The sequence below is a fragment of the Panthera tigris genome, chromosome F3, assembly GCF_018350195.1.
Source record: "Panthera tigris isolate Pti1 chromosome F3, P.tigris_Pti1_mat1.1, whole genome shotgun sequence".
NCBI classification, from domain to species: domain Eukaryota; kingdom Metazoa; phylum Chordata; class Mammalia; order Carnivora; family Felidae; genus Panthera; species Panthera tigris.
The window spans coordinates 41,163,283-41,285,952 of NC_056678.1; the positions used below are offsets into that span (position 1 = coordinate 41,163,283).

General features: G+C 49.5%; 2 protein-coding genes across 5 annotated transcripts; one reads left to right on the forward strand and one right to left on the reverse strand.

Moving 5' to 3' along the window:
• The first annotated feature begins 10,005 nt into the window (after positions 1-10,005).
• On the forward strand, positions 10,006-100,623 carry LGR6 (leucine rich repeat containing G protein-coupled receptor 6). The gene is made up of 17 exons (XM_015539464.2): positions 10,006-10,172; positions 13,806-13,877; positions 22,175-22,246; positions 59,569-59,784; positions 64,649-64,720; positions 82,119-82,187; positions 84,242-84,313; positions 84,510-84,581; positions 85,888-85,956; positions 87,213-87,284; positions 88,447-88,512; positions 89,612-89,683; positions 90,113-90,184; positions 91,793-91,918; positions 92,910-93,070; positions 96,641-96,721; positions 99,269-100,623. Exons 1-17 carry the CDS (start codon positions 10,006-10,008, stop codon positions 100,522-100,524), a joined length of 2,787 nt encoding a protein of 928 aa, XP_015394950.2. The 3' UTR covers positions 100,525-100,623.
• Positions 100,624-112,828: 12,205 nt separating this feature from the next.
• Positions 112,829-121,331, reverse strand: UBE2T (ubiquitin conjugating enzyme E2 T). Of its 4 annotated transcripts, none has more exons than XM_007086463.3 (8): positions 121,251-121,331; positions 119,234-119,391; positions 117,539-117,711; positions 116,900-116,969; positions 115,698-115,803; positions 115,481-115,579; positions 115,254-115,337; positions 112,829-113,201 (listed from the first exon to the last, which is right to left on the reverse strand). In XM_007086463.3, the coding sequence occupies exons 3-8, from the start codon at positions 117,645-117,647 to the stop codon at positions 113,076-113,078; spliced, it is 594 nt and encodes a 197-aa protein (XP_007086525.1). In that variant the 5' UTR covers positions 117,648-117,711; positions 119,234-119,391; positions 121,251-121,331; the 3' UTR covers positions 112,829-113,075. The 4 variants fall into 4 exon arrangements, with proteins under 4 accessions (XP_007086525.1, XP_015394958.1, XP_015394959.1 ...); XM_015539472.2 differs by lacking the exon at positions 121,251-121,331 and adding an exon at positions 120,948-121,215; XM_015539473.2 differs by lacking the exon at positions 119,234-119,391 and having other exon boundaries at positions 116,900-116,960; positions 121,251-121,324.
• Between the last annotated feature and the right edge of the window lie 1,339 nt (positions 121,332-122,670).

Sequence of the window (122,670 nt, forward strand, 5' to 3'; positions counted from 1 at the left end):
AGAGAAACCGTTGCATAACACGTTAGAGATGCAGAAACCGAAGCTCAAAGAGGAAAGGTAACTTGTTCAATGTCAAACAACTGGTAGGTGGTGGGGCCAAGTCACAAACTCAGGCAGGCTGACACCGCAGCCCACTAAACTACTACACCCTAATGGAAGGCGCGGAACTCTGTTCAGTTCAACTGCAGCATGATGGAGTGAGGCTAGACTTCGGGAGGGACTCCTTGCCGGGCAGGGATGTTAGATCCAGATCTTGTACCTAGTCTTTCTACAAGTCTGACGAACCAAACAGGTAAGGGGTTGGAGAAGAGAGTAGGTTGTTGGGGCACAAGCCAGAATGTAGGACACAGGCAGCAGGACAGGAGAGAATCAGCAAGAAGGAGGCAGGAATCGCCCTGGGGACCGGGCATGCGGGACCTCAGGGGCCTGACGGGGCTCCGGATGGCAGGACTGCCCTCCCACCCCCACCGTGGCCGACTGGTGAGCAACAGCAAGGTGAGGCGAGCCAGCCCAGGTGGGCTTGGAGGAGGGGAGCTGAGTTCCAGAAAGTTCCACTGGTCCTCGAAGCCCCTGGGAGTGAGACTCAGAGCAAGACACTTCCCGAGGGGTGGGGCCCTCCTGGGCAGACCCTCATCCCTCTGCATTGTTCCCAGACCTGCGGCCTTGGCCCTGTTTCCGGGCCCTTCCAGCCCCAGGGGCTCACGCTGCCAGTGCCCGCGGGGGACCGAGCTGCCTCGCAGTGCGCACCAGCTCCTGTGTGCAGCTGGGTTCAACAGAGCAAAACGGTGGGGGGTTGGCTCTGCCATTTATTAACTGTGTGAGTAGATGTGAAGTAACTTAATATTTCCCAGTCCTCCTTTCTTCATTTAAAACGGGAATGAATAATGCTTCACTCCCTGGCTTGATAAAAGGATTAAATGAAATGAGACCGAGGACGTGCCAGAGCTCTACTGAAAGGCATTCAAATAGAGGGGAGCTGGAGAGGCAGAGGGGAGGGGTTGGACACGATTTGGGACTTTGGCATCAGAGGGATCTTGATTTTGCTGAGTCTCATCTGTACAATGGGTCTGTAAAGCCTTTGGCACAGTGTCTGTCACAGCAAAGGTTCTGAGCTTGGCTTCTGCTCTCTCCCACTAGATTCAGGTTGAATCTGGGACTGGGTCCGATTTCGAACGCCTCCTGACTAGGGTCTTGGTGCTGCCCCTGGCCGGGGTGGGGGTAGGTGGCAATTGGGTGCTCCTTCTTGTGTCTGTCTATGGAGGTAAGTGGAGTTGCTGGGTTGGGAATAGGAGGAAGGGATCCTAATGTGAAAGGAAAACTTCCATTTGGGATGTGAGGGTTGGGGGGGGGCAGGGGAGGGAATGTGGTTCTGAATAGAGGGGCCTTTCCTCTGTTTTCCACCCCCAGACACACCCTGCCCCTTTATCGGGTAAAATAAAGGGTAAACGCAGCAGGATCTCAGCTAAACAAACAGGGCTCAGGGCTGTGGTCTGCACACAAAGGGGACTCCCGCCCTCTGGCGGCCCTAGTCCTTCCCACCTGTGCCTCCTCAGCTCCCCACCCCACCCAGCCCTTCTGGGGGCCCTGGGGGGGAGCTCAGGGATGTCCAGTTCTGAGGAGGGACACATAGTTCCTCCCCTCAGGGAGGTCTTATCCAATGGAATGTCACAGTCCTCTCTAAGGTGCTTCCGGTCTGATAGGGCAGATAGAAGTCACCCGTACACTCCCACGTACAGAAATGATGCCCTTCTAGATGGAGCCAGAGATCAGAATAAGGGCCAGAAAAGATGCTGGATGGTGAGTGGAGACCAGAGCTTGACCCGATTAAGTGCACAGGTCCCCAGATGCATAGCCACTGCTGCCTTCCCTTGCTAGGTTTATGCTCTACCCTCCTCCTGAACATCTGTCTTACATACCTCCTCAGTCTTCCTGGCCAGGGTCTACCCATGGCATGCTCAGCCATCCTTGCTGCATAGAAAATGGACCTTGAAGCTGGTGGTGGCGACGGCGCGCGCGCGCGCGCGCGCGCGCGTGTGTGTGTGTGTGTGTGTGTGTGACAAACACAGGTAACTGGGAGTCATGGAGAATCTCCCAGCTTGTGTGGGGAGACCAGGCACATGAATGAGCAATCTGAGACTAGGAGATGAGAGTTTGTAGTCTAGGACAGGATTGTGTGGCCCAACTCTGTGACTGAATCCTCTGAGACCGGAGTCAAAAGGCTGTACGAATTAGTCTGAGGAGGCCCTGTGACATCCAGCTGCTTGGTCCCAGCACTTGCCACTCAGGCTTGTAATTGTCCACGGTCTTGTCCTTGTTCCAACTGGACTGGGCTCTTTGAGGTCAGGGATCATACATTGGCCTCCTGGCTGTGCCGTCAGAATTTGAGGAGACCTACACCATACAGATGAAATAGCAATGCCACCCTGGAGTGACATTACCTGACTTCTGTGGTCTTTTTACCCGGGGCTAAAACTAAAACCAAAAAACCAAACAAATGAAAAAAACCCTTCTACTTTTCTCTCACCTGACTTCTAAGAATGTCTCCTGCCCAGGGCACCTGGGGGGCTCAGTCGGTTAAGCGTCTGAGTTTGGCTCAGGTCACGATCTCGCAGTCATGGGTTCGAGCGCCGCATCAGGCTCTGTGCTGACGACTCAGAGCCTGGAGCCTGCTTCAGATTCTGTGTCTCCCCCTCTCTTTGTTCCTCCCCAGCTCGCGCTCTCTCTCTCTCTCTCTCTCAAAAATAACTCAACATTAAAAATGTCTCCTTCCCTTGCCCTTATCGCTCCCTGCCCTACCTGAATTAATTGGGTCACCTGACGATGATGCTCTGGGTTTCCTGTATCTCCCTGGTTCAGTCTGACTTGAGCAAGTCTGGCCGTTGCTTAGCAACCACAGGGGAACCTTCTCTCCCCTTACAAATGAGCTCCGAGTCCAGGTGCCAGGACCTCCCCGTCCAGCTCTCCAGCTTCTCTCTTACTGTCCACGACTCGCCTCCGTTCCCTGCCCTCCTGCCACTCCAGGCAGGCTGGGAGACATGGTTGTTATAAACAAGGGAGCCAGAACATGACACGATGAAGCAATAGCCCTTTTATTTAAAACTACAGCACTTTTCTCACTTTGTGTAAAGCCTAAGAGAATGTGCTGTGCTGTCATGTGTATGAAGACAGATACACTTTATCCTGATTGGAGTACACTCCCTTGTTTGGAAATCTGGGAAAATTGCAGAAATCCAAGAGAACTTTGTGTTAACGAGTGTGCTTAGAATCTCAAAGACAGCAAGTACCACGTCATCTCTGATAAGGAGGTGCCATCTAGGGGAATCAACTGGGCAGGGAACGCTGCTTTAGAAAACCCAAGACCAATGTGGTGGGGTGGAAAGAGCATCGCCCTGGGGCTTAGGAGACCTAGTTCTCACTGCCATTAACTTGCTCTGTGACCTTAGGTAACTTTGTCCAGCTTTGGATATTTCCTCATTTGGAAACTGGTATCGAGCGCAGGGAGAGGGAAGCACCTTTCATTCGCGGGGTGTTTCGAAATGCATGGGGTGTTCTGGAGGGTCGCAACAACCGGGAGATGCTACCCGCATAAGGAGGGATGCTAACAGCCCCGCAGTGAATGACCAGTCCGGTCCTCCCTGCCGATGAACCCCTTCCCCCACTGTGTAACTCGGGGCGGTCTCTGGATGCCTCCCGCGCCGAGCTCAGTTCTGCAAGCTACTCATGTCTCATATACACCCCACCCTCATTTCTGCCCCAGGAAGCCAGCCTGGTTTACCCTATCCCCCTTCTGTGCTTCTCTCTTAGTCTCGAGTCTGGACACACACTTTTACTTGGGATAGTGGCTGCCGGAGCAGCTTGTAAACCACAAAGCAGAGTACATATGTGGGTTTTTTGTTGTTACTCTGTGAGTAAACAATCCTTCCCCAGCAACACTGTAAACTCCTCCAGGGCCCAGACCCTGCCCTGTGCTTTGTCTCCGTCCCCTGCCTAGCACTGTGTCCAGAGCACTGCAGCCAGTCAGGAAATAATGACCTGTAGGGCTGGAAGAGACCTTGGTACTGGCCTAATTGAACCAGGTTCCCTGATTCCAGATTCGGTGTTCTTTCCTCTTCACCCTGTCACCTGCCTCTCTTGTTGACAGAAGAATTCAGCAAGTATTCTCTGAGCACCAGAGGGTCCCCGTGGCAGCCAGCCTATCTCCCGGCCCTTTTCGGGGGGGAAGGAACCCCCTCCCCATTGGGCTATTTCTACACTGGCTTGTCCTGCTCCCTACCACCCCCCGACGGTTGCCCTGAAGGGAAAAGGCCAAAGAGAAACCTGATGGTCCACTGTAGGTATCTGAGGGATCCTTCAGAGGAGGGCCCCACTCTGGCCTTTTCTAGAGGATGCTGAATTAAGAGACGAGTGAACATTGTTAGCGACAGGTCCCATGGATGGTGCATCAGATTGGAACTAAGCACCGACTGGGTTCTTTATAGAGGGTATGCCCTCAAAGAGCAGTGGGAGAAAGTCAAATCAGACAACAGGAAGAACTCCCCGAGAGCGAGGGTTGTCAGCCCCGGGAAGAGAAGCTGGGGAAGGCCGCGTCATCTATCTCCATCGGTCATGCGATCTTTGGATGTTTATTGCACACTCTTATTTGCCAGGTGTCCCGCTAGGACTGGAGGATACAGAGAGGACTAAGATTAAGTCCTCGCCTTGAAGAGGCTCATAGTCCTATGGGTCATTATATACTAATCATTATAATTCAGTTAGATGAGTGGAATATTAATAAGGCATATTTATTAAGTACTATGTTTTCCATTTAGTAATGGGTAATTCTCACTACAACTAGTGTGAGGCAAGTACTATTATTAGCCCCCTTTCCCAGATGGGAAAATGGAGGCTTAGAGATGTCAAGTGGCATGGCCAGGATCACGCAGCTAATTAGCCTTGTGCTGGGGTAATAATGAAGGCGGGTGCCATGCTAGGTGCATGGCAGGAGCTCAGAAATCATCGCTGAGGGAGTGTGGACAAAATATTGTAGGCGCACAGGGGGTGCCACACTAGCTCTGCCTGAGGGGGCTGGGCAAGCCCTCATCAGGGAGGTGACCTTGGGGCGTAGCCATGCCTGGGAACAGGGGTTCGTCTCCTGGTCACTCTACCCGCCTTTTCCCCGGCTGCAGAGACAGGCAACCTTAGCCCACAGTGGAGACAACACCAAAGGGGGCCCAGCTTCCTGAGCATCTTCTCCAGCCAGGTGGGGACAGTCCTCCAGGCCTGTCCCAGCAGAACCCAGGGGCTTCGCCTTTCTCTGTTTCTTCTCCCAAAGGAAAAATGCAAACAGAACAATTTGCCAGCGCCCTTGGGTATCAGCCAGATTTCCGGGGGGCGGGGGGGGAGGGAGGGTCTCCTGTTACCCCACCCCCCCTCCAGTTTCCGGTTTTGCTGCTCTCTGTCCCCTCAGTTCCCCAGCATCCTCCCTCTTATCAAACCCTGTTCCTTGTCTCCCTGGTGACACTGCCTCACCCAGCTTCCTTGGGTGGTCCGGTTGCCTCACAGGGTAAAGCTCTGAGAACATTTTCCTAAAGTGCAGCCAGAAACTTCCACTTCCTGTGCCCAGGGCTGCCCCTCACTTCTCTCCCCTCCCTCCTCCTCCTGCCAGCCTCGCCCCACTGACCCTCTCCTGCCCACTCCCCCCTCCCACGAGTGGCTGTACCAGCTACAAGAATATATAGCCCCTCTGGATACCGCAAGAAAACTTCTGAATGGGGCTGTAACCCATTCTCTGAATCCCCTGGCATTTTGATTGAGAGAAGCAATTTGCAGGGCTCACTGCAAAATGAAAATGTGGTGCCTCTTTGTTCAAAATGTATTAAGGATTTCAAAATGACAACAGGAGAAAATTGAACTAAGCCGGACCCTTCTGAGTGTGGGTGTCTGTGTGACTGCACAGGTCGCACACCCACACAGGTCACACACCCAGGAAGCCGGTTCTGTAGAGCTGCAGTGTGTGTGTGTGTGTGTGTGTGTGCGTGTGCGTGCACGCGTGTGTATTTTTAGTAGCGATGGGGTGAGAGTAGTGGAGCAGGCATCGGGATCTCAATCAGTCACACGTTAGACCCCCAAACAGCATCACTGAGCAGCCTGTGTCCCTTCCTGGGGCCAACAGCACGCTGGGATAGACCAGAGAAGGGACCTGAAGCCAAGAGAAGGAACTGGCCTTGCCAGAGGTCACACAGCCAAGAAAGGTTTTCCAACCACAGGAGTGAGACTTGAGTCAGGCTCTTTGTTTCTCCCAAGGAATATCTTTTTTATTTATTTTTAAACATTTTTTAAAGTTTTGTTTTGTTTTTGGCAGCGGGGAGGGGAAGGCAGAGAGAGAGGGAGAGAGAGAGAATCCCAAGCAGGCTCCATGCTGTCAGCACATGATGTGGGGGGCTTGATCCCACGACCCTGAGACCCATGACCTGGGCCAAAATCAAGAGTTGGATGGTTAACCGACTGAGCCACCCAGGCGCCCCTCTCCCAAAGAATTTCTATCTTTATAACATGTGATGCTCTGAGAAAGTTTGTGACTTTTAACAGTACAATACTCTAATGTGCACACGGACAGATACACACGTGTGTCCTCACATGCATGGCACACACATGCCCAGCACCCTACAAGACAAGCACATCCAAGAACTCATGAGCCCAATATGTGCCCCTGCCCTTGTAGATGCTTACAAGTTCATACAGCCGAGCAAATGCAGCCACAGCCAAACCCTAGGCACCCCCAGGATCAGAAGCCCTCTTATTTCCCCTGGGTGCAAGTATGGCCTGAATGTGCTCTCTGGCTTGCACCAGGACAGCTGAGCCCCCAGGAAAGTCATATCTCAGAACCACCATTGCACAGGACAACCCTTGTGTTGAGAGTTCCTGCATGGTGACTCCTTCCCGGAGACGGCCCAGGCACCACCGTCCCCCCCCGCCTCCCCCCCCGCCCCGCCACCACTCTAACGCCAAGCAGGGCCCAGCGCCTCTTGCCAGGGCCCTTCGCCATTCCCAAGGCCTGTGGCATCGGAGGATCTCCGCTTTGAAACTTGCACCTCCCTCTCTCAGCTGCCACATTCCTCTTCCTTCCCCTTTCCTGGGCACCAGCCCCACCCCTTGCCTTCTGTGAAAGGGCCAGGTCTGAATGGAGCTCCCCCCCACCCGAATTTGAAATCCACCCTCCTGGCCCCCCCCCCCCCCCACCTTACAGAGCCCTGCAGCTGGGTCATGTGTTGTCTTGGGCAGGATGTGGGGGCGGGCGGGGGGGTGCAGGCCCCCTCCTCCCCAGGGGAGAACAATGAGGCCGCTAGCTAGTCGGGGTGGTGGGGCGGAGGGCGTGGGGTGGGTGCATGGAGCCACATCAGAGCCTCTGAGGTGCGGCCCCTGGAGGGACAGCTGAGTGATGAGGCCTGAGTCACATGCCCCGTGTGCTCCTTGAACTCCCGCTCCCGCTCCTGTGGAGACATGTCCAGAAGTGCACAGTGTAAATATTTAGAGGTAATCGTTTTTTGTGGCACCTTGTGCCTCCCTGCCTTGGCTGAGAATGAGCCAGGCCCAGGACGCGAGGGGGAGGAGTCCAGTCAGATGCAGGTTCTGTGGGCCTCGCCATTCTTTCCCTGGCCACGGTCCGGTGCACCCCTACATCTTTACCTCTCCGCCGGAACCCTGGGCTGGCGGAGCCTGGAAACACCCTGAGAACAAAACTCTGACATGAAATCCACCAAACACCCTTCTTGGTTCTGCACCATCAGCACCCCAGCAACACCTTCTGCCTAGCCCTCTTTCTGGATGGGGCAGGCCCAGGGATGGCCCTCCTGTCCCCACATGGAGCGGGGAGCGAGCTGCGGACAAGAAGCAGCCCAGAGCTCAGCCTGCCAGTTCCTTGGCTCTACTCTGAACAGAATGTCTTCCTTCTTCAGAGGACATGGCGTCCGGAGGCCAGGCGTTATCAAAGATAAAACATTTGAGACTAAACAGTCTTTTTATAGACTGGAACCGAGCTCCCCAGCACACATTTCCCCACCATCTCCAGCCTGCTTTTCTGAGCACACACAGAAAGCGCCCTCATTTCTTGGGGGAAAATGGAGACACTCAGGTTTGACTGCAAAAGTGCATTCCTAAGGAAGGGAGAAAGCAGCAGGAAGGCCTGGGGGCGGTACCCAGCAATGCGGTGGTCTGCTTTGGGCCCACATCTATACCCCTCGGGGAGGGTGCTGGCAGAGGCGAGAAGCAGCTGTTAAGAGTTTGAAATAGGATGGAACCCAAATGTGAGACACACGCGTGCACTCCGACATTGCTACTCAGCCAGGCACAAACAAGAAGGAAATGCTAACAGAGCAGGGCCAACAAAGAAGGCACCGACTCCTTCCCACCTCCTCCCCCCACCCCCCCTCCACCTGTTGGTTTAGGACACTTGCCCACAGGTCACTGAGGGACAGACGGAGGGAAGAAGGCGTATTTATTGTGTATGTACTATTTGTTAGGCAGTCTGTAAGCATTGGCTCATTTAATCCTTACAAGGACCCTAGGAGTTTAGTGTGATTCATCCCATTTTTATGGATGAGGAAACGGAAGGTCATAGTGGTTAAGAGCCCAAGATCTGATAGGTAAGTAGAGGAGAGAGTTGACCTCAGGGCCTTTAACATTTTTTGTCTTTAATGTTTATTTATTTTTGAGAGAGAGAGTGAGCATGCGCACAAGTGGGGGAGGGGCAGGGAGGGGAGGGGCAAAGAGAGAGAGAATCTCAAGTAGTAGGCTCCATACTGTCAGCAGAGAGCCCCATGCAGTGCTCGAACTCACTAACCATAAGATCATGTACTGAGCCAAAGTCAGATGCTTAACCCACTGCGCCACCCAGGGGCCCCCACTTCAGGGCCTTTTGACTCCAAAGCTCAATGCTTTTTCCTCTTTGTTTTCTTGAATGTGAAATGGAGATAACAGTGGAGTCTACCTTGGGGCCGTTGCAAGAATTACGTGGAATTCTTTGGTTAAAGGTTAGCCTGTGCCTGACACAGTAGGCCTTGCATGTGTGCAAGGCATCATTAGAGGACGGTGACCCTGAAACCACCCACTGGATCTCTCAGATAATATGGGGAGGATGGACTGATCCAAGGTGGGAATCCATGGAGGGATCAGGATCTGCATCCCACGGCTCAGGAATCTAGGCATCTTCTGGAATGTGCTCCAGGTCGGGTCCTCTGGCCAGAGAAAGGCAGGAGTCTGCAGGAGGAAAGTTAACAGGAATGTGGCTGGCAGAGAACTCAGAGGGCAGCAAAATCGCGCTGGTTCTGGGATTGAATAAAAAGATGAACCCTCATGGACACTGCCGGGATGAGTGCGTGAATATTGCATGAACCTGCTCTACAGATCATTAGTAATGTCAGGAATCTCTGGGCTTCCGTTTCCCCTTTGGTTAAAAGAAAGCATGAGGTGTTACTTGTATTCAGCGGCCCCTCCCTTCTGCTCTGAAACTCTATGAGTTGTTCTCCAGCTTCTCCCCTTACCGGAAGGTCAGCCTCCTTCAGAGTCCTAACGACAGCCATTCCTGGGGGAGTCTGGCAGAGGAAGGAGAGAGACAGAGGGCAAAATTGGAAACCATGGAGGGAATGCCCATATGAACCCGGAAGGCCTGACTCCCAGCCCAGTGCTCACTCTTTTTTTTTTTTTTTTAATGTTTATTTATTTTTGAGAGAGAGAGAGACAGAGCACCAGTGGGGAAGGGGCGCGGAGAAAGGGAGACAGAATCTGAAGCAGGCTCTAGGCTCTGAGCTGTCAGCACAGAGCCTGACTCGGAGCTCGGGCCCACAAGCAGTGAGATCATGACCTGAGCTGAAGTCGGACCCTCAACCGCCTGAGCCACCCAGGCGCCCCCCGGTGCTTACTCTTAACGAACGCACCTGCTGTGTGTGGCCAGGCTGGCTTTGGAATTAGACGGCACGGTGTGTGTGTGTGTGTGTGTGTGTGTGTGTGTGTGTTGGGGGTGCTGTGGGAATGGTGGGGGCCCTCTGTGGGCGTCTGGAGCTGGACAGTGCGGGTTGGGGCCGATGGGCAGCTCACGGCTCCCTTCGCATTTTCTCTCCATGCAGAGACCTGAGCATGAACAACCTCACGGAGCTGCAGCCTGGCCTCTTCCACCACCTGCGCTTCCTGGAGGAGCTGTAAGTAGAGGTCTCGTGGGGCTGGGGGTTGGAACTTTGGGACCACTGAGAGCTGTAGGAGCCAGGGCTCCCGGGAAGAAGGCTGGAGCTCAAAGGAAAGGGGCTTGGGATGCTGTTCTTGATAGCAGGGTATTCGGCCGATGCCTGGGCCAGCTGTGGACCCCGGGTGCTGTTGTGGGGCCACATGGTATAGGGACTCTGAAATCTAGCTCTTGTCCTCCCTGCCGTCGGCTCTTATCTGCACCTTCTCCCTCTTTCTGTCAATGGCTGCGTCTCTTCCTGGGGGTCATCTTTGACCTGCTCCCATCCCCCACGTCCGGCTACCAGCCACCATCCTGGGGGTTCTTTCTCTGCAGCACCTCTCACCTCTACCCCTTCTTCACTATTCCCACTGCTACTGCCCTGGGTCTCCACTCACAGCTGGAGGCTGCACCAGCCTCCCAGCTGAGATCTTCTGCCTTCTTACAAATGTACTCTGCACATCTTCAAGGTGCATCTCACCAGCTCAAGAACCTTCTCTGGCTCCCCATTGCCCAAAGGATTCACTTTTTTTTTTTTTAGAGAAAGTGAGAGTATGAGAGGGGGAAAGGGCAGAGGAAGAGAGAGAGAGAAACAGGGAGAGAGAGAGAGAGAGAGAGAGAGAGAGAGAATCTTAAGCAGGCATGGAGCCTGACATGGGGCTCGATCCTACGACCCTGGTATCATGACCTGAGCAGAAATGAAGAGTCGGATGTTCAATCGACTGAGCCACCCAGGCGCCCCTAAAAGATCCACTTCTAAGACCCTCCCCCAACCTGGCCTAAACCTACCTGGCCAACTTTGCTCCACTGAGACCAGTCACGTTCACCATCCTGGTTTCCGCTCCTGCATTTGAGCAGGAGACTTCCGCTCCCACCTGGCATCCCACCATCTTTTCCTCCACTGGGGCACAAACCATTCCTCTATCATTGCCAAACACAAGGCCCACTTCCTCCACAAAGTCCCCTCTGGTTAACGCCTTCCCACGGCTGTTGTTCTCGCGTGCATAAATCTACTCTTTGGTTGGAGTGCCCAGCCTGTCTGCTTGGGGAAGCCAGGCCAGTCTGCTCCCCATCCTTGCATTCATCCCAGCCTTGTCCCTAACCTCCACCCACCCCCCCGCCCCACCCCCAGCCTGCTCGTTCTTGGTTTTGCACCACTGTCGATCCGCGGGGCTCTACTAAGGTTTGCTTCAACTGTGCAAAGCGTGGGCTCCTGGCTCTGAAAACACTCGCAGTTCCACCTCCACCCTGGCCCCCCTGCTCCCCTAACAGATTTCCCATCTCCACCCTCGTCAGTACTCGCCCCAAAGGCAGTCAGCCTGGCCCTGCTGCAGATAGGATCCCATCAACCCCCCAGGGCCACCGCAGGGTTTTCTAGACCACATACTTACTGAGCTCCCCCTCTGTGTGAACGACAAGCTCAAGGTGCTCGGGAGGAAAACAAGATAGAAGACCTGCCCGCTGCCCTCGGGGAGCTTCCCGGTGAGGCAGCAGATCTGTGCCCAGGAGCTAGTAGGTGGGGTGGCAGCTGAGTGTGGGCACCTGGGACATTCTGTGTAAGGAAGGGCTCAGGGTTCCGGGTGTGGTGGGCTGGCCCGCAGAGAAGGAGCCTTCTTGGTGGGGAGTAGTAAGCCAGTTTTCTTTCTTTCTTCTTTCTTTCTTTCTTTCTTTCTTTCTTTCTTTCTTTCTTTCCTTCTTTCTTCTTTTTTTTTAAAAAAATTTTTTTACATTTATTTATTTTTGAGAAACAGAGTGAGACAAAGCGTGAGAGGGGGAGGGGCAGAGAGAGAAGGAGACACAGAATCCGAAGCAGGCTCCAGGCTCCGAGCTGTCAGCACAGAGCCTGATGTGGGGGCTCAAACCCACAAACGTGAGATCATGACCTGAGCCGAAGTCGGATGCTCAACCGACTGAGCCACCCAGGCGCCCCATTTCTTTCTTCTTTTTAAGTTTATTTATTTGTTGGAGGTGGGGAGGGGCAGAAAGAGAGGGAGAGAAAGAGAATCTGAAGCATGCTCCCGAACCATGAGATCATGACCTGAGCCGAAATCAAGGGTCCAACTGAGCCACCCAGGGACCCCAAGCTAGTTTTCAAAGGAGGTGACAGAATGAGGGGCAGCCAGGGGCCTTCTAAGGTGGAGTGAAAGGCAGGAGTGAAGGCTGAGGAGCTGGGGCAGGTGATCTATACACCCTGGGAACCGAAGGCTGGTCCTTCCACCTTTAGGTCCCTGCAAAGGGCTTGGGCCCATTTTAAAGGTTCCATCTCTAGGACCCTTCCATGGCGAATGCCCACCTCTAGAATCCAAGGTTGGGGACCCCAAATATCATGATGTCTTTCCACACATTTTTGTTTTGTTTTAAAAAATTTTCTTAATATTTATTTATACTTTTGAGGGGGAGGAGGGGCAGAGAGAGAGAGAGGGAGACAAAGAATCTGAGAAGCAGGATCCAGGCTCCAAGATGTCAGTACGGAGCCTGATGAGGGCTCGAACTCACGAACCAACCATGAGATCATGATCTGAGCCGAAGGTGGACACTTAGCCGACTGAACCACCCAGGCCCCCCTTGTTTTGTTTTTAAATTTTTTTTTTAAAGTTTATTTATTTTTGAGACAGAGAGAGACAGAGCATGAATGGGGGAGGGTCAGAGAGAGGGAGACACAGAATCCAAAACAGGCTCCAGGCTCTGAGCGGTCAGCACAGAGCCTGATGCGGGGCTCGAACTCACGGACCGTGAGATCATGACCTGAGCCGAAGTCGGCCGCTCAACCGACTGAGCCACCCAGGCGCCCCTTGTTTTGTTTTTTAAACAACAAATGCCAAATAACAAGATTCTTAACAAAGATATATTTTAAAAAAAGAAAAAAAAAACAGCTTTAGAGGTATGTCAACCTGTATATCAGCAGCCTCTCTGTTGGAACTGAGGTGCATAATAATGTCACTGGGGACTTGGGAGCTCCCAAGTGCCTTCCGCATCATCCACGGTTCAACTCTGTTCGGTCCGGTTTGGGCATTAAGTATATTCCGTCACATTTGCTCCTTTTAGAACTGGCGATCACCCCATGACAAATGTGGAGACGCCTAATTAGACTCGAATGTTAAGCTAATTCCCAAACCCCATTTCCTAACCCTCCTGGATTAGCGTGGGTTAGCTGTGTCGCTGAGGGCATGGGGAGACAAGGTCCCACCCTGTCTGTGCCCAGCCCTCCCTTGGTGACAGGATGCAGTGCAGTCCGGCAGGTGAGGGCAGTGGTGGGTAATCCAGGTTAGCAGGGGACGGGACGGGACACTGTGGAGCGGGAAGGACAGGACCGTGGAAGTGAGTGAGGTCCGAGTGAGAACACCAAGTTGGGCCACTGCCTATCTCTGTCACCCTTAGAGGAAAGAACTTGACCCCTCAGAAATTCCTCCTTTGAAATTTGGGGATAATGCTAGGCACCACGCAGGGTAATTGTGAGCAGCGAGAATGGGTGTGAGGTATCGAACACATTGTAGATCTCAGCAAGTAGTTTTCACCCCTGCCTTCCCCTCCCAGATCCCCGAGATGATGACGAAGGCAGTCACCCCCTGTGGGTTCCCTGCCGACATCACTGACCCTTCTTCCTGATTTGCAGGCGGCTCTCAGGGAACCATCTCTCACACATCCCAGGACAAGCATTCTCTGGCCTCTACAGCCTGAAAATCCTGTAAGTATAAGTAATCCCCATTTTACACAGAGATGTGAGTCTCGATTCGTCACAAGCTTGCTAATTTCCTCATCTTTACTTTTCATTTTAATTGTGATTTCCCTAGCTTTGCTTTCACCTTTTTTATAACAAACCTTCTGATTTGTGAACGAACATTTAATTGCACCGGATAGTTATGGCAGCCTTCCAGGGAGGTGAAGTGTGTGTATGTGTATGCATATGTGCGTGTGTGTGCGTGTGTGTGTGTGTGTGTGTGTGCGTGTGTGTGTGTGTGATGTGAATAGCGGCCAGCAGCATAGGTCTTTGCTCTCTCTGAGACATCTCAGGCCAGGGGAAGAGGAATCCAGACTGGATTTCCTTGGCTGTTCTTTCTCCTGAGACCCAACCTTTCTCTGCAGCTACAGCTCTGAGTCCCCATTCCCGGTGTAAATATCTCGCTGCCTTTGGTTTTCAGGCTCCTTCGTCCCGGCTCCTTTCGTCTTTCCTTTAAAGCAAAAGGAAGCTGAGAGTTAGAGAGGACCTTATGTTATTCCACTAACTTTGCCCCTTGCTACTCAACCACTGGTTCCTTCTAGAGAAGGGAAAGCTGAGACACCTATCTCCTTCCATCCCAATCCGTGGCTCACTTTGTCCCAGCCAAGACTGTCTTCCACAAGGCCCCCTTCATGTTCGTACGATGAGTGAGGCTGAGAGGACGTAGAGGGAAGTGGGTGCACAGAGTCTGAGGTGGGTAGGAGAGGTTCCTGGGGAGGCACATCACCACAGGGGCTGTTGAGGATCTGGAAGGTTGATCCTGGAGTAGTAGAATGAGCACTTGGAGCTTTCCCATACTGGTGAGCCATTCCCCAGTGCTGCTACTCCCTCGGCCCTCACTTGACCTATGGATCTTCTTTGTACGGTTGAGCAGGCTGTTGCCTGCACAAGAGCATCTGGCTGAATGGGTAAGAAGGGGGCTTAAATACGTCCTGTGCCTGGGTTGGGGCCATATCCATCTAGAAAAGAATATCTTTTCTAATTTGTTGTTTATGGGCTAGTAATGGCCCCGCCCCTTGGCCTATGGCTTCAGGCTTTTCGATGATCAACAAACAGTCCATGGTCCATGGCTAAGCACTTTCTTCTTTTTTTTTTTTATTTTTTTTTAATGCTTATTTGTTATTTTTGAGAGAGACAGAGCACAAGTGGGGAGGAGCAGAGAGAGAGGAGACACAGAATCTGAAGCAGGCTCCAGGCTCCGAGCTGTCAGCACAGAGCCTGACCCGGGGCTCAAACTCACAAACCGCAAGATCACGACCCGAGCTGAAGTCAGAGGCTTAACCAACTGAGCCACCCAGGCGCCCCTAAGCACTTTCTGCTTTTTCATGTTGTTGGTCTCTGACACCTCTGGCCTTTAGCCTCTCTCTGGATCCGCCTCTGAGTCTCTGACTCCAGGCTTGTCCTTCCCTCACCCTCTGCGATGCCCTTGGGTCTCCCCAGCCTCAGTCTCCTTGTCACTGCGGCCTTCCTCTTCTCTGTCTCAGACCTTGCTCTCCCTCCCTCCGCCTCTCTGTGCCCCGCCCCTCACTTCTCCTTCTTCCTGCTCCTCCTCTCAGTCTGTCTTGATCCCCATCAACATTGCTGCCCGGGGGGTATGGGGAGGCATCCTGAACCAGACGCACAGCGCAAGCAGCCTGCTTGGTGGCGTGTCTGTGCCCAGTGGCAGGCTCAGACCTGCAGCCAGGATTAGAGAGCGGGCTCTGTTTGCTGGGCCTTCAGAAGATGTGAGACTCCTGTCCCGTTCCTAAGTCTCCGGCTTAGAGATGAGCCTCCTCTTTCTTCTTTGCCTGCATTAGGCAATAAATCAAAGCCTTGGAGAAACCGCAAGCCTCCCGCCCCCTTTCTGCAAACTGGCGCCCTTGGCTCAGTGAGCTGGGCGGCCAGGAGAGGCTGCTGGTTGGAGCCCAGGACAGCCAGACCTCCCACACCCCGCTCTGCCATTGACCCCCACGTTGCCTCCTCCTTGAAGACCCACCTGGTCCCCCCAAACTTTTGTGTCAGGACTTTGACTGCAGAGTTCTCTACTTTAGAGATGAGTTGGGTGGTCTTGGGAGCTTATTCTCTGACCCGAGTGCTTCACAGCAGGGGATTCTTCGTGCATCTGGGCAGGAAGTACTTTCTGATGTCTCCTGTTGTTTCTTTTGCTGCAGTGTCCTTCCATTTCCAGACCCGTAAGAAAACTAGAGCCGTAAAGCCCACCATCAGCAGAATAATCCCTTTTTGTCCCGGGAGACTGTCACTTTAGCTGCTGCCCTGTCTTCTCTGGGTCTGGGACTCTTACCCGAACTGCGTCTTCCTTTCTCTGAGGCCTCACTCTCCCTGCGGGACACTCTGCCTCCTTGCTCTCAAAAGCGAAGGACGAAAAAGGGAAGGGGGGCTCCCTCTCTGGTCTTCTCCTAAGTGACTCTGGCAGACGCCTCCCTCTGTCCTTCCCACCGCAGCCCCACGCCTGACCTGGAGGTATTACTCTTGGATCCTCTCCTTCCTCTGCTGGCTTTCCAACTCTTCAACCCCACAGGCTCTGGTCACCAGGCTGGCACTGAGAGAACCAGCGCTGTGGGAATTTCCAGCCTCAGGCCTTTTCTCAAGACTATACGTGGGCAGGGGCACCTGGGTGGCTCAGTCGGTTGAGCGTCCGACTTCAGCTCGGGTCACGATCTCACGGTCGGTGAGTTCGGGCCCCGCGTCGGGCTCCGTGCTGACCGCTCAGAGCCTGGAGCCTGCTTCGGATTCTGTGTCTCCCTCTCTCTCTGCCCCTCCCCTGCTCATGCTCTCTCTGTCTCAAAAATAAATAAAAACATTAAAAAAAATAATAAAAAGACTGTATGGGGACATGTGTGTCCTGTAGAGTTATGAAGGCCCAGACCCTGCTCCTGCATCTGAGCTGTCCTGAGGGGAGCACAGTTTTTGTTGCTGCAGGTGTGTGGGAAAGCAACTGCCCCCCTGAGGGCACCTGCCCTGTGTGCCCTGTCAGGGTAAGGGCACAGCTGAGGCCAGAGCTCCTGTATCCTGACCCACAGTCTCAGGGTGTGGAGCTGGCCCCTAGGAGGCTGTCATGCCCTAAATGGCTCCTGCCTCATACAGAGGAAGCAGAAGGGGCAGAAAGAGAGAGAGAGAGAAGGGAGAGAGGAAGGGGGAGAGAGGAAGAAAGGGAGAGAAAGAGGGAGATAGAGAGGGAGGAAGGGAGAGAGAGAGAGAGAAAGAGTGAGGGCAGGAGGGAGGGAGAGAGAGAAGAAGAGAGAGAGAGGGTGGGAGAGAGAAAGATAGAGGGAAGAAGAGAGGGAGAGAGGGAGGGGGGTAGAGAGAGGAAAGAGGGAGGGGGAGAGGAAAGGAGAGAGAGAGAGAGAGAGAGAGAGTCTATGTGTGTGTGTGCCCCAGCTGCCTCTTCCCTCACAAGTTTCTTCCCCCACAGCTGCCCCCCTCCCAGAGAGCTGCGTGAGGCTTGAACGTTGGTGTCTTTGCTGCTGAGGCCTGCACCCCTGTCTATGTTAGGCTGGTCTGGGCCATCCAGAAAGACTCCCGTTGGGCCTCGGTTGCTTCTCAACAGACCCAGACCTGGGAAACAGAGGGGTTTGACAGTTCAAGGACTTGCCTCCGCTCTATGCCCTCAAGAGACTGGGCGAGAGATTTTCCCCAGACTCTCTACTCCTGGTTTGAGCCCCCAAATCTCTGGGAGGCTGTGGCTTGGGGTTCTTGGCTCATGCCATGTTGTTAAAGATTGAGGCTGGAAAAGGGCATCGGGCTGCCTCCAGGAGCTCGGGCTCAATCCCAACGGAAGCCCTGGCCTGAGGCCACAGAGGGGTGGGGAGGAGTGAGTACCTCTCAGGCCCCGCCCCTGAGGGCCTCTCGTGTTGCCCTCACCATGCTGTAGTGAGCGGTCTTAGGTTGACGCTGACTGTGCTTACTCTCCTGGCTGGACAGCAGCCATGCCTGGCCCAGAATTGGGGTTCCACTGGTGTTGATGAAATGAACGAATGGACCTAGGGAGGAGAGACTTGTGAGTTGTTTTGGGGGACCCTTCCCCTTGGCTCATGGGAGAAGGCTGCTGGAGGCTCCAGGAACCCAGGGAGACCCTCTGAGCCTTTCTTCTCCAGCAGGTGGGGCCTACTGCCCTTGTCCTGTCAAAAGACTGGATGTCCGGAAGTGGGTCTCGTGAGCAGCAGATTCCAGAACGGGCGCCATGGAGGACACTCAGGCTTCCTCTCCCTGGGCATCAGTTTTCTTACCTTTAAAAAGCGGATGCTGGAATACATTTTCCAACATGTTTACCTGCAGAAACTTAAAACACAAACACCTTGTGTGGAAGTCCTGAAAAATAAGAAAGGGGAGGGAGGATATAAACTGGATGAGGGGGGTGATATAAACTGGATGAGGGGGGTGAGTAGAGCCCAGGCTCTAGCTTGCCTGCCCACCCCAGTGACCCCAAGGCCCCTCCACAGAACCAAAGGAAGGACCTTTGTCAACCCACTGGTGGATCGCCTCTCTGGAACCTTCTAGCTCTTCACACTCATGGTTCCTGTCCCCAAATGCCTCTCAGGCCAGACAGGTGTTTCCCAGTGGTGCTTCCCAGGTGACCCAGGGAGCAGTCTAAGGGGTAGACTTCCCCTAGACTAATGATTGTTCATTAGAGGCGCCCTTGCAAAACTTATGCCTAATGTCCCCTCACCCAGAGATTCGGCCCCGGAGAGTAATCGGGCTGCACTGTGGTCTGGACACTGGGATTTAGGAAAAGCTTTCCAGGTGGTTCTAATGCACAACCAGGGTTGAGATGCAGTGCGTTAGACAGACTCTGGCTCACCAGACAGAATGAGGGCCAGTGAGAGAAGCAGGGAAACGTGCTCCCGAAAGCAGTGGCCTAGGAGATGGGACATGGGCCCTACGCCTGATGCTGCCATGAGTTTGCTTTGTAACTGAGGGCAGGTCACTTTTTTTTTCTTTTTTTTTGCCCGTGTGAATTTGGTTTTTATGAACAATCCATTTTCTGTAAACATCGCATCTAAATAGCCCCTGCCTCGTCATTTGGAAAGCAAAAGGGCTCTTCCCTTCTAAAGGTACTTCCAGCTTTGACAATCCACTTGTGGTTCAGTAGAGGGGTGATGGCTGGGAAATGAGGCCAGGGACAGCAAGGGAGAGAGCGGCAGAACCGCCAGCCGCCATGGCGACCTTCAGCTTAGTGGGTTTTGGTTCCATGAAAGCGAAGACTTTCTTGACACACAGACCAGACTGCCTGGCGTGGGATGAATCGTCTGGAGAGGCACCGATTTCCCTGGCACTTGGAAGGGTGATTAAGTGCCCTGTGAAGATGCTACAGCATCTGGGTTGGGAGGGAGGTACAATTCGGGGAACTTCAAGATCTTTCTGGATCTGGGATTTGACAGAGGAAAGGGCAGGGGGATCTGAGGGGGTGATGGGGGTAGAGATGCATTGCCAAGCTCAGGGGAGGCCCGGTTCTGCCTGCAGAGGGGCTAGATGCAGCTTCTGGGGCCCCTGGAGGGGGTGGGCGTCCCTTCCTGTTTGCCCAACCATCATGTCTCTTGTATCCTTGCTCCAGGCATCCTGAGGCCTCTGGGTGAGAATCAGGGCAAGTCAAGTGAAGTTTCCACTCCTTATTTTATTTACTTATTTATTTATTTATTTATTTATTTATTTTTTAAATTTTTTCAACGTTTTTTATTTATTTTTGGGACAGAGAGAGACAGAGCATGAACGGGGGAGGGGCAGAGAGAGAGGGAGACACAGAATCGGAAACAGGCTCCAGGCTCCGAGCCATCAGCCCAGAGCCCGACGCGGGACTCGAACTCACGGACCGCGAGATCGTGACCTGGCTGAAGTCGGACGCTTAACCGACTGCGCCACCCAGGCGCCCCTACTTATTTATTTTTTTAAGTTTCCACTCTTGCGATGCCAGAGGTCAACATGTCTGGAAGAAGTACTAAGCAGGGCAGAGGGCAGGAAATGTCCTGGGGCACTGAATATTGTAACTGAGTGAGGTTTTCTGCATCGGTCTGGTAGCCTCTTCCTTTGAAAGGTGAGGAAATTGAGGCCCAGAGAGGGCAAGTGACCTACTCACGTCATCTAGTACGTGATAAAACTATTTGATCAAAGTAATAACAGCTGACACGTGACTGAGCTCTTCCTTTGTGTGAAATAAGTGCTCTACAGGGGTTATTTGGTTTAATCCGTTTAATCGGTGCCCACGGTCATTAGCATTATCCCCAATTAACAGAGGAGGAAACTAAGGCCCGCAGAGTTTAAGTAGTAGCTTGCAGCTATCACACAGCTGGAGAGAGGCAGCGTTGAGGACACAAATCCAGGGCTGTGGGACTTCAAAGCCTGCAGTGTGACTGTTATACTGTAAGGAAGCCCGGGAGGCACAGGTTTAAATTCTACCTTTGAGGCAACACTGTAATTGGAAAGGTCCCACCTTGTGCTGTGTGGAATCTAGTTGGAGGGGCCAGTGGAGGCGAAGAGACCTTCAGGAGCACGGGGTATGAGCAGGAAGGGGCCCTGCTTGGCCCTCTCTTCAAGCCACACTCACCCAGCCTCGGGGCAGGGAGGACCCCACTCCCAAGCCCCCGGTTCTCCGTGCTCAGGGTCTGTCTCTTCTCTTCTTCCCCCTTCCTTGGCTTTGCCTGCCTCAGGGGCTCTTCTCAGGCTCCAGGCCGTGCCCACAGCGAGGGCAACGGTCTTTTGTTCTTGTGGTGCTGTGGTTTGGTGCATGTTTGGGATTCTTCTGTATCTAGAAAAGGAGTTCAGGAGAGATAACAGGTGTGGCTCTGACCAGGACAGTCACAGAGGAGGCATCGATAACTACTTAGGCGCATCATCTTACCGCTTGGTATTTTCTGGCTGTTGCTGTCCCCTGCCGTCATGACAGAGGCCATGTGTATAACGGTTAGGGGCTTGGACTCTGGGACCAAACCCTGTGGGATAAGTTTGAGTCAATACATACAAAGCTCTACGACCAGGCACATTAGCTGTTACGGTGTTTCGGCTTAAAGCTTAGGAAATGAGCTACTTTTCCGGAAGCGCGGTGATCGTACCTGAGCGATCCTGAGCAAGATGCCTCTCTCCTCTGAGCCTTCCCCTCTGAAAGATGGGTTGACAAGTCGCCTAAATGGGAGGATGGGTGACATAACTGGCATGCAGTAGGGCTCACTGAATGCTCATTCGCTCCAGGTTCCCGAGGCACCCGGCCCTAGTCTCTGGGGCCATGCCTGGCCCTGGTGGCACAGGGCAAGGTGCTGTGAGGGCAACCTGGGTTTGGGGAGGGCCCACTCACTCTGCCTGGGGCACTCGGTAGCTTCCTTCCTTATTCCCCCCTATTTCCTGGACTCCAGAGCGCCTGCACCCTATGTGCCCCCCTCGTCCTCATTTCTGGGGCCCAGCTCTCCAGGCCTACAGGTAAAGAGCGTTCAGATGGCAACTGCCAGGGGCTTTTTTTCCCTCCCTTAGATATAGGCAAGCAGGATCCTTGCTCAGCACCCCCTGTCTTAGATTCCCTGTGCCTTGCTCAAACCTTTGAAGGCCAGCTATGATGCCTGGGGAATGCTGGGGTCAACAGTGCCACCCAGAGGGACAATCCAGGCCTCCGTTTCTCCCCTCTGCGTGCTCCCTGACCCTCTGCCCTGCGCATGAGGTTTCCCAGGTGCCCAGAAGAGCTCCAGGACTCTTAACTATGGGGTCATCCTGGGAACCTGCGGCCAGACCAGTTCCAGAAGAGCAGCCTGCCGCTGACATGCTGATCCGGGGCGCCTCAACTTGTTTCTGTAGACAGGATTCCACAAAAATATATTTGCCTGGGCCCCTGCCACCCGGGGGGGGGGGGGAGTCTTGCCTTCATCCATATCCTCCCCTTCCCCAAAGACATCTTCAGTTTTCCAGGTGCATAGACAGGGAAACATGCCTGGGGAGAAAGCGGACATCTCCCAGTGTCCTTCCTGAGCAAATCGTGACAGAATTGCAAGTGTGCTGACGTCCGCCTCTCACTGCTTCCCCAACTGTCTTCTCTGCTTCTTCTCCAAGGTCCTCTTCAGCCCTGCCTCATCCCAGAAGCCCTCCTGAGACACCCTCCCAGCCCCCTGCATGGCCGGCAGTGCCTCGGCAGCCTCTGACACCCCACTAACGGGGCAGGGCACAGGACACTCTGGGGCACGGCAGCTGGGGCAGGAGGGAGGGGTGTGGCACGGGTCAGGGGTGCAGGGAGGATCCCCCAGCTCCGCGCACGCTGTGTGGGTCCTCCAAGCCCTTTCCTCCCCTTACAGGATGCTGCAGAACAACCAGCTGGGAGGAATCCCCGCAGAGGCGCTGTGGGAGCTGCGGAGCCTGCAGTCTCTGTGAGTCACTGGAGGGCTGGGCTGGGGCGCCAGCTTCCTGGGGCCTGACTCACAGTCCCAGGCCCCCTGCCTCGTCTTCCCCTCCTTTCTGTGCCCCCCCCCCCCCCGTTCTCATCCCGTGTTCCAGACAGAAAGCTGCTCCAGGCTTTGGATTTTTTCGGGGGTTTTGTTGTCGACAGCGTGTGTATGTGTACTCTTGCATTCGGGAAGGAGGGCTCTAGGCCCCCACCGGAGGACTGTGGGAATGGGGCCTCCCTAGGTGGGGCCACCGGGACAGCGGTCCTGGGGTGTCTGGCTTTCTGCCATGGAGCCCCGGGACGGGACGGAGGTTGGAGATTGCCGCCTCAAAGAAGTGTCAGGAAGGAGCTCTCTCCCCCCACCCCACCTAAACTGCTCTAGCCCCCAGGGCTCGGGGGCAGGGCTGGGCTCAGACACCCATTTCCCCTACTTGGGGGTGGGACTGCATTGAGAGTCTCGCTGGCCACCCAGGACAGAGCCATCTCTTCAAGGAGCCCTGCAGTTCCTTTCTCACCCAGTAGGGGCATCATGGAGGCAAGACTGAGTCCAAGGGCGGAAGCAGAAACAGGTGCTATCTAGTGATTGAAGCCCGCCAGCTGTGATCCTCTGGGCCAGGTGCTGCCTTTTATTCACACAGTGCACGTCGCAGGGCCTGGGTCATAGCCGGTGCCTAATACGTGCGTGCTGAGCCAACTGAATTTTCAAGTACATCCTACATCTGATGGGAGAGTAAACAGATGTTTGGGGAGAAATCATAATTGAGAGACAGGAGTGGGCCTAACATTTAGCCATGAGGGAAACTGAGGCACAGTGAACCTGCACTGTCAGGACGAAGGCCTCTGGCATCCTTGGCCTGTGGGTTCTGTCGTGGTCCCTGCCCAGTCCGTGGGTGTAGGAGTCAGACAACTCTAAACTGTCTTGATTGTCCTCAGGTGGAAGGACAAAGGAGGTGGGAAAGGTGGCTTTCCTTCCCATAACCCATATTCAGGCCCCCTTACACCACAGACAGAGGGGCCCAGCCGTGGGGGCCCTGGCCAACCCTCTGTGCCACACCCACCCAGAGTCAGGGCTTCCCTCCCCTCCCCCTGCCCTGGACATTCCCTACCCTCCTGCTTCTGTGTCTGCACCCCAGTGCCCCCAGCTGCCTGATGGGCCCGCCCCTGCCTCCCCTCATTCTCTCACCTTCCCACCTTCCATCCCAATAAGTGCTGGGCCCCTGGCCCCAGGCACCTTTTCTCCCTCCATCTAGGTCACCCCTGAACAGGGCCAGGCAGCCCAGCATCAGAAGATCAAAGGCCAGCAAAACCTGTGCTTGGTCTCCACACCCGAGGGCAGACTAAACATTTACTTAGGGCACCAGCAAGGCAGGGGCAGCCAAAAATGGAGGGATGCCTGTGTGCAGATTCTGACATTTCATCCAAAGCATCAAAGAGGTATTTATAGGGAAAAACATTAGACTTTTGCTGGACTTCACACTTATTTTAAGGTTAAGTTTTTTTGGTTTGTTTGTTTAATTGTGAATCACATCCCAAAGGTCTCATCTTTCAGACGTAGGCATGATGCTTTGGGGCTATAAGGCAGTTTCTTCTGCACTTTCTGAGAAATGGGCAGACCCGGTGGCTGGGGGAGCTAGGTAAATGACTTCCACCTGCAGCGCTGTCACTCCCCATTGTCTGGGTGGGTCAGGGCAGGGGACAGAGGCCCAGTCCCCTCCTCCCACAGTTTAAAGGCACATGAATAGATTTTTGCCCCTTGCAGTCCATCCTGTGAGAGAGCACTGGGCTGTGAGGCAGAGAACTTGGCTTCAAGTCCTGGCTCTGATCCTCACTATTGTGTCACTTACCCTCTCTGTGCCTCAGTTTTTCCACCTTCAAATTGGGGATAATTACCTTCCCTGCCTATCTCACAGAGTTGTCAGGACGATCTAATATGTAGCAAACGTGAGAGGGATTTGTAAACAGAAGCCTCCACACAGCTGCGATGTGTGGTGATGCTGTTATGCTCTCATTCATTTACCTAGCCAGTGACCCATTCATTTTATACACATTTTCGAGGCTTTGCAAACTGACTTGCCTCTTGAAGGATTAGTAAGCATCAACCAGGTGAAGAGTCAGGAAGGGACATTCCAGGCAGAGAGAACAGCACATGCAAGGACACGAAGATAAGGAACCAAGTAAATTCTAGAGACCCTACAAGGCAGTGAGTTTGGCTGCACTGTGTGTGTGTTGGGAGGCCGGGGGTGGGGGAGGGCAGTGGTGGAGAGAGATCTGGAATGAGCAAGAGGTAATGCCTCACCAGTAGCCATGAACCTTGTGAAGGATTTGGCCACTGGTGAGCCACAGAAGAATTTCTAGCAGGAGAGCAAGGCGATAGAGTCTGCATCGTCGAAAGATTACTTTGGCAGCAGTTACGGAGGACAGCCTGGAGGTGTGGAGCCAGTGAAGGGGCTGGTAAGCCAAGGGTGCCCGATAGCAGCTGAAGAAAGGCAGGGGTAGTGGGGGTAAAAGACGTTGATGGACTCTAGAGTCAGATGTTCTGGGCCGGCTCCTTCGCTCACCACCTGTAGGACCTTGGGCGGGTTAACTTCTGTGTTCTCATTTCTTTGTTAGTAAATTGGAGGTGGCGTCTCTGTACCTCGATAGGCCAGGAGGAAATGAGTTAATATACATTAAAAAAAAACCAACCAGTATCTTTTGTTGCTGCTACTACAGTTATTACTGCTAGTAGTATGGACTAGATGTGAAGTGGGGGTTGGAGGAGAGGAGGAATCCATTTGATAGCCGTGTCTCTGGCTTTCACATCTGGGTGGCCAGAGAGGCTGGTCGTTGAGAGCCTGGCACATAGTAAGAGCACAGTAAGAATATGAGTGAGTCGTGAACCCCAGAGGATGAGCGCTCTGGGGAGGGGCACAGGGAAAGGGGAGACACCGAGGTCCTTGTGGACCTATTGAATTTGAGGTACCTGTGAGTAAGGTGAGTAAGCATCTCAGACAAACTGGAAAGGGGTCACTCTACATCTCTACATGTACGACATCAGTGTGTGTGTGTGTGTGTGTGTGTGTGTGCGCGCGCGCTGGGGAGAAGAGGGAGAGTGCATAACCCAACTCGAAGGTTCTATTTGTAGGGGTTATATCCTGAGCTGTTGGAAGCTGGGGACCTCTAAATGAGGCTCTGTCCTACTAATTCAGGCCCCTCTGTCTCAGATAGAGACAGTAAAACCAGCCCACGTGGCTAGGTTGAAAGGAGAAGGTGAGAACAAATGACAATTGTGGGAGGCCCTCCATGTGTCAGTGCTACATGACATGTTTTATGTACGTGATCCGATTTCCTTCTCACCAAACCTCCTCTTTAATATGGGCCACCTCTGTTGGCAGATGAAGAAATAGAGGCTCACGGACTCTTCCAAGGTCAGAGTTAGCGAGTGGGAAAAGCAGGGCTATCCCTCGGGGTTGTTAGGCTCCAAAGGCTGTGCCCTTTCCATCATGGCTGCAAGGAAAGCAAGTCACTTTTGGTGGCCGTCACTGGGTGGTCCTCCCTCCCTCCTGACAGATACCAACAACTAGAAATTTCCTCCTTCCTGTAGGAAGTCAGTGGATCAGGGAGGTAGTATATAGGAGACACATCCCTGCCCATGCCAGGTGGTACGTCCTCCCCAGAGCACCTAGGGGCTCAGGTCCCTGGAAAGGGCTGTTCCTCACCTCCGAAAGGGAGGGTCCCTGCACAGACTCTCGTGGACATTCCTGGAACCACAGTGAAGGTTCTGTCCCGTGGTTTGCTTTCTACCAGCTAGAACCAGATACCGGGGAGTAGAAAGTGGGTTTGGATTAGTCAGGAGTGGGGTTAGGTTAGGGGATAGGGCCCTAGGTAAGCAGTTGCACATGGTGCATGGGCTGTTTGGCTTGGCACCTGGGTGGGTAGGACCCAGCCCCACAATACCACCTCCCTGGATACACTTGCTTCTTCCCCAACCAGTGTGGGAGGGAGAGGATGGCAATGCCAGATGTGTCACGCCAGGCTTGAGCCAAGGCCAAGAGAAACCACGGGAAGCCAGTGGAGCCTGGGGGAAAATAGAAACTGAGTGGGGGTGAGGCAGGGCAAGGGGGAGAGTGCATGGAAAAGCAGAAAAACAGCCCAGAAAGACCTCAGGACTGGGCTGGGGCGGGGCCCAGGAAGTGCAGGCTGTTGGGTCCCTGGAGAAGAATCAGAAAAGCACAGTGGCAGGAATAAAGGGGAGAAAACAGGAAAACAGCCCAATCTTGGACACCCTACGGGGAGAAATGCATAATTGCAAAGGACAGCCACATGAAACTGGCCAACATTGTGCCGAGCTGGGGAAATTAATCAAGAGCAGTGCCAGACTCCAAACTGAAACCCAAGTTAGAACCACCACAACCCTCTCAGCGCAAGCCAGCCAATCTAAAACACATTGGCTGCCTGCTTCGGAGGGGGAAGAGGTGGAGAAGTCAGAGGTGGACAGACGTCTGTGGGGGTAGGGGCGTGCCTGTGTGCATGGAAAGGCAGCTGGGCTCAGGGTGATGTGGGAAGGGAGGGGCGGCTCCCACTTATCACACTTCAAAATGCTGAGCACATTCATATCTTATATAATCCTGAAATCCCTATAAAGTAGCTTCTATCATTCTCATTTTATAGATGGGGCAACTAGAGTCCAGAGAAGTTAAGCAACTTGCCCAAGATCACACAGCTAGAATGTCACCGAGCTGGCATTCTACTGCACTACAGATTCCAAAGTACCATATTCTTAACCTCCATCTCTTAACACCGCCTCTAAGACACGATGCTTTAGGATCCAGAGACCTGGATTTAAGTCCTGGCTCTGTCACTGAGAAGCAACGAGGCCATTGGCAATTCTCCTCCCCTCTCTGAGCCTAAAGTTCCCTCTCTTTAAAGTGGGAGGGTCAAATGAAGTGACTGGCAGACAGGTGTCCCCAGAGGAAGGGTGTCATGCTCCAGAGATACAAGAATGTCCTAATGGGGTTACTGGCCCTGTCTCTCCATCGCTTATGATTGCTGTGTGCTTCCTCTCTCCGGGTCTCTGTTTCTCTCTCTGTGCAAATGGAGAGCATCCTTCTGAACGCTTCTGGCCTCCTGGGAATCTGTGAGGGGGAATGAGGAGGAAAGGCTTGAGCTTCTCCAGGAGAAAACGGTGAAACCATTCTGGCCAGTGCCAGAGGTTCTGTGAGGACAAGGATTAGAAAAGGTGAGACAAGGGGCTTTTGAGCAGGTCCCCCTCATTCCATACCTCTGACCGCCCTCCAAGGGACAGTTGTCCCCCCAGACAGACGACCACAGCCAGACTGATAATAACCAGCCCTTAGATGGCACTTTGCATGTGTGAGGGGCTCCTACTTCTTACGTCTCTTACCCCTTACGGCACTCCTTCAGGATGCTTACTCGTAGCTGTCTCATCGCCCCATTTCATAGATGAGCAGACCACTGAGGCACAGGGGGGTGATGTGACTTGACGAATATTCTCGCAGTGAGTATAGAGCAGAGCCATGGGCAAAACTCAGGCAGCCTGGCCCAGCATCTACGCGCATAACTGTGGTTCTGGGCTGCCTCTCAAGACCCGTTCTGAGGCTGCTGAGCAAGCAGATGACAAGCCTTCAGGAATGGTCATCTCCGGCATTCTGGGGACCAAGATGTTTCCAGAGCACCTGCTCCCAGGGTTGGATTTGGGTTGTGCGCTCTGCTGTTGCGGCGGGGGGGGGGGGGGGGCAGCGGGAAGCCTGGATTGGGCTGTTTCAGTCCTTACTCTGGGAGTTCTAGGATTGAATGGAGCCCAGTCTGGGCTGCTCTAACAAAGCCCCATAGACTGCGTGGCCTGTAAACAGCGGAAATTTATTTCTAACAGTTATGGAGGCTGGAAGTTTGATATCAGCTTGCCAACACAGTTGAGCAGGAGGGTGAGGGTCCTCCCCTGAGTTGCAGACGGCTGACTTCTTCCACCCTCAAGTTTGGCAGAGCAGAGACAGGACACAGGCTCTCTCTTGACACTTCTGGGGCACTAATCCCATTCGCGAGGGCTCAACCCGCATGACCTTACCGAATCCTAATCACCTCCTAAATCCATTACTCTTCAGCCCGTAACAAGGGGAGAGTGTTGGTTGCCTGGGGAAGCTGGGGCTGATTATTTGGCTTCAGCATTGATCCCTAGAGACCCTTGGCTTTGATCATAACCCCCAGACTCCTGGAGAGAGGGCCTGAGGCTGGTTGTGCCTATTAACAATCTACTTGTGTGGAGACTTAAGATCTTTCTAGGGGCCCCTGGGTGGCTCACTTGGTTAAGCGTCTGGCTTTTGGTCTGGGCTCAGGTCATGGCCTCACAGTTTGTGGGTTCAAGCCCCACATTGAGCTCTGCACTGACAGCACAGAGCCTGCTTGGGATTCTCTCTCTCTCCCTCTCTCTTTTTGCCCCTTCCCTGCTCACTCGCATGCTCTCTCTCTCTCAAGATAAATGTTAAAAAAAAAAGATCTTTCTAGAAGCTTTTCATGAGGAACAGTTTTTTTTCTATGTTACCCTTGCAAGGAGTTGCATCTGCATTTATGGCTCATTTTACAGACACACCTGAGAGGGAAATTGCTCTGCTCAAGATTCCCCAGTGGGGTAGAGTTAGAGTCCGGCATGGAACTAAGTAGGGTCTTCTTGTGGTGAGGGTAGTAGAGCCTGACCATGACTTACCTTACCACTCACAGCCTCGCTGAAGCAGATCTTTAAAAGGCCCCAGTGGAAGGCCTGGGGGATTTCAAAAGAAAGAGCCAGTTACACATAGGACTGGAGAATTCCCTCAGGGAGGCATTTTCTCAGCTCTCCTCAGCACCCTGGGAAGGAGGAGGCCATCACTAGGGGAGGGGGGTTGTTGAGGAAGGTGCTTTTGGGGGAGAGAATGGGCCAACACAGTCATGAATAGAACTTGTAGAATAGTGGTTCTCAAAGTGTCGTCCCAGGACCAGCAGCATCAGCATCACGTGGGAACCTGTTAGAAATGCACATTCTCAGGCCCCACCCCAGACCTACTGAATCAGAATCTTTGGTCCAGAAGGACCAGCAATCTGTGTTTTAAGAAGTCCTCCAGGACACCTGGGTGGCTCAGTTGGTTAAGCATCTGACTTCAGCTCAGGTCATGATCTCATGGTTCGTGGGTTTGAGCCCCGCATCGGGTTCTGTGCTGACCGCTCAGAGCCTGGAGCCTGCTTCGGATTCTGTGTCTCCCTCTCTCTCTTGTTGAAGGAGGAGGAGGAGGAGGAGAAGGAGAAGGAGATGGAGAAGGAGTCCTCCAGGGGATTCCGTGTGCATTGAAGATTAAGAACCAATCCGGAAGAAAAGAGATATATTTGTTTCTTTGGGCTGCCATAGCAAATTGGGTGGCTTAAAACAACAGAAATTAATTCTCTCGTAGTTCCAGAGCCCAGAAGTCTGAGAGTAAGGTGTCAGCAGGGTCGCTTCCAGCTTCTCTTGGTGTCTAGCATTCTTTGGGGCCGCATCATCCAATCTCTGCCTTCTATCTTCACGTGACCTTCTCTTCTCTTTGCATCTCTCTCTGGTCTCCTATCAGGACACTTGCCATTGGATTTAGGGCCCACCCACATAATCCAGATGATCTCACCCTGAGAGCCTTAATTACATCTGCAAAGACCCTTTTCTCCAGGGAAGGTCTCATTCACAGCTTCCGGGAATTAGGACATGGGCTTACATTTTAGGGAGCCGCCCTTCAACAGGCTACAGTGAGGAAGGTGGACAGTGGAGAAGAGAGAGCGAGCCTGCATCCTATGGGAGAGTGCATGGGGTGAAGAGCTGAGGGTTGAGTCAGAATGAAAACAGAGGGCTTAGAGGGAGCAGTAGCCCATGGGCCAGCCCATGGGCATCTGGCAAAGTAAGGTCCAAGGCTGACAGCCTGCGGGGAGAATAAGGCCCTGAGGTCAGGGCAGTGCTGATCCAAATCCCATTCTGAAGACGTCCAGTCTGCCATGGAGAAGCCCCCAAGCTGCCCCTGAGCCCATCAGGTGATCTAGTGAATATTGGAAGTGCCACCCAACTTGCCTGCCGGCCAAAAAGGGCCCTGAGGCCCAGCCATGCTGTGGGGCCCAGCTGAGGGGTCCCCAGAGACGCACCGAGATGGCAGATGGCCTCCCTGGCACAGCTATTTCGGGCTCCGTGATTATATGCTACTGTATTTGGATCTCCTCAAGGTTCCGGGAGTTGATTACTACATTCGTCTGGGGCAGAGGCCTCTCTGAGGTGGGTGGGTGGGCGGGCACGCGGGCAGCCCCCTGCATATGATGAAGCTCTGAACATGGGTAATTTGGCTCCTGGAGAGTCTAGGAGAGTGTCCGTGGTGGGCTGGGCCCTGGGATTCTGTGGAGGTTTTTTCGGCCGTAAATGCTGGTCTGGGATAGAGTTGGCCCAAGCGGGGCCACCCAGGAGCAGTGTGGTGCCTTGGCCCCATGGGGAACACCTCAGCCCAGACTTGTGGGTGTCCTCACCCTCCTGCCTCCTGAGTCCCATGGAGCTCTCCCAGGCTTAGGCCTGAGAGATCTGAAAGAGGCAGGAGCACCCCAAGTGGCGGTGTGGGAGCACATAACTCAGAGGTGGTTTCGGTGCACGTGGGCCCCAGGTGGAGCCAAGAAGTGGGTGACCCCTTCCCCCATGGAGAGAAGACAGAGGCAAGTTTCCTTCCTCCTGTATTAATGCCCTCACTGAGCAGCTGGCATCAGGGCAGAGCCCTGGCCTGGGTTCCGGGTATGTCTAGAGGAAAGAGGATAACCAACCACTGGCGTCCATCCATCCATCCATCCATCCGTCCATCCATCCATTGGTTTGTTTATTTAGGCTTTGCTGAGTGCCTAGAACTATAGCAGAAAAGTTCCTGAGACCAGTCCTAAAACAAGGGCCTGCCTTTCAGTGGCTCGTGGTTTGTTGTGGGAATATCACACACACACAGACACCCATCTTTACCCTGCCCCTCCCATACACTGTGGTCTTAAGCTTCTAAGACAGAAAGTCAGTGCAAGTGAACATGATATAAAATTAGTGTATGAAAGCAAAGCGGGAGTTGACGAAAATGATGAAAACCAGGTGAAGCCCAGTAGGGGCATGATAAGAATCGTCCTGGTAGTTAATGTTTGTTGAACACTTACTATGATACCCGGTTCTAGGCTAATGCTTAGCAGACATCACCTTTGTTCCTTGCAACAAATCTCTATAGGAGGTACCGTGATTTTCATTTTATGGAACAGAAAGTTAAGGTTTGGGGAGTTGATCACAGAATTGATAAATGGTTTGTCTGAATTCCAAGCCGATGTGTGTTCTTAACCCCGATCCTAGACTGTGTGGAAGGGCAGCTGTGAGGGATCTCAGAGGTCTGTTCCTACGGTCATCTGCCCCACGACACTGAGGCAGACCCAGATCTGGGAACTGCGGTTCTGACCCTCACTACTCCACGTGTGGCTCACGGGCCAGCAGCACTGGCATCATGGAGCCGTGGGAGAATGTTAGCTCTCAACCTTCACTCCAGACCTAGTGACTCGGAATCTGCATTTTAACAAGACCCATCCTTTTACCTTCTAGGCAATTGGTATGCAATTAAAATGTGAGCATCACTGTTCTTTTTGTCCAGGAGCTCCTAGGGCTTGCTGCCCCTCCCTGGACCCCAGTTAAGTTGGGCCACAATCATTCTAAGCCTTCCGTTCACCACCCCCTGCCCCCGGCACTGCCCGCCATCTATGCAAAGTCCTCAAGCCTTAAACCACCCCCCCTTTTTTTTTTGGTCCCCTGCAATCCCTTGCACATATGGGGTGGAAACACAAGGTTTGGTTGTGGACCCACCCAGAGGCAATGAGACGTACCAGATACTCTCTTGGAGGATGCAGGTGGAGACATAAAGGTTAGACTTTGAGAAGAACTTCCTGGCTCTCTAAAACCACAGGGAGGGGGAAAGGCTAGAGCACTTCCTTCTGAAAGTTCCCTGGAATCACACTGCCTGCATCTGGCTGGGGGCAGGAAGGGGTTTGACCCCATCTCACTCCAATCCACTCTACATTTTCTGGGAGCTCACAACATCTTGTTCAAATTCCGTGCCACGGAAGCCTTAGAGTAGTCCAGAGAGGAGGTAAGAGAAGGTTCAGATCACAGCCAGGAAGAGGTGGAGAGAGCGCCCGTGTGCCTGCGGCCTGCCTTCCCCTGGCCGCACCTCTGCAACAGGCTGCCTGCTTCCCATTCCCCCAGCCTGCCGCCATCCTTCCATCCCGCCATCCCGCCATCCCGGTGAGAGAAGACTGTCCGGGGCTGGGAAAATGTGGTCTTTTCCGAGAGTCTGTGAGTCATTTTCCACCCATTTATGAGCCTTTGGAGCTAAGGTGGCTGTCAGCCGCTTGCTGGAGTGTGGAAATCCACACGCCAACCGGAAAAGGCTGTGAACACACCGGGCTCCTGCTCTGGCCACCGGCAGAGGCTGCGTGGGTGGAGGCTGCCCACCCCAGACCACAGGACCTTGGAATACCCAGCTGGAAGGCGCTGTTGGGGTCAGCAGGTCCAACAGCCTCTTCTGCAGGTGAGGAAACCAAGCAACAGAGAGGGGAAGTGACTTTCTCAGTGTCACCCAGCGAGTCAGTGGTAGTGCTGCAGCCAGCAGGAACCCAGGCCAGGCCGGCAGATGCTGTTTTGCTCTGAAAGGGGACTGTCTATTTATGAGCCTAGGTGTCATCTAGGTGGCTCTAAGATCAGTTGTTCTGGAATATGACCCCCTGGGGGACTCTCTCACAAGCCAAGGTGGCTTTTCTTCCTCGCTAGTCCTAATGCCTGTTTCTGGACTTGGAGCCCGTTCCTTCCCCTGTCACCCTTAAATAAAACAACTCAAACAAGGAGCTGGTCATGAGGACTTTGGGGACCTTGGAGGGGTCTAGGTGGTAGGGAGGGAGGAGAGAAGGCCCACGGTGCTTGGTGGGAGCGAGCTGCTCTGGGGTGGTGGCTGTTAAAAGCATGCTGAGCCTTGGTGGGGGGGCCCTGGCAGCCCGTGGAGAGGAGGTCACTTCTGTCCCCTTGTGAAGTTTGGCCACCCCAGCTCTCTCCCCAATCCCCATGCCTCCTAGAAGAAATTAACTCTTTCTCCGGGGGATTTTTCAGGGGGTCCTGCCTTAGTCACCCTGTGAGTAGAGAATGAAGCACCTTTCTGGGGCTGGAGGCCACAGAAGACCATCAGAAGAGGTGACCTTGGCCCCATGCCTCACCTCAGTGTCAAGGCAACCGTTTGGGAAAGACGGAGGGAAGAGAAGGAAAGAAAGCAGGAGATAAAAGAGAGGGCAAGAAGGAACTTTCTTTGAGTTTCTCCCATGTGACAGACATCACACCAGGTGCCTTTAACCGACTGATACTCATTCAGCAGCAGGACCACCCGTACGTTATTGAGGCTTTGCCCCAGGCCCCTTCCAGCTACCACTTTCTCTCTCTCCTCTCCTTCCAGTCCATACCAGATGCCACCATTTTGTCCCTTCCAGTCTGGCTTCTGTGGCCCTCTCAGACCATCAGAATGGCTCTTACCAAGGTCACTGGACTTTCACCAAGTCCAACAGGCCCCTTCCAGGCCTCACCTTACATGATCTTGTAGCAGCATATGCTAACGTTGACCACTCTCCCTGAAGGCCTCTGTTCCCGGGGCTTCTATCCACGGAACTCAGATCTCCTGGCTCTCCCCCACCTCTCTGGCCCCTCCTCAATTTCTTTGCAGACTCCTCTTCCCCTGCCCATCCTATAAATGGTGGAGTTCTTTGGGGGCTCTTTCCTTGTCCCTCTGTTCTATCTGTTCCTCAGTTTGTCCCCCAGGAAGTTTCTTATCTGCCCGTGGACCCAGTTAGCCTACAGGCTGATGGCTCTGGGTCTACCTCTCTAGCCCAGATGGGCGCATGGCTTGCCCATTGGAATCTCCAGCTGGATGAGCCAACGGTACCGCAAACTGAACATTTCCCCAAACGTTCACCATCTTCCCTCCTGTGAGTGCTCCTTCTCTAGTATTCTGTCTCAAGAAATGGCACCACCATTCATATAGTTCCCTCATCCAGGGATTTGGCAGTCATTTTTGACTCTGTCACCACTCCCACATCTCATCAGTCCCAGCGACTGTCCATCCGGATTGCTTCAGAATAAATCCTCCTGCCTTTACTCCCCTGTGCACTGTCATCTGCCCGCCATCATCCATTGCCTGGCTCGTTGCAACAGCCTCTGAATGGTCCCCTGCTTCCACTCTTTTTTAAACTTTTTTTAATGTTTTTTTTTTTAATTTATTTTTTGTGAGAGAGACAGAGCTCTAGCAGGGGAGGAACGGAGAGAGAGGGAGACACAAAATCCGAAGCAGGCTCCAGGCTCTGCGCTGTCAGCACAGAGCCCGACGCGGGGCTCGAACTCATGAACTACGAGATCATGACCTGAGTCAAAGTCGGACACTTAACTGACTGAGCCACCCAGGCGCCCCCCTTCCCCCACTTCCATTCTGAAGTTGCCTTAACCTGTCCCCCGTGCTGCTGTCAGGTGGGTCTTAAAACGCAAATCTGAACACGTCACTCCCCTCCTTAAAAATTTTCAGGGACTCCCAGTTGCTCTACGACAAAGCCCAAACTCCTTGGCTAAGCTACCCCTGCCCTCCTCTCCCTATTTCACCCTCCCAGCCTTTGCTGGGCTCAGAGGGAGCGACTTGTAACCCTCCTAGGCTGCAGCCGGTACTCCTGCTCTTTGCTATCCCCTCTGCCTGCAACACTCCCTCCTATTTCTCCATCTGCTTGCCTGCCCAAGTCTCACTTGTCCATCAGGCCTTGGCTGAGATGTCTCCTCCTGCAGGAGGCCTTTTCTGACCCCACATGCATCCAGGGCCCCTGTGGTACAGCCAGGTACTCACGGTGATGTGGCTTCGGCTGTGGGCGGGGACTCTGTGTGCAGTGTATCCACGGATAGAAGGTATGAGCAGGGCTCTCACCCTCCATCATCAGATGGTGTGTTATTGGGGCTGCACTTTAGTACGTGTCTCAGTCTAAATACAACAGAGATGGGAAATAAACTTATTTTTTAAAAAGCCATGTCATACCTTCCAAAGCCAAGAATAACATTATTTAGAACGACCTGCTACTTAGGGTTGATCTCTGTCCCTGCAGCCCTTGGCCCTGTCGGGCATGGAGCTCTAACTGAAATAAACAGCAGCGGCTGGGGTAACACCTCCTAAGGCTGACTACCTGGGGGGCATTCATAATTTCCGGAGCTCCAGGTGGGGGTGGGGATGAAGAGGAAACCCCGGATTCATCCCAGCCAGGGAGTCAGGAGGCTCTGTTCCCCAGATGGGCCAGCCCCCCAGCCCCTTCCCCTTTCCTTCCTGCTCTGTCAGCTGCAGCCGACAGGAATGAGTCTGCTAGGCCTCCTCCGGGAGGCACCAGGCCTTCTGGGCCAACGCAGCTGCCTCGGCCCCCAGCCCCAGCCCCAGCCCCAGCCGCCTCCCCTGGCCCCAATTAACCTGCCTCTCAGCTGCACATCTGCTAACCTGGGGCCTGCAGGGCCTTATAGTAGAAAACCTTTCAGAACATCTGGAGAGCAGGGGAGGGGCCCACCTGGAAGGGAGAGGGGGCGGGAGGGGGAGAGGGAAAAGGGCCTGAATAGGAGAGTGTAGTCTGGTGTGTGGGGTAGGGGAGGTGGCGGGGAGGCTGGAAATAACGAAGCGGTCCCAGGATTCTTAGTTCTGTTTGTTGAGGCAGAACGGTCAGAGGGGGCGTGGTGAAGGGGGGGCTGCACCCAAGCTTCCTCCAAGCCGGCAGGTGGCACCACTTAAGTAATCCTGTTCCTCTGATCAGAAACCACCCACAGACCCCCAAGGCCTGGCTGGGGCAAATCTTCCTTTGAGTTCTGTCTGCTTTCGTGTTGGTGTCCCTGCCTTCCACTCATTCTAGCGAAGTCACTGACCCCTATCTTTCCCTAGTTCCCCAAATCTGTCCTCTTCTACCTCCAAGCTTTGGCTTAAGTTCTTTCTCAGTCAAGGACCCTTTGTTCTTTCTTTCTGCCTAGCCTTGCCTCTCTACTTCCTATCTCAGTGCGACACTCACCTCCTCCAGGAAGTCCTCCTAGACTGATTCCATCTGACTCTGAGCCCGATGGGCACATGGGGAGCACTAGGTACCCGAAGCAGGGATCCTCAATCTTCATAACCAAGAGGGCAGGAGGGAAAGCCCTAGCCAGAGCAGAGCAGGAAACATTCAGGCAGAACTCTCTTGTCTTTGCAGGACCTAGAGGAGAAGCTGATCAGAATTCAGATTTGTGGAGGGGGACAGGGTGTGGGCACAGACAATAAATACTCTTCAGATATTGTCTAGAGACCTGGTTTCAGAACTAGGGGGTTGGGACACTAAGTGGTGACCTTCTGGCAAGTCTGGAAAGTTCTGAGAAAGGGCTCCATGCCTAGCCCAGGGCAGATGGCTACCCTTCTTGGTTCATCTCTCTCCCTAGTATGACCTGACAAGTGTTCTGAATCTGACTGGGCCCAAGCTGCTCTGAGTCTGGGAAGTCCGAGGGCAAAAGGAAAGTAAGTCTCAGGGAGCATTTGCTGGCTTCCTGGCACTGTGCCAGGCACGTGCATGGGCTCTCTCACCCAACCCCTTAATCAAGACTCTCACCCGTCCAGCCTGGGAGGGGCCTGGCAGAGGTCTATCATCCTCTGAGTCTCGGTTCAGTCTGGGGCTTTAGACTGTGACGACCCAGAAAATCTGTCTCCTTTCTGCTGAAAGGGTGGTGTGTGATTTTAGCTATTTCTTTGGAAATAGAGGCTGCCATTTTTTTTTTTTTTTTTTTTTGGAAGCCAGCTTTGCCATTTTCTAGATGAAGGATCACGGGCAAATTGTCTAAATGTTCCGAGCCTCTTGGTTTTGTAATCTGTAGACTGGGGAAAATAAAGTGATTGTTAGGAAGATTTATGAGAAAATGCATAGATAATGCGTAGAATCTATACCGGGTATATCCTAAGTACACAATAAATGGTGTTCCTATTATTAGACTAAACTCTAGAATTGTCTCCCACAGTGTCATCACTTGCACTAGTGAGGGGACAAGAGGAGGAGGATTTGGGTAGCTCAGAGAAACCCTGGCTGTCAGGGGCAGAGTCAGGCTCTGGGGGCTAGGCTGTGACCTTTCACCCCCTGCCAGGGTCTACTGGCAGAGAGGGATAGATTCTCCCCCACGCCTGACCCCAGGAATGGTCCCTTCAGGTGGTCGGTCACCCTGAGTGAGCATGTATCACCCATTCCATATCCCTTTCACCGTGCAGATCTACGGTGAGTACCAAGTGGGTGCAGTGGCCTTCAATGAGTTTACAATCAGGACACACAGAGCACGTTCACAAACAGTACCTGATAGAATACGGCAGGTACAAACAAGAGGTCCAGAGTGCAGCGGGAAGGGGGCAGCTGACACCTGCTGGGCTCCTGCAAGGTCAGGTGCTGTGCCTGGTACCCCATGGCACCGAGCATCAGAACTGAGATTTCAACTCCGTATCTGTCTAACTCCTACCGTTCCGCATAGGTGAGAAGTTTGACAACCCGGTTCCTTTTTTTCTTTTTTGGTTTTATATATTTCTTTTCAAAGGGCAAAACACTGAGATAATGGACTGATTTATCTTAAAATGTTTACTAATTTATTTTTGAGAGAGAGAGAGAGAGAGAGCACAAGCTGGGGAGGGGCAGAGAGAGGGAGTACACAGAATCCGAAGCCAACTCTGAGCTGTCAGTGCAGAGCCCAACGCAGGGCTCGAATCCATGAACTGTGAGATCATGACCTGAGCCAAAGTCGGACGCTTAACCGACTGAGCCATCCAGGAGCCCCCACTTAGATCATTTAAATACAAGTCCAACAGAATTACTCTGTCCAAGTCAGCAACGATGCCAAAATGCGTCCTCACTCCCAGACATTTGCCAGTATTGTCTGAGACTTCTGTCAGTGAAAACAGGGGACTGATATCTTATTCCTAAACAGCTTTCCTATCTGCAGTGTAATCTGCCATTTACTGTGGACACCTTAACTTCTCCACATCCGTCTCAGCAATTTCAAACCTAAACCTATCATCCTCCGAGGCCATGGTAATCTCCACTTGGTTCCGCTAAGCAGGGGGTTTTCATAAAATGGGAGTCTACTGAGACCTTTTCTGGGTTAGTCTTGTCATAAAGACTCAACACACATAGAGAACATGGTCCTTGATTCCCTCAAACTTCCAAGGGGCAGTGTCACCATGCCGGTGGCACCGTGACTCCACCTGGAGCCTAGAGCAAGGGCAGGAAGGAGACACTGTCACCGTACATAAAGGGCCTCTAAATACACACACAAAGCTGTAGCTATCTTTCCCAAAGTGTTTAGGGCTTTGGAGAACCCACATCATCTGATTCTAATTGTGGCCACGAGGACGCACGGAGTCACCATGCTGGTAGTCTCAGCAGCCTGACAAACCAGCGTCTGAGATGAGAGGGCAGCTCCATGGTGTGTGGGGATGGCTTCCGATTGGGAAGATCAGCAAAGCTCCGTGGAAGAGACAACCTTTCCATTGGGTTTTGAAGGTAGAATAAAGGGCAGACAGGTGGAGGTAAACGGACAGCTTTTGCTGGGAGAGGAGGGGCCTGAGCAAAGCATGGAGGCAGCAAATTGGAGGCACGGGAGGTGGAACACTGGCTTGGGGGCCAGGGGGGTGCGGAGGCAGGACTCGTTTCCCGAGGTTGTAGCACCACACACCAGCCTACCTGAGAGAAGACCTGGAGAGGGGGCCTGAGCCTTTGATGACCAGCCAGGGACCGCCTCGGAGGCGGTGGAGGCCACTGCAGGGTTTTAACAAATCTATGCCTTTGAGAGGGCACAGGGGACTTAGCCGAAGGGGGACAGTAAGCCGGCCAGGAGGCCACGGCCGGAGAGAACCGAGGCCGTAGCAATGGCCCTTGGGTCAAGAGGAGGAGGCACGACCTTGAGATTCCATTGCTGGGCTTGGCGATTGCTTTGGTAGAAGATCCAGGGAAAGAAGGGACACAGAGGCAGACGTGAAGCAGGGAGTGTCCTTTCGTTGCTCACTCTCAGATCTTTCCCTCGCCAGCGCCCTTCCCCATGCAGGCTCCGCAGAGAGCTCCCTTGCTGGCCTCCCTCATCTCAGCAACTCCGGAGCCTGGGACTTAATTATACACTGACGCACTTTGTTTTTAAAAAACATGTTTATTTTTGTTCTGACTCATTGTAGAAAATTTAGAAAATACAAAAAAGTAAAAAGAAGAAAATAAAAATCACCCACAAGTCTACCACCCAGACACAATGCTTGTTAACATTTCTGTGTAATTCTGTATGAACACACATGTTCTTATAAACAGACATGCTTCCTTTGTGACACGTTAAATCTTTACAAATTATTTGGGATCTGTTTTGTTGTTTCGGCAAGATTGCACTAATATAGTGCTGATGTAATCATTTTGGATTTAAATTTTTTTTTTAATGGAGATTAATTCACGAAGCATAAAATTCACCCTTATAAAGTGGAAAGTTCAGTGGTTTTTAGCAGGTTGGCAAACCTGTACCTCCATCACACTATCTACTTCCAGGGCATTTTCATCATCCCCAAAAGAAAACCTTTGCTCATTAGCAGTTATGCCCCGTCTCTCCTTCTCCCAGCCCCTGACAAGTGCTAATCCACCTTCTGTCTCTCTGGATTTGCCTGTTCTGGACATTTCATACAAATGGAATCATACAGCACGTTGCTTTTTTGTGTCTGGTTTCTTTCAGTTAGCATGATGTTTTCAGGACTCATCCATGTCTGTATTCATGCATGTATCAGTACTTCATTTCTTTTTGTGGCTGAAAAATATTCCACTGAATGGACATACCACATTTTGTTTACCTATTCATCAAGCTGATGGACGTTGGGTCATTTCTACTTTTTAGTTACTGAGAGTAATGCAGCTATGAACATTGTGTAGACATATGTTTTCATTTCACTAGGAATATTTAACTAGGAGTGCAATTGCTGGTTCATATGGTAACTCTACGCACAAGTTTTTGAAGAACTGCCAAACTATTTTCTAAAGTGGCTGCGCCATCTTACGTTCTCACCAGCACTGTATGAGGGAGGGGTCTGATTTCTCTACATCCTTGTCAACACTTGTTACTGTCTTTTTTGATTATAGTCATCCTCATGGGTATGAAGTGGTATCTCACTGTGGTTTTTGATTTACATTTTCCTAATGGCTAACGAGATTGAGCAGTTTTTCACGTGCTTATTTGGCAATTTGTTTATCTTGTTTGAAGAAATGTCTTCTCAGATCCTTGGCCCATTTTTGACTGGATTGTCTTTTGTTGTTGAGTTGTAACAGTTCTTTATATATTCTCGATACAGTTCCCTTATCAGATATATAATTTTCAAATAGTTTCTCCTGTTTTGTGGCTTGTCTTTCCATTTTCTTTCTTTTTTAATGTTTATTTATTTTTGAGAGAGAGAGACAGAACATGAGTGGGGGAGGGACACAGAGAGGGAGAATCCGAAGCAGGCTCCAGGCTCTGAGCTGTCAGCACAGATCCCGACTCAGGGCTCGAACTCATGACTGTAAGATCATGACCTGAGCCGAAGTCGGATACTTAACTGACTGAGTCGCCCAGGTGCCCCGGTCTTTTCATTTTCTTGATAGTGTCCTTTAAAGATTGAAAGCTTTTAATTTTGATGAAGTAAAATTTATCTATTTTTTCTTTTGTTTCTTGTTCTTTTGGCGTTATATTTAAGAAATGATAGCCTAATCCAAGGTCCGGAAGATTTATGTCCATGTTGTATTCTGAGCATCTTACAGAGTTTTAGGTCTTTGATCTGTTTTGAGTTAATTTTTGTATATGGTGTAAGGTAAAGGTCTGACTTCATTCTTTTGCTAAGTTGTTCCAACACAACATTTTCATCACCCCAAAGACTATTCTTTGAAAAGACTATTCTTTCTCCTGTTGAACTGTCTTAGCACCCTTGTTGATATCAACTGGCCACTAAAGAACGAATTTATTTTTGAACTCTCGATTTTATTCAGTTGATCTGTATGTCTATCTTTATGCCATTACTATACAGTCTTGATTACTGTAGCTTTGTAGTAAATTTTGAAGTTGGGAACTGTGAGTTCTCTAACTTTGTTCTTTTTTGAGATTGTTTTGAATATTCTGGCTCCCTCCTATTTCCATATGAATTTTAGGATCAGCTTGTCAATTTCTGAAGAAAAAAAAAAGGACACTGCGAATTTAATGAGGGTTGTGTTGAATCTGTAGATTAATTTGGAGAGCATTGCCATCTAAATAATATGAAGTCTTCTAACCCATGACTATGAGATGTCTCTCCATTATTTATGTATTCTTTAATTTCTTCCGTTTTATAGTATTCAGAGTATAAATTTTGTATTTTTTGTTAAACTTACTCCTAAGTATTTTACTCTCATTTATGTTATTGTAAATGGAATTTTCTTAATTTCATTTTTGGATTGCTCATTTTAAGTGTGTAGCAACACAATGGATTTTCATATATTGATCCTATAAACTGCCATCTTGCTATACTCATTTATTAGTTCTAATAGTTTTTTATTAGGTATTTTAGTGTTTGATGGGGGAGTTCTAGTCTATTTTTCTGTTTTATTTTTCTCATCTATTTATTTTATGACATGGACTTTAGTTTTATTTTGTGAAGATACTCCCAACCCCTGCCAAAAAAATCCCACTGGGATCTTAGTTGGAACAACACTAAATCTATAAATTGAATTGTACACAATTTACATATTTATAAAATTTATTCCCATACAGGACTTATTTCTCTTAATTCAAAACATCTTTTATACATCCCAGTAACCTTTTGTGGTTTTTGTTTTTCATGAAGTACCTATGCATTTCTTGCTAGAGTTATTCCACAATGTTTATTTCATTTTGTTTGTTCATGAGCTTCTTTTGGCGGTTACTAGTAATGTTAAGGAGATGCTTTCAGCATTCCATCTTCTGTTATTGTTAGAATTTAGGAAAATATTGAGATGTACACATCCATTTGTATCTTGGCACTTTACTGAATTCTTTTATTAATCATAAGGGTTTTACCACTGGTTCTCTTAGATTTTGGAGGTATCTAATGTTATTTTCAGACAATAAGCATAACTTTTATTTCTGTTTTCTGCCTTATGAATTAATCAGAATTTTCAGAAGAATGATTATGATTATTAACAATTATGGCAACGAACATATTTATCTTGTTCTGGATTTTAATAGGAAAATCTCTAACATTTTCTCATAAAGTATGATGCTTGACTTTTTTAAAGTTTATTTATTTATTTTGAGAGAGAGAGAGTGAGAGAGAGAGAGAGAGAGCACACGAATGGGGGAGGGACAGAGAGAGAGGGAGAGAGAGATTTCCAAGCAGGCTCCACACCATCAGCATAGAGCCCCATCTGGGACTTGATCCCACAAACTATAAGTTCATAACCTGAGCCCAAATCAAGAGTCGGACCCACTCAACTGACTGAGCCACCCAGGTGCCCCTAAGTCTTTAAAATTAGGATTTGCAGATGTTACTGAGTGACTTTTCAGAATATATGGAGATTACATGTACTGAATCCATTATACTGTAAGAGAATTCATTATTTTAATTACCATAGTATTCTTGGGATCATTCTGTCTTCATGGTGGTAGATGGTAGATTATACTTATTGCATTATTCTGTTGCCAGTGTTATACTTAGAATATTTATATCCTAATAAAATATTCATGAATGAGAATGGTCTATAGCTTCTTTTCCGTGCTTTTATTGATAGCTTTTGCTATTAGACTAAACTAAGTTCAAAGAGTGAATTGAGTATGAATACAGCTTTTTCTGTTCCTGCAACAGTTTATAAAGCATAGAAGTTATTTTTTACTTGAAATTTTGGAAGAACTCATTGATAAACCGTCCGGTTCCAGACCGTTTTTTGAGAAGTGGATTCTTTGATAACATTCCTCGTTTCTTCTTTACAATTAAAAATTTTGGCAGAATATGACTAGGTATGAATTTCTTTTCATTCAGTTTACCTGGAACATAATAAACATTTCTTAACAATATATTTTTTCAGCTTCAGAATGTTTTGTTTTGTGTTTCCCCCAGGTAAAGCTGTCATGCTTCTGCTCTATTCACTCTGGGTTTAATCCTCTGCAATACCTGTAGTTTTCAAGTTCAAATTCAATTCTCTCCTATTTACTCATCTTCATTTTCATAACTTTTATCTTTTATTCTGACTTCAAAGATCGGGTCTTGTATTTGTTCTCCCCATTGCTGATTCAATGTTCTGTGGTGCCAGTTCTACTCATTATTACCTACAATGCAAATCTGAATTCTGCTCTTTCAACTTTACTTTCCTTGCAACATTCCCATGTCCCACCCAGCTCCCTTTGCATTTCAGTTTGTCTTCCAAATTTATCTTTATTTTTTCCCATTTTATGCTGATGTTCTTATATCTCAGCTTTTTTTCTTCTTTGGATTTTTGCTCTTATTTCCTAGGGATCAAAATTTCTTATACATTATTGAGGATGCCAAATAAGCATCTACTTTTTCCCCCCTCATTGTAGTAATAAATTATATTCAGAGGTTTGATCTTTTCCTGGCTTTCAAGATGCTATTACCATCTTCTTGTCCTTCAGAATTAAAAAAAAAGAGTACCTTAAATTTTTTTTCTGTATCTTTTGAAAACATTTAAAGAAATGTGGCAAAATACAAAAAAAACCCCATAAAATTTATTAACATCTTAACCATATATAAGTATACAGTTCAGTAGCATTAAGTACATTCATATCATTGTGTAACCATCACTACCATTCATCTACAGACCTTTTTTCATCTTGCAAAAGTGAAACTCTATACCCATTAAACAACAATCCATGTTTCCTCCTTCCCCCTAGGCCCTGACAACCACCATTCTGAACCACCATTCAGAAGTCTATAGACTTCCTGTCTATAAATATATTACTCTAGGTAGCTCTCATGTAAGTGTGATTGACTGCCTTGTTTCACTTAGCATAATGTCTCCAAGATTCATTTATGTTGTAGAATGTGTCAGAATTTCTTTCTATTTTACAGCTGAATATTCCATTGTATTTATATACGTATATACCATATTTATTTATCCATTCATCCGTCAATAGATACGTGGATTGCTTCCACCTTTTGGCTATTGTGAATACTGCTATGAACATGGGTTAACAAATATCTCTTGGAGTTTATGCTTTTTCTCCTTCTCTTTGAATAAAGTTAATTTTATCTAGGTGCAGTGTTTGTCATTAGGGAGGTAATGTGAGTTAAATGGTTTGGTTTTCTAGCCTTTTGGTGCTAGTTCAATCAGCTTCTCAGATACATAGATGAAAAGCAGGTTGGTGTGTACAATTCCCAGGCAAATCTTTAGCATCTAAGCAGATATTCATCTAGCATAGCTCTGGTATCCTGCAGTGGAATCTTACTCCTCACCCAGTGAGTAGTTATCTGATTCTGTCAACCAAGGACTATCTGAAAGGCTAAACCGGTGGTTTGCTAGCCTGGCTGAACATTAGAATCACTGGAGGAAATTTTGAATGATAATATGTCTAGGCCCGAACTAATTGACTTGGGAATTCTGGAGGTAGGCCTAGGCACCATGGTTTAAAGAAGCTCCTTAGGTGATGCTACTATGGAGCTCTGTCTCAAGATGCATGACTACTAAGGCTGCCCTCCATCTGCCACAGGAGGGTCCTTTCATTGGGGAAACTCACCTCCCAGGATGAAGGTGCCACTTCCAGTCCTTACCTTCCTGCCATGTTATTTTCAGGGAGTTGAAATCTCTGGATAAATATAAAAATAGGGGTTAGGGTGGTGGTGGTGGATGGCACATTTGCTACCTCAAGTGTTGCTTTTGGTTAAAGTCGAAGTTTTCATCATGTCTTTCTGTGTCTTTCATCATGTCAAGTTTTTCTGTGTCTTCGCAGGTGTTTTAGTGAGAAGGTGGTTAAGTTTTCCTCCATTTGAACTGAAAACAACTTAAGTGTGTTTTACTTGTTTCTTTCATTTCTCTCCTAGGCTAAAGGAGAGGGATTATGGCTAGTCTCTCCGTGTCAGTGATCTTAGCATGGATTCAGGGTACAGTAAGTACTTACAGATCAATCAGGAAAGACTGAGAAGATGATGCATATAGGAAGGACCAGCACCATGAGGGGTTAGGTCAGGAGGCTCTTGAAGGAGTTTAAGTAGAGCTTTGAAGAGAGGAGGGAGAAGCATATTTCAAACAGTGGCACCAACCTTGCAAAAGAAGAGAGATGAATAAACCATGAGCTCCAAGACAGGGAGGTAGGTAGAGAAGTATATTTCCCAGATGAAATGGAGAGTGGGAGATCTTCTGAGAAATGAGGTTAGTGAGAGAGTCAATCCAGGGAAGGAATCCTGAAGCTCATGCTTAAACGGTTTAGAGTTTACCAGAGCCATGAATGACTGATGAAGAGAAAGACAAGACCACAACATGGTGGTGGAGGGGTGGTGGTTCTCTAGTCTATAAGGATGGATAGATGGGTGGATGGATGGATGGATGGATGGATAAATGGATGGATGGATGCATCAGTGGACAGATGGATGCACAGATAGATGAATAGATGGATAAATAGATGGATAGATTGATGGGAAGTAGAGACGTTGGGGAGGAGAGGATTGATACCACATATCTATAACCTCCCTAGTTCTCATACTGGTCCATAAAGAGCCTTGGAGCCCCTAGAAATGAGGAAAGAAAAAATAGACTATGGGAAGGACTGGAACCCTGTGTTAGGGAAACCAGATATGATATACACTTTTTTCCCTTCCTTCTTTTTTCCCTTCTTCCCATGGTACATTTAGAAGTATTAACATGTGGCTTGGTTTTCCCTGGTACCTATTACCACAGAGTCTGCTTGGATGACTTTTTAAGTATCTTCAAAGTGCTGGGATGTTGCTTATATTCCCTAAACCTCTGACATCACTGCCCCCTCTTTGGAGAGGCAAGTTGGGAAAATCCCCATCTGCATCTTCCTCCACCAACCACAGTGCCTTTTGCCAAGGGCAGCCATCCAGGCCCCAGGCAACCACAGGATCCAGATCTCAAACACATCCCAGGAAGCCCAGGAAGGTCCCCAGAAGCCAGCCTGATGTCTGGAATCCAATGGCTAGAGGCTGGGGGATGGATAGGATGGCTTTTTGTGGTCCCCACCCGAGGATTCCGGGATCGTCACCCACAAAGCTGGCTTTCTGCCCAGATCTCTAGGTCTATGTCTTCTGGGGAAGCTCATAAAGACTATACACAGAGTCTTCTCCCTGACTCCCTCCTGGAGGGCTGGTAATTATTTTTATATATTGCTGCCAATTAAAACACAAGGAATGGCTTGGAGGAATGCTCAGGTATCATCCTTTGATGTATACAAAGGAAATGCTTTCTCTGCCTCCTGGGGTTCTTGCACATCCATCAATTCTCCTGACAGATGGAGAGAAAGGGTGATTTGGGCATTAGCATAGCCTGGAGAACGAGTTGAAATTGCCTTCGTTTTAATATCCCACCTTTGATCTGTTGAAAGGCTGACAGTGAGAGGGGAGAGATCTTATTAGGTGGCATAAATCAGAACTGATGAAATCACTTTCCTCCAATAAACTCAGACCTTCCCCTGCGTAAGGAGAAGGAGGAAAAAGCATTGCTGTATCTCTAAGCTGCCCTTTGCCCTTCAATCATGAGCAGAAGCACAAAGATTAATTGAAGGCTCCATCTGCCCCCCCGCCCCCCCGCAGGGAAGCTTGAGTTCTCTAAGTTTCTGGTGGCTCAGTCATGGTCCTCTGCTCCCCATGCTCTCTGTCACCATGGGATCCATCCATCCCCCCAGGAGTGTTTGGGTTCCAACTCCCAAGAGTTTTAGTTTCTGGACTCTCAGAAGTTGTGCACACCCTGTGAGGGCCTGGTAATGGGTTCTGGGTATATAAAGGCATGGCTAGGACCCAACGGGTGGGACCCAACTGTTGGACTCTGCCAGAAATGGCTCTTGGAGACCAAGCTCTTCATAAGGCCTCAGCCAGCAACATAGGGAGAGAAGCAGACATCTTCCTTTGTGGGGTCTCTGGGGAGCTATCCCCATGGCACTGTCTATGGGTCAGTGGTTAATGAATACCTTCTTTCAGGTGAACAAGGGCAGGAGATAAGTAAATGCTGGACTCAAAGCCAAACACCTTCTTTGGCTCTGCCATCTCTTCACTCTCTGACCTTGGATGATCACCCCTTTTCTCTTGGTTGAGTGTGGTCCCTTTCAGCTCCCACTTCTATGACTGGTTTCTCAGCAGGCAGTTCTCTGAGCAGTGCTGGAAGCACTCATGACTCCATTAATAAACAAACGAACAAACAGATTGAATGCCCACTGTGGGCCAGTTTCAGGGAAAGAAAGGACAAAGCCCATGCCTTCAGGGCACTTCCAGTCTAATGGAGAGAAAAGCCACTTAAGTGGGGCTTACTAAAGTTGTTCAAAGGTCCAAAGTTGGCCTTAGCCTTTCTCCCACCTAGACTGATCATCCCTCCCAGCTCTTTCTGGCCCAAAGCTCTTGCATTCCAAGTCTGTGTTCCATTTCCAGAAGTTTCTCTCAAAAAGCTGTTCTCCATTAAAAGACTACCTAATAATACTTGCCAGATTTAAAAAAAAATCGTTAATAGGCAACTTCTACACTTTAAGAAGGAACATTGTCCAATAGGTAGAATTTTAGTCATCTTGAAATGCTTGTGGATCATGGGAGTGGGGATTGGCTGCCCTAAGCCTCTGCATGACACCACATGCTTATAAGTTGGCCTGCTCAGTAAGCCCCTGTCTTGGGTACACAAGGATACAACACAGAAGACTTGTCCAAAGAAGGCATACACATCTAGAAGGACAGAGTAGGAAAGACACTTAAAGCTAACCCTCCCTTTTCAGGTGAAGAAACTGAACGCAGAGAGGGGAAAGAGACCTATCTGAAGTCAAGAGCTCTGTGATTCCATAGGACAAGATCTTTGCCAGCATCCCTTCCCCAACCAGAGTTTTGTTTCTCAACCATAGTTGAGAAATGCCTAAGCCATCTCAATGCCTACAAGTTAAAGTTCAGATTCATAAAGCCCCCAAGAACCAGCACATTTCCTTCCCAACTACCTTTCCCATCTTACCCAAGCCCTTGCTCCTGGCACACACAGCTAGTTCACATGTTGTACTTTGGTCAGCACCTTGGCACACACTCCTTTCTGTGCTCAAGATGCCTGTTCCCTTGTCCACTTGGTGGAAATTCAGTTATTCCTCAAGGCCCAGTACAAATGTACCTCTTCTGGGAAACCTGTCCTACCTTCCCTTCCTTGGGTGAATAACTCACACCCTTCTATTTGTTCCCCCAACTCTTGGTACACACCACACACAGATTCCCTCTCTCTCTCTCTCTCTCTCTCTCTCTCTCTCACACACACACACACACACTGCATCACCATTGGTTGTTTATTTATTCATCTTCATTACTAGACTGTAAGATCCTTCAGTCAGGCATTCATGCCTGTATCCCTAATGTCTTGCATTGAGCCTGACTAATTTCTTTTTTTTTTTAATGTTTATTTATTTTGAGAGAGAGAGAGAGAGAGAGAGAGAGAGAGCTAGCAGGGGCAGGGCAGGGAGAGAGGGAGATACAGAATCTGAAGCAGGCCCCAGGCTCTGAGCTATTAGCACAGAGCCCGACGTGGGGCTTGAGCTCACGAACCACGAGATCATGACCTGAGTCAAGGTCAGACGCTCAACAGACTGAGCCACCCGGGTGCCCCGAGCCTGACTAATTTCTTAAGGCTGTGTTGTCCAGTATGGTAGCCACTGAGCACATGTGTCAATTAAAATTAAGTAGATTTTAATCTACTCAATGGTAGATTGCTCAATGGTGTTGCTCAGCCACACCAGCCATATTTAAACTGTTCAATAGCCACGTGTGCCTAGTGGCTACCATTTTGGATATTGTGGATATTGAACTTTTCTCTCATGTCAGAAAGCTCTGTTAGACAGTGTTGTCTTAGAAAGTTACAGCACCCAAGTTGGAGGAATCATGGGTCTGGGGAGTCCTTAGCTGCCCAGACTACATATATGTCAGTGCCTTGCACAGAGAAGGTGTGTGAAGGAAATCTCCTACAGGTGGGTCTGGTGTTCAATCACTTGGGTTTGAAGCTTGGTTGCTATTTCTAGTGTAGACACACTGCCAACACCTTTTCTGACTATAGCCCCAAGTTATCAGCTGTCTAAGAGCATCTGCTGGACTATTCTCCTTAGCTAAGAGATTTCTTTTTGTTTGTTTGTTTTTTAACTTTTATTTTTTTTAAATTTACATCCAAATTAGTTAGCATATAGTGAAGCAATGATTTCAGGAGTAGATTCCTTAGGGCCCCTTACCCATTTAGCCCATCCCCCCCTCCAGTAACCCTCTGTTTGTTCTCCATACTTATGAGTCTCTTCTGTTTTGTCCCCCTCCCTGTTTTTATATTATTTTTGTTTCCCTTCCCTTATGTTCATCTGTTTTGTCTCTTAAAGTCCTCATATGAGTGAAGTCATATGATTTTTGTCTTTCTCTGACTGACTAATTTCCCTTAGCATAATACCATCCATTTCCATCCATGTAGCTGCAAATGGCAAGATTTCATTCTTTTTGATTGCTGAGTAATACTCCGTTGTATATATATACCACATTTTCTTTATTTGTTCATCCATCAATGGACATTTGGGCTCTTTCCATACTTTGGTTATCGTTGATAGTGCTGCTATAAACACTGGGGTGCATGTGTCCCTTCGAAACAGTACACCTGTGTCCCTTGGATAAATACCTAGTAGTGCAATTGCTGGGTCATAGGGTAGTTCTATTTTTAGTTTTCTGAGGAACCTCAATACTGTTTTCCAGAGTGGCTGCACCAGCTTGCATTCCCAAAGAGATTTCTTTTCATTGAATGGAAAGGGCCTTTCAGGACAAGCACTGACATCTTGCCAAGGGGAAGGCTCATCAATAAACCTGGGCTGAGCGGTGTCTACTTCAAGGTGAAGAGCTTTGGCTCAAGGATTGTCTAGGTTCTCTCTTCCCTCCCCTGACCTTTACCATCCTAGACAGGAATAAAAGTTGTTAGCTGAGGCAAAGGGTGGACTTGCCTAGCATTCACTTCCTGCAGCCCCCGTGAGCTAGGGGATCAGGATGATGGGGCAGCCTGAGGTCCCACAGGACATGAGCAGCATTGGAAAGACTTCTAGAATTATGTGGCTGACCCTGGGCCCCTCTGTTCTATGCAGCTGAGGGATATGAGGCGTTTACATCAGAGTTCCTGGCCTGACAGTCTTGGAAAACTCAGTTTGCTTTCCCTTGGTGCCTCACACCCCTCCTGTCTGTACCTTTTCTGATTTCCTGGGGCCTGTGCCCCAAGAGCCTTACTTTTTCATAAGGAGAACTTGGAATTCTGCACTAGAGACAGACTCCCAACTCTCTCTCCCTGCCCTCTGCTTTCACCCATCCCTCCCAATCCAATCCCAACATGGGAGCCTCAGTGATCTTCCTAAAATGCCAATTTAACCTGTGACCCACTATAACCTGCCCCTTTGCAGCTTTCATTGTCTCATCTCTGGACCCTTCTCACTCATGTGTACACCATTGACTATTCACCAGACACCCTCCCTGCCTCTGTGGTTTTGCCCTTTCTGCTCCTTTGGACATGCATCCCCTTTTCTAATACTGCCTCTTTGGAAAACTCCTCCTCCTCCCTTGGGAGCCAGCTCAAATGCCACCTTCTCCGTGAGGTCTTCTGGATTTCTCACAGACAGAAAGAGTGGGACCCAGCTTCCTGAGCATTTTCTATACACTTGACTGAAGTATGTATAACTGTGGGTTTAAAGCCACAGGCTTTGGAGTCAAACAAATGGCTTCACCTCCATGAGCCTCCTTTTCTGCATGTAAGACGCAGGTAATAAGATTCCTACTCCATCGGAATGGGGTAGAGATTCAATATGAAAATATATGTAAGATGCCAAACACAGCTGGCAATCAGCTAACTCTCAATAAATGTTAGCTAAAGAGTTTATATTGTTTTTATTAAATAATAAATAGTCTGAGAGCTTCTCTGGAGAGGGACTATGTGTTATACTATTTGAATCCCAGAACTGAGAACAATACTGGCCTAACAGTAGGTATTCAGTGAATGTTTAGTGGATTTAATCCAATCCACCGGATTGAATTTTTTAATCCTTTTTGATTGAACTAAATCCAATCCGACTGAATTCAAGACCAAAGGAATGACAGTGATTGAGTTGAGACTAATGTAATGAGGGGGCATTTCAGGCAACCCCATGGGTAGTGGGGAAGTATTTGGGGGTAGCAGAGACCTTACAGGGTCCCTCATGGAACCACAAAGGGCCGTCACAGGAGGCAGGCTGTGGTCTCTACAAAGGGAGCCTGGGAGGGTGTCAGTGTGTCTGAAGGTAAAGTCATCTGAGTACTGGGCCCAAGCTGGTTGAGTGTGCCTGGTCCCCAGATGCACGAGCCCTCCCTAAGCAGGGCCAGAGCATTCTGTGGGCAGGGAGCACCCCCCATACACACTGTTAGAGCCTCATGGCCCTCCATGCGGAGGCTGGTGGCTGGCACTTGTGGCTGGTGCTGGGGCCTGCTGCCTGTGGAAGGCCCTGGAGCACCTCCTTGCCACTCTGCAGGTGCCAGCCTGCTCTCTGCTGGAACCCTCGCCTTCCCTGGCAGGCTTTCCGTCAGGGCTGTTGGTCCCTCCAGGCAATGAACGGCTCCCACATGGAATATTTTCCCCACAGAATAACCATTTCCATAGTGGCTGCTTTTTGTTCTTTTTTCACTTTCAATATCCTCCCCTTTCTACCCTGCCTGTACTCCACTCCAACCAGAGCCTGAGAGGCTCCCTGCCCCTGTACTGCCCCCTTGTCCTGCTGAAAGTCACCTCTGTGCCTGTATGTGCTGGGGATGGGGAATGGGGCTTTTGAGGTGAAAATCCAGACTGGGTTTTGCTCAGAGCAGCTAGTTGACAACTGGGTGCCAAATAGACAGTCCTTGTCCTCAAGGTACCTCACCCCCAACCTCTTTCTTACCCTCATACTCACAATCAGGAATTGAGAACAGAAGGTCTGGCCCACAGCTTTTGAGGGTTTCTGAGCTCAGGAGCAGTACTGGCTTCGTGGGCATGTGGCCTGTGCAGTTATTCAGGACTTTGGCTCAAAAGATTTAGTGCTCTGCTGTTGCCATCTTGAAATTCTCTCTCTTTTTAAAAAATGTTTATTTATTTTGAGAGAGGGTAGAGAGAGAAAGATGGGGAGAGAGAGAATCCCAAGCAAGGTCTGGGCTGTCATTACAGAGCCGGGCATGGGGCTCCATCTCATGAACCATGAGACCAGGACCTGAGCCAAAATCAAGAGTTGGATGTTCAACCTACTGAACCACCCAGGCTCCCCGCCATCTTGAAATTCTTAATCATTTTTGAATAAGGGTTTTCCATTCTCATTTTGTGTCTATCCCTGTAAATCACAAGCCCATCCTACTGGGGAAGGCCTGCATTGTGAACAGGTTCAAGCAGAGAAGCAAGTAGCTAGGTAGGAGTGAGAGTTGGGGCAGAGAAGCACACCAAACTCAGTGAGCCAGTCACAGGATGAAAGCTGTCTCTGAACTTCTGAAATGGCACCTTGGCCCTCCTCTCCTTCTCTGCAAAAACATGATGGGCTGACAAAGGAAAGGGATACTCCAGAGCCTAAGATGGGCTGTGGATACTTTCTTAGGATGGGGGACCACATCACAGAAGGGACCCTAGAAACACAGATTCTGTCTAGATAGATGAGAAACAATAGTCTTCCCTGAATGTCCCCAGCCTTGTGGAGCCCACTTCAAGCCCATCTATCTTTATGGATCCTGGTTTCTAGATTTTCTTTGCTCCTAAGGATCTTGTCCTATAATCACCATAGTCTCTCATAACACATGGCTCCAGCCTGGAGAAAGGACTCAAGTCACACATGACCTGAGTGTAATAGAACAGAAAGACCCTTGCTTTCTTCTCCCTGCTGGCCTCTTGATCCTCCCCTGGGACATGCTGACCTTTAGATTCAAAGCCAGCCTGTGTTCAGGGAGCAGGTACTATGTGACAGGCCCTGAGCTTGGAACTTCACATTCATGATCCCTTTTAAATGAATACCTGGTGACATCTGTGGATCAGCTGGTGGTCCACTAGGAGCCCTTAATCTGTCCCTCTAGTCTTGTATGTGACTAAGATCTGGTAGGAAATAAGATGGATTAAAGAAGGAAATTCCAGAAAGAATCCATTAGGTCAATCTAATGCCCTATGGGCTGTAAGGGACTTTGGTTTCCAGATATAAATATGCTTCCTGCAGCTGAGAGAGATGTGTGTCTTTCTGTCATCCTATCCTTTTAGGGAAGCCAGGCTGATGGAAAGAAGTAGAAAGAAGCCCTGAGTTTGAGTCCCAGCCCTGCTACTCCCTTTGGGCATTTCTCTTTATCTCTCTGGGCTTCAGGTTCCTTGTATAAAATGAGTGAGGCTGCCAGGCTCCTTTAGGCTGATATAATGTGGTTCTGAGTTTACACCATTGTCCTTCTGGGTCACTGTCAGTGAGCAACTTCTTGCTGTCTAACCCAAATATCTTCTGCTGCTACTTGCTTCCTGTTAGGTCTTTATCTCCTTTTAGTCCAACAGGACCAGGCCCCCAAGTCGCCAGCTCTCTGGAATGTCCTATGGCCAGGTGACTTTCAGACCACCTGCTCCTTGGGACTTGGACTTGGAGGGAAGGGCCCCCAACCTTCACTTAAGCTTTTCCTGCCCCCTTGCCTGCCTCAGCCTCAGCTCTGGGTCGGGGGAGTGTGATAAGCCCTAGAAAGGTTAAATTGTTTCTGCAGAGCCCAAGCAAGCCCAAACTGGCCTGTGAGGTCCCAGCGAATCTGCCCTATTGCCGCAGGTAAGAATTATAGTCAGGAATCATTCAAGCAGGCTAGGCCCACGTGGGAGAAAGAGAAGGGCTGTTGGGGGTTGTTGATTTTATTCCAGAGCTTAATTGGTATAATTGCTCTTTTCTTCCTGCCAAACCAGAGTCCGTCTGGATTGGCCCTCCCACCTGTGGATGGGGAACAGCTCAAAAAGGTCCATTATTCCCAAATGGAGAATTCTGCTGGTTGCTTACAGGTTCCTTTGTCTCCCACCCAGATGCACGGGAGCCTGGCCCACTTGCCCTAGAGGGACCTCAGGACAGCCTGAACCCTGACTCAGGGGGGTCAGGCAGCTTCCTCAGACAGCACCCATCCTTCCAGATCTGAATTTATGTTTAGGGTGAGCTGGAAGTCCAGGCACATCACTCAGGCCAAGGTAGGCTTGGGCTGGGATGTGGACCCAGCATAGCGTTGCTGGATTTAGCAAATAAAAAGACATGTTGACCATTTAAATTTGGATTTCTGATAAATAACAAATAACTTTTAGGATAAGTATGTCTCAAGTAATATGTGGGTTGGAGCCCAGGTAAACCTGAATTTCAGATACAGGAAGAGAGTGGAAGGGACTTCTTGGGGGCTCCCCAAAGTTCAGAGGTCCCTGAGGGAGGGAGGGTATGTCCCATAAGAGGAGAAGGAGGAAAATAGAAGCCAGTACTGCTCCATTTTCTTCCCTGCTGCCTCCCCCACTCTGCTCTGGGCTCCTCAGGAAACCCACCTCAAAGGGGGTGCTCTGTCCACACAGCCAAACCCACCAGGAGGATCCATAATTGCCAGATTCCCAGTTTCTCCCTTGGGTCCCCAGGGCCCCTGTGGATAGCCTCCTTGTTAGAAGGAAGGGTAATTCTGGGTAGCAGGCCTCAAATGGGGTGTTTTGTCTGCATTTAACCTCAGTCTCTGAGATGAGCAGGTAGTCAACCTATATAGCTGAAGAAAGCAACCCAAAAGTGTTAAGAGAGGGGCTTTGTGACTAGATCTGATGGCTAAGCTCACACTTCCTTCCTGCTCACCAGAGCCCCTGGGTTAGAGTCACCACATAAAATAGGAATATTGCATGGGACTTACTAATTTTAAAAAGTTATTCCTTGTGGGTGTGCTTTGGTGGCTCAGTTAAGCATCTGACTCTCAGTTTCGGCTCAGGTCATGATCTCACTATTTCGTGAGTTCAAGCCCCGTGTTGGGGAGAGAAAATCTGCTTGGGACTCTCCCTCTCCCTCTCTCTCTCTCTACTTCTCTCCTGCTCACATTGTCTCTGTCTCCCTCAAAATAAATAAATAAACATTAAAAAAAATTTTTTTTTAAGTTATTCCCGTGTATCTGAAATTCGGGTTTACCTGGGCTCCAACCCACATATTGCATGGGACATACTTATCCTCAAAATTATGTGTTATTTGTCTGAAATCCAAATTTAAATGGGCAACCTGTCTTTTTATTTGCTAAATCCAGCAACGCTATGCTGGGTCCACACCCCAGCCCAAGCCTACCTTGGCCTGAGCGACGTACCTGGATTCTGCTCACCCTAAACACAAATTCAGATCTGATTTCTTCCACATGTTCATCCCACCTTCTTCATTTGTCAGTTTGCTTGATTTCCCTCTCTGGCACGTCCCTGTCCCCAGGTATCAGGAGCAGGGTTTCAGGCACCTTCCTTCTAACATGCTCCACCACCCCGCTCCAAGAGATCTACAAGCCCAGCTGGGAGAGGAATTCTCTCCAATAGAGCAGAAAGGGGCCCCGGGGGTTCATCCAGCCCAGCCCTTTCCTGGGGAAGTATCATCCTGAGCCAGGCTTGTGCTTGGCCCAGCCTGGTAGAAGTGACCCCTCTCGGACCCTCCTGCCTCTGGGTTGCACAAAATGCAGGAGGTGGAGTAATCAGGGCCATAGGTTACATGTGAAAGTGTGCACATGTGCATGCATGGGCACACGTGTGTACTCACACATATGCATATGCATGAGAGGTAGCTTCCAAATGCCGCCAAAGCCACAGGGTAAGAGACGGTTTCCCCCCTGCCCTGCCCCAGCGCCACTTTCTGTCTGCCCCATAGCACCTTCCCTGTGTCCATATACCCGGGGCCATTGTCTACCAGGGGCTCGGCCATGGCCTCTGCCCTGATTCTCAGGCTTTGTCAAATAGAGCAGCAGGTTCCCACCCTCCTCATGCCCCCCATTACCAGCATCACACAGCGGTGAGGCACATGGCTTTCGGCACCAGACAACCTTGGTTGGAACCCCAGCTCTGTGACTCACTGGCTAAGGGACGCTGGGTGGCTTCATCTCTCTGTAAAATGGGGCTAATCAGACCTACGTCGTGGAATTGCTACAAGAGCACAGATCACACACTTGCACCTGGCGTATGACAAGGTCTCAGTAAGCAGAAGCATCGGTTGCTATTGGTGTCACACTTGTCACTATAGGATTGCTCCCAGCCCAAGGCTTTAGAGAGAGAGGGAGCACCCCCACCTTGGGGATTCAGGCCTCCTGGGTCTGTTCTACCCTTTAGGTAAGCAGTTGCAGACAGCAGGACGCAGGCCTGTCTGACAAGCCATGCCGTAGCTGTCCTGGTCCCCTATATCCAGTGGGTTGTTGGGCCTTATTGATTTGACTTCCTAAGGATGTCTGAAATCTGTGCCCACTTACCCCATCCACATTGGCCCTGTGTTGTCCTGCTTTGAAGCCTTCACTCATGATACCCCGCTTTCTACCTCTCCTTGTCTGAATCTTATCTTTTCTTAAGGCTCTCTCAAAGGTCACTCTGCCTGTGTAGTTCTAAGATTCAGGGCTTGGCTGTCTGTCTGTGGTCTCTGAGAAAGCTGGGGCCAAGATGCTGCCCTCACTGAGAGGAAGTAAGTAGGGCAGTGGCATTCTTTTTTTTTTTTTTTTCAACGTTTTTTATTTATTTTTGGGACAGAGAGAGACAGAGCATGAACGGGGGAGGGGCAGAGAGAGAGGGAGACACAGAATCGGAAACAGGCTCCAGGCTCCGAGCCATCGGCCCAGAGCCTGACGCGGGGCTCGAACTCACGGACCGCGAGATCGTGACCTGGCTGAAGTCAGACGCTTAACCGACTGCGCCACCCAGGCGCCCCAGGGCAGTGGCATTCTGATGGGGTGCTGAGAAGACCCCTGGAATTGCTGGATGACTTTGTTGTGACAGGGAGCCTGCCAGGCCAGCAGCGTACTCTCCCGAGTCAGGAGCAACAGGGGTCACCATCAGGAGAGGACACTTTTTGGGACTGAATACCAGAGGGGCAAAATTTACTTCTCAAGCTTTATGGGTACGGCTATCCCTTTCTGGACCAGGAGGTTGTGTAAAGCAACTATCTCTTTGCCTGTCTTCCGGCCTCCAATATGGCCCTTCTCCTATACCAACAAGGTCAACAGAGGAATCTCTCTGAAACAGAAATCTGGCCGTTCTTCCTTCGCTTTAAACCCTTCAGTGGCTCCCTGTTTCCCTCTCTCTCCCCTCCTGCGGCCCTACCTGACCACTTTCAGTCTCCTACAACGCTGCACCCTCAATTTCCCATATGTCTTTGCTCTGCTTGGAATTCTTTTCCCCATCTCCTCCCCTGACCAGTTCCTCCTTGGCCACCAGGTCTGCATGTAAACATCACTTTGTCCGGGAGGCCCTTCCTGAGGCCCACACACCTGTGCTTCCCCCGTATCACTGCACTCTGAATATGGCTGACTTTCCCACTGGATTGTAAGCTACGTAAGGAAGCACAGGGACACTGTCTTCTCGGCAGCTGATACTTATCCAATGTTTCCTAAACCTGTCTGTGCAAAGAAGCATCTAGGGTGTTCTTTAGAAACAGATTCCTAGGCCCCACCCCAGACCTTCTGAACTAGACTACCCTGGGGAGGGGCTTGGGAGTCTGTATTTTCATAAGCTTCCAGTCAGTCAGACCATTAAGGGTATGGTGACCACCATTGGTATAGACTATATCTGGAGTGACATGCCTTGCCAGCAGAGGGCACCTACTGAAAGGTTTTTGGTCCCATCAGGTGAGGTTTCATGTGGGTGGGAGGTCTTTCCTAATCACAGCTTTCAAAGACTATCTCAGTCAGTTTGCTTTTCCATCTAAGGTTCCAGCATTGGCCTGTCCACCTTTCCCCTTGATGGTAAGCCAGGGAGTGTCTCCAAGTGGCGCTTAAGATGTTTGGCAAGAAGAGCACTGGTGAAATGGCTTAGGGAAGAGATAGAAGCACTTCTGGACCTTCCTCTGCACACCCTGAACTCCCAGTCACATCAATTGTCCTTTAGGTTCAGGATTAGGGAGTCTTAGCGCCTTTGTGGACAAAGGCTGGGTTTCAGTGACTTAGGTGCCATATACCGTGTGGGAGAACCATGCCTCAAGGCAAAGCCTCTCTTCAAGATAGAAAAGTCTAGGAGTAGACCAATGGTCACAGGCCAGCTTGTCTGGTCCCCATGGGACCAACCACCCAGGGTGATCCGATTTCAGCCCAAGAGACCAGGAGGCAGAAGACAGTAGCATATTGGTAAAGGACATCACGGATGGGATACACCTGTAAAAAGCTAAGATGGGCTTGCCTTGCTGGGCTGAACTTCTAGATCTTTTATAATTTACATTAGAAGTTCTCATGAAACCTAAAAATCTCTGGTTTTGCACAGACAAGATCACCACCATCTGTTCACCTGTTCTGAAAAGTAGCATATCAAGGACTTCAACTGTATTATATAGGGACCTCCCATAGGTCCCATAGGTTCTAAGCAAGAAGCCCCAGGACCTTGTCAGGAGCTTCATATACTAGGAGCAAACGATACTAGGGTTGGGTGACAGGGAGTGGCTAGTGTCTTTGGGGAGGCGTTTTCTTTGCTTAGGTCCAGAGGGAGAAGATTTCCCTCTGCAAATGGTGGGAGCATCCCCACTATATGACCTTGAACCGGACAGGGTTGGGAAGAAGAGTGGCACACCCAAAGCAGGGGAGCTAGGCCATCAATTTAAAAGCCTGAGGGTATGAGGGAAATACTGGTTATCCACAGATGGGCTATGGGTTCAACATTGGGTCTGAGAGGAGGAGTTGGTATCATAAATAGGGACATATGGCATAAAGAATCAAGAATTCTGGGTTGGAATGGAGGCAAAATATGGGAGCTTGAACAGGTGGGGTATAGGATAAGTGGTGGCCAAGTCGCAGCTTTAGTCCTAGGGTACTTCAAAGGCCCTGTTGGGGTCCTGGCTGGCCCAGCTCGGCCCAGTCCCAAACCTTGCTCTGCGTCTTGCCCTGGATTGATCTTCTCCATCCTCTCTTCCACCAGGCGCCTAGATGCCAACCTCATCTCCCTGGTCCCGGAAAGGAGCTTTGAAGGGCTGTCCTCCCTCCGCCACCTGTGGCTGGACGACAATGCACTCACCGAGATCCCTGTCAGGGCCCTCAACAACCTCCCTGCCCTACAGGCCATGACCCTGGCCCTCAACCGCATCAGCCACATCCCTGACTACGCCTTCCAGAACCTCACCAGCCTTGTGGTGCTGTGAGTGCTGCTCTGCCTCCCACTCTGGGGTGGTGGGGGGAGGGGTCCTGTTGGGGGCTGCATGTTTACTCCAGAGTTGGGTTGGAAGCCTGGATTGTTTTGCTCTTCCCTACATGTTACTGAACTGTCTGGCTTCAGTTTCTCCTTTATAAAATGAGGATGATCATCCCCTGTTGACCCCATGGGGATTATCATGAGGCCAAATGACAGTAGAGCTGTAGAAATGCTCTTACACCATCATCAGTAAGCAGAAATTAACCTATTTGTTTCTCACTATGCAAATATAATAACTATACCAAGCTAATTGGAATACAAGTCAAGAATCTCTTAAATGATTTCTACCATATTCAACAATCAGATGGTGCAGTCTGATGCTTTGGCACCAGGATAGGATAAATTCATCTCAGTTCCCAGGCCTGGAGAACCAGAGAAATGCCATCACTTGTAATTAGACACCAACACCCCATCAGGGTAATTACCTGGGAGATAGTATCCCTGGCAGGAATTGGGGACTGGGGTTACCTCTGCCTCCCCAGTGAGAACTTTAGAGTGCAAATTAGTTCCCAGCTAATTGCTATGAGTGATTGGTAAGTTCATAGGGTAATTACTAAGGGTTTGGAGGTCATGTATAATTGCTTTGGGTTACACACTAATTGCTAGGGAACATATCTGTTAGTGGCGCTGCTAAAATGGCAAACTTGACTCCCCTACTCTTGAAAATCTGGTGTGATTTTCCAAATCAGAGAACAGTTGATGCTTAGATCCATTTGAAAGGTGAAAAATCAGGCACCAATTTATCTAATTCTCTGTCCTGGGAGACTAGAGAACCAAGATGAATATCCTCATGGATCATGTTTTTCTATCAGGATGGCCATTCCATCTCTCCTTCTGGAAGTCACTGAGAGTATTTACACAAGGCAAACAGAGCAAGGTGACTGATCCTAGTTTTGGTGACATCCCTGTGACACCCTGAGGGAATGGGGTCAGATGTCTGCAAGAGACAAGACTGGGAAAATGAAGATCACATGATGGGTCCCAGACAAATGAACAGCAGCAGGCATTTTTCAGAACTCCTATGTGGACACTGACGATTCTAAGAAGTATGAGAACAGCTGCTGCCCTCCAGGGAGGGGTTGACACTCTAGTTGAAACAGTAGAATAAATGTGGAAAAAGACAGCTAATGATGTAATGTAATGCATGCCAAGATAGCTGATGATAGGTACAGGTCCATGCAAAGTAGGAATACTGGGGCGGTAAAGCAAGTGTAGAGGGTAAGAGGGAAGGCTTCAGGGGGAAGGTGGGTGGGTCCTGGACCTGGAAAGATGATGAAGAATGAGATGGTGAAGACAATGACAGTGTTCCAAGCAGTGTCGTGAAGACACTGAGGGGAAGTTGGGGTGTTTGGTGGCCGGCGAATAGGCCAGTCTGGTGGGAGCAGAGGATCCTCATGCAGAGTGTTGGAGAAAAGGCTGGAAAGGTGGGTTGAGGGACTCACAGTGTCAGAGCAAGAGGTTTGGCTTTTGTCCATCCCTGGGGAAGGGGAGTTTGAAGGTTTTCAGGCAAAGATGAGAAGGAGGGATTTTAGGAAGACTGATTCAAAGGGATGGGAACAGGGAGACAGTTAGGAAGCTCTCGTTTATCAACCAAAGTCTAGTTTAAGGAGGTGGCAGAAGGAACAGAAGGGAAGACACGACGGAGGGATGTTTTGAAGGAAGAATCAATCTGATTTAGAGATTTTCAGAGGGTACAAGACCAGGAGGAAGGGAAATCAGAAATGACTCCTAAGTCTGGTTGGGAACCAGGGAATTGGAACAGTTGGCCTGCTGCAGATCCAGGAGGGGTGAGGGCCCCGCTGGGCAAAAGGAAGGACAAGAGACTAAAGAAAGAAAACCTACTGGGGCAGGAGCAAAGCTGAAGGACAGCTGGTCCCTCTGCGTGAGACAGGGCCAGAAGCATTACCCCTTTGTCCTGCCTCCAACTCACCTGAGAGGGGAAAGGAGGCTGGAGAAAGCTATCCAGGGACTATGGGACGAGCTACAGAAAGACCCAGGAGGTAGATAAGGAAGACCGTGTGATAGGAAGTAAGAAAGTTCGGTTAAACCCAAGTGGTGCCCAAGGGTCTGGCTGGAGGTGTCAGTAGATAAGTGGGGTGGAGGAGGAGGGGCTTCTCTTCAACGTGAATCCAGGGCTTGTATCAGGCTGCTCTGATATGCATGCAACTCCTTCCTATCACCGCTCTAGCACTGACAAGACCCCGGGAAAATGCTTAATCGGGTGGTGTCAGTGGTACAGATCTTGTCTCTTCATTTGAACCATAAGCCCCAACAGTCTGCCCCAGCCTGGGCTGCTGGAGGTGTCCAGGATGTCCGGGCTGAATGAATGATTTGGGACAGCAAGTTGGAACTCTGGAGCCAGATATTTAGGAAGCTGAGATGGTGTAGACCAGAGATGCTGGGAGAGGTGGAGGGGCCTGGAAAATGGAGACCAGAGTTCAGCAGGAGGCAGAAGAAATGATAAGAGTTTGGTGACAGTCAGGATACAGGCATGGAGGAAACGGAGAAAATTAAAACCCCTTGGAAAGGGGCGATAGTGTATTCCCAGGATGCAAGGAGCTGTGTTTTCCCTATCAAATCAGAAACTCCATATGGGAGGGGTCTGTCTCCCCTTGGAACCTGGTGGTGCAGGTGGACAAGGATGGGGAAGGCATACAGGACCCATGACTCTCTCGACTCCCATCTCTATCCATCTATGTTGGATGGGGTTTTCTTGTTTTGAACAACACCTTGCAGGCCTGAGGGATTTCTTCCCCTTTTAAGTGACTTCCTTTTTCTGCCTGAAAAGGCTTTTTAATTCTTTAACTTTGATAAATTAATTCGAATATGTCACAGTGTAGAATGCTCTGCATCTGATTTTCCTGAGACAACGGATGCTTCTGAGCTGCAGATTCCCTGCTTTCTCCACTTTGGAGAATTTTTCTTCTGTATTATATGTTTGAAAATATCTCCCATCTCATTTTTGGATTCTCTCCCTCTGAGACATCCATTACCCCTGTGGTTGAATCACCTTTATGTCTCCTACATCGATCCGTTACGGTTTTAGCCTTTTTGTCTCATTCAGCCACCATTCACCATGTCACCATTGGCATTCAAAAGCCAAGTTTTTTCTCTGACACCCACTCAATTTTCAGCAGTGTTTACCCTGTTCCTTGGCTCAAATCTCTTGACTAGTTTTTTTTAATAATGTAGTTTGGGTCCCAAGTTTGTTTTTGTCGTCCACGATGCCATTTCTCTTTCATTTTTAACATTTCGCCTTTGGAATATTATTTTGGGAGATTGTTTTGTAGCAGGAGGCCACTGTGGTAAATTTCCTTCTGCCCCCCTCCATTAGTTATATTTTTTTCCTTGGCTTGGAACTTTACCTGCTTTTGGGTGCTCTCTTCTTCCCGCCCTCGGTCTCCCTGGTACATCCATAATTGCCATGTGAATCCTTTGTTCTGGCCTCTGCCTAGAAAGCTGTCAAGTTGTTCTCAGTCTGTCATCTTTGGGCCCCATAGGTTCTCCCCTCCAAGCTAAAGTTTGTGGGCTAGTATTGTGGGTAGAGGAGGTTCCGTCCGCTTTTCTGTAGTAGAAGCAGGGGGAGTGTGCTCTGAAGGGGGAGCCCAGTCTTTGTTAGACAGCCTGGGCTCTGCTCTGTCTGCAGAGTCAGAGTGTATTAACTCTGTGAGTTCACTCCCTCCCCCCAAGAATCCCCTTGGGCTTCAAGTCATTTCCTCCATTCAGTGAGTAGCCTGGAGCCTTTATTTTACTCCCCTGTTTCACCTGTTTCCTCTGGAAACCAGAAGTAGGGAGGGGAAAAGAACATTATTTAGATTGGGGGGTTTTAAGGGAAATTCTCAGGATTTTGTTTTCTTGCCAATTCAGTTCCTGAAGAAAGGGGGAGATTATTAGGAGTTCCAGAGTTTTCCTTGGTCGCCAGTTTGTGCAGTTTATTTACACTAACTTATGTCTCTGTCTTTGCTTTGTTGCTACTTATATTTGGGCTGGAGACAGGGGTCTCTGCTATTTTTGCTTCTTTCATTAGGAATTAGGAGAAGAACATTCTGTCACTTATTTTCAATTCGCTATTTACCTTGGAAGTGCCTTCCAAATGGATCTTTTACATCTCGGCAACCTGTGTGCACTCTGGCCAAGCCCTTCACCATCTTGCGCAGACACACGTGCTCATCTCCACCTCCCCACCTTTGTCCCCCTGTTAACTCTGCCTGGAGTGTCCTTCCCTCTGCCTGTCCGCATCACCTATCCTTCAAGGCCCCGCTCTGGATCACCACCTCTGTAAAGCCTTCCCTGACTCCTCTGGTCTCACCAGTCTCCCATCTCTGAGCCTGTCTACAGCCCTCTCCAGCTATAACAGAAAGCTTAGCCTTTAATTATATGTTGTCTGCCGTGGTTTGCTCTTGGCTCCCATAAGCGCGTCTGGCCACTGAGTCAGGCAGGCTGGGTCCTGGGGAGCAGGACTGTAGAAGAAGCCTCAGACTGGAGCCCTCCTGACATCAGGCCTCTCTCCAAGAGCTTAGTGGGAGCCTGCCTCGGCCTTGGCCTTGGGCACTCCTCTTGCATCTTCCTTCAATAGGCAGTTAAAACCGTGTAGCCCATGGTTAATCCAGCCTTGGAGATCGTAACTTCGGAAGTCAGTCTTGGCCAATCATTTTGTCCCTGGAGATAAAGGGCTGGACCACTGGGGTCACTCTGTCCATGCTTCTGCCTCCACTTTGCTGCTTAAGCCACCGTCTGCTCTCCACCCCCACCCCACCCCCCGCCCGATGCTGTGGGCGCCCATTCTGACGTGCCTTTCCTTCCCACACAGGCATCTTCATAACAACCGCATCCAGCATCTGGGGACCCACAGCTTCGAGGGGCTGCGCAATCTGGAGACGCTGTGAGTGCCCAGGCTGTGGTAGGGCTCTGTCCTGGTGAGGAAGGCCCGGAGGCCCGCAGGAGGGAGGGGAAGCTGGCGGAGGGAGAAGCCAGCGGGACTGGGGTGCTGGGGCCTGGCTCCAGGCCTGGTCACCCACGTGCCCCTCCCTGGCATTTTCCGTAGGATGTCACACAGAATGCATTCCTTCCTCCTGCAGGTGGGTGGGAATGTGCCCTCCGGGAGTTCAGGGTGGCCCGCGGAGGGGGAATCCAGGATCTCTGCCAGCAGAGACCATCGAAATAGTGAACACTTTAGATAGATAGGAGAGCCAGAAGAATAAGGATATCGAGCCTGGGGAATGGAAGGCTTGGGGGTGGGGCTGGGGCTGATTTGATGGCAGTTTTGACATCTGTTTAAGGGAGGCTGCTGACAGAAGGGAGGGTAATACCATGGAGTCATGCCGGTACGGTTTGCCAATGGATCTAACTAGCTAAATGATTAATGGGGGGATGGCCCATTCAGCACTCCGGCCTGACTATAAAAAGCACCCAAGTTGTTGACGCTTAAAAAGCCATATTATTCACACATCATCATCCTGGAATTCGGTTAAGGTCAGAATGCACCCAAACCCTCCCATCATTTCCTCTGGCGTCCCGCCAGCCCCCGCAGAGTGGGCTGAGTGGGCCCCATTTGAGCAAACAACTGGCTGGGCTCTCTCAGTCCGCCGGCCATGCCAGCTGGGGTCCCGCAGCTGCCATGAGGGAGCTGGCTGCCACGGTCACCTGGTACAGGCCAGCAGCGCCCAGGAGAGGAGGACCTCCCGGGTCAGGCGTGAGCCACTGAGGTTGGGGCAGGGCTCACAGTGTCAGGGGCATGGCCACAGTGCCTTTGCCTCCCCTTCTCCATCTCCTCCCTCCTCCCCCGACACGCAAACGCTCCTGAGGTGAGGGATTTTCAAGAATCCAAAGCAGCCCAGGAGAAAATGCTGGGAGACAAGCTGCGACCTGAGGAAAGCAACGGTTTGGGGAAAACCGTTTGGCAAATCTAGCCCAGGAGGCCCGAGCTGTCTGTATTTGTGGTTGCGGAGGGGAAGGGAATGGGGGAGGCCAAGACCAATGCTCCATTTGTCTTTCCTGTGGGCGGGAGACCCAGGAGGCTGGTTGCTCTCTGGGGCTCGGCTTGAAGCACGACAAACGGCAGAGCTGGGTCGAGCTCCCCCTGTGTCCACCCCACCCCCCCACCCCCCCGCCCCTGCGGCTGACTGAGTGCCCAGGAGTGGCATGTGGGAGGATGTACCCCAGCCTGGGGTCGGGAAAGTTGGAACCTCTCCCTGCCACTGTGCGTGACTTGGGCTCTGTGCTTCTCTTCTCTAGCCTTCAGAGACAGCTGGGCAGTTCAGACTGGACACTCTAGCCCGCTCCATCAACATACTAGAAAATTGAGGCCCAGGGAAGTGGCGTACCCAGAGTTACTCCCTCAGTTAGGGACAGAGCAAAATCTAGAATGTGTTAACTGAGAAAATACCATGGAACGTTCCTAGTTTAAGACTCTGCTATCCTTAATCATCTGTGGGTGCTAGGTATTTGGGGGATCCAGATGTAAGGGAGAGCCATTGTCCTCTTAAGGCCCACACCCTCGTAGTCACCCTCCCTCGGGGGACACGAGAATTTTGGAGGCGGTGTTTGGAGGCTGAGCTACCAGGCATCAGCAGGGCAGGAAGGAGTCCAGTGTTACCTGCCCTGGAGTGTGGGGGCTGTTGGTTCTGCTGGGAAATCCAGTGGGGAGGGGACATGTATACCGGGTGTGGGTTGGCACCTCTAAAAAGCCACCTAGCAGCTCTTTCTTCACTTTTGGGGCACACTGCCTAATTCTTTCTCAATTAGCCACTGGATGGCTGCGCAGGGCATTTGGCTCAGCTCGTACTGGCTTCGTTACAAAGCAATCCTGCCGCTAAGTGCCCACTGTACCTTTCGTCTGGGAAAGTGCTTGGCTCGGTCACACAGAGCCCATGCTCTGCACCCACTGGACAGATCGGACAGGCGAGGCCAAGAGACAGGAAAAGATTTCCCGGCTTTACACTGTGGAGGCAGAATAGCCTCATTGACAAAGTCTACACCTCAGAGCATCAGCCAGCCTGGGGAGCCTTGCCAGTCCTGCCAGCTGTGTGACCTTGGTCAAGGCGTTTGCCTTCATGAGTCTTTGTTTTCCGATCTGCAATATAATACCACTAATCACACTGATCTTCTGGGGTTGACATGTGGGTTACATGAGATGATGTGTGTAAGTCTCATACAGAGCCTGGGAAACCGTGTTAGGAACCTGCCCCGCACTCCGTTCTCGTCCCCATCCCTTCTTCTGAGGGCCTCAGTCTCAACGACACCCCTTCTCTCCCCACCCCTGAGGGATAAGTTCTTCTTCCAACTTTTGATCTCCAATTAAAAGGGGGGAAAGTGTGTTCTTTATCCTCTATCCCTCCCCCGCCCCAGCATTTGCCGGGGAGCCTGCAGGGGCACCCAGATGTGGAAAGGGGGAGGAGTGGCCGGGAGAATAAAAGGAGAGAGAAAGATAGTCAAACCTTTTAATTGTTGCATAATTAGCACAGTTTGCAGCCTCAGTTATTACTTTGGAGCTTTTCATGTGAGCGTCTTACTGGAAGGGTATTTCTCCCTCGGGCCCCGTAAATCTCTGCCACTTAGACCTCTCTCATCTCCGCAGCGGAGGGGAGATCAACCCCCCTCCTCCCCCCGCCCCAGCCCAAGCTGTGGTTTGGCTCTGTCTGCTGGCTTCTCTCAGGAGAGAGAGCAGCCCCCGGTCATGCCACCTGGGGAGGAGGGGCCAGGTACAGGCACTTCTCCTCATACCTTCATCATCGTCCCGGACCTTGTCAAGAAACCCCAGCCGGAGGCAGACAGGAAAAACTCTGCCCTGCACCCGCCACCTCCTTTCTGCTCCCACAGTGAGGGTGTCCCACCGCTGCTGGGAAATTCAGAATCAGAGACGAGCCAGCTCTCTGAACCCTTGAAGTGCTGTTTCTTCGCCTTTCCAGATCAGACCAAGTCTGGAGATTTGGGATGAGTTGCCCAAGTTTCTATAGTTTGTTTGTAAAAGCGGTGGTAAGCCACTGGCATCCAAACCCCTTGCCCCCTAATACGCTGCCCCACTTAGCGCTAACTCCTGTGAGGGCAGCTTGATTACAGGACTTCCCAGGTTGACAAGAGAAAGTGTGACCAGCAACAATTCTGAGAAGGTTCTCCCCTGGCGTCCCAGGGACGTGAAACCAGGCCTTCATGCCCTTAGGTCTGTGCCCACAAATTCGTGCTCAGAGGCCACAGGGTGCTATTCAGGCGCTATCAGATCGTGATCCTTGAATCCCTAGTTATACCTACCAATAAAATAAAAGGCGGTGGGGGCGGGGGGGAAAGCCTAGCAAGTGCAATTACAACCAAAGGGGACTGCCCCCACTTCCTAGATCTGGGAAATTGATGTCTGCGTCTTAGCTAAAATTCAGAGAAGTGAGGCCTAGAATGAATCTGGGGACAACACCTCACCTCCCTCGCGCCTGGACTATGATATCTGGGCCCTGTTATCACCTCATAAAACACATCAGAGCTATTGGAGTTCATGTACTGGCTGGACCATTCCCCATTGGAGGGGGGCCCGGGACCACAGTGGAACAGAAACCTACTGGCTCTAGCTCCCTCTATAAAGCAGGACCAGCATTCAACTGAGGCCTGGGAGGAGAGGAGGGCAAAGCAGGAATTTATAGGATTCTGTCTTATAATACAAAATTGTGCATTCCTTGTAAAACCTCCTTTGGTGCCAGATGCCCCAGAGATGTGCTTCTGCAGAATATTTTTACCTCAATAGCTGCTGCGGCTGCAAAGTGCGCCCCTGTCTCCATGTCATTGAAACCAGCCACACCAACAGATTTTGCTCTAACTTAGTCCTGAGAGTATCCGACCACCTCTCAGTCCTGGGCCCAATCATCTGCCCTCAGCTGGAATGGAAAACCAGGCAGGTTTTCACTGGCAGCTCTTCCAGAGCTCAGGGGCATCCTAGAGTAGAAAAAGGACTGGGCTTGAGTCAGCACACCGGCATTCAAATTTTTTTTTTTTAATGTTTATTTATTTTTGAGACAGAGAGAGACAGAGCATGAACGGGGGAGGGGCAGAGAGAGAGGGAGACGCAGAATCGGAAGCAGGCTCCAGGCTCCGAGCCGTCAGCCCAGAGCCTGACGCGGGGCTCGAACTCGCGGACCGCGAGATCGTGACCTGAGCTGAAGTCGGACGCTCAACCGACTGCGCCACCCAGGCGCCCCAGCACACCGGCATTCAGATGCTGGCTCCTCCAGCAGCATGTGACGTGCCCAAGTCACCTGACCTCTCGAGAGCCTCCGTTTCCACAGCTAGAAAATGGGGGTGATGTTCTACAATTCACACAATGATATTTACAGGGCCTGGAGTACTCTAAGTGCTCAATTTGTGTTCGCTTTCTCTTTCTGTCCTTCCATTTGATGCTGGATAGACAGCAATGGGCCTTTTCCCCCCGCCCAAGTTACTTCAATAACTTTTCTTCTTTCCTTCCCTCTTTTCCTTCCTTCCTTCCTTCCTTCCTTCCTTCCTTCCTTCCTTCCTTCCTTCGTCTCATTCTCTCTCCTCCTCTTCTCCTCCCCTTCTTTTGACAGTGTGTCTTAAGGTGGCAGGCAGAGTGTTGCCCAGAGGTGTCATTCCATAGCCATCCATGGTGTGACTCATCTCCTCTATAGGGTGGCTAGGAATTCCCGGGGAATCAGGGCATGGCTACTATATTAGTTTCCTGTGGCTGCCATAACAAATTACCACAAATTTTGTGGCTTAAGAAAACCTCAGAAATGTATTCTCCCACAGTTCTGGGAGAGGCCAGAAGTCCAAAATCAAGGTATTGGCAGCGCTGATTCCTTCTGGAAGTTTGAGGCAGCATCTTTTCCCTGCCTCTCTTACCTTTGGTGGCTGCTGGCTACCCTTGGCATTCCCTGGCTTGTAGATGCGTCACTCCGATCTCTGCCTCGGTCTTCACGTGGTCTTCTCCATGTCTTCTAAGGACACTTGTCATTGGATTTAGGCCCATCCTGTTAATGCAGGATGATCTCACCTCAAGATCCTTAGCTTAATGACATCTGCAAAGGACCTTTTCCCAAATAAGGTCATATTCACAGGTTCCAGGGGTTAGGATGCCGACAGATTTTTGAGGGGGCTACAATTCAACCCACTATCGCTACCCACTGGCAGGTTCCCTGGCAAAGTGCTCTTGGGCAAGCAGATGGGTGGAGCAGAGGTTCACATGAATCTTGTCGATTTTCTTGCTAATCTTAAGGCAAGTGCTGATCATCCCACTGATAAGTTCCCACAGTTAAGAGACTCAAAGATATTTTTTTGCAGGCTGTTGGGTCTCATATCTCACTTCTCCTCACCCCCAACCTCCCCCACAACCACTTGTTGAGGACGACGAGGCAGACATTGTGTATCCTTGTGTTACACGCGAGGAAATTGAGGCAGAGAGTGGTTGACTTGCTCAAGGTCATCCAATTCATTAAGAACCAGGACGAGAACCCGAGTTTCTCTGCCTTTGGCCTGGCTTCAGTCCGTCAGACCACACTGCCTCTCCAGGCTAACCCTGTAAGAATTGAGGAACTCTTTCCTCGCCAGTTCTTAATCATCTTACATTTGTGGGTTTATTAGCTGCAAATTTGTGGGGTTTTGTGGCTTATAGAGGAATTTATTGTTCCATATAAAACTTTTTTTCTGGCTTTCCACACAGAACCACTAATGACTTCTCACAGGCAGAAAATCGAGCTGCCCAATGAGTTTGTCTTGTGTTCTAATACCATGGCAAGTTATTAATAGTTCTTCCCGGTACAACATTCCCTTTCCCATCGCCCTGGTGCTTGGGGTAGCCAAGGTCACCATTCTTGTCACTGCTACCCTTTCCTCCTCTGCTGGCAATGGGGCCAAAGCTTCCGCTCTGAACTTCCGCTGCTCTCACAGGCACCCTGGCCAGCCCATCAGCAGTGGAGGGTGATGGGAGGTTAAGGGAGTGGGGTGGGGAGATGGGCACTGATGGAGCCCCGGGGAAACCACTTGGCAGCTGGTTCTCTGGTAGACACCATGGAGAGGAAACGAAGATGTTCAGGTCTGGTCCTTAATATCTGTGGGAAGGAAGAGCTGCTAAGAATCAATAATTACCGCTCTCTTTTTCTGTTTCGTTCGATTTTCTCATTTCATAAATATCTATTGCATTTCTAGTATGTGCCAGGCCACCATTATGAACACGAGGGAAACATTTATGAACAAGAAAAATGCAGTCCCTGCTATCACAGAGACTGAAGGGTTCTAGACCAGGAGTCCTGAGTTCTTTTTTTTTTTTAAGTTTATTTATTTATTTTGAGAGAGAGAGCACGCACACATGCACAAATGCGTGAGCAGGGGAGGGCAGAGAGAGAGGGAGAGAGAGAGAGAGAGAGAGAGAGAGAGAGAGAGAATCCCAAGCAGGCTCCACACTGTCAGTGCAGAGCCCCACATGCAGCGCAATGTCATGAACTGTGAGATCATGACCTGAGCCAAAATCAAGAGTCAGATGCTCAACCGACTGAGCCACTCAGGCGCCCCTAGATGGACTCCTTTAAAATACAAATTAGGTCATGTTACTCTTCTATTCAAAACCCTCCAGTGGCTCCCCATCATACTCTTGGAAAGAAACCAAAGTTCTACAAAGTTCTGGAAAGAAGCCTACAAGTTCTGCAAGGTGTCGGGTGATGTGACACCTTGCTACCTCTCTGGTCTCACCCCTCCTTCAATCTACTCCAGGCACAGTGGCTTCCGTGGATACACTAGATAGATATGCTCCTGCATCGGGACTTTGTACTGACTGTTTCCTTTGTCTGGAATGTTCTTTCTACAATTATCTACCTTCTCCGAGACTGCCCAAATGTCACCTTTTTAGCGAGGTCCTCCCTGATCACCATTTTGCAAGCACTTCTTATCATTTGCCATCTCCTTTTCCTACTTAATTTTCTCTATAGCACTCACCAATCTGATATTTATGTTATTATTTATTTATTCAGGTTGTTTGTTATCTTTCTCCCACCTTTCCATGAGTTTTTTTTTAATTTTTTTTAACATTTATTTATTTTTGAGACAGAGAGAGACAGAGCATGAATGGGGGAGGGTCAGAGAGAGAGGGAGACACAGAATCCGAAACAGGCTCCAGGCTCTGAGCCGTCAGCGCAGAGCCCGACGCGGGGCTCGAACTCACGGACCGCGAGATCGTGACCTGAGCCGAAGCCGGACGCTTAACCGACTGAGCCACCCAGGCGCCCCTCCATGAGTTTTTTTATGTTTATTTACTTTTGAGGGGGGAGGAGAACAAGCAGGGGAAGGGCAGAGAGAGAGGGAGACAGAGGGTCCAAAGCAGGCTCTGTGCCGACAGCAGAGAGCCCAGAGTGAGGCTTGGGAACTGCGAGATCATGACCTGAGCCAAAGTCAGATGTTTAATTGACTGACCCACCCAGGCACCCTCTCCATGAGTTTTTGTAGCACCTGACACAGTGCCTGGCATGGCGAAAGTGCTCAATAAATATTTGTTGAACAAATGAATGGATATATGGCCCCTGGCAAGTCTCTGCTCCTCTTTGAGCTTCAGTTTCTCCATCTGAACCATGAGAGCATTGGACTATCCGATCTCTAAGATTCATCCCAGCTCCGGTCATCCATACTGAGTGCTGTGCAGAGTCTCCAGACCAGACCTCTTCTAGTAAAGATGGAGAAACGAAGCCCTGGACATGGGCTGAACTCACAGGGATGGTCCCTCATCCTTGCCTCGGGGCAAGGTCCTCTGCCCCAGTTGAAGCTCAGGATCCTGACATTCGACCAGTGAGTTGAAGTCACTAGGACAAAACCTCAAGCTACATTCCGCCCAGACCAGGGCAACCTCAAAGACCTCAGGTCCCCTGCATTAACGGGCCCATGGCATCCAGGTGAGGGAGGTGCTGCCCACGGGTCTGCCCACATCTAGATGATGGGATCCTATTATACCATTTCTAAGTGTGGCTAAGGCTTTTCTGGGGGAGGGTGGTGAGAATATGAAATGTTTATGCACCTTGTCTACACCTTCAAAGAATGTGGGAGAAGACTTAGGTGGAATGTGATGATTGTCTTTGAAAGATTACACACATTTTATGGTCTTCCAGCTGACAGGATGAGGGCCAAGAGAGGAAGTAAGGGTGGTGCTCTAGCTTAGGATGAGGAAGGCTTACTTAATCTGCAGAATAGCCCCACTGTGGCCCCCTTAACGCCCAGCGTAGTCGGTGAGCCCTGCCATTTGCATGGTCCGGGCAGAAACTGGATCCTTGTTCCCCTGGAATCTCAGAGATGAGTCCCGTGCGGGGGCAGATTGGACTGTTGCCTTTTACCTCCCTTCCGGTTCTGGGCTTCTCTGATCCCAGGTGCTTTATTCGGGCAGGGCAACAAGTAACCTCAGTGTCAGAGATCGGCAACTTTCATTAAAATTGGCGGTGTTATTGCTTCGGATATTTTCTGAATTTACTTTCTGGCGGAGAAGCGAGCGTAGGTGGAGGGAGGGTAGGAGGAAGGCGTGTCTGTATCTCTCAATAGAAACCTATGACAATTTTACTAATTGCTGCATTTATTAATGGGTGGCCTTTTATGTAGGTTGTTTAGAAGGTAAAACAATGCTATTAGTCATAAAGTCTTTGTTGGTTCCTGGCTTGCCAGGTTATCTGCCCCAAGCATGTGAAGTCAGATGGAGATAAAGGCTCAGTCTGCAATACAGGAAGAACAATTAAGTCATGTATTCATCGTGCCTGCCTGCTTTTGTTACGGGCCCTTTGGGAGAGAAAAATGGTTCAGAGTTTACAATCAGAAACGTCTGTGTTTTGTGTTTCACGCTGGGGAGCTAGGCTCACCCACATTCCTCCATGTGCCCTTATCTGTGATCTGGCAATAAACATAAATATTAGCCTTGAGAATAAAAGTGTAAGCGGAAGCCCAATTAATTATGTTAATCTTCCTTTATTGTTGTGAAAAGTAGATAGACCAACTTGTGTGTCTGCTGTTGCAGTGTCGGATGAATGGAAGTGCCTGTTCTGGTGTCTAGTGTCTAGTAGAAGAAAGAGGGGGAAAGAATTGGCATTATTTGAGTATCCAGACCAGGGTCTGGACCGGATGAACAGAGTAGCCTTATGTAATGGGCATCCCTGATGTACAGGTGAGGAAACGACTGAGCAAAGTTAACTGGCTAGTTCGAGGTGATCCTGTTGGTACACAGTGGACAAAGCTGTTTCACTCTAAAACATATAACACACAAATAGACATCTAGCCTAACAACCAATTGGTTTTGACATGCTTGTTAGCACCCAAAGAGACTCCCACAGGAGTTTCTTCCCTTGGGAGAAAGCCTGGTGTGCCCCCCCGCAACTCACCCCGTTTATCCTTCTTCCCACTCTCCCTAAAACTTTTTTCTCAGCCCTGCTACTTGGAGCCTAGCCAGGCTGCAACTCTGGGTGGTATACAGAAAAGATGTTAAACCAAGAGCCAACAGGCCTCGGCTCTGGGACTTGCAGTGATTTACCTCCTGTCTCTGAGCCTCAGTTTCCTTATCAATAAAAAGAAAGGGCCGGACAAGATGACTGCTAAATCCTGCCAGCTCTGCGCTCTGAGTCCATCGTGAGGCTCCCCAGAGATCTCAGGAGTTGGCCATTCCTGCACAGCCAGACGGAATGGAGAACACTGGGGATGTGGGTCCTTGAGCAGCTTGGGGCTTGGGTCACCTGCTTAGCTACTTTTACCGATTGTGTGGGTCTACCATCAGTTTTGATTGGATTTGGCTGGAAGCAGCTGAGCAGATGAAGGGGCATATCAGCCATGGACAGCTGCAGCCTCTGGACTGAATTCCGGCTGGAGCTGGGAATGGTTTTTCTTTAACCTCAGCCCTCCCCTGCCTGCTCCCAGCTCCTGGGAGCAGCATACAGAATAATTCTCTTCCTGGGCTTCTGGCTGATTCTGGGCTATTAAAGATAATAAACTATAGAGCCGTGGATGAGCTTTTCCGGGGAGGTTTAGGGCATCATAAAGCACCTTGCAATGGAGGAATCGGATCAAATCAGCTTGTGGCCTGACGCGGGTCTTTCCTGCGATTGCCGAGAGGCTGTATGTTGGCTTCTGATCCCGAGGGGCTGAGACACTGCCCCAATGTGGCCAGCCACAAATGCCAAAGCAACTCCCATCTCCAGGCCTTGACAGTGGCTCAAATGATCATTCTTGACAATGACCATACGCATATATGGCCTTGTGCCTGGGCTTCGGGAGACTCAAAAGGGAGCTCATGTGCTTCCTGATAGTGGCAAGCTTCCTGTCTCATGGGGAAGGCGCTTTGTACACAGATAACCCCATTCTGGACTCAAACTGCCTGGGCTTCAGTCCCAGCTCTTTCATTCATGGTCAAGTGATTGCCTCTCTCTGTGCCTCAGTTTCTCATCTGCAAAATGGAGATAATAATAAGTATTTACCTCAAAGGATTGGCATGGGAATGAAATAAATTAATATATATAAATCACCCAGAATCGTGACTATTACCTAGTAATTACTCTGATTATTATCGTTATCACCACCACCACCACCACCACTATTATTATTCTAATATTAAGCATGTTTCTGGAGAAAACATCAGAAAAGCACTGAGAGAGTGAGTGATTCATTCTGACTGCAGGGATGGGGCTGGGTACATGAAGGAAGGTATATCTGAGCCTGGACTTCAAAGGGAGCTAGGATTTCGACATCTAAGACTGGGGTTAAGGGCATCCCAGGCTGAAAGCGTGAGGGGCACAAGGAAACACACGAGGCTGTGAAAACACATGGGGCTGAGATGGTAGACGGAGCTGAAGGTGTATAGCATCAGAGCCCATTGAGGACTTTGAACTTTGGTCTGTAAGTAATGAGGAAGCCTTTTCAGATTTCTCAGCAGGTGAGTGACACAGTCTGTTTGGCATTTCAAAAAGATCTTCCTGGCAGATGTGTAGTAGCGAAGAGTGTGGACTCCGGACTCGCACTGCCAGGGTTCAAATCTTGGTTGTGATGGTGAATTAGTTCATTTCTGGATCGTGTAATAGTCCAAAGAGGGTGTTTCTTCTTGGCAAACGGCCCTCCTCCATATGGTGACTCAGGGACCTGGCTTCTTAGGATCCTGCTATCCCTATCTCCTCACTGTCTTTGGCACCTAACTAGTGAAAGAGTAGAGAGACCGTGGAGGAGACAGGCTGGCTAGTTAAAAATCCTGCACTAAATGTAGGACATACCACTTCTGCCCACCGTCCATGGGAAAGCACACATTGCAAGGGAGGCTGGGAATACACTCTAGCCACATTCCTGGCTATTCCTCCCATTACCATAAGATAGCGCTGTCCAACAGAACTTTCCACAATGATGGAAATGTTCTAAATCTGTGCTTCCAATATGGTGGCCACTTGCCACATGGTATATCGAGCGCTTGAAGTGTCACTAGTGAAACTGAGAGCCGAGCTTTTATTTTACTAACTTGTAATTAATTTACATTTAAACAGCTGTGCATGGCAAGTGGCTGAAGGTGTTGGGCTTTGCTGTTGTAGAGAAAGGAGGGTGGATTTCGGTGGATAGTGATGTCTAGCATGACTGTTTAATAATTGGGCAGGTTATTGGACATCTCTGTGCCTCACTTTCCTCAACAGTAAAATGGGTATAATAGTGGTAACTACTTCTTAGGCTGTCGTGAGGATTAAGAGATCATTCAGGCATAGCATTTAGTGCCCGGCGTATAATCCGTGCTCAACCAAGGTTATCTTATGGATTACATCCAAACAGCACCAAATGAAGCAGGGCTTTGCCAATTATCCAAGTCATTGAATCTGTGTAGATATCCAAATGGGAAAATTCAGGCCACCCCACCAGCGTGTAGTTGGCAGAATTCCTTTTGACATTTGCACAGTTTTTATTCTCCACATTGCTCTACAAAAAATGGCCTTTGAGTTCACATGCCTTTTACTACATGTCTTTTCCCACTGTCTGTCAGGCCATTTCTGGAAGGATTCCTGATCAGGAACTGCAAAGGAAAGCTAGAACCACTCACTTCGGCTGCCTGGACATGAGTCCAGTGAACTGTATAAGGGCTCAGTGATAGCAAAATCACAGGTGACCCGTCGTCCCATGGCCCCTGTGGCCCTGGGCAAGCCTAACAGTGAGTGCCCCTCAGGATTATCTTGTACCTTTCTTGACATCAACCTCAAAATCCTAAGGATGTTCTGCCAAATATTGTAGATACTCTTAAGAGTCCATTAATGCTTTAAGAGTCCATTAATTCATTCTTTAATTTATCTAGACCAGTTCATTTATTCATTCAACAAATATTTGTTGAGTTACCGTTCTGTGCCAGTATTTTGGTGTTTAGAATGTGAAACAAAGTTTCTATTTTCAACCTTCATTCTAGTGGGTGGGAAGAAATTTAGCAAACAAATATATGTCAGATATATTTATATATATTTTATATATATATATATTTATAATATATATATATTTATAATATATATTTATATTTATAAAGGAAAGCAGGATCTCTCGTTATCTATTGCTACATAAAAAACCACCCTAAAATGTAACGGTCTAAGACAATAATGTACGATTTCTCATGAATCTGTGGATCACCTGGGCTCATCTTGGGTGCTTTTCTGCTGGAGACTTTGCCTGGGCTCCCTGACCAGGTTGCAGTCTGCTAGAGGTTCAGCTATGACTAGAGGCTCTAAGATGCCTCATTCACATGTCTGTGAGTGGGACCTAGGTTCTGGCTGTTGGCCGGCCCTCTCCACAAGGCCTTCATTACCCAGGAGGCTAGTACGGGCTTCCTTGCATGGTGGTGGGAATGTCCCAAAGGAGGGCAGAGGTTGTGAGTCCTCTTGTGACTTAGGATTAACTCACACCGTGTCAGCTCTGCCTTATTCTGTTTTGGTTAGTGCCAGTCACAAGCCAGCCCGGTCTCAGGGTTAGGGAGGCAGAAGCCATTTCTTTTTTTTTTTTTTTTCTTTTAATATGCATTATTTATTTATTTATTTATTTATTTATTTAAAATTTTATCTAAATCTTAGTTTACATATAGTTAGTTAACATGTAGTATAATAATGGTTTCAGGAGTAGAATTTAGTGATTCATCACTTGCATACAACAAGTGCTCGTACCAACGAGTGCCTTCCTTAATGCCCTTCACCCATTTAGCCCATCCCCCCACCCACCTCCCCTCCAGCAACCCTCAGTTTGTTCTCTGTATTTAACTCTCTTGCGGTTTGCCTCCCTCTCTGTTTTTATCTTATTTTTCCTTCCCTTCCCCTATGTTCATTTGTTTTGTTTCTTAAATTCCACATATGAGTGAAGTCATATGATATTTATCTTTCTGTAACTGCCTTATTTCACTTAGCATAATACATTCTGGTTCCATCCACATTGTTGCAAATAGCAAGATTTCATTCTTTTTAAATTTTTTTAAATGTTTATTTTTGAGAGAGAGAGAGAGAGAAAAAGAGAGAGAGAGAGCGTGAGCAGGGGAGGGGCAGAGAGAGAGAGGGAGACACAGAATATGAAACAAGCTCCAGGCTCTGAGCTGTCAGCACAGAGCCCAATGTGGGGCTCGAACTCACAGACCGCGAGATCATGACCTGAGCTGAATCAGAAGCTTAACCAACTGAGCCACCCAGGCACTCCACAATTTCATTCTTTTTGATCACTGAGTAATATTCCATTATATATATCACATTTTCTTTATCCATTTGTTAGTCAATGGACATTTGGGCTCTTTCCATAATTTGGCTGTTGTTTATAGCACTGCTATGAACATTGGGGTGCATGTGCCTTTTCAAATCAGCATTTTTGTATCCTTTGGAAAAGTCCTAGTAGTTCAATTGCTGGGTCGTGTAACTCTATTTTTAATTTTTTGAGGACGCCCCCATACTGTTTTCCAGAGTGACTGTACCAGAGAAGCCACTTCTTTTTTTTTAATGTTTATTTATTTTTGAGAGAGAGAGAGAGAGAGAGAGAGAGAGAGAATGCAAGTGGGGGAGGGGCAGAGAGAGAGAAGGAGGCACAGACTCTGAAGCAGGCTCCAGGCTCTGAGCTGTCAGTGCAGAGCCTGACGTGGGGGCTCGAACTCACAAACCATGAGATCATGACCTGAGTCAAAGTCGGACGCTTAACCGACTGAGCCACCCAGGTGCCCTGAGAGGTCACTTCTTAATTGGAGAAGCCACAAAGGACTTGTGGCTACTTTTTCTCCTCCAGCTTTATTGAGATGTAATTGACATACGGTGCAGGTTTAAGGTTTACAGCCTGTTGATTTGGTACACTTACATATTGCAAATGATAAGACTTGGGACCACTTTCAATCTACCACACAGAGTAAAGGAACAGCAAATGAGGGGCTATGCTGTATTAAATAGAATGGTCAGACAAGGCCTTTCTGATGAGGTGTTATTTGGGCAGAGACCTGAATGAAGCGAGGGAGAAAGCCAGGCAGATATCTGCAGTGTTCCAGGCGATGGAATCGTGAGCTAAAGCTCTGAGATCAGGCCAGTGCAATTCTTTGCATTTACGATAACACTGCAACATTAAGGCTTTAAGTGAAGGTGCTCTTACATTACTTATAGGAAATCCGGTTCTCCTTGGGCAGCACTGGAGAATTCCTGAATGGGCTGAGTCAAGTTAAAAGGAGGTGGGGGGGGGGGCACTTGATTTGGAGACATTGAGATGTGAGGGCGACTCCTTTATAAAATCTAAGACCAGAAAGAGTCCAACTACTCGCCCCTGCTGCCTCTATTCTCAAGCCTTGCAAGTAGAGTGTCCAGGCACCTCCTACTGCCACCTGTGGTAGAACTCCAGCAATGTGGAAATTCCCTGGTCCCAACTCCAGTATCTTTGGTTTCCATGAAAGTGCTTTGCACGTAGCCTGCCCTCAGCCTGCTCTCGTCCTTCCCCTCACATAGTCTGTGGGGAGCCTCTCCGTGAGTGAATCAAGGTTGGAGTCATTGGAGGGAAAGGTGTAGGATTCATGAAGGACGAGAGCAGAGCAGAGCAAAGCAGGAGGGTTTATGCTATAATTACCCCAAATCACCAGGGGAGTCGGAGTGTAATCGGGTAATTAGTGTGTGTTGGGGGTGGTGTGGGGGGGTGCAATTATCCGGCTCACTGGCTGCCAGACTGTTGTCACTGTTCTTCTGGCCCTTGGGCCGGGTTCCTGGCTCTACCTGTGGACTATTAAGTGTAATGACCCTGTCACGCAGAGGAGCCTGTCATTATGTCTGTGTTAACATGGTATTTACCCACAAAACCTGCCAAGTCACTCTGTGATTAAAGAGCCTCAGCATGGTCCCCTGCCCTGGCATTGGATAGTCTTCTCATGAAAGTTGTCAGGGCAGGCGTGGCTTTAAAAGGCTGAGAGAAGTTGGGCTGGGGTCATCCCGGGGGGCTCAAGAGGGACACTGTACCTGAGCCCTCCCTCCCCGTCATTGCCAAAGCCTGAGACCCCATACTCCAGCCACAGGAATCTGGAAACACCAAGACAACCCCGTGCAAAATCAGGCACATCTCCACATGGGGCTAACCGGTCGGCCACTGAGTGAAACAAAAGTCTACTTTGTTTTTTTAAACTACATGTTCACAGTAATACCTGCAATCCAGCATCCTCACACAGTTTATTCTAGTTTTTTTTTTTTAATGTGTATTGATTTGAGAGAGAGAGAAAGTGAGGTTCCAACTCATGAACCGCGAAATCATGACCTGAGCCGAAACCAAGAGTGAGTGGGACGGGCACTCAACCGACTGAACCACCCAGCTGCCCCGAAACAGAAGTCAACTTTAAAATCTTAAAGGCTGGGGGGCACCTGGCTGGCTCAGTCAGTGGAGCACCACAGGCGACTCGATCTCAGGGCTGTGAGCTTGAGTCCCGTGTCAGGTGTAGAAATTACTTATAAATAAAATCTTTAAATAAATAAATAAAATCTTGAGGGTTGATCATCTTTTCTGAAGTCTCTCCTAGGAGGGGTAGGAAGGGAATCTGGTCACGTAACATAGAACAAAACTCCCCCGAAAGTCTTCTGTGGCTCTTCCTCCCTACTTCCCGATCACATTTTACTGTCTTCCCCCAAACACAGGCACTCTCCCCACTCTTTGGCAGGGCTCCCCTGCCTTTGGGCCTTCTTTGTCACAGGCAGTTCCAAATCTTTTCTAATGAGAATCAGGTTTGCTCTCGGTGTTTTACATTTCTCCTCTCTCCCTTCCCCCTGTCCCCCTTGTGGCCTCAAGGGCACAAACACAAAAGACCCCTTCAGAGAGTGGACAAGCAGGGCTGTGAGCACCTGTGGGCCAAGAGTTTGCCCCTGGTGCCTAAACAATGCTGCCGTGAGCATCCTTATACAAATACCTTTACAGGTGGGTGTGGACTTCTCCCAGGACAAACTCCTGGCCTTGAGGTGACTAGGTATGAATCTTGTCATTTCAAAAGATGCTGTCAAATTATGTCTAAAAGATAACACACATTTCAATTCCCACTAATCACTTATGAGAATGCATGTCTCCCCACATTCTTTCCAACTTGGGTTGCTACTACTTTTTAAAAATTGCCTCCATTGTTTTCTGACTATACGTGTGATACATGTTCATTGTAAAAAAAAAAAAAAAAAATGGGAAACGAAGAAAAGCCTAAGAGAAAATAAAGACTAGCTGTCATGCCATCACCCAAAGATAAGAAGCACTGATCCATTTTTTAATGTTTATTTATTTTTGAGAGAGAGAGAGAGAGAGAGAGAGAGAGTGGGGGAGGGGCAGAGAGAGAGAGACACAGAGCCCGAAGCAGGCTCCAGGCTCCAGGTTCTGAGCTGTCAGCACAGAGCCCCACACAGGGCTCGAACCCACGACCTGTGAGATCATGACCTGAGCTGAAGTCAGACACTTAACTGACTGAGCCACCCAGGTGCTCTTGCTGGTGACAAGGTGCTAAAGATGGCCCCATTCTTTCCTCTGTCCCTCCCCCAGCCACTGACTGTGTCTCCAAAGGCTTGAGGGATTTTCCTCAGCCAACGGGGACTCTTCCTGAAGGAGTCAGTTGCAGGTATCCACATCCCTGAAGTGTCTCCTCAAAACAGTGCTGTTGCCAGGAAGACTTCCAGCCTGAGGATTTGTGGAGTAGGAATGGAATATGAACGTTCCAAAAATGTGTTTCCAGGCATTGACAGCTGGATCCGACAGATTGGAGAACGCATCTCTCCGGCCAATCCCAGAGCCAAGTTTCTGTTTTTCAGGGGCCCTGACGTGCCCTGTGAAGCCACCCTTCTAATGACTGCTCTTGCTTTCCGTCCCAGAGACCTGAATTATAATGAGCTGCAGGAGTTTCCTGTCGCCATCCGGACCCTGGGCAGACTGCAGGAACTGTAAGTCCCTCTGCTGGTTTCTGTGGGTGTCCTCCTCTCCCAAGGGCAGGGGCTGAAGCCAGTTCTGGGCCTCCCTCGCAGCCTCACCTCCCGGGGTCCTTGTAAAAACTGTAGCTGCGTGCCCGCTGCAGCCCTCCCCCCGTGCAGGTCTCAGTAGTCGCAGACCTCATTAGTGTGGCACTGAGCATTTCCGAGAGGTGTGTCATCGGCAGAAATGGCTCTGAGCCCTTCCACCCTAGAGAGACACATGGCACAAGACACCTCCTGGGAGGCTGGGCCTGGCACTGCCCCTGCCTTGGTTGGCATGTGTCTGGAGATGAATGAGGAGAGGAGCTGGGGGCTGGTCTCTGGGCTCATTCCTCAGCACCTGATCTCATGGGGAAGATCAGAAGCCCGATTTTGTTCCCCACAGTCACTACCTATTAGTATTCTATTTTAGCATCGACTGTGCCCAGCACTAAATACAAACAAAGAGTAAGATTGCCCTGGACTGTTCCCCCAGGATCCTTCAGGTCTGTTGAGGACACAGAGTAAAGCAGGCACCAGGACAGAGCAGCTTAGGGTCGGTATATAATTCTGGCCCTAATTGTCCAGGGGTAGCTAAAATGACTGGGAATCCAGAGTAATATACGAAGAACCTTGTAGACTAACACATGTGAGATGAACCTTAAGGGGTGGATGGAGTTTCAGTGGCGACGGTGGAGGACGAGGGAAGGCATTTCAGACAGAAGAACCATGGAGGCAGAGACCCAGATTGGAAGTTGAATGCGCAAGAGATGACCCCAAGGGAGACCAGGCTTACTAGAGGAGAGGCTCTCAGCAAACAGTAGGAGATCTACTGGGGGTAGAGTGGACTAGATTAAGGGAATCTGAGGTTGGTGAACAGAGCCCCACACTTACAGGCAGCCCAACATCTTTACTCAAACCACCGCCTGAGACCAGCCCAACTCCATGCCACCACCCCCCCTGGTCCCACCCCGTCCGAAGTTGGCAGGTGGGAATTCCAGGTGTGTGTAACAGTTGAGGAACAACCAGACCGGTTGGAGGGAAGGGTCTGAATGGGAAACTATTGTAAGTCCCCCTCCATTGCCATTGGGGTCCCAATGAGTATAGATGTGTGTGTGCACGTGCGCATGTGTGTGTGTCTATCTGTCTCTATCTTTCTACATCTATTGAGAGAAAGCTGCTTGAGGACAAGGCCTCTGTCCTATGAACTTCTAAACATCTCAAGGCTTAGCTCAGCACTAGACACAAAGGAGGAGTCCCAAATCATATAAGAACAAATTAACAAAGGAATGGAAGGTGGAAATAATAAGGAGAAGGGAAGAAGGAGAGAGAGGGGGTGGACGCCCAGAAGGCATGAGGAGACACTAGAAGTCTCCAGACAACAAGAAGTTGGCCTGGGGGTGCTGCTCAGCATGGATTATGTGCTTCCCAGTCCAATATTTATCTTGAGATGATCACCCCGACTAACCAAATGCATAATTCCCAGCTTCCAGAGCCCTGGAGATTAGCGGGTGCCTCCCTCCTCACTTCCACACACAGTAGGCCAGTCACTCAACATCCACTGTATCTTCCTGCTCCTGCTGCTGCTGCCTTTCTAGGTTCCTTAGTCTCCAGGCCTGGAGGCCAAGCCAGCCTCCATTCGGGGAGCAGCTCTCATCCCTGGGACCCTCAGAAGCTCTGCTTTTCCCACAGGCCCTCAGCTTCCTCCTTGGGGAACCTGTGGAGTTCCTGCCACAAGTGACTGAGGAGAGGGAGCCTCTCCTGGGATCCAAACTCAGCCTCCTGCTCCCAAGTTCTCCCCCCTTACCACCCCCCTTGCTCTCTGAGGCTCCACGCTTTACTCCCTTCACAATTGTCAGAGAAAAGGTTGGGTGTGTTATCAAATGAAGCAGAGACTTCACAGGCAGGAGGTGAACCTGGAATCTGGACTGATGTCTCTTTGGTCCTGTGGCCTTTCTGGTCAGCTTTCTGGAAGCTTCACGGAGTTCTGTGTCGCCCTCTCCATACCTTTCTCCAAGTCCTCACTGACTCATGGTATTGCCTTCCAGGGGGTTCCATAACAACAACATCAAGGCCATCCCAGAAAAGGCCTTCATGGGGAACCCTGTGCTGCAGACCATGTGAGTACTCGTTTCTCCTGTCTCTTGGTGCTGTGCGGTGTTTGGGGGACGGGCTGGGGCGGCAGAACTCTGGGAGGGGGTGCCTTCCCCTGTGTGCTCTTTCCTGGTGCCAAGGGAGGAGAAAGCAGAGATCTGCCTGGGTCCTAGCTCAAAGGGCCAAATAACTAAATTTGGTGTTTGGGTCTTTTTCTTCCAGACACTTTTATGATAACCCAATCCAGTTTGTGGGAAGGTCGGCGTTTCAGTACCTGCCTAAACTGCACACGCTGTAAGTTGAGCCCTAGAGCCTGCCACCGTCTGGACCTCTCCCATTCCTCACTCCTTCCGCTGCCTCCTGCCTCCCATCTGCAACTCTCTCACCCGCAGGGCACAGCACCCCCTGCCAGGCCTGGTCTCCTTCGGGGCTGTGGCCTCTGTTGGGCTCACACCTATTCCCAGCTCTGGCTGCACTTAACAGCCTCCCTTCACCTTCCTGTGCTTCTTCCCAGATCCCAAATGAATGAAGAGAGCCCTTCTCCATAGTCCAGGAGTTTAGTCTGGCCCCTTCAGAATCCTGCTCGGGGCAGCTGTTTCCAGAAATACTTGCTCAAGAACCAATGACTGGGATAAGGGTCTGGTTCTCCAGTGACCTGGGAGCATGAATCCCTGGGCTCTTTGTGGCACTATCTTCATTGCTTTGGGCCCGAAGGCATTCCCTTGTTTCCTCTCTCCCATTGTGTTAAACCCCAGCCCAAGTTCCACTTCTGCAAAAAAACTTCCACGGATTACATTCCACCTGTGGCATCATAGTAACATAAGGAACATCTCTAACGCACATACTCCCCTTTCTTGTATATTATCACATTTCACTGTCACCCTAACCCTGTGAGGTGAGTGGTGTTAGTACAGTTTGTAGATGGATCCTGAGGCTCCCAGGCCCTGGTCAGCCTTGAGCTAGAACCCTTGACTCCAGATCCTAGGCTCATTTCTGGACCCTGCTGCCTCCTTGTGGTCCTGTTGAGCGCAGGCCTGTGTGGGTCCATGTCCTCATGGAGATAGAGGATGGTGGTGATGGAAAAAGCCAACAGTCTAAAACAATTTACGAGAACCAGTGGAGAGGTTGATAAAGCTTTAGCTGATGACACTTTAGAGGAGACTCTAGCTCAGGCTATAATAAGCAAACCCCAGCAGCCAAGGACTTTTTCAGTAGCACCCAAGCAGTAGCCTTTTAAACAGAAGCAGTTCCCATGCTCCTGTCCTGTGTTCTTTCTTTGTTCATTTGTTTTGTTTTGTTTTGTTTTGTTTTGTTTTGTTTTGTTTTGCATGCTGGGGCCCTAGTGCCGGGTTGCCTGCTCTGTCTGGGCTACAGTGGGCTGAGCCAACTTAAGGAAATGGTGGTTTAGACCCTGCTGAGCCAAGCTCCCCCCCTACCAGGGCCTGAGTAGCTGGAGTATTTTGAGGTTGGGCAGTGGTGGCGGAAGGATGATGTTTCCCAAAAGGGTAGAGTCTTGAGGGACGGATCAGTGATGGTAGGGAGTCCAGATTATCAGGATGCTCTGACTTCACCCTTCAGACGTTGTTGCTTCTGTTTCCAGATCCCTGAATGGTGCCACGGACATCCAGGAGTTCCCAGATCTGAAAGGCACCACCAGCCTGGAGATCCTGTGAGTGGATACACTTACCTTCTACCTCATCTGTGTCCCTCCTTTGCTCCCAGGAGGTCTTCTGTCTGCCTGTCTCCTGGAAGTCTGTCCAAATTCTTTGCTTGCCCCTTATCTGGCCTGCTTCTGCTGCTGGCTCCAGCCTGGCCCAGAGGTCACCTGGCTCAGCCCCAGGTCACTGCTGCTGGCAAGGCAAGGCCAGGAGTGGCAGGTGGTTTGGGGGTGAGGAGGCTGGTCTTCTCTTTACTATGCTTGCATTTTTCAGGCATGACTTCAGAGTTCCTAACCCCAAGTCATGAGGGTGCTGAGGACCCCGCCACAGGGGGAGAAGGGTTTTGGAAACACATCTTCTTTGCCTTTCCGAAGCGTGATTCCAACAAGGATTTCTCATATGTTCTATCATTATAGACTGCCGGGTGGGGGAGGGGTGTCAGAGCGTAGTAGGCCCTCAATACATTTTAAAAGGATGAATGGAACAATCAAGCAAACACCCAGAGTGGGTGTTAGGAAGCCAACTGTCCTGCCCCACGTCACATGGCTCATTCATGGCATGGCTGGGACAGGAACTCTCCTCTGTGCCTCTATTGTCTTCCCCTAGATTTGCTGGCATCTGGAAAATTTTCCATGAGGGAAGTAATAGGTCCCCAAGAATGACCTCGGCCTTGGGTCTTCCTTGGGACACCCTGTCCCCAGCCAAACCTGCCCCCACAGCCCTCTCCGTCCCAGCCCCTGGTCCTCCCCTTCTTTCCCATCCCATCCCCCTTCCCCAGGGCACAGGGAGCAGGCTCTGTGCGTGGTTCCCATGGCTCCACTAGGGTTGTTTTGTTTAGTCTTTTCCTATCTACTCTGTGCCCATGGCTATCCCCCTTCTCTAAGGAGAGCAGACCAGATTCTAGTTCCTGTCCTACATAGCCAGTGTTGCTGGAGACCATTATGAGACAATGGGTGGGGACACGATGGGTGGGTGGGGTGGGCTGGGCACGCAGGAACTGTCTGCCAAGCAGAGAGCCCCTGGGCTGTGTCCCTCTCTGTCTGTTGCCCACACCTACCCTCCTCCAGTCCCAGGGGAGCCTGGTGCTCAGATGCCAGGCCTGCTGCCTTCTCTCCCTGCAGCCCCACCCCTGCCCTGTGCCTCCTGCCACTTCTCTTTTGTCAGCTCTGTGCTCCCATGTCAGTATCAGGCCCAGAGCTGGAGACGGGTGGCTGGGGATGGCAGGGCCCTGGGCCTGGTGCCAGCCCTGTCTCTGTTCTCTCTGCAGGACCCTGACCCGCGCAGGCATCCGGCTGCTCCCACTGGGGATGTGCCAACAGCTACCCAGGCTCCGAGTCCTGTGAGTGGTTCACGAGCATTCTCCAGTCTTGGCATTGTGCCCTTGTTCCCATGGGCTGGCAAAGGCCCCTCCCGCTCCTGTCCCGCTTGGTTACCTCTCTTCCCGGAGAGTGGGACACATTGGGCTGCTGCTGAGATCCTGCCCGAGAAGCACTGGGCTGTCCTCTCTTGTTCAGGGTAAAAAGACAACGGCCTTTGGAGTCGGACCAGGGTTGGAGGCTTAACTCTGCCACCTACTAGCTGCATGAACTTGGACTCACTCTCTAATGTCTCAGGGCTCCAATTCCTCACCAGCAAAATGTGGATAAATGGGTGAGGGTTGAAAAAAAGTTCATGTACAGCACATAGCGCTGGCCATGGTAGGTGCTCAATAAATGGCATTATTTACCTAGTAACAAGAAGAAAATTAGCCCCTTCTGCAGCCACGGAGGTATTTAAGTGGCCTATGAAGTCAAGGGGAGTTTTTCTTTCTCCCCTGAATCCAGCTGGAACCTGAGGCTCGTCCGCACGGACCGTAGCCCACAGCCGAAGATGGGGAGACTGACAGATGACACTCTGCATGCGAACAGAGCTAGACTGGGTGGAGACATGGGCTCCAGACCCAGCCTTGCCACTGACTGGCAGTGTGTCCTTGGCAGGCTCTGTCCCCTCTCTGTGCCTCAGTGTCCTCGTCTGTTAGATGAAGGGGTTGGGCGCCAGATGACCCCTAAGGACCCTAGCCTGTCCTCCCTGTGAACTCTGCACGGGGACGACGGGTGATGTTTACACAGATTGGCGTTGGCCAGCTTGCTCAGTAATGCTCCATATGTTCCGTGCGTTCAGTCTCCGAAAACCCTCACCCTCTGCTCCTTTTCTCGTCTCCATGCCCCTCTCACTTCCCGTGCCCTTTCCCCCAGGACCCTCCCAGGGTCCCTCAGGCCTTCATATAGATGAGGCAGCCCTGTTGGAAAAATGCCACATCATCCCCATCCAGGCCCTGCAGCGAGGAACCAGACTCAGCAGGGGGAAGGGGCGAGAAGTCCAATTGCCTTGAGGTGTGTCGACAGCCAAGTCCCTGCAGGGTCCTCCCAGCCCTCGGCTGCCTGACGGGAAAGCCCGTCCTGGCCAGAGCCTCTTCTCCTGGCCCCCAGCTCACCCTAACCTGGTCCTTCTCTCTTCCCCAGGGAATTGTCTCATAATCAAATCGAGGAGCTGCCCAGCCTGCATAGGTGTCAGAAGCTGGAAGAAATGTGAGTGGGGGCCGGGGGAGGGCAGGGGTGACGGCAGGCAAGCCCAACTCTGGGCAAGTCTGAGGGAAGGGAGTCAGAGAGTCTGAACTTTCTCCCTTCTCTGAGCTTGTTGAACTCGGAGGTTCGGGCTGGGAGCTCAGCAGAGGCCTGGGCGAGGCCCCTAGGGACCACAGAGCTGACACCCAAGCAGAGTCTCAAGGTGGCTCATTGGGGGTCACTAATAACAATGAAAGGCAGTAGTGATTAGGGCCAGTGGAGGGACAGGGTCATATCAGGGCTAGGAGGCTGGACAAGGGAAGGCCTCAGAAGACTGAGAGCATGCTCTCTCATTTTCCAAACCCCCTTAAACACACACACACACACACACACACACACACACACACACAGGTGTATGTATGCACCTGCACACTAATACACTGGAGAAGAAACCTAGGATTCAAATTTGACAAGGAAAAAAATCGCTTAAAAAATGCTCTAAGCTCTAAGCTTCTGGTTTTGTTTTGTTTTGTTTTGTTTTGTCCTTCAGTGTCTGCTTTTTCAAGCTAGCAGGGTCTCTCTTGTCTCCTGTGTCTGTCCCCTGTCTTGAGGCAGGGCAATGCCTTTTGGGACCAAGGCAGAATGGGGTCTGAGGGTCTGTCCTGTTTGTCTATATGCCAGAGGAAAGAGGGTCTGCAGCATTGCTGAGGCCCAGGGTCTATCTGCCATTCAGACAACCAGTCCACTGAGCTCTGCTCCGCAGCTTAGGCCAGTCGTCGGGTCATCCAAGGGTGGGGCAGAGCTCCGCTGCTGGGCTAAGGTCTGGAGAACCCAGGGGTGAGGTTGGCTGGGCTGGGAGCCAGCCCCGGTGGGAACCCTGGAAACTGACTCCCTTTTGGGCCACGGGGATGGTTTTGTGGCTTTGTCTCCTGACCCACTTACCCAAGGCAACCGGATCCCCTTGTGCTCCCTTTAATTCTGGTGACTTCCGCGGGCCGGGTCCTTTCTTCGCATGCCAGGAGAAGTGGGGGGCTCTCCCTTCTTCCTCCTAGTGCATGGGGGGTGTGGAACTGAGCCAGGATCCGAGCCTATTGGCTCATCTAGTCTCTTCTTGCTGCCCCAGTGGCCTTCAGCACAACCGCATCTGGGAAATTGGAGCTGACACCTTCAGCCAGCTGAGCTCCCTGAGAGCCCTGTGAGTATCCTGCCGCAGCCAGGGGTGGGATCCTCTCCCAGGCACGCTCCGTACCCATAGCACACATGGCAGTGACATGCCCACAGCTTCCCTGCCCCCAGCACACGCACAAGAAGAGAGGTGCCTCCCGGTACGGATGGCTTCTGAAGCCACTTCTCCAGCTGGTACCCAGGGGGGTGATGAGACTCTGAAGCCAAGCGGCCAAATCCCTCTTCCTGTGGCCACAGCCAGGTTGGGAGCTGAAGCCAAGCGGCCAAATCCCTCTTCCTGTGGCCACAGCCAGGTTGGAAGGCAGGTACCTTCCCCACGAGGCTGAGGGTTCTGCTACCGGGGGCAGCTCAGGTGGGGAGTGAGTGAAGAACTCAGGATGGGCAACAGTGAGTCCTCCAAGTGTCACTGGTCCCCCCGTTACGCCCTCTCTGCTCACAGGGACCTGAGCTGGAATGCCATCCGGTCCATCCACCCTGAGGCCTTCGTGACGCTGCGTTCTCTAGTCAAGCTGTAAGTGCCCACTGCCCTCTCCTCCCGGATGGTGGAGACCAATCAGGACTGTGGGCTGGCCAGCGGGGGCAGGAGGGGCCACCCCAGAGCGGGGACATGCATGAATGTCTGACCACACATCCCGGGGAGGGGGCCTCCAGCCTAATCAATCATTCTGACAGTCCGTTTGACAGACTGTGGGGCCTGATAAACAGAGAGCCTGCCTCCTACAAGCTCTGGAACATCGTCTGCTAATGTTCTACAACATTTTGGCAGCCTCAGCCCTCCCGGTGCCCCCTTGTCCCGGCCCTTCCCCCAGCCTCTACATGTCCCAGTAAAGAGGATGTACGAGCCTGAAACTCCTTTACAGCCTGGGACGGAGGCAGCAGATGTGGGAGCCGGGGTCTCAACTCAGCGGTCCCCTACATGAGCATTAACTCTAGAGGGCTGCCATTCCGCGGGGTGGCGGAGGACCCCACGATCATAGCGTGCCGGCTGCGTGGTCGCTATGTCAGGGCTGGAGAGGACCTCTGATGGGGCTGTCACACACTGTGGTGCGGGCTGTGTACTGCACAAGGGCTCCCACCCAGTGGGGAGCCAACTGCCTGCTTGCTTGTCCTAAAGTTGTTTCCACCCCAGTGGGACTCTTCTGATTAACACCCAGAGTCCTTCTGGGCTAGCTCCAGCCCTGGCCTCAGAGATCATCCAGCCCAACCCCTCACTTCACGTCTCCAGGCCCAGGGGGAGAAGCTCGCTCAAAGCAAAGGCCGGAACGAAAGCCTCCCAGGAGGCTCACCGTGCCCCTCCTGTCTGCCACTCTCTGGGCTCTGGGCCGGAGCCTGGCAAAACTCGCACCTCGGTCTTCCCTCTCCTGTTTGCTCTACTCCGGCCAGATAGGTAGGGTGGATATTTTTATCCCTTTGAAGGATGAGGACATTGGAACGCAGGCAGATTTGTGACTCCCCTTGGTTATGCAGGGAGTCGGTGACAGCTCCAGGTTTCCTGCCTTCCAGTCCAGGCTGTTTCCACGACGTACAGTCTGTGGTCCTGGTGTTTGGTTTGGAGCCCTGGCTCCTGTGATGTGTCTCCAGTGGATAGAACATGCATGTCCTCATCCCTGGCTACGGAGCCGGGCCTGCAAAACAGAACGGATGACCGAATCCCTGAATGTAGCCAGAGGCCAGCTCTGCCCACCCCCAGCTCTGGCCTCTTACGTCATCAGAAAAGCAGGGGAATGGGGACAGGCACCTATAGGCAGATGCCCTAGTGGGGTGGACAGGGACCCTTGGATGGGACTGGGACCTGGGCATAGGAGCTGTGGTTAAGGGGCTCTCTCACGAATTGGGATGGCTTGACGTCATCTTGGAGGAGTCCCTGGTATAGAGTTGGCCCCCAATATTTGATGAATGAATGAATGAGTGATGAATGAGTTATGGATGGTGCCTCTAGCCACCCTTGACCATCCTCCTCCCCCAGCTTGTTATGCTTTCGTCTCTCTATGCTGATTTCCTGTCCTTTGCTCCTCTCCTCTTGCTTCCATCCCAGGCACACTGGCCACACCCTCAGCACAGCCCTGCCCCTTCAACAATCCCACTGACTGCCAATAACCCTGACCATCCACTGTCCTAGGGACCTGACAGACAACCAGCTGACCACACTGCCCCTGGCTGGCCTTGGGGGCTTGATGCATCTGAAGCTCAAAGGGAACCTGGCTCTGTCTCAGGCCTTCTCCAAGGACAGTTTCCCAAACCTGAGGTGAGGGCCTCGCTTTCCCCCACACCTAGACAGGTTTGTCCCAGAGCAGCTGGAGAGGCCATGGAGGGACAGGGAGAAAGCCACAGGGCTTCACCTCAAGAAAAAACTGATGGCCCAAAGGCTTAGGGTTTGGCCACTACTGAATGGGAAGGGCTTGCTCGTGCCTCCCCTCCCTCCTCATCTCGTTCATAGCGTTTCTTTCTGCCCCAAGTACCAGCCCGGGGGGACCCTGAGATCTCCTGTGAGGACAGAAGATGATGTGAAGGCCCCTGGACCTCCTCGCTCCTTGCCCCATTCAGTGCACCCAGACTGCCCGTCTTCACCTGGGCGGCATCTGGGCCCCTGCAGTCAGGGCAGAGCCCAGGGCACTGATCACTGGAAAATAAGCCGCCCAGCCCGTCCCTCGCGCTAATGACATCCAGGCCTTCTGCTTGCAGCAGCAGCACACAGCCTGTGTGGCCCAAGCCCCATCTGCTGCAAGCTAACGACATGCCTGGAGGCATCTGCCCTCACCCTCAGAGGGCACCAGATTCAGCTCTGATGTACCCAGGGGTAGGGGCGGGGGGATAGGGCGTGGGTGTTACTGAGGGCAAGGGTAAGAAAGAGTCACGAGGAGAATCCCTGTCCCTTAAATATAAAAGAAGAGTTGCTGGCTGGGAGGGAGGGGAGCAGAGCACCGGAGTGCTGTGTGGCCTTGGGGAAACTGCTCCCCACTCTGAGCCTGCTGAGGGGACTCCATAAACAGTGGGCAGAAAGTAAATCTTCCCATCTCAATTCCCAACATGAGTGAGGAAAAGATTAGACTATGCTCAGAGCCCTTCAGAGGCAGGATCCAGGCTGTAAGACCCTTACAAAGAAAGCCCAGGGGGCTGACTGCACTGTCAGGGCGCTTTGGGGTTGAAAGGCAGGCACCAAGTGCCGGGTCCCTGGGTTGATGGCCGAAATGTTGCTAAGGCAGCCCGTTTTACTCCTGTCTCCCCTGAACCCCCAGGATCCTGGAGGTGCCCTATGCCTACCAGTGCTGTGCCTATGGTGTCTGTGCCAGCTTCTTCAAGGCCTCTGGGCAGTGGGAGGCTGAGGACTTTCACCTTGATGAGGAGGAGCCTCCAAAGAGGCCCCTGGGCCTTCTTGCCGGACATGCTGAGAACCAATGTGAGTGATGGAGGCCCTGGGCAGGGCAGGTGGGTGGCTGTGGAGAGGAAGTTAGGGAGGAGGCTTGGGGGACCCTGGGAGGGGTTCTGGCAGGGGCTGCAGAGGGAAACCCCAAGGGTGACCTGGGAGGTGCCTCTGCTTGCACCTTGTCTCTCTAAGGACATAGCCCAGAAGTGGTTGGGGAGAAAATAACGACGGTGACAACGACGGTAGAAATGTTTCTATATTTGTCAAGTCCTTTGCGGATCACAAGATGCTTCCCAAACTGTATCTTATATAACACCCCTGCCCTGGTGGCTCACGTGTTTCTTCTCCAGGGCTGCCTCCTCGCCACCTGGGCCCTTCAACATCAGGGCATTCTCAGAGAAGACATCCACTTTCTAATCAACCTGAGCCAGGCAGGATTGAATTAAATTAATTAGATGAAATCTGCTTAAAAAAAAAAGTCCCCTCGCTATATGTGCTAGAGCCAAAAGGAACAGCATGGGGATTATCACTGTTCAAGTTGTCCTGCCCTTTAGAGGCCACTGGTTGCGAGAGGACCTTGCTGAGAAGGGCCATCTTGGGCCACATCGGTCTGTTTCTGGAAGAGTTGGGGTAAAAGGAAAGAAGGGTGGAGGTAGGCAGCGAAGGGGATTCAGGGATGGTCTGCCAGCTGGTGTCTCAGAAAAAGGGCAGAGAGGAAGGCTTCCATTTCCCCCTCACCTTCACCCCATGTGACAGAACACAGGTAGAATTAGGAGGAAGCAAAAAAGGGCCCCTGATATTTAGATTTCTTTCAGTCTCTAGCCCCCTTTGCACAATATACCCATGGAGAATCTAAACGGAAAAACCAGATCTAAACATGTAAGGAAAACATCTTATGGTGGTGTAGACAGACATGGGTTCTAAGCCCGACTACACCATTTACCAGTTGAGTTGCCTTGGACAAGCCATTCACCCTTCCTGAGCCTTGGGTTTTTTTGTTGTTTTTCTTTTATCTGTGCAATGAGAACAATATTACATATCTCATAGGCTATAGAGGGCAGAGTATGTTCACTGCTGCTGTTACCAGTGGAACTGGGTGCCTCCTGGTGTGTGTGTGGAGGGAAGGTGTATTGTGTAGTCCGGGACGCAGCTTATGGAGCCCAGTGTTGGGCAAGCAGCTAGGGGGTCTCTGGGGTCTCCCTCCTGGTGTACAAGCCCGTCCCCGGGGGAGGGTGTGAGGACCCCAGGAGGAGCCCAGCAGCCGGGCTGGCTCTGGGCCTGGAGACAGCTGTCCCCAGGGGACATTCCCGGATGTCTGTCTGCGGTACACTCCCTCAGGGGGCTGGAAGGAGGAATGGAAACTTTCCTTCCTCAAGGTGAAACTTTCCACCAGGCTTAGGTCTTGGAGAGCCACAGGGCGTCAGAATCGTGGGCTGCCTGCCGCCGGTAACGGGAGCTAGGGCAGGGCCCCCCACTTCCTGTGGGAGCTAATAAGCCTTGAGGAGGAAAGCCAGGAGCTGCGCTGCAGCCAGATTTGATTTCCTCCTCGTTTGAAGAGTGGTTACTTAACACCTTGGCTGTGACTTTCCCAGCCTCAGACGGAGGCCACGGGCCTCACCCCTTACATTTCATTCATGCATTCTGATTTCAAAGAATTGCTGAGCTCCATTCTGGAGAGCAGGGGTGGGCAGGGAATGAAAGGTGGAGAGGAGAGGAAATGCCAGGACCCTGTGGGCACACCTCGGCCTCCTGCCTGCCCTGATGTTGTCTGGGCCAAGAGCAGCTCCGCAGAACCTTCCTGCCTCCTGGGAAAATGCCCAGCTGAAGGTGTTTACCCTTTAAGTGGGGGAGGAAGGAAACGAACCACACGAGCCAGAGATGGGGACGAGCATGACACAGAGTCACCTCTCCATTACTTGTGTGATGGAGGAAGAGCCCACAGGCCACTGTCTCTGAAACCCAAGTAAATGTGCAGGCATCCCTTTCAAGAGAAGCAATTCTCTCACACCCCTTAGGGCCTCAGACACTTTTCCCAGTCTCAGCAGAGACACTAAAGGCTTATTCTTTAAAAGGTCTTTCGATGCTGAATTATCACCACAAACAAGAGTTTTGTTTTTGTTAAGTTAGAAGAGGTTTAAGATTATCATTTCAAAATTCTTGAAGAATTTATGGACCCCCAAGGTATCTCTGACACCCCTGCCGTTCACAGCCTCTGGTTTAAGAAACCTTATAATAGTGAATAAGAGGTGGGAAAAAATCCCATTTTGATTCAGACAAGTTACAGAGTTTCTTTAACAATGGATTTATCTTTCTAATCCTATTTTCTCCGGCTAATGGGATTGCAGAGGCTACACTTAGAATCGGAAAGATCGGTAAAGATGATCTAGTCTGGCCTCTAACTCAGCATAGAATTGCCCTTTCTCCCATCAGGGACTTTCTGCTTCCTTCGGTATCTCCAGCGACAAATTATGCCCAGCTCCTGCATCTGTAAAGCTCCCCCGACCATCTCCTCCAGCCCACCCAGATCAGTTCCTCGCCTGGGAAAGCCTAACAGTTAAATATCTGGGCTCCGTAGTCAGACAAACCTGGGTCTGAAATTCGCCCTATCGCTTGCTGGCTGGGAGACCTGGGGCAAGCCACTGACCTTCGATGAGCCTCCGTTTCCTCGTCTATCGAATGGTGTCAAAGGACACCTGCTTTGTGCGGCTGCCACGAAGGTTGATGAGACCACGCAGATGAGGACTCGCTGGGCATAGTCTGGCACAGAGAAAGAGCTCAGGGACTCTTGGCCCTTTGTGTTAAATAAACCTATTAGTTGACACAGTATGCTTTGTCAGGACAGCTTGATTCTCTTCTGTCTCCATAAGCCCCTTGAGGGCAGGACCATGTTTTATTCATCCCTGAGCTCCCCTGCACTTGCCCAATGCCCAGCAGGTGGCAGACATTGCATTCAGCACACGTGGACCTCAGTCCCACCTCTTTGTCGGGTCAACTCTAAGTGTGGGAGCTTATTTGTGTTAGTAAGAACGAAAACTTCTCCATCTGAATTGTTAGTTTGCCTCCTTCTATGACCCATCCTGATTCTGACGTGCTCTGCATGCAGGAGTACAGTGCCTTTGTGCCTAACGGGGACTTCAGCTCTTCGAGGACAGCCATTGTATCCGTACCTACTCTTGCCTTTCCTAAGTTAATCCCCCCAGGGCTTTGACTGCCTTTCAAGCAAATAAATAGCTTCCGCTCACTCACTATCCCTGGTTCACCTCCTCTGAACACTGACCAGCTCCCTACTCTAAGCAGCACGTACGGACTAGGCTGCCTGGAGGAGACACGAGCGTGCTGAGTTATAGGACGAGGTCAGCAAGGCCCAGCTGAAACATTTGCTGTAAAGGACCGACCATGCAGATTATCCACGGGTGCATAATAGGGAGCTGACGGAATGTTTATACCTAAGAGTAGAACAGATGTGCCGGGCTGCTGGGGTGAGCCGTGCTGGGCAGAGTGAGTTGGAGATGACAGCCGAAAGGGGTGGGCATTTGGAGAAAGGTGGAGCTTGACTGTCACCAAGACCGGGGCCCCATGCCACTTTCTGGCCTCACCTCTCAGATGATCTGGATCTGGACGAGCTGCAGCTGGAAATGGAGGACACAAAGCCACACCCCAGCGTCCAGTGTAGCCCCGTTCCAGGTGAGATGAGCGCCTCGGTGTGGGGTCGGGGGCAGGGCTGAGGAAGGAGCACCCAACTATTTGATGAGAGAGAGGCCGGTTCAGCCTGGCGTGTTTGTAGCCATGCTTCGGGCAGCTTCTCTGCCTAAGAACCAACATTCTGTGGGGAGGACCGCCACTTCTGGTGACTCCTGGGGAAGGAGCTGGCGTTCTTCCCTTGGGTGTCTGTCTGGAGCAGCACTGGGGTGGGGGGGGGGGGCGGGGAGGGAAGGGAGGGGTGGCCGTGGGGAGAGGGGACTCAAAGAAGCCTTCACAAATCAGCTAATCAGAAGCTAACCAGGAGACCAGAGTGCCTGGGTGGCTCAAGTCGGTTAAGTGTCCGACTTCGGCTCAGGTCATGGTCTTGCTGTCTGTGAGTTCGAGCCCCACGTCGGGCTCTTTGCCGACAGCTCAGAGTTCGGAGCCTGCTTCGAATTCTGTGTCTCCCTCTCTCTCTGCCCCTCCCCTGCTCGCACTCTCTCTCTCTCAAAAGTAAATAAACATTTTAAAAAATTAAAAAAAAAATTAACCAAGAGAAAATTTCTCTCATTGAAGAGAGAAGCAGGAAAGACTGTCTTTTTTACCGCACTGTTCAGGGTAGAGTGTGGCACTGTTTTTGCACACTCCTAGAGCCAGATGGAACTCTGAAAGGTCCCCTTCTCCATCTCTCTCTGCTCATTCCCAGGAAGATTGCAGTCTCTCTTTCATAAAACTCTCCAGGGTGAAAAAACTCCACAGTGCCTCTGGATAACTCCTTACAGGATTGTCCAAACCTTACAGCTGAGAAAGCCTCCTAGAGTCTAACCTGAATCCATCTTGCTGTGAAGAAAGAAAGAGAATTATTTCTCTTCGATGCAATGCAACCTAACATGTTTAGAGCAAAGAAGTCCCTTCCCTTGGGTATAAAATGCTAACAGGCTACCCTACCCCTCCCACCGTAGTCCATTGCTTAAGTCAGGGCAGGAGCTGTTCAGAATGAACAGAAAGCAATAAACAATGTGCTTCTCCATTTCGCCTCACCTCCATTTCCCAGTTTTGCATCTCTCTTTGGTTTGCGCCCCTTGGCCTTCTCTCCTTGTTCTAAGCCAAAATAGTGTTTGCTGACTGCCAACACCTGCTTGTAGCACTTAGTGGCTACAGCGCGCCCTCTAGTGCCAGCCCAGAGCAAGACCACTAACAGTCTGGAGGAAACAGGTGGTGTTTTTCTCCTGACTTGGAAACCCACATGCTTCACACTGCCACAGAAATTTCACTTGTGAAAACCAATAATCAGCAGCGATGAAGTAAAAGAGGAAGTTCCAGAAGTCAAAGCCCAACTTGAACTTGCTTTTAGAATAGCTCATATAAATGGTCAAATAAATTATGGTACATCCATATGGAAAAGTATTTATTACGCAGCCACTGAAAACATGTTTTGGAGGAAGATAAAGGTATGGGAAAGTCTGCATAATAAATTGTAACTGAAAAAGAGAATTAAAAACTATGTACAGAAAGTCCCAATTTAGCTTAAAAACTTATCTGTATGTATTTTTTTTATAGGAGACCTACCACAATGATGAGTTCTTTCTGAGAGGTGGGATGATAAGCAGTTTTAATTTTTCTGTGTTATAGTTTCCAAATTTTCTACAATCACCATCTATTATATAGTAATCGGGAAAAAAATATGTTTAAAAAATGGTTCCCACAAAAGCCTCTCAAATTCCCAAGCGACTAGAAATACATTGCAGAACAGGAGTCTGAAGTCAAAAGAATGAAGACATAATATGTCCAAAATTACGGGGTGACTTAAGGACAGAACCTGAGGAGAGAGGTGGAAAACACCAGGATCTCACCCATTTGGTGCAAAACCAGGTTGGAAAAACCCAGAGGCATCTGCATTTTAATTTACTTATTATGCTTTTCTTCCCAAATACTGATGGACTCTGTGAGTATTAAATGTGGTCTGTGTCCCCATCACAGAGCGAGGGAGAGCCAGCCCGGTACAATACCTGATCAGGGCTCATCCACGGTGGGGTCCCTAGTGGATCACTGGGCACTGACTGGGAGAAGCAGAGCCTTGGGACACAAACTGGTCACTCTCTGGGCAGCTCCTCCCATCTCTGTGCCTCTACCCCAGCCATATCCCCAGTTCTGATGCCCTCTCCACTCCTTTATCCCACCTCTCCCCCTCCTTTCTTCTAAATGCTGCTGCTTTGGAAAGACTGCTTTGCTGAACATTTCCTCAATGCCTGGGGTTGCACTGTACCCATTTGTACTTTGTGCACAAATCTGTTCACTATGTGTTTCTATTTTGTACGTGTATTGCGTGAGTGTCCACTCCATCGGCAGTTCCTTGGAAGAAGGGCTGTGTACGTCCCCACTGTTCCTCCCCCCAACCCCACCTGAGAGTTCTCAGAGATCCTGTCAGCCTCCGTCAGACCGGGAGTTCTCAGAGAATGGAGGCTGCATCAGCCTCCCTGGCCTCATCCCCAGGACCCTGTGTCAAGCAGCCTCTGACCCAGGGATAATGTCTGGTCCTCTCTCCCACAGGCCCCTTCAAGCCCTGCGAGCACCTCTTTGAGAGCTGGGGCATCCGCCTGGCTGTGTGGGCCATCGTGCTGCTCTCCGTGCTCTGTAACGGGCTGGTCCTGCTGAGTGTGTTTGCCGGTGGCCCTGGCCCCCTGCCCCCGGTCAAGTTTGTCGTAGGCGCGATTGCAGGTGCCAACGCCTTGACTGGCATTTCCTGTGGCCTCCTAGCCTCAGTCGACGCCCTGACCTTTGGCCAGTTCGCCCAGTACGGAGCCCGCTGGGAGATGGGACTGGGCTGCCAGGCCACAGGCTTCCTGGCAGTACTCGGGTCCGAGGCCTCCGTGCTGCTGCTCACCCTGGCCGCCGTGCAGTGCAGCGTCTCCGTCTCCTGCGTCCGAGCCTACGGGAAGGCGCCCTCCCTGAGCAGTGTTCGAGCAGGGGCCCTGGGCTGCCTGATGCTGGCCGGGCTGGCCGCGGCCCTGCCCCTCGTCTCAGTGGGAGAATACGGGGCCTCCCCGCTTTGCCTGCCCTACGCCCCACCCGAGGGCCAGCCGGCTGCCCTGGGCTTTGCCGTGGCCTTGGTGATGATGAACTCCTTCTGCTTCCTGGTAGTGGCCGGTGCCTACATCAAACTCTACTGTGACCTGCCGAGGGGCGACTTCGAGGCTGTGTGGGACTGCGCCATGGTGAGACACGTGGCCTGGCTCATCTTCGCAGATGGGCTCCTCTACTGCCCTGTGGCCTTCCTCAGCTTTGCCTCCATGCTGGGCCTCTTCCCCGTCACCCCTGAGGCTGTCAAGTCTGTCCTACTTGTGGTACTACCCCTGCCGGCCTGCCTCAACCCACTGCTCTACCTACTCTTCAACCCCCACTTCCGGGATGACCTGTGGCGGCTCTGGCCCTGCACGGGGACCTCAGGGCCCCTAGCCTACACTGCTGCCAGCGAGCTGGAGAAGAGCTCCTGCGATTCTACCCAGGCCCTGGTGGCCTTCTCTGATGTGGATCTCATTCTGGAAACTTCTGAGGCTGGGCGGCCCCCTGGGCTGGAGACCTATGGCTTCCCCTCGGTAACCCTCATCTCCTGTCAGCAGCCGGGGGACCCTAGGTTGGAGGGCAGCCATTTTGTAGAGCCAGAAGGAACCCACTTGGGGAACCCACAACCCTCCATGGATGGAGAACTGCTGCTAAGGGCAGAGGGAGCCATGTCAGCAGGCGGGGGCTTGTCAGTGGGCAGGGCCTTCCAGCCCTCTGCCTCGGCCTTCGCCTCACACTTATAAATGTCCCTCCTCACCCTTCTCTTCCCATCTGTTCCCTTCCCTCTGGTCCCACTCCATGAATGATGGCTGCTTGTAAAATAAATTCAACCAAAACTCAACAGCGTGATCCACAGCAGGGACTGGGCCATGGCTTCCATTGGTCTCTCTCCCGTGGCCACCACCAGTGTGTGCTTCTTGGCTTGGTTTCCCCTTGGCCTTCCTCTAGGCCTCTTCCCTGTCATGTCTGAAGCTGTGGACCAGAGATCGGGAAATTTCTCTGCCTAAGGAAAATGAGTGACTGGGGTAGAGGGCTGAGCAGGTCAAGGATCAGGGTACAATGGGGCAGGGGGACCTCACAGAGAAAGACCTATTGGGGAACTGCCAAAGGGCACTTGAGCATCTACCCTGTGACTCATGGACTACATACAAAATGTGTTCTGTGTCCTGTTAATCTTGAGCTATGCCATGCAAAAAGACTCTCTGTCAAAAGAAGTTTTAGAAGATACTACACAATTTGTCCTTTCTTGGAGAGTCACAGTACATATTAGTATAGTAAAGGCTATGAGAATTCCTGCAGCAGTAAAATCCGTTGAACTTTGTTTAACCCAGTTCCCCCAGATTATTTGACAACAGGTGTTTGTTTGGTTGTTGGTTTTGTGGGATATCTATTAACATCTCACAGAATTTAACACTGCTGTCCCCCAGGGCCCTCATCTCTATACCACCTAGTGCTACTCAGTGACATCACAAGATGCCACAAGTCCTAGAAAACCCCGATCCTGGGAGTTTCATCTGGGGTAAAGTTGGTGATTCCATCAACCAGAGAAGATTCTCCACACTCTCTACCTTGCCATCCCTCTTGCCTTTGGAAAGATGGTGAAGAGGCTGCCTTTGTGGTTCTAACCTCTATCCCCCGGAAATGGGGCAGGGATAAAGGGATCCCACATTGGCTCCCACCTCCTTCCTAAGCCCAACCACCAATGAAACTTCTGCCCTCAGTAAAAGAGAGGGTTCCTGGATCCTGGCAGGGTATACACAGGGAAGTCCATGGCTGTCTGGCTTCCTCCTGGCTCTAAGTTGCCTTCCTGTGGTTCTCCACCATATGACCCTTGCCAACTCCTGCCACAAGCCTAGTTTTTTCTTTGCATCCTAGGTCCTGCCTTCTCTGTGGGACGGGGGGGTGGGGTGGGGGGGTGGGTCCCTGGCCAGCAAACTGGAGGGATATTTGCATTGTATGTATTGTTCAGTAGGAAGCATTATAGGAATCTGGGATTCCCGGGTGCCCCGAATAGGCCTGACCCTTCCATCTCCAGTCATAAGCTTCCTGCCTTATGGTTCACCAAGTGCCTCTGAGCACTCCAGAGTGCTCTCCACCCCAAACATATACACATTCAATCTCAGGAGGAGGAGGTGAGAGCTAGGACATTCTCGAAGACATAAAAAGGGAATCCAAGACTCAGAAAAGGGGCTCTACTATTAAGACAACTCTGAGAAGGTCCTTGACAGCCTGAAGTTTAGCTTCTGTTTTCTCTCTCTGCTGCCCTCAGGGCCCAGGGGAAATTCTGACATGAGTCAGCAAGGCTGACCAGGCTGGGGTAGAGGGATGAGGCAGAGACGACGAGTGGAACTTGGCATATTTCTAAATCTCATTTGACCCGCTAAGTTGCCTGGACTCTGACAGGCTCTGAAGCTAAATGTGCCGAATTTGTAATCATAGAAGGACCTTAGGGTCCTAGCACAAGGTTGACCTCAGAGTAGGCACTCACTAGATGAGGTGAATTCATTTATCAATTGGTTGAGAACCCCTGGTCTCCCTTTCTCAGGGCTAATCAAGACCCTCTCATGGAAGGAGTTTGCCCTGCTTTGGGTACTGGGAGTTGGTGACTATTATGGGGAAAGGAGTTCTCTGAGATGCCCCAGGGATGACAGAGTTGGTATGATTTCGGGGAGCTTTGACTTCTAGGAAGTCACCCAGTCCCCTCCTCACAGCTACCCCCAACTCCACGTGACCATTGTCCACCTTGGAGTCAGGGAGCCAGTGTTGAGCGGAGCATGGAATGAAGTGGCCATGTGTTAGAGGTTTAGGGGTGATGGAACAGTTCCCTACAGGTGGCCTCTTCTGTGAAAAGGGTGCCAGTGTGTTTTGGCTGCAAGCTCTAGGTGGTACCGCCGTCATCTTATCATTTACCCCTAAAGATCTGGGCATTTGCCAAGTCTGGCCCTTCTGGACAGAGGAGAGGTACAGGGGAAGGGAGTGGAGGTGTTTGCCATGAACGATTTCCATTAATCAAAAAGCCTAGTAGATGTTGTACATTTACCCAAAATAAGGTGGTAGTTTCTTTGTTTCTGACTGGCTTTCTAGCAAGTCAGTATATTACTCTTTTGGTTATCCCCATTATAATCAGTAGATTATCCATGTCTTTGATGAAACACAAAATCAAAAACCAAATAATTCGCGGCATGTGAAATCTTCCAAAATGGTGTCCACGGGGACGAATCCATCCAAAGGGCTGTGATGGCAGAAATGTTGGGAACTGCTGACCTGGTACGTGCTGCCCAGGCCTCTGTGCGTTGTGCCCTGGCAAACAGTGCCAACCACAATCTCCCCTCAGACCAACTTGTGGAAGAGAAAGTTCTATAGTGGACCATTGGTTTGTCAAGCACCTCAGTACCCACCAAGAGGAAAACTCTTTAACTCAGTGCTGAGACTTGAAGACTATGGATGAACAGAGCCTCTAGCTGGGCCTTTTCTTTGCCTCCCTCTCCCCACTTCTTACTCCCCAAACTCCTTCCCAACTTTCCTTTTCCAGAAAGAATAAAAGGCTTAAGGATTAGGGAGGAGGAGGAGGAGCTGCCAAGAATGAGTAGGCCGGGATAAGTGAGGATGATGGAAAGTAGCTAGAATCCTTGATCCTTTCTGGCACCATCTCCTCTAACTACCTCTGCTCTGGTGTAGCAAGTTCTCATACCCACCTTATCCCCTATATCACTTCTGGGTTCCAGGCCCGTGCCCTCTCCAGCTGTGGGAAGTGTAAGAATTGTCAAGATGTAAATATTTGGATTCTTCTGTATAATAAAGCACCAGTGAAGTATCATGTGTGTCCCTCAACTCTTTTCTGCTGCTGCTGCTGGTGGCTCTGCGGGGTGCAGCCAGAGGTGGGGCTGCATTCCTCGAGAGAGGAATGATCAGAGTGGCAAGGCTCTTCCTCAATCCGTCCCGAGTTCTGGGGCATCTGGAGCACAGCCAAGGAGGCTCAGGTTTGAAGTTTAGAGGGCTCACGATCAGTTTGGCTCCCCATGTTGAAGCGCCCTTTGTGTGCTGGGCACTGGGTTAAGTAGAGAATAATCTAACGAAAGGAGGCAACGAGCTGGACTTCCTGTTACCCAGCCCCTGAGCCTCTTCTCAGACCCAAAGCCTGTTCCTGCAGTTTCCGGATTCTGCGAATCCTAAAGAACTAGCATCCTTTCCTCTCCTTGGGCGGCCTTCCTCGCCCAGTCCCTGCCCAGAAAACCTCCTTCAAGCCTTGCTTCAGAGCGTGATGATGTCTCCAAGAAAAGCAGGTGGGCTCCCTCTCGAGGTAAGGGAAAGAGATTGGGTTCAGTAAAAACCTGCAATCCTGGGAATGAGACGCCAGTCGCTGTCAGGGCCTTCTGAGAGGCCAGACGATGCCTCCAGGAGCACCTTTCTTCCACTCCTGCCGAAGACAGAATTCCAAACCCATCCATTCTGGTGGCCCGACTGCCAGAAAGACCATTCGGCTGTTCCTTTGGGACCAGGTGGAGAACAAGGAGACACAGGGGCTAACTCAAGTGGAGGTTCCTTAAGAGGATACGTGTGGAATAACAAGGGAGGCGGACTCTCAGTAAATCTAAGACCAGAAAACGCAGTCGGGCTGGGTTCGGCATGTCTAAACCTGGAAGGCTGTTCTGGTTGTGAGGGTGCTCTGAGATCCAGCCAGCGGGAGTTTGTGGTCAGCCTGGAGCCCGCCCGTAGCAAGCAAACTGCCCTCTGTAGGTCTGTTCTGAGATCTGTCGGTTTCTCAACCACAGTCAACTGCTCCTCCTCACCTCCTTTTACATAAAAGCCTCTTTATAAATTTAATTTTTAAATAAGAATACATTCACATGGTTTGAATAAAATATACCTGTTTAGGGGCACCTGGGTGGCTCAGTCCATTAAGCGTCTGACTTCGGCTCAGGTCATGATCTCGTGGTACGTGATTCTAGCCCGACATCGGGCTCTCTGCTGACAGCTCAGAGCCTGGAGCCTGCTTCACATTCTGGGTCTCCCCCTCTCTGCCCCTCCCCCACTCATGCTCTGTCTCTCTTTGTCTCTCAAAAATAACATTTAAGAAAAATAAATAAAATACACCTGTTTAACAGTCTCTGCCCACTTCTCAAACTCACTGGTTACCACTGTTGTAAGTTTCTTATATATCCTTCCAGAGTTTCTCCATGCATATATAAACAAAATGCCTATATTTTCTTCTCCTTTCTGCCCAAGGTAGGTACCACAATTCTGCTTCTGCTTGTTTCATCTATGTTATCTACTAACATAGCTTAAAGATCTTTATCAGTATAGAATGCTTTCTCCCCCCCCCCCTTTTTTTTTTGCAGTAGTTTAAATCCGCAATTGTATTTACCAACCCTCCCTCATTCTCATGGACATTTGAGTTGCTTAATCTTTTGCTTCCACAAACACTGCAACACGTTAGGTTGGATGTATGTCACTTAGCACGCGTGTAAGTGTATCTGTAAGATACGTTCCCAGACGTGGAATTGCTGGGTCAAAGGAGAGTTCTAGATCTTGTTCCCGAAGCCGTGGAGTCAGGCGCGTGGGCACTGCTGCGCGCTGCGGGGGGGCACGTGGCGACTCCGGGGGGCGCCACCACTTGAGCTGCAGGCCCTGGGGTGCCCCTTGAACCCGGCCTCTGCTGGCTCTCCTGCGAGGCGCCTCTATCGACCCGCCGCGCTCCTTGCAGCCCCGCTGGGTGGCCTCCCGGATCAAATGCTGCATGTGGGCTTCGTGGGCCGCGGGTGGGTGCCGTGGCATCCACCAAGAGTTCCTCCGCGGTCTGGCACGTTTGCGTACCGTGGGGCCCCAGCAGCCGCCAAAGCACCAGCCTGGGTGCCCACCGATGATCAGGTGGGCCCGGCGCCGTAGGGGGAGCTGGTCTGGCAGGAAAAGGGCAGGCTCAGTCAGGCCAGACCTACCCGCTGGTGCAGTCCGAGATCCTGAGATGAAACCCACTAAGGCCCGGATCTGGCCCAGGCTCTGACACGGCATCCGACTGTTTGCCAGCGATCATGTAATTGGTGTGAGTGAGTGAATTAAAAATTCCTTTTAATTTTTAAAAAGTTTATTTTGAGAGAGACAGAGCGCAAGCTGGGGAGGGGTAGAGAGAGGGGGAGAATCTGAAGCGGACACTGGGCTGTTAGTGCAGAGTCCAACGCTGGGCTCGAATTCACGAAACTGAGATCATGATCTGAGCTGAAATCAAGAGTCAGATTCTCAACCTACTGAGCTACCCAGGCTCATTGCTTCTTTCGACTCATAGTCTGTGTTCATTCATAACTTCCGCTTACATGTGCCTCACTATGACCCCTGTTCTTCCTTAAGCCCTCTGTGTGCTTCCTTTTCAGCCTCCATTTCTGGCTAATTACCTTGTTTTCTTTTGGTATTTTCCAGGGTAATGTCCTGAGAGATTGAGTGAGAACCTGACTAGCCAAGTTTCTTTTTCTACACTAGGTCAAATCATAGGTCAATGGTCAACTGATAGACTGACCACTCAGGCCAGGTACCTGTCCTGGTCCACTAAACTGTGGCATGTGAATGTATATGGTTATGTGGGATGATACTGAACAAAATACGGCTGCTCAGAGCTGTCCCTTGAGCAAGACTAGGGGCTCCTTCTCTCAGAACAGAGGGTGGGCTTGGTAGAAAGTTTCCACGAGAACGGGGACCATATTGGACTTATCCACTGTCGTGTCCTCAGTCCTTTCCATAGGGCCTTGTGCAAAAAGGTGCTCAATTAATTACTGTTGGGGGAAAAAAAATTAAGAAATTAACATATTTCAGGAATCCATAGAAATTCTATTTCCCAGCCTAAGAGGGGCATGTGGCCAGGAGATGCAAATAACACAGAACAACAGATAGCTTCTTGTCTGAGCTACATTTATATTCCTGAGAACTGACACTCAATTCAGCAGATCTGTCATGCCCTTTGGGCATGTCCTTTCCCTTTATAAGAAAGCAGAGTGGGCAGATATTTCTGTGGTGAGATTTGAAGGGCCATCAAGTTCCCTGACCCTCTTCTCTGTAACAGCTCCTCCCCTGGCTACCACAGTGGTTGAAATTCCACTATTATAGTTCCTTATTCCTTCAGGTTAGGTCCTTTGCCTGGGGCATCATTTGCTTTAGCCTGACCAGGAACCACTTCCCTTTCTCCAGAAACATCAATTGGACTTTCCTAAAGGCAACTATTCCCACTGCTCCCTAATGCATGCTGTTCGGGTGGGGTTGGGTCCACTCCAGGCTCCAGAGGTGGGATGTGAGCCAAGCTTCTCAGTTTATTCTGTTCCCTGGCCACAGTGATTGGTCCAAGGATGGCCTCATGTCTCACATCCTTCTAATGGCTTACCTGAAGGCACATTTGGACCTCTCAGTTTGTGAAGCAATGATGTTTGTTTGCTCACATGACATTGTTAGAGTCTGTCACTTGCAAAGAGGCTTCTTTGCCACCCTCCTCCCTGGATCACCTCCTCCCCATGGCCCAGGCTCACTAACCTCTTACCAACTGTTAGGGCAGAGAGGGCAGTTGTAGAATGGGAATAAGGAAGTGAAGAGGATTGTCAGGATAGGCTGTATGGGGATGGTGTCCTGGGTGGGAGGCCCCGAGGGAGTAAACGTCACAGGGCAAGAGAGTGCTGGAAGAGGGGAGAGAACGGAAAGGGCAGGTGAGAGGGTAGCTGAGATCAACCTCACGTTAGTTCATCACTGAGCCTGAGACCAGCAGGCTCTGCCCTCGGATCCCACAAGTAGTTTCAGAATCACAGAACTGCCAAAGAGCAGCACAGGAGACACCTTGGAAGTCATCTTAGCTCCCTTCTCATTTTGCAGAGGAGGAAACTGAATGAGGGGACCTGCCCCTTATCCTGCCTCTGCTCTCGGGGGAACTGAGGAGACAGAGGTTTCAATATTGGAACAGTACCCATACAGTTGTTAAATATGACTCTGGAGTCAGGCACGATTGGGTTTGAATTCCAGATTTACCCTTTAACAGCCAGTTGTCCTTAGGTTTTACTTAACCTCTCTGTTTCATCATCAGTAAAATGGAGATTATAATAGTACCTAAACTCTGAATGTTATCGAAAAGATTAAAAGAGATTTTTTCATGTAAAGAGCTTAGCTTAGCAGTGGTGGCATGTAGGAAGTACTGGAGAAATGTTAGCTGCGGTTGTTATTACCTGCCCAATCCGAAGAGTGAGGGGTCTGTCCGGGGGCTCTGAACTGTCTGCATGCTCAGCCTTGAGGACACTTGAGAAGGAAAAAGAAGGGTACCCAGAAGAGCTACTCCTGAGAGGAAGGCTGAAAACCTGGGGCCTGAAGCCAGGCAGGAAGTATGTGGGCTCACAGGGGAAGGAAACCCAGACATTCCCCCCAGAAGAGACCACTTCACTACCTGACCGTGTTTGGGCGGTTCCCCAAACATAACTCCCAGGTCTGGAGAGAACTTAGCAAATAGATATTAAAAAAAAAAAAAAAAACAAACAAACAAAAAAAAAAAACAAACCCTCCCCCCAAGAAGTTGCCTCTAATGGGAGGTTTGGGGAGAAAGATCCCTTAGCAGGCCTGTTTTTGAGGCAGAGTTGCAAGGTCCTGGTTAAAGGACGCAGGCCGTGGAAGGAAGGGGGCATAGTCTATGGGATTGTGGGGTCAGGGGGAAAGGCAAGTAGGGAAAGCACATGAAGGGGAGAAATCCTGGGTCAGGGTGGGAGATGGGGGTGGGCATGAGGGAGACACTGGATAACCTGTCATCCGTGATGGAAACTGAGACTTGGAGAGAGGGATGGGTGCTCACTGGGCCATGGCAGAAACAAGGGGCGACTGGCCAAGAAGCAAGGAAAAAGTGGAATGTGTTGTTTCTGGGCATAGCACATCTGCGTCCATCACCCCGGGCTTAACCCAGCCTCTCCGGGGCTTCATTCGCAGCCCTGTGCGGGGCTCCACGCTGCCCTGCAGCCAGCTATCCTGGGGAGCAGGTTCTGAAACCACAGCCTCATACCCCCCACCCTGTTCTTCCCTCCCTCAGGCCACCCCAACCTAAACAAGACAACCTGGGCAGGGGGGCCACATGCTGATGGAAAAATACACACTTGGCTGGAAAAGCAGCTTTATTTGTATGTGTTGAATTCCCACAGCAGCTGAAGGATAAATAGCTGGTCCCCAGCCTTAGCTTAGAGACTGCCCACAAGGTGGGTGGTAAAATCTGTTCTTATTTAAATAGTTTTTGGGGAGGGGTGGGGAGAGGGACTGGGGGCAGCAGGAGAGGGGAGCTTGGAATCTGCAATGTTTATATGATCAGTCACGGATGTCATCTCTCCTCTTTAATTAGGGGTTTGTAGCTGGGAAACTTTGCTCAGCTTGCTTGTCCTAGGAACAGAGCAGACGGGTGAGTAGGCAAGGGGCAGAGCATCTCTTCGGGGCCGAACTGTGGTTGGACTGCTGTCTCCATTCCAGTCCCCAGCTAAGCACTCAGTAAATGTCAGCGCCGTGCTGCACCCTGTACTGGGTGTTTATGTGCATTATCTTAGTCAATGCTTACAGCAACCTCATGAGTTAGGTACTATCATTATCCCTGTTCTGTGGGAGAAACCCAAAGTCCAAAAAGATTGAGTAGCATACCGGGGGCCCACAGTTGGTAAGCAGTACCAACTGATAATCCCCAGCCTGGGCTGGCTGGGGTCTCGTTGACTCCAGTGTCCATGCTTTTAACCCTTGCCGTCGTTCCTTTGGCTAGGGGTTAGGGACCTGGGTTTTTCTCGTTCTCATTTTCTTTCTTTCGGTTCTCTAGCCCGAGTCCTCTGTACTTGCTGAGTCAGAGAGATGAATAGATGACTTCTAATCATTTTTGGCTCTTTTTATTACAATTAGAGAGAAAAATTTCTTGTTGCCACTATATCCCCAGCACTTGGAATCAGACAATGTGCATAAAATGGACACATTTTCTGGTAAGAACAAGTGCTATGAATAAAGTCTATCAGGGTAATGGGCTATAGGCCAGAGTGCCTGGAAGTCAAGGTGCTCCTTTAGATGGAATAGACAAGGACTTTCTGGGGCAGCTACATTTGAGCTGAGACCATCATGAACAATGTAGAAATCCCTGGAGGGGGAATGAGCTAGATGTGTTCAAGAGATTGAAAGTAGGCTTCTGTGGCTAGAGTAGATAAGGGGTAGAGGGCATGCCTCTAGATAAGGATGGATAGATAAGGCAAAACAGGGGCTAGATCAATGTCTTATGGCTCAGGGAAGGAGACTGGATTTTTCCCACCTTAATTGCTAAAGGAAGCCACTTGGAGAGTTTTAAGGAAGGAAATAAAATCTGGCTTTTAGATCATCAAAAGTTTGTTCTTGCTGCTGTGAGAATGGACTGTAGAGAGGGTCAAGGCTGGAGGCAAGGAGACATAGGCTATGACTGTGCTACAAGTGGGATGATGGCAGCTTGAACCAGTGTTAGAAGAGGTAGAGAGAAGTGGCCGGCAGAACTGACCAGACTTGGTGATGGATCAGTTGTGTAGGGGGTTTGTCCTATAGGAGGTGCTCCTTTCCTACCACTGTTCCCTAAGTTCATCTCACACTTCACATCTGGCTTCACCCTCATCAGCATGTGGCATTTCCCTGGTCACAGCGATTGGTTTCAAGATGGTCCAATCATGGGAATTTTTGCTCCATGGCCTGCTGGGTATAAATTAGAGAGTACATAAGCCTACTTGCCGCTAGTAGTCACTCTAAAAGGGGAGTATGTTTAAGGAGCAGAGAGTCAAGACAATGTTGTTACTCTGGATGGCAGATGGAAAGAGACTGAAATCTTGGTATTGTTGAGCCTCTGAACATACCAGTACAGATGCTCCCCCTCCCCCCAGACTTTCTACTTAGTAAGGCAAAGAGCTTCCCTTGTTAGGGTCACCAGTTGGATTTCACTCACAACTGAAAGCATCCCAACCGATACGCTAATGTTATCTAGGAAGCCCAAATCAGAACTAAATATGCATGAGTGTAGGAGACAAGCCTGGAATAAAATCAATTCTGGGCTTTAAAAAGAGAACTGATTTGGGGGCGCTTTGGTGGCTCAAGTCAGTTAAGCATCCAACTTTTGGTTTTGGCTCAGGTGATGATCTCACAGTTCATGAGATTGAGCCCCGCTTCAGGCTCTGTGCTGACAGCTTGGGATTCTCTCCCTCTCTCTCGCCCCTCCCCTGCCCATGCATGCACATTCTCTTGCTGTCTCAAAATGAATAAACATTTAAAAAAATATTTTAAAAAGAGAACTGATTTTGAGAAATGTGTTAAAGAATTTTATAGAAGTTGGACATCTAAATAAATAAACAAACAAATAAATAAATAAGGCACCTGGGTGGCTCAGTCAGTTAAGTGGCTGACTTCGGCTCAGGTCATGATCTCACGGTTCATGGGTTCAAGCCCTGTGAAGAGCTCTGTGCTGACAGCTCGGAGCCTGGAGCCTGCTTCAGATTCGTATCTCCCTTTCTCTCTGTCCCTCCCCAGCTTGTGCTCTGTCTCTGTCTCTCTCTCTCAAAAATAAACATCAAATACATAAATAATGAATTCTATAGAAGTTGGAAATTGATGAAGTGGGGGATACAGAAGAAATTTATATTTTCAGCTTAGGCCATCATCTGCCATCAATGGATTATATAAATTCCCATTTCTTATCTTCTGGGTATTGAGTCCTACGTGTTTTGTGGCAGGCTGTGCTGAATGAAGGATACAAGGTAACTCAGAGGTGGATGAATGGAAATCGCCTATTCAGAAAGGCACGATTTTAAAGTTCATTTATTTATTTTGAGAGGGGCATGAGTGGGGAGGGGCAGAGAGAGAGGGAGAGAGATAATCCCAAGCAGGCTTTGCACTGTTAGCATGGAGCCCGATGCGGGTCTCAAACTCATGAACCTGAGACCATGACCTAAGCAGAAATCAAGAGTCAGATGCTCAGCCAACTGAGCCAACCAGGAGCCCCCAGAGATGCACTATTTTGTGTGGGTGGTGCCTGGCCTAGGTATAAAATCACTGAGATAAAACTGGTACACTGGGATATGGACAGGGACATTACAGTCTTTATTTTTCTAGGTAGACTCCTAGTATCTGTATTCCTCAGAAAGTCTTTCACTTGGCATGGGCAGCCTCTTTCCACTTCAACTGATTTCTGCTTTTTCAAATCTGTTTTCCCTGTCATCTAAATAGAATAACAAAATCCAAGTATATTATAAAATTGTGAGTGGGGGATTCAGGTTTGGCACCTATTTGTTCAGAGTAGTACTTGCCATGAAATGAAGCTAGGGACAGAAAATGACACAAAAATCCTTATTTAAATTTGTATGGTTATTTGGTTAATCTCATGTCAGAATTTTTCACCATTATATTTTAAAACACTAGCACAATACTTGGTACATAGCAGGTGTTCAATAATTTATTGAACAAATGAAAATTATACCCTAGTAATTCTGACCAGCTATAAAAATCACAAAAAGTTAAAGCTGCAAAAAAATTAACAAAAGGGTACATTACCTTATTCCCACATTGTATTAAAACTTCTAAAAATGGGGTGCCTGGGTGGCTCGGTCGGTTGGGCGTCCGACTTCGGCTCAGGTCATGATCAGGTCTGCATCGGGCTCTGTGCTGACAGCTCAGAGCCTGGAGCTGCTTCAGATTCTGTGTCTCCCTCTCTCTCTACCCCTCCCCTGCTCAAGCTCTGTCTCTGTCTCTCTCAAAAACAAATAAACATTAAAAAAAAAAAACAAAAAACCCTTCTAAAGATAAAATAAAACAAAATAAAACAAAACAAAATAAAATAAAATAAAATAAAATAAAATAAAATAAAATAAAAATCTGAAAACCCAGAATCCCTAAAGCTTAGTGGTAACTGAACTGTTTCCAATAGCTACTTTACATCTACGTCAAACATTCAGTGTCCTGAGTGATGTTGGAAAGTTGGCAAAATAAAAGAGAAAATTCCAAATATTTTAACATTCTTATTATATAGCTTTCTGGACAGTTTGCTTCCAGACACACATTCAGGATAAACACACATTCAACATTAGATGATTATTTATTTTTCAGGTTTAAAAGGTTTCAAAATACGTATGTACAAGCTAAATAAAACAAACTACCCTCAGAGCATCTATGTAGAGCAGAATATGTAAATACACAAGGTCTGTTTTAGACGATACAAAAAATGATAATGTCAACAAATACAAAGACAAACAGTCAAGAAAGGTAAGCAAATTAGAGCATCTTAGCAAAGAATATATTAACTAAGATAGACCAGGACGAACCCCTAAGCATCAGGGCAAAATTTCTTTTCTGTGCCTCCCAGCTGCCTGGCTTTCCTTTTCTGTGTTGTGTTGCATACTTCTGAGTCACCAGCCTCTGGCAGATCACCAGGCATCTCCTCCTTATCAGCCTAAAAAGGAGCAGATACGGTAAGATAGAAGGTTCACACTAAAACCAGGATGGAGAACAATGAAGTGCTGTAATATAATTTCCAAGTACTTCTTTGTTACCTCTTGTATATAATTTTCCCTCCAAAGGCATCCTCCTCAATCTTTTGTATATTTTAAATTTTTGTTTCTTTTCATAAGTAACTGCTACTTAACTCAATCTGAAGGATGTTATAACTCAGCAAGAAACAGAACGTGCAAATCTTTGTTTTCCTGCAATTTGTATTGTTAAAGGAGGAAGTTCTATCAATTTAAATCGGGGAAATTTTCCTTCTTCCATGAATGGTCCCATAAGAAATGTTAATTTTCCCCTCCCTCCTCTACCTCTCTCACTCCTTCCTGATTCCTGCAGTAGTCGCTTCTCAGCATTAAAAAAGAAAAAAGAATCTAAGTCATCTCTCATTTATCCATGCTACCCCCAAGAATATATATAAAAAAATTAACCCTTCAGTAAGTGGTGCTGGGAAAACTGGACAGCGACATGCAGAAGAATGAACCTGGACCGCTTTCTTACACCATAAACAAAAATAAACTCAAAATGGATGAAAGACCTAAATGTAAGACAGGAAGCCATCAAAATCCTCGAGGAGAAAGCAGGCAAAAACCTCTTTGATCTTGGCCACAGCAACTTCTTACTCAACACGTCTCCGGAGGCAAGGGAAACAAAAACAAAAATGAACTACTCGGACCCCATCAAAATAAAAAGCTTCTGCATAGCGAAGGAAACAATCAGCAAAACTAAAAGACAACCTACAGAATGGGAGAAGATATTTGCAAACGACATATCAGATAAAGGGTTAGTATCCAAAATCTATAAAGAACTTATCAAACTCGACACCCAAAAAACAAATAATCCAGTGAAGAAATGGGCAAAAGACATGAATAGACACTTCTCCAAAGAAGACATCCAGATGGCCAACTGACACATGAAAAAATGCTCAACATCACTCATCATCAGGGAAATACAAATCAAAACCACAATGAAATACCACCTTACACCTGTCAGAATGGCCAACATTAACAACTCAGGCAACAACAGATGTTGGCAAGGATGCAGAGAAAGAGGATCTCTTTTGCACTGTTAGTGGCAGTGCAAGCTGGTGCAGCCACTCTGGAAAACAGTATGGAGGGTCCTCAAAAAACTAAAACTAGAACTACCCTATGACCCAGCAATTGCACTACTAGGTATTTATCCAAGGGATACAGGTATGCTGTTTTGAAGGGACACATGCACCCCAATGTTTATAGCAGCACTATCAACAAAAGCCAAAGTATGGAAAGAGCCCAAATGTCCATCAATGGATGAATGGATAAAGAAGATATGGTATATATATACAATGGAGTATTACTCGGCAATCAAAAAGAATGAAATCTTGCCATTTGCAACTACGTGGATGGAACTGGAGGGTATTATGCTAAGTGAAATTAGTCAGAGAAAGACAAATATCATATGACTTCACTCATATGAAGACTTTAAGAGACAAAACAGATGAACATAAGGGAAGGGAAACAAAAATAATATAAAAACAAGGAGGGGGACAAAACAAGAGACTCATAAATATGGAGAACAGACAGAGGGTTCCTGGAGGGGGTGTGGGGGGGATGGGCTAAAGGGGTAAGGGGCACTAAGGAATCTACTCCTGAAATCATTGTTGCACTATATGCTAATTTGGATGTAAATTAAAAAAAAATAAATTGAAAAGTATATATATATATATATATATATATATATATATATATATATATACACACACAAAATTAACCAGATGCTGCCTACCCTCTAGTGTTGTCAATAGATGACAACTATTAAGGAAAAATGTACTTTTTGTTTGAACTACTAGCCTGTTTTGCTGAATAAGTATTTAGAAAGTTGCAATAGGAGAAAAAGATCAATTAGCTACTCTAGAGTACAGTACAAATTTAGCAAAGTTCATAAACATGTATACATTTATAAACAGATACACTTTTAATGGGCTAACAACAGGAGCAAAATCAGAACTGTACAATCATCATACCTTCTCTTTCTGTCTTGCATGCTTCTCTGTCCACTGCCTGGCATTCTTGAGGAAGACTGGCTTATTATATTTAAATTCGGAGGACTGAGACAAAATCAAAGAAGAGTCAGTGGAAAGAAAAATGATTTGTAGTGGTTCAGCGGCAGCTGCCACAGCTATCCTCACAAATGAAGTCGGAGGTATAAAGAAAGTAGGATATGGGCCGCAGAGGAAAAGAAGATACTTACTATGTCTGCCATGAGTGGGTCATCAGGGTTGGGTTCGGACATGAGCAACTGAATAGAAGTCAACACGGTTGCAATGTTGAGAGATGGTCTCCAGGCACCCTATACACAGACAAACAGGCAGATACTTGTGTATTACTAAAAATGTTATACTCTAATTCAAGTTATATAGAGGAGAACCACAGACGGCTATACAGTCCACCCTTTACCCAGCACTCACTTTTGGTGGCAATTTGAGAACATCTAGACAAATCCGTCCAGCAGAATCAATGTTTGGATGATAGATTGGAGTAAGAAATCGGATCTGAGGGGGTTCAAACGGATACCTTTGAAAGCATAGGACAATAGAGAATTTTTATTAAAATATTGCTTCTTACTGTATTATAAAGTTTCCTGATGACTAATCAGGAAGACAGCCTTTGACAGGCAAAACTTTTCTCTCCTCAAGTTTTTATTATGAAAACTTACAAAAGTTGAAATAATAGCATTAAAAACACTCATATACCCACCACCTAGATCAAGCCACTTCACCCTCTAAATACTTCATCATGTGTCTCCCAAGAATAAGGTCATTCTCCTATATAACTGCAGTGCTACCAGTATACCTAAGAAAAAATTAAAAATTTATTCTCCAATATCATCTACTATTCAGATATCCTCAATTGCTCCCCAGTCTTTTTTTTTTTTTACATATGGTTTTTTGAAAAACAGGATGCAATTAAGATTTATACATTGCCATTTGGTTATTATGCCTTTTTACTGAGACACAAACCTTGGAAAATTCCCAGTCTATTTTCAGAACTGATCTATCACATGATTATTATGCAACTTCTCTCAGGACTTTAACAAGTTTGGCCAGGATCTGACCTAGTGAATAGACATCTACATAACAGACATTCATTTCTTTCCTTCCTCATTCTGCACAAATCTGCAACTGCAACTCACCCGATGAGAACCTTGAAGGAGATCTGAATTAAAAGGGGCCTTAACATAGAAACAGAAAGTAGAATGGTGGTTGCCAGGTGCTGGGGGAAGAGAGGACTGGCAAGTTACTGATGAATGGGTATGGAATTTCAGTCTGGGAAAATGACAAAGTTCTGGAGAAGAAGAATGGTGATAGGTGCATAACAATGTGAATGTATTTAATGCCACCGTACCAAACACTTAAAAGTGGTTTAAATGATCAATTTTATGTTACGTACATTTTAGCACAATGAAAAAAAGAGGGGCCTTAGATGTGATCTAACCCATTTTGAGAGAAGGAATTTGAACTCCGGAGAGATAACTTGCCCAAGGTCACATTAAATCCTAAGACTAGGATTAAAACCTAGGACCTTTAACTCCTACATTTAACACTCTACTACATTACTCTATCTTCCAATAACTGTGCTTTAGTAAGCTTAGAATCTAATTCATACTAACCTCTCAGGAATGATAACTTCCAGCTTGAAAACACCTTTTTCATAAGGTGTGTCAGCCGCACCTAATATTTCTTAAAAGAAAAAAACCTAGTTAAAAGGTAATTGGATGATTCAAATGACCACACCATACAGACCTAATAAAATTGACGGTCCTAAAGAAAAGCTAGGTCTAGGACAGTAATTCTCTTTCAGGGCTTTAATAAGCTTGCATGCAAGACACCAATGTACCCATGTACTTTGTTTCATGGTGTCAAACAAAGGAGAGATGGAAGATCAAAACAGAAGTTGGACAATACTGACCATAGATCAAATACAAGCTGCAGATTTGTTTTGTATGGACTGCAGTATTCTAATCATTTATGTTTCCTGTCTGGCCTCACAGATATTTGAGATGGCGACCTTTGGTCTAAACACTGCTTCAGAGCTGGTGCCCAAATCCTGGCTACAAGTCAGCAAAAGGTGTAATAAAAGACCAAAGAAGCAATGTCAAGCAAATCTTTTTATACATGTAAACAAATTAGGGTTAGAAAGGTGGCAGGGCACTTTGACCTTGCCATTGGTCTCTACTTTAGAGTATACAAATGTTCAGATTTCAGCACAATCTTCAGCAGGGTCATCATAGGCAACACATGATACGTACGAGCTCGCAGATCATCCATTTGGTCCTTATCTTGCCAGCAAGTGATGCCCGGGGGTGGCTCTGTGGCTAACAACTTCAGCTCCCTCTTCAGACGGGAAGCTCTCTGCATGGTCCCCAGGCAGAAGGAACCACACACAGTTCACTGCACCACCCTAGGAGCTGGCTGAGATTCACTAGGGAGAAAAGGGGCAACCATGAAATAGTCAGCAATAGTGACTGGGGTTTTTAGCACATGGCTTCAATATAGTAAAAAACAAATTCTTCATATCAATCCCCATTCTGAGAAGGGAATCTATGCTTTTTCTATTTCCTTCTTGTTATCTATTCAAGCAAGTAAATTTTAAAAATAAAGTGTAAATAATGAAAAAAGTTCTACAAACAACAAACACACTACAAGTTTTCAATTAATGTCTGTTTCCGTTGACAAATTATAAACTCATGAGGTAGAGCCTGGGTCTAATTTTACCCCCCACCGCCCCCTCAGCATGCCTGGCATAGAAAAGGATTGACAAATATTAGCTGCGGGAGGAAGTCCATATAAGCTTTGTGAGGAAAGCAATGAATGAATGATATGGAGGTAGTCTCACTCTGAGATATTTACAAGCCAAGGCTTAAATGTCTGTTTTCTCCATGTACCTTGGATTCCACATCCTTACTGTTCTTTAGTATTTCCAATCTCCTTCCCATCAACATTCACATATGCTCAAAATCTCTCTCACCTAAAACAAACACCCACATCCACACCCACTCAACACCCTTCCTAACTCTACTTCTCCCTTTAGCTACTATTCAAAGGACATGGATCTTTTGATAGAGGAGTTACATATCCCATCTGCCAGTTTGTCTTTTGACAAACTTTTGATGTCTTTGAACCGACGCACAACTATGAACTCTAACATAATCGATTTTAAAACCTTTTCCTTTACACGGATACTTTTGTGTATTAAAATTTTCCCTAACCCCAAACTTAGCTATTTGTCTACATATTCTTCTAAATGTGTTACAGTTTAAGTCTTTAATCCAGTGGGAATCACTTTTTGGGTATACTGTGAGGTAGAGGCCCAATTTTGGATTTCTTCCTCCATAGCAATAACCAATCGTCTTAGTCCCTTTTATTGGAAAGTCCATCCTTTCCCTGCTGATATGGTCATAAATTAAATTTCCATATATGGGTAGATCTGTTTTGGGATTCTTCAATTTGTTCCACTGGTCAATTGGATTATCTTTGAGCCAATACCTATTTTAATTACTATAACTTATTAATAGGACTTGATATATATAAGTTGAGTTCCTCCACCTTGTTCTTTTTCTTCAGGAATGTCTTGATTACTCTTGATCCTCTGCTCTTCCATATGAAGTTTGAGAATTACCTCATAAAAGTCCACAAATACATACACCTCAGGATCTGGTTCTCAGTTTTATAAACTAAAAACTCAACTTGGCAGTAAACCTAGATTTAGTAGGGCTTAGATGTACTAATTTGTTCCAGGCTCACTCACAAAGGCTTAAACATTAAAAGGTCAATTAATTAATGTGTACAACTACAGTAAAATCTTTAATTTTGATCCCGCACAGTCTCTCAAGTTATTTCTACTTGGAAAACTAATTATAATCAGAAGATTACCTGGTGGGCACAGATTGTAAACTGAATGGTTGTTATTTATGATAATCATAAATTTAGATTGAGGCACCTACCTCAATCACAGGGATGTTTAAAGGAGAGTAAATTTGTGTATTGGTTAGGTAAAGACACTCTCCTGCACTGTGTTGCAGATAAATGGGTCCTTTGGGTCTTTCTTTTCTAATCTTCAGGTTTGCTGCTCCTCCACAATTAACAAACTCTTCCGGAAATACTTAAATAAGATTAATAATATTACAAGTGAATTAAATCATTAAATATAATTATACTACAACAACCTTTCATATAAAGTATTCTTTAAAAATTTTTGTTTTTATTTGAGAGAGAGAGAGAGAGAGAGAGAGAGAGAGAGAGAGAAGGAGAGGGAGAGAGGGCAAGGTGGGGAGGGGTAGAGAGAGAGAAGGAGACACAGAATCTGAAGCAGGCGCTTAAACGACTGAGCCACCCAGGTGCCCCTAAATTATTCCTTAAAGTACTTCCAAATTTCCTTAGCCACACCCATTACGAGTATCATCTTTTGCTCCGATCCTGGAGCCTGCTTCAGATTCTTTGTCTCCCTCTCTCTCTGCCCCTCCCCTGCTCATGCTCTGTCTCTCTCTGTCTCAAAAACAAATAAGAACGGGGCGCCTGGGTGGCTCGGTCGGTTAAGTGGCTGACTTCGGCTCAGGTCATGATCTCACGGTCTGTGAGTTCGAGCCCCGCATCGGGCTCTGTGCTGACAGCTCAGAGCCCGGAGCCCGTTTCAGATTCTGTGTCTCCCTCTCTCTCTGACCCTCCCCTGTTCATGCTCTGTCTCTCTCTGTCTCAAAAATAAATAAATGTTAAAAAAAAAAAAACAAATAAGAACGTTAAAAAAAGAACTATTATAAGAGTATCGTCTTTTGGAGGCAGTTATTTTACTAGATAATTAACCTCACCTTTCATATACAGATCCTTACTACTTTTCTCAGTAAGCAGATACTGAAAAAGCAAGGACAGTAAGAATCCACAAGTAACAGGGTGTAGTTTTATATAAAATGAGAACCCAGGGGAAAGGCATGGTAAAGGGATTAGAATACGGTGAGAACAAGCCAGACAATTTCTCTAAAGAAATTTCTCTGGTTGCCTCAACCAGACCCCAGTCTCACCATATTAACACAAATTGGTGTATGGCACTCCTTGGCTCAAAAGCCATCAATTACTGCCTATTTTCTGGGCACAAAGATTCTTTACAATCAAACCCCAACGCCTATTTCCAACTCCATTTCCAGTAACTACTCTCCACAAACTTGTGCTTCAGCCACACCGATTTCTTGCTGCCCACAAGAGTCTCATTCTTTCATACCTACAGACATATACACATTAAATGATCACTTCTTGCCCTTCTCTAATAATGCATCCCAATCCTCTACTCCTTTCAAAGGTCACCCTCTCTGCTTCCACACCAACTTGCATCGTGAGTGGTAATTCATCTCTGACAGCCTCTCCTCCTAGGGCAAAATGCCTTGAGGGCAGGTCTAGTCTATCTATGTAAGTTTTTCTCCTTTCTTTTAAAAAATTTTTTGAATCACGGGCGCCCGGGGGGCTCAGTCGGTTAAGCGCCCGACTTCGGCTCAGGGCAAGATCTCCCAGTTCGTGGGTTCGAGCCCCGCATCGGGCTCTATGCTGACAGCTCGGAGCCTGGAGCCTGCGACGATTCTGTGTCTCCCTCTCTCTCTCTCTCTCCCTCTCAAAAATAAACAAACATTAAAAGAAATTAAAACAAATTTTTTTTTAATCTACAATGCCTACCAGTATGCAGCCCTGTAATAAGTTTCAGTAGCTAATGAAGGAAACGTGAACTTTGGACCAGATGGTGAAGAAGGCAGAACCGCCTGTGCGTGGCCCCGAGGCATACTTCTCCCAGGGGCACACTTCCTGCTGCGCTCGGGGAGCTCGGGCCACCAAAGGGCTGCAGAGATTCTACAAAGCCTCCGCTTTTCCCAGCTTCTCCCTTCGGAAGAGTGGAAACAGGACTCCTTTCCACCTAGCACCGCAGGGACCAACGCTGGCATGCGTCTTCACCACCTCGCAACCAGAAAACTCCCCTCTTACCTGGGCGAACTCAACTCGCAACTCCGCAGCGCTCAAAGCAGCTGCTCCCCGCCCCTGCGCAAGCCCAGAAGTTCGGTGCGGCTCCGCCTCCCTTCCCTAGGGGCTTGCGATTGGCCCGCAGCAATGCCCGGGGGAGGAGCGCAGCGCCCTATTGGCTAGCGCTCTGACCTGACTTCCGCTCGCGCCGCTTTCAAATCGGAGCGCGCTTCCGACGCCACCCGTCCATCTCTTACGCGAAGCTGTCGTTCAGGGCTGAGACGCTCGTAGGTTCTGCCCGGCTGCACCAACTGGTGTGGCCTGTGCGGTGACAAGTTCTGTTATGAAGTCAGCTCTCTGTCAGAGCAGGCAAGAAGTTGGAAATCGCCTCATAGGAGGAACAATGAAGGGAACCGGAAATATTTGAACTGGAGAAGGGAATGCGTGATACGTCTCTTCATTTAAGTGTTCTTTCACATGGAAAATTCTGCTTCAGAGGACACATCAAAGACCAATGGATGAAAGCTAAAGCGATGCAGAATTTAGCTCAATGAAGCACTGTAGCAATTAGAACCTTGAAGAACAGAACAGGTAAACTTGAGAGGTAGTGAATTCCTTCATCAGTGGAAGGGTTCAAGTGGAAGTTAATTAGGGATAGTGCAAAAGGGATCCTTGCATTGGGTGGAAGTTTAGAATAGATGACTTTGAGGCTTTCTTCCAACTCTAAGAGTGTGGTACTACCTGACCAAGGAGGTGTCTGTTTATGGCTAAGCTGGCATTGACTTCTCAAAGGTTCCTCGGCTCCGTGAGCATACATGGTGGCTTGGACCTGACTTGAATCTAAAGGACACGGCTGTAACTTGACTAGCCTTTGGGAATACTGTGGGTGGGAAGACAACAACAACAGCACACACACGAAACCCTCATCTCCCTGCTTTCAGCTCATTGTGTGGCTTTGGAACAATGGTGGCATAGGAGTAATGACCAGTCTTCCTAAACTTGCAAACCAATATAATTGTGGCCGCTGCAGCGATTTCTGCATTTAGTCCAGAACGGTGTTAAGTAGCACGTGGTTCCGGGAGCCCACTGCCTGGTATGTTACCTCTACCCTGGAGACCCACACATTCACTAGCTCCGTGTCCATGGTTCTACCCTGGGGATCCCCACGTTGATTTTAAGAATGAATCAACTAAAGTAGCTTATGAATTACAAACATAAGGAGTCTTAGGACTGTTCAACCTAATTTCCAGTTCACTACTGGGGTTTTGCATTTATTGCTAGTATTTCCTCATTGTAATGAAGTGTTTTCTAGAGTTGGCTGCTTATGTTACTGCTGATTTTTTTTTTTAATCCCTTCAGTGTCTTTCTTTTCTTTTCTTTTTTTTTTTTTTAATTTTTTTTTTTAACGTTTATTTATTTTTGAGACAGAGAGAGACAGAGCATG

Coding starts and splice junctions, on each gene's coding strand:
- LGR6 (XM_015539464.2), top strand. CDS start 10,006: ATGGTGGGGGCCCTCTGTGGGCGTCTGGAGCTGGACAGTGCGGGTTGG. Junction 59,785..64,648: donor CTCACCAGCCTTGTGGTGCT/GTGAGTGCTGCT, acceptor CTTCCCACACAG/GCATCTTCATAACAACCGCA. Junction 84,582..85,887: donor CTGCCTAAACTGCACACGCT/GTAAGTTGAGCC, acceptor TTCTGTTTCCAG/ATCCCTGAATGGTGCCACGG.
- UBE2T (XM_007086463.3), bottom strand. CDS start 117,647: ATGCAGAGAGCTTCCCGTCTGAAGAGGGAGCTGAAGTTGTTAGCCACA. Junction 115,804..116,899: donor GAAGTTATCATTCCTGAGAG/GTTAGTATGAAT, acceptor ATGCTTTCAAAG/GTATCCGTTTGAACCCCCTC. Junction 115,338..115,480: donor ACCCACTCATGGCAGACATA/GTAAGTATCTTC, acceptor ATTTTGTCTCAG/TCCTCCGAATTTAAATATAA.